Source organism: Peromyscus californicus, unplaced genomic scaffold, assembly GCF_007827085.1.
Source record: "Peromyscus californicus insignis strain IS unplaced genomic scaffold, ASM782708v3 Scaffold_16__1_contigs__length_79575227, whole genome shotgun sequence".
Classification (NCBI taxonomy): domain Eukaryota; kingdom Metazoa; phylum Chordata; class Mammalia; order Rodentia; family Cricetidae; genus Peromyscus; species Peromyscus californicus.
This window is the reverse complement of record NW_026294458.1, coordinates 38384025-38528203: the sequence shown is the minus strand read 5'-3', so window position 1 is coordinate 38528203 and position 144179 is coordinate 38384025. Positions and strand designations below refer to the sequence as shown.

The 144179-nt window shown below is 39.9% G+C and overlaps 1 long non-coding RNA gene across 1 annotated transcript; it reads left to right on the top strand.

Moving 5' to 3' along the window:
• The first annotated feature begins 86383 nt into the window (after positions 1 to 86383).
• Positions 86384 to 137022, top strand: LOC128111519 (uncharacterized). The gene is made up of 3 exons (XR_008218671.1): positions 86384 to 86468; positions 93249 to 93341; positions 136866 to 137022. It is a non-coding gene; the product is annotated as an uncharacterized LOC128111519 (long non-coding RNA).
• The last annotated feature ends 7157 nt before the right edge of the window (positions 137023 to 144179 follow it).

The window sequence follows — 144179 nt, the reverse complement described above, 5'->3', positions numbered from 1 at the left end:
CCTCTTTAACTAAGATTTCATATTAAGAAAACATGGGCACTAATGCAGCTTCCAAACTCAGATGAGAGAAAGGGAGATTTATAAAGAAAAATTCTTCAACTATAGTTAACAATTGTAGAAATAGAATGTGTTTGTGTGAGGGAAGGATTTTCAATGGATATAAAATATTTAAAAGATGCAGAAAGCCTGTAGGACCCAGAACACAAACCACATCCCTTTCGGTGTATAGCAAAATCAAGTTTCTCATGGGCAAGTGGCATTTTGAGGATAGATATTTAAAATAAAAACAAAACAACAACAACAAAAAAACTTGTTTAAAAAGATAACACATTTGAATGGAATTTCCTTGCATTTGTAAATAATGTTGCTCCCAGAAGCCACCGATAATTAAACAAAAGTCCCAGAGCCAGGTGTGGGATACCAACCTGTAGTAGTTACTTTTTTGTTTCTGTGACAAAATATCATGATAGGCAACTTATAAAAGAAGAGAGTTTATTTGGGTTTACGGTTCCAGAGGGATATGAGTCTATCTTGGTGAGGGAAACATGGCAGCAAGTGGCAGAGACAGGAATCTGGTAGATGACATCTCCAAACACAAACACGAACGTGAAAGAGGGAACTGGAAGTGGTGCCAGGCTTTTAATCTCAAAACCCATTCTAGTTTTGCACTAGTGCGGCACTTCCTTTAGCAATACAGGGCCACCTAAACCTCCACAAACAGCGCCACCAACTGGGCACCAAATATACAAACGCCTGAAACTGTAGGGGCATTTCCCATGCAAACCACCACCCACCCACCCAAAGAGCCCTTGATCACAGAGGCTCCACAAGGTATTGCCATAGATCTTGGTAGCCCTCCAGAACTTTTTGGTAAGATTCTTTTGCTGAAAACACCATAAATTTTGTCTTAGAACATGGAGAAACCAAGGTGGAACTGAGCTGAAAGTTTCCTCCGTGCTGGCTAAATTTCATGGTGCCAGAAGGTGTTATAGAGTCTGTTTTGAGAAAAACATGTCCGCAAGTGATTTTACCCAGGGGTCAACTCTGTGTGCTACAATACTTACTGACTTGTCAGGCAAAATGTGTTCCCTGGTGCAAAAGTAAATGACTGTCTGGGGGTATCCAACTGCTCTATGATTGGAGGTGAGGCTCTTGCCACAGGAGGAAACTCACGCCTGGAACTGTAAACCTGCCTAGGGAGGTTACAGACCTTAGAGGGGATTTTTACACTATTGCTTTGCTAAATAGTGTTGTCCAACTGTCTTGTAAATATTTGTGTCTATACAGATAGATAGGGCTGCTCTAATCCTTGGTCAGAGAAGCTTCTGTTTACAGTGGGTAGAAGTCAATACAGAGATGTGTAACTGAGCAAAGTGCTTAGAATAAGTCACTGGTAAGTGCTCAGCTCTGGTGGCTGGAGAACCCTTGCTGCTCCTGTAGAGGATCTGGATTCAGTTCCTGGCACCCACATGGTGGGTCACAACCATATGTGACTACAGCTCCAAGGGACCTGGTGTCTTCTTCTGCCCTCTTTGGGAATCAGGCACCCATGTAGCCCATATAGGTACATGTAGGGAAACACTTGAACATAAAATAAAGATACATTTTTTGATAAGTTCTCAGCCCTAAAAAGGATGCCTGTCTCTATCACCCTCTTGGACCCTACGGAACACTGTTGAAGACAGGATGGAAGGAACGTAAAAGCTGGGGGATGAGGAAGAGTATTGTGAAATACTGTCCTTTGGGCATGGCCTGGGCACTGCACTCATAAATTCACAGCGGCTGCTGTCACCTAAGCGAGGTCTGCACAGTACTGAGCGTGCTAACAAACGAGCATGCATGGGGGAGGGCATTGTGAGGGTCCCACTCCTGGCAGAGGAACTATGGGCAGTTAATGGTTGCTAAAGGAGGAGGAGTCGTTTTTTTTTCTGGGTTGTAGCCATTGGCATATTACCCATGGTCCAGTAAATAACCCCACCCCCACACTCATGGGAACAACTGTTTAAATTGGGTGGGTCATTAAAAAAAAGATGAAAAAGTAGGAGAGAGACTTGTTGGGCAGAGCAACAGGTTCAGAGGGAGGGAAATAAGAGAGGGCAATTGAGAGTAAGTATGACCCAAACATGCATGTATGCATAAACAAAAAAAGTTTTAAAATGATAACAGAAGGAAGGGGGTTAAAAAAAAGAGAAATAGTATTCAAGTTATGTGTTGACTTGACTATGCATTTTTTTTCAACAGAGATTTTAACACAATCTGTACTAAATAAACAGGTGGCACCCATGAGTTCTAATTGAATGTGATTCTTTGTTGTTGCTTTTTTTTTTTGAGACAGTTTCTTTGTGTAGCCCTGGCTATCCTGAAACTCACTCTGTAGACCAGACTGGCCTCGAACTCACAAAGATCCACCTGCCTCTGCCTCCTGAGGTCTGGGATTAAAGGCTTGTGCCACCACTACCTGGCTTGAGTGAGATTCTGGCGGCTATAGAATAAACATGAACACAAAGGAAAGTAGGTAGGATAGAAAGGGGGCCCAGAAGTTGTCAGTTTCACAAGAGAGTTCTCAACCTGTTGAAGTTTCAATACTGTACTAATAAATTACTAGAAAATTGTTTTTGTATCTTCTCTCATAAAAGCAGTTCTGTTTTTCTATATGACTCTTTTTTTGTGTGTGTGTGATCTATGTTCAGCTTTTACCGCATTATTTTATTGTACTTTTATGGTATCAATACAGTTCCAGTGCAGATGAGTTTGAGCCGGGCTTGTATTTCACAGATAACAGCTGCATGTAATAGTCTCAGGAAAACTAGAAAGCGTCTTTTAATGCTGTGAATTACTTATAAAGATAATCGAATGAGAACCTCCATTTTCTCTGCCTGTAAAATTGCTTCTGTGTTGTTTTATGTCTGTAGAAACAGCTTCGGTACGTAGACAATTAAATAATCATGAGTCTTTTGGCAGGGAAGTAGAAAAGCATTGATCATTTCCAGTTCGTCTTTATCAGGCTGTTTGCTGCTCAAAGACAAAGACTGAATTTCTTATTGCAATCTCCAGGTATCTTCTCACCAGCATAGTAACTTTAGAAAAATTTAGAAGGGTTTACTTACACCTGTGTCATGCTAGAAGAGTAGCATGTGGACAGGAGCACAGGCATATCTTGCTAACTCGTGTGGATAACCTGCATGTTTGCACTGCTGTCACCTAATTAGAGGCTTTGATTTGAAATCAATCACATTTGGTGAGTCTTGAGGGCGATGCCGCTTCCCACGCCCCATCACTATAGCTTCAGACAGGCTAGATTGTTGTCAGAGTTGGATCGCATATCTGGTCATATTCAAACACACCCTTTATTCTTCAACTTTGGTTCTGTTTCTTTATCACGCAGGATTGCACCTGACCTCTTGTTCACTTGGGTTTTATGGGCTTAGGCTTGCCTTTCGATTCTCCGCCTAGGAGCTGCTGCTGTAAGTGTGATAACCGTTGCCAACCTACTTCCCACTGGGACTCTGACTTAGGAACTGTGGAAATAGTGCTGCGGCTGGCATCAGACTGGAGTGGTGGATACGAGTATTGTACTGTAAGGAGAAGGGGCGAAGCTTTGATGAAGTGTAAAACATGACATTCTATGAGTCAACCCATGCCCATGAACAATACAGAAGCCCCGGCTAGTGTAGGGCTATAGTCATCACTAGTGACTTTCTATAAATATCCCTGTCCACCCTGGCACTGAGATGAGATAGACTTTTCTCATTCATTTCTGTAAGTCTTAACTGAATGGGCCTTTTGTTATTCAGCTCCAACCAACACTTAAAAATATCATTAAACAGGCTATGAAATTTACCACTTAGCATTTCTGATTTCAGATTCTGTATTTGAGGATTAAGTCACTTTTTAATTCAACTCGTTACATCCTCATAAGATTCTGAAAGTAGGCATAATCTTTGATAAATGGAGGTTAGTATTTATTTAACTTTTTCATGTTTCTTACTGAACATAGGCAATATAACAAACCTTTTCAAAATATATTTAATACATTTAAATATATGTAGATATTTCGAGAAACAACAAATACCCTTTACATGGATTTATAACTGCATTGGAGATTTTGCTTAGTTGAAGCTGACCTTATTCTTAGATTTTTTTTTAATTGAAATTTTCTGTAGTCTTAGTGCCCCTTCTGTGGTTGCTATGTAGACTTTTGGGCTCATTTACATTAATTTGGTATTAAAAGCTATTATAGTCACCCAGACTAGCATCACAAATCTGTTTCCAAACAAGGAACATTTGGACTGCTTTCAGCTTCTGTGCTGAAAACTATGAGTTTTCTGCTGAATCTTCTCAACTCTGTGGAACAGAAGAAACAGAAGAAGGGAAACAGGGAGGGCATTCTATTTGAGGGCACAGCGGCTGCATTTCTATAATCACACAGATGCCTTGATGAGAAACACTGAATTCCTACCAATTTATAAGCTACTGGGAAGTATATGGTATTCGCAGTTGAAACACCCTACACAACATTCCTGTTTTATGCTACGTGCCTTGACAATGTATTCACAAGTTCATTGTGTGAAGCCTAAAACCTAAATGGGCTTGGATCTGTGAAAAGGAAAAAGAACAAAAAATACTCTGCTCCACGTAGGCTGTTATTTGGCAATTGGGACCCACTGCTAAGTGATACACAAATGTATTATGCAACCCAGGAAGAAGTGGCAGGTATACATTCTATGACAAATGTTCATATTTAACAAATATAATCCACAGTGATCACTCAAAAATATTGATACTCATAATTTTAAAATTATGTTTTTGCATCATGTTCCTTCCTATCCCTGCTATAACAATACCTGGTGAGTTGCTGCCTCAGGAACTAGGGTATGTGCATTCTTTGAAGTGGAAATTGTCTTTCACTGTTTCAGGACTGTGAACAAGTACTGGGCTTTTCATGGTAGAGTGTCTCAAGAATATAAACCATTTAAACTAACACGTTTTAATTTCCTTTTTAAACAAACAGACAAGCAAATAAATGAAATATTTTTTTGATAAATAAATGAAACAGACAAGAAAAAAATATATATATTATTTACTTGTTAAGACAAGTAAAGTGGTTAAGTTTACAGTGTCGGGTGCCTACTCAGCAGCTGTAATCATTATTGCTCAAAAGGACAAACGTACTGAATTGTCTTTGACTCGCCAGCAATGGCCTCTGAGAAGGATAGAAAAGTCTGAACTATTTTATCTACTGTTTTTTATTGTTTCTAAGTTTTGTAGGAAGTCAGAGCCTTTGTCCCTTTAGAAAGTCCACTTCTGCTCTGCTGTATCAGTGTTTATTAATGTAAGCAAGGAGGCACCTCCTTTATGGGTTCCTAGCTTCCTAAGCTTGCTAACTTCAGAACAGGAAGGAAGTAGTTACAACCCACAGTCTGAAAAGTTTCTGCAAAAATGGTTTCTCTTTTTTCTTAAAAAAAAAAAAAAAAAAGGTCGGATTCATCCTTGGCTCATGGGCACACAATGTCAGACATGTTCATGCCAATGAAGAAGATGGTTCACAAATGCCTTCTAACATGTTCATGTAATGTGTGAGTGTGTGTGTTCGTAGGTGTATTTTCATGTCATGAATGTTTATTTTGGAACATTCATTCTGCAACATGATCTAAGAATATGTTGCCATTTCTCTTCGTGAAGGTGAGTCATACATATTGTCATATTAGAGGCTCCAGAAAGTTTTGACAGCAAAGCAACATTTAGTTTTGATCCAGATCCCCAACCCCAATTTCATTTGATCATGAAATCCTTTTTCAGATAATGGTTAAATAATTACAGATGCTTCAAAATTGTTGAAGAGAATGAATAGTGGTCTCAAGACCCTAGGGAAGGTAAGGAGGAGGAAAGATAGAGATAAGTTAGATACATGGTACTACTGTTTAAATGTGTTAGAGACAGCCTCAGAGGCACCAAAATGCCTCATGTTGCATTAAGGAAAGAAAGTCTATCACTTCCCGTTAGATTAACTTGACCAAGAGAGAGCCCAAGTCTAAATTCTCCATTTCTCTCCCTGTTTCTTCGGTCTGTCTCCTTGTAGTTTGTGGTTTCTAGCTTGTGCATAGTATGTCTTTGTGTGTCTTCTTGGTCTCCATTGCCTGTGTGTGTTTTGTCCCTAACACAGGGCTTTGCTCTGATTTATTGAACAGCACAGAAAACATCAGGAAACATACAGGAAAGCAATGATGAATACTTTATAGAAATCTTTAACAAACTTTTACAAGGTATTAAGTCATTGATTCCAACTGACCCCAAAGCACTTGGTACCACAAACATACCATTATTAAACAATATCTATATGCTATTTCCAATATTTATGACAGACATTTGTTATATATAAGGTTACTTAAAAAAACAAATTTATTTATTTATTTTACATCCCAGCCTCAGTTTCCCCTCCCTTCTCTGCTCCCAGTCCCTCTTCCCCATCCCCTTACTCTTCCCCCCCCCCCAGTCTACTCCTGTAAATGGAGGCAGAGTTTTCTGTCCCAATTGCCCAGTTACAAATAAACACACAAAAGCTTGGTCAATAACTCAGGCTTATTGCTCACTAGCTCTTATATTTAAATTAACCCATTTCTATTAATCTATGTATTACCATGTAGCTGTGGCTTTACTGGTCCTCTGGCATCTTGTTTCTTGGGTGGCTCGCTCGCATCTCCCTCTCGACCCCACCCATCTTCATCTGAGTCCTCAGTTTGATTGTTCTGCCTACCCTTATCCTGCCTTGCCATAGGCCAAACAGCTTTATTATTAACCCGTGAGAGTAATACATATTCACGGCATACAGAAAGGTCATCCCACAGCATCTCCCATTTTTGTCTAATCAAAAAGGAAGGTTTTAACTTTAACATAGTAAAATTACATACAACAAAACAGTTATTAAGCAAGAATTACAGTTACAATATCCAGTATATTTCTATTTGACAAAATCAGAGAAAACATTTGGTTATCCACCCTATCTTACTGAGTCCAAACTTTTATGTTTAATTTACCATTTTATCATAACTAAGAAAAATCATAACTATGACTATCTAGTCTTCAACTCCATCAAAGACCCCAGAAAGATGAAATGTTACCTAATGACAGGGACATCAGGCTTACTGGACAGTCACCCAAAGTTTCTCTGTAATGTTGGCATATCCATCTTTGGTCCATAGGCCTAGCATATCTGACAGACTTTTTTCAGAAGCTTTTCTTTCATCCTGCAGTCCAGTTTGGACAGTAACTGCCAGCAATTGAGGCAAAAGCAGTTTCTTTGCCCACATGGCTGGCTTTTGCCACAAAGAAAATAAACTCCTCATGGAGTTTCTTTGCTGTCCATCACCTTCTTTGAAGTAATTGGTGCTGCCAGGAGCAGGCATGTCTCACTGTTGAGATAAGTCTAAGTTCTTAAAGTATTTTAAATGCCACATTCTGTAGATCTTTTTAATTTTTGAAGACCATCTATGTATTTGAAATATATCTCTGTATGACCTTGAAAACTTATCTAACATGACTATAAGTTTGATTGTTATAGATGACTATTAATTTGTATTTTTAATTATACATTACATTTTTAATTGAGCTGCATAAACACAATACCTTAAATAAGAGTAGAAATATACATACAGTATAACAAAATTAACTTTAAATTTGTATCAATAAAATAAAATCCATACCAATGTAAAATATTTTGAGATTAACAGTTGTTTATGGATTGAAGCAGATTCAATAATCTACCCTTTTCCCCCATCATAATAATCTACTCTTTTCCTTTTCTCTCCCAAGCTTACACACTGCAGCCAGGGGATGTATCTCTGTACCGTGGCCTGTAGGAGAGACATGAACTATGAAGCTGCTCTTGGCTCTGGTTTTGTGGATCTAGAATCCCTTTTTAAGCTTTCTCAGGCTTTATGTGGGTGTACGTGTGCCACACTGGAACAGCATTTGTAAACAAAGGTGGCATTTTCTGTCCCGACTGCCCAGTCCCAAACAAACACACAAGCTTATATTAATTACAAAATGCTAGCTAGCTCTTACATTTAAATTAACCCATTTCTATTAATCTATGTATTGCCACATGGCCATGGCTTTACTGGTCCTCTGGCATCTTGCTCCTTGGGTGGCTCACTCGAGTCTCCCTCTCAACTCCACCCCTTTTTATCCAAGTCTTCAGTTTAATTGTTCTGCCTAACCTTATCCTATCTTGCCATAGGTCAAGCAGCTTTATTATTAACCAATGAGAGTAATACATATACACAGCATACAGAAAGATCATCCCACAGCACACTCCTCCTCCATTTCTGTTTAGGAAAGGACAGGTCTCTCATGAGTATCAACAAAACATGGCATATCAAGTTGCAGTAAGACTAAGCACCTCCCCTTATATTAAGGCTGAGCAAGGTGATCCAATATAAGGAATAGGGTTCTAAAAGCCAATAAAAAAGTGGGAGACAGCCCCTGTTCCCACTGTTAGGAGTCACCCAAGAGGGATATGTGGTGATATATTGTGTATCAGATAACGCTTGCTTGAGGATCAGAGGACAGAGTCGGCCACTAGATTAAACATAGAGGCCAGGCAGTGGTGGCACATACCTTTAATCCTAACACTCTGGAGGCAGAGATCCATTTGGGTCTCTGTGAGTTCAAAGTCACCCTGGATTAGGGTGAGATTGATTCAGTCTAGGAATGAAACAGCTAGGCAGTGGTGGCACACACCTTTAATCTCAGCACTTGGGAGTTACATGCCTTTAATCCCAGCATTTGAGATCTCATGCCTTTGTTACCAGTATTTGGAAAGTACACAGGCCATTAATCCAAGCACTAGGAAGGAAGTGAAATGACTGGGCAAAGAAAGGCATTAGAAGGCATGAGGAGACAGGAACTAGAGCCATTCAGCTGAGGAATCCTTTCTGCTGAGGACTCAGATGCATTCAGTCAGAGAGTTTGTGGAGATAGGATCTTGCCTTCCATTTAGCCTGAGAATTTGGTAGTGGTGAGAAGTTTCTCTAGTGGCTTGTTCCTTTGTCTCTCTGATCTTTCAGCATTTATCCCAATAACAGGCTCTGGGTTTTTTTATTGAAAGACCCTTTAGGATTCGTGCAACAGGGCCAAGCTACAAGGCCATAACATATATGCAGAGTGCCTAGGTCAGTCCCATGCAGGTTCACTGGTTGTTGGTTCAGTCTCTGTGAGCCCAAGTTAGTTGATTCTGTGTGTTTTCTTGTGGTGTCCTTGACCACTCTGGCTCCTATACTCCTTTGTTTGTACCCTCTTGTGCAGGATTCCCCAAACTCCGCCTAGTGTTTGGCTGTGGGTCTGCATCTGTTTCCTTCAGTTGCTGGGTGAAGCCTCTCTGATGAGAATTGGGCTAGGCACCAATCTGGTCACAGGAGATGGCCAGGTCAGGCTATGTGTCCACTATTGCTAGGAATCTTAGCTGGGGTCATCCTTGTAGATTCCTGGGAGATTCCCTTGTGACAAGTTTTTACTTGACCCCAAAATGCCCCCCTTTCCAGTACTCTCTGCATTCCCCCAAACCTGATCACTCAGGTTCTCATCCCATCCACCCTCAGTCCAGTCACTAAATCTCTTCTATTTCCTCTTTCCAGGGAGATCCAGCATCTCCCCATGAACCCTTCTTGTTTTCTTATCTCTCTGGGTCTGTGGATTGTAGCATAGTTATCCTTTATTTTATAGCTAATGTCCACTTAGGAGTGAGTACATACCATGTTTGTCATTCTTGGTCTGGGTCACCTCACTCAGGATGATTTTTTTCTAGTTCCATCCATTTGCCTTCAAATTTCCTGGTGTCCTTGTTTTTAATAGCTGAGTGGTACTCTGTTGTGCAAATGTACCACATTTTCTTTATCCATTTATTGGTTAAGGGACATCTAGGTTGTTTCCAATTTCTGGCTATTACAAATAAAGCTGTTATGAACATAGTTGAGCAAGTGTTCTTGTGGTATGATTGAGCATCATAAGGTTACTTTTAACTTGCTTGTTTTCAGCAAATGATTATCTTAACACACACACATACACACATACACACACACACACACACAAACACACAATTCTGAGTAGCAACATACAAGAGTACATAATGTAACATCAAAGCTATGCATTAGTTTAGGTTGTGAAAGCTGATTACACGGGAAATACCAAGACAAGAAAGGATGGATGTTATATGGCAGGCTAAACAAATAGCCTGAGTACACACCAGGATATCAGGCTGAGTTTTAAGTGACCTTAGAGTGTATTAATAACTTAGCTGTGAAGTCCAGCACAAGTTCCAGGCTCTTGGGTTGTAAGTGATATTTTCATAATAATGTATCACCACAAAGTACCACTCCAGAGTCAGATAGAAGGAACTTACACGAGTGTTCTGCAATGAAGTAGAGTGATTCTATGGTACAACCATTTACGGCATGTTTCAAAGCAAACAAAAAATTCCCAATAGATAGAAATGATACATGTTTGAGGAAATGAGAATGTCTATTACTTTGACCAGGTCATTGCACTTTGAGTGTGTTGAATTATTGCACTTCTCATAAACGTTATAAATATGTATCAGTTGAAAATGTTTGAAAATATTGTACACCAAAAGTGTTTCAGTTCTCTAAACATGCAGGAGATGCTAACTTCGGTGATTTCTCAAAGCCTGCATCTGTTATGTGTTATTAGGTCCCTAAACCCTGTAAAATTCTATCTATTCAAGTAGCGGTGGATAAAGGGGCTTCCTGAGACCTGTGTTAAAACTTAATCTTCCTTCTTATTTTCCTTCCTGAAATATTCTGTCATTCAGTTGCTTTTTGGCCAATTATGTTAACACCATGCCTCTTATGCTATCTTTTGCTGTATATAATATTCAGTGAAACTGGTACTAAATGTATGTGGTTTCTTCTAGGAGAGCATGCTCATCTCAGTGGGCAAAAAGTAGAAATGAAGGGGAAAAAAGTTCCTCTGCTGTCTGAGGATCCAAATCCCTAGTGGTACTTACAAAAGGCAATAAACAGTATTTTTTAAAATACAAATCCATTTTATGTCTTAGAATATTCCATGAATGGAAATTTGCACATATTAATTTAATCTTGGGGCAAATTGTAAATTTCTTGGTTCTTTACATTAGAAGGATTAGTTAACTCTGAAGACACATTATTTATTTAATGGTTCAGACTTCAATAAAAAGCACAGGCAGAAATGCAGAGTAACTGAGTGCTTCCCAGCTTATTCACAGGTATGCTGCTAGGAATTTTAATACTCTGTAAGCTCCATTTGACCCACTTTCTCCCCTGTCCCCTTTACAAATAAACACCAAAGAATTGGACAAGCTGAAATCTTGACCAAGAGAAAAATGTGGAGGTTTAAAATCATAGATATTTTCATCAGGTCATGATGTACACATGGCTCTTTGATTTGTTTCACAGAGCACATATCATAACAGTGCTTTGGAGTTGCCTGAATTAAACAAGAAAGTTCAGACTGGTAAAGTAAACAACAAAATCCCTCCCCTCTCAATCATTTCAGATAAAAGTCTTATTATGGAGATTAATACTCTTGCAGACAAAAATCCTTGTTAGGAGTTATCCTCATACCCAAGGACGTCTGTTGCCTTAAGAGCCTGTTTTTTGAAGGTGTGTGTGTGTGTGTGTGTGTGTGTGTGTGTGTGTGTGTAGATCGATTTTAGGCCATAAAAGAGAAAACAGAGACAGATATAGAAGACTTCATCTGTTAAGAGTTAATATTTCACCACTCTTGCTATCTCTCTTTATTACTTCTTTTTCTCTAGAGTATTTCAAAGCTAATACCAGGAATTATATCATTTTGGAACATATACCTCTAGTCAAAGAAGTTTTCATCTTTCATAACAATGCCATTATTCAATTTGATAAAAATGGAAAATATTACTTACTGTCACCTAATATTGAATATCCTCCATTATCTCCAGCTTGGACTCTGATGCATTCCTTATCTTTTTAAGTCCAGCTGGTTTCTAATGAATGGTTCCATAAAAGGGAAAGTGAAGTGTTCTTTCTTCATCCCAAAGCATCAATTTAAGCCTTCATTTCCAACTTTCTCTATTTTTAAACTCAGATGCCACTGTCATAAGGAAATGAGATCAATAAGTGAGATTCACAGCAAGTTATTTTTCTGGTCAAGAGATATTAATCCAAAATCTTCTAGTCCTTTTTCATTAGAGGCAGATTCCTCAGCCCTTTGGGAAGCATAGAAGCAGAGGGTGAGCCCAGCTGCTATGCATAAAGCAGAACTCCCTCCTGGGAAGCAAGGTGTTTTCTTTTCATGGGGATGATATGTGTATACTTTCAAATATCTAGAGTAGCTCCAGTTACAGTGGGTCACTAGTTCCTGAATGTGGTGGACTCTTACTTCATGCTTATTGTGTGCAAAGTATATTATCAAGAGCACAGGACATAAAGCAAAAGGTATGGTAGGGAAAATGCAAGAAAGTGCACTGGGACTCAAGCAAATTTTCTTTTTATTGGGATGATGTTGGTCAAAGGGGCACTTAACTTGGACCTTAAATGAATTGTAAGCTTTGAATAACAGGAGAGAAAAGAGATCCATTGTAGAAGAAGGTGTGAGCACAGGCAGACAGGAGGAGAAAAGCTGAGCTCTGCAGGAGAATGATGAGAGCAATCTGGAGAATATGGTATTCTCTCCAGGTCATACATCACATAATGCCGTGACTAGCCATGCCATGCAGCTAGGTGTAGCTATATAATAACCCAGTAAACAGAGATTCCGGTAACTCATATCAGTTGCTGCTGCTGGGAACTATTAGTCATCGAGCATACTTAGGATGTCAAGACAATGATTGTTAATGAGTGACCAAGCCAGAAAACTGATGACTGTTCAAGGCATCCAATCCAAAGAGATATAATAATTAATCCAGTATTTTACCTCCATGTGGTTGGGGATTTCTCAATCATCTCAGAACATTTCAGAAGGCCAAATTCCATTAAGTAAAGCTTTTTGTGTGGGACTAGGCCTTCCTCCTTTAATGAATGGCTCATTCATTATTCTCATGGGATTTTTTGTTTGTTAGCTTTATTAATTTTTCAGATTTAAGCTATATTATTAACATATCAAAATCTTGCTGATTTCCAAACCAGGCTTTTAACTGCTGTCACTTGATGGCTACAGAATGGATTCAAACAGGCTGTGGCACTCATGCTTTGAGTCTGTCGTTCTGTGTTCAGCATTGACCTGCAGAAAATTAGTTCGTATGCAGATGGTCCAGCATCCAAAATTAGACCATGTATGTACTTCATGGTGCTGTGTAAAAAGTGTCTTCTGTCATTCCCAACATGACCTAGAAATGCATTTTCAGCTGACAGTGTGTGCCATGTGTTGATTTTTGTGCTAGGCACTGTATCAGGTAGATCATAATTATCTGATGTAATCTTCATAACTACTGTATGACAGAAATGAACATAATTGTCTTCATTGTAGAAATGAGGAAGCTAGCTCTTAGAAAGGGTTAGTAATTTAGGCTGGATCACATAGTAAGTGGCCGGGCTGGTTTTGAAGCTTGTCTTGTCTGTTGAGACAGGGCACAGAGCACCTGTGCATGACGGGGGCCCACGTGTTGAGACGGGAAGCTGGCAGGGTAATCTGATGGTTCTTTCCCCTCTGCCTCTCCCAATTTCCACCTTTTCCTCATTTCTTGTTCATTCATATTTCAAGCCCCTATCTCCCTGTTCCTTTTATATAATTTTCTATTTGATTATATCATTAATTTATTTTATTGATTTACCTTTATGGTGTTAGACCTTGCTCATAGTGAAGACAGATAACAAGCAAACAAATGAAGGAATACATATCACACACCATTGTAAATGCTGGGGTTGCATTGCCCTAGGGGTAAAAAAAAGATGGTAAAAAAAAGAATTGAAGTCTAGGGTCCTATGCTATACTAGAGTTGTATCTTCAAAGAAGAGAACTTGTACAGATGAGGTGTAGGAAAGTCTTTTTAGGCAGGTGCACTTGCATGTAGACACTGACAAGGACTGGAGGCCTGCTTGTCAGTGGAGAGAGCCAGAGTGCTTCCTGATAGTCCTAGGAGATAGAGCTGGAGAGAAAGACAGGGGCCAGATCTGAAGCACCATGTGCTAAGTTAGAATCTGATTGTCAGACATAGGGATTCATTGTAGGGCTTTGAAACAGGGACTTGCATAATTATGTATTGTAGCATTCCATATAATTGTTATTTGCATCATTAACTTCTATGTCTGGAAAAAGAAACCCAAAGTTAGTACCAAGATCTTTTTCAATGAAAGAACTCATCTCCTAATTGTCTCAGAAGTTCTGATCAGCTGTGAAAGAGGCAGCTTTTGTGAGCAGATTCTCAAGACACACACACACACACACACACACACACACACACACACACACACACACACACGCAGGGACCTGCTTTCTCTTAGGCTTCTCTTTCCACATCCTCTTGTCCTGCAAAGTTCAGAGCAACTGTATCAGCATAATAATGTTCTGGGCAGTTTTGCTCTGCAGCTACTCCTAAAGGCTGGGGGAAATTCACTGAATTTCTTTGCAGAGGACAAACCCATGGAGGAAAGTGGGTGGGAGAAGCAGTAGGTGGCACCGGAAGTTGCAAAGAACAGATGATAATAGAATGTAGGCTGCTTAAATGTGGATAGACTTTGCACACCCACGATTAAAATGCTTTAGTAAAATTGCATCCTCCATCGTATTTTAACCTGAATGTGTGCATGTGTCTGTTTGTGTGTGTGTGAGTGTATGTATGTGTACATGCTTGTGGAAAACAGAGGTCAACCTCTGGTGCCATTCCTTACGAGCTATTTACTTTATGTCTGTGATAGGGCCTCTTATTGGCATGGGGCTTACTGATTGGGTTGGGCTGGCTGGTCAGCCAATCCCAAGTATCCACTTGTCTCTGCTTCCCCAGGGCTGGGATTACAAATTCGTGCTGCTTTGCACAACTTCTTATTTGAGATTCTGTGGATCAAACTCAGGTCTGTGTGGTAAGTACTTTATTGGTCTGAGCTTATACATTTTTTTTTTTAAATTTACAATCATGTTTTTTTTTCCACTTTTATGTTTAAGAAATTACAAGTAGAAATTCTACTGTCTTGTATACGCTAACAATTTTATACTGCAATGAGAACATTACTCTTTTATCTGCATATTATGGAATCCAGGAGCTCTAACAATCTGATATCCTCCATTATATAACTTGACGACTGACCTATGGCAATGCAATCAAGCATAGTGTAATTAAATGATAGTGGATCCAGTGGTCTAAATAGCAAAATGATTGAAGGGAATGATAATCATTACTTGCAAGCTCGCCTCATTTCTAATTTTGCCACTATGCTGATACTGATTAGACAAATACTTATCAAAGCAGTTTCAACTTCCTTTCCCCCACTTTTTCTGTAGCTCAATGATACATTCTCCCTCCGTTCTTTCAAGTGTTTCTGTGACAGCTCATATAAGTGAGTCTTTTAGGAGAACAACATTCCAGAGAAGAATTCTATTAAAGGACTAATCCTAAACAGGGCAATGGTGGTGCACACCTTTAATCCCAGCACTTGGGAGGCAGAACCAAGTAGATCTCTGTGAGTTTGAGGCCAGCCTGGTCTACACAGAGAGTTCCAAGACAAGGAGAGCTACACATAGCTCTTTTCAAACCCTGTCTTGAAAAACAAAAATAAAACAAAATAAAAATAGTAATCCATATATCTGGTACTGCTATTCAACTAGTAGGTGTAATCAGGACTCAAGGAATCAGGTCAAGGGTGCTGTTTGAATGTTTTCTCCTTCAAATTCATTGATTAAAACTTGGTGGCCCAGGTGACAGTGTTAAGATATGGAGTACGGCAACTCTGATGAAGCAAGTAGTTACTAATCCCCTGACTGCCCCAGCTGATTTATATATATATTGAATATGACCAGTTCTAGAGTGAATAAGGTTCAGTATGCCCATAGTTTTCACTTTTTTTATTTTCATAGATGTAGTTTTACATAAAAATAAATGTCAGCTGAGAACTTCCATTGCAGCTGGTTTAAAGCAACAGAGACTGCACAAGGTCTGAGTCAGGGTCCACATTCATGTTTCAGGCATAAAAATGACATGTCCTTGTACCAATCACTGGTGAGGTCTTCGTATCCTCATATGTAAAAGCAGAGTGCGGGCTAGAGGAGTTCTCTATAGCTCTACCTTTCAATAATGGTGTGTTGCCTACAATCCAGACAGTCACAGTTCCATTAAAGGTTCAAACGTGAATCAGTTAGCTGAGGTTCAATGCCACAAGGAAGGTTTCATGGAGAAGATAAAATGTGAACTAAGGGGTCACAGACTGCAGATGCATGGCTTTGTCGGGGCAAGGTGACTTGAGTCAATGTTTCCTGCCAAGGGCTAGAAGCACTAAGGTGACAGTCATGGTGTTACTGGAGCACTGAGATCACAGATAAGCAGCGACAGCCATTATAGAGTGAAGTTAAGTTACTCATGATAGTTATGTTCCATTGAGTCACAACACTCACCAAATACTATTGTTTGTTGGGGAAATACAGGATTACATTCTGGTAGCCTTAGGTCACAATATCTCCTTCAATAGATTAATATATAACCCTGCTTTAAAAGTGTATTTAAAGGTACTTTATTTCATATTTATTATTGATTAGTTAATACTGAATTCACAGATAGCAAAATTATATCTCATTCCTGGATATGACTTATTTAATATCTACATATTATCCCTAAGGAATATTATAACCATATTGCAGTCAGAAACATTAACCAATATTTCAACAGTATGATTGATGGCCATCTTACACAGTGAAATCACTAAGTAACAGGGCAAAACATGAACAAAAACATCCATTGCACATACTAATGGGGCTGCATGAAGGACAATTGTTTACAGACTGAGAATTGAACAAGAAGGGAGTATTGCCTTGCTTGACTTCAGTAAGGAAGATGCATGTTAGACGATTTAAAGGTTTCGCTGCTTAGAACATGGCAATGAATGGTTTTGAGAGTACATTACTATCAAGTGAACTCAAGGTTGAGAAAACACATGGCATGTCAAATATATGCTTTTGTGTTTCAGCAAAATAAAATGTCTTCCTCAAATTGGGAGGTATCTGGAGGGAAACTGGTCCCTCATTTTTATATGAACTACTTTTTCCACATTAGCTGTCTTGTTGGTAAATTATGGAAACTGAGTTGCTTGAAATTTTATGTCTTAGTTAGGATATTATTGCTATAAAGAGATACCCTGACCATGAAAACTCTTACAAAGGAAAACTAGCATACAGTTCAGAAGTTTAATCCACTATTGTCACGGTGGGAAGCATGGTGGCACGCAGGCAGACATGGTGCTGGAGAAGGTGCTGAGAGTTCTACATCTGAATCCGTAGGCAGCAGGAAGAGACAGTGAGCCACTAGTCCTGGCTTGAGCTTTTGAAATTTCAAGGCCCACCCCGCATGACACACTTCTTCCAATAAGGCCATACCTTTAATAGTGCCACTGCCTATGGGCCTATAGGGGTCATTTTCTTTCAAACCACCACAAAAATGAAGAGTGAAGTAAACTCAGTCCGTGACACCAGATCTTTTTGCATATGAAATACACACATTTCCCTGATTACAGAGTTCTTGTTAGTTTATATTTGGACCAGTTTTGAAAAATGTAGTAATAAAAGTTACATTTGTTGACATCCTGTGTTCACATCACTCATCTATATTAGCCCAGGTTCAGCAACAAAGTGCTTAAATGTTAACTTTCTCTTAGTACCTGCAAGATTATTTGAATTATATTGTATATTGCTTGTTGATTTTGAGAAATGCATCATTAGGCAATTTTATGATGGTGCAAATGTCATACAATGTACTTATAAAAACCTGTTTGTACAGTCTAGTCGTGATGTAGGCTATATTAATGCATACATTAGTCTCTTGCTCTTATGGCCATGCTAAAGTAAACAACATGAGAGTAAATCTAAGCATAAGAGAAAATGATGTAACCAAGAAATGTAAACGTAAGATTTATGAAGCTGTGGCAGGCATAACACAGCAACTTTTTAACTATAAACTTTAATAAGTAAAATGTGCTCTGAAATGGCATTAAAATATAGTATAGTAAATATATAAAGCAATTTGTCATTTATTTTTATCAAATGTATTGCGTATCATACATAGTTGCATGTGCTATATCTTTGTATAACTGGAAGCATGGAAGGCTTATTTAGACAGTCATTCTAACAGTCATGTGACTAGAACATTGGGCTGTGATACTTGAAGCCTATACTGTAAGTAAGTATAGAAAAAAATTTCAATTCCATCAAATTTTTTTTTTTTTTTGGTTTTTCGAGACAGGGTTTCTCTGTGTAGCTTTGCGCCTTTCCTGGATCTCGCGCTGTAGACTAGGCTGGCCTCGAACTCACAGAGATCCGCCTGCCTCTGCCTCCCGAGTGCTGGGATTAAAGGCGTGCGCCACCACCGCCCGGCTCCATAAAATTTTTATAGTACAACCATCATATATATACACAGTCCATTTTTGACTGAGATATTACTATTTGGCTGACTGCTAAATTTTCTCCCACTTTCCGATCTTTTAAATAATAGTTTCCACATGTTCAGAGAAAGAATTATGTCATGTCTGAGTTTATTAATTACTAACATCCTGCTTATGATGCTTAGGATGGACCTGACAATTCTAAGTCTGGTACTATTTGAGGCAGCTTTATAGTCCATAGAATGAATATCTCTTATTGGGCTGGGTCACCAGTTGGATGTGCTAATTTGGTAGGCAGTGTGGTAGGCCCTGGGAAGAGGAAGATGGATAAAATTCCTATCTTTAAAGTGTCAGTGATTGCCAAAGGCATAAAGTAATCCTCAGATATTAAAATACTGGTATCATTTTACCTTGCAGGCACCTATTTCTCATTGCTAGGGTAAACAGTAGAGTAAGAAGAAGCAACCTGCTTGTCTAAGCCTCTGGTTTCCCATGCTTCAGACAACTTCTTATACTTACTGTGAAACAAAGGCTTTCAAAGTTAATCCCTTATAAGGAGACAGAGACAGAAACCAAGTTCTGGGGGAAATGTGACTCAAGAAAGGAACACTTCTTGAAAAGGTTTTCCCCTGGCTTCTTTCTACTCATATACCCCCCCCCCCCCCCCACACACACACAAAGCACCTAGCTCATGGGAACACCCTTTAATTCTCTTGTTCATACCATGTGCACATTCTTGTTAGGTAACAAACAACAAACTCAATACATTGACAGGGTACCATTTAATGTAAATTCATATGCAGAAACACAAACAATAACTAAAGATTGCAGGCCAACCTTCTCATGAGAGATGCTAATTCAGGAAAGGACTTGACAAGGGAGTGTTCTCTACTGTTTTTGACTCGTGGAGACATGTTCAGAGTTATCCTGTCCTTGGTACCTGGAGACCAAAGTCTCATACTCTGCTGTGGCTTTTCTTACCAGATAGGATTGTCTTTGTTTACTGTAAATCTACCCCCCTGTAAAAGCGTCTTCTAGGAAGGCCATTTTACCAATGTGTTTGAGGTAGTATCTCTTTATAGGAAAATTTAAAACAAAGAAATCGTGTTCCAATGGAAAGCTCTGCGAATGAAATAGAGTGGGTGCTGTTGATAGATGAAGATAGCAGAATGTTTAATGAATGCCTCTTCACCCCATCGCTGAGAGCTATATGAAATCACTTGATTGAATCTGCTGATACAATGTATGTGGCAGGAAGGGGCTGGTAATCACACAGGGGTGAGGAATGTGGAAGAAAGGGCTTTGCTACTCTATTAATAAAATTTTCTGGCTCTAAAGTTCCATCTTTCCAGTCCCACAAGCAGAACACCCAAGATAAGGCCATGGTCTCTTAAAGGACTAGGTAAAATTGAAATTCCTTACTTTATTGAAATTATGACAATAATATCTTACAGAATTGTTGCACATATAAAGTAAAATAAGACATATTATGTGTGTAAAGTATATTATGTGTATATGTTCATTGCTGTGATTACTACTGTTATTAACACTCTTATGTGCACCATAAGCTTTTGCACTTTCTACCAGGGTCTGAAGAAATGGCTGATCAAAGTTCACTTCCTCTGAAGAGATTGCTCTTTGGTTTCATAGAGCACTGCTTGGTTTTAGTAAGTATTCATGAGAGGACCATATGCTTGAACCTCAGCTTGTGGCCCTTTAAGAGGTAGGGCCTATTGAGAGGTCTTTAGATGAATAAGGTTATACCTTTGAAGGGGATAGTGAGATTCCAGCCCCTTCTTCTCCCTCTCATCCACTTCCTGACCATGGAGTGAGCAGTTTTATTCTATCATGTGTTCATTCCGCAACACACTGCCTTACTACATAGGCTCCAAAGCAAGGGAATCAATCAACTGTGGACTGAAACCTCTACACCTGTGAGCCACAATAAAACTTTTTCCTTCTAAGTTTATTCAATTCAGGCATTTGGGATGGTGACAGAGTGCTAGTACATGCATTATATATAACTAACACACACACATACATGCACACACACACCTGGACCCACACACTAAACACTGACATAGAGGTGCTGCTGTGTCTAATTTAGTAATGTGCTGTCCTTTCTCATCTTTTTAATACTGTTGACTAGATGATATAAAACCACAGTGGAATAACTTGAAGTCTAATTAATTATATTCCTTGCTGAGACATATAACCAATTAGTAGTATCCCATCTATTCTATAAGCAACCTGAATATTATTACTATTACTACTACTACTACTATTATTATTATTATTCATTCAGAGTTTAGTAACAGACCAAACAAAGTACGATGTCTTGAGTTATTCTGTGGTCAGAAAAGGGATTCTTGGGCTCTAAATCATTGATGAAAGGATGACTTTGGTAGGAAGAATGGTCTCATGAAGTGCCAACTCCTGAGTACCTGCAGGACCAGGCTGGCAAGATGGGGGCAAAGGAGAGGAGTGTGGGAGGGTACTTTGCCAATGGCGGTTGGGTGGTTGGTATGTCACTGAAATTCCCCAGCAAGCCGCCTGTGGTTCTCTGGCTCGGGGGTCAGCTGCCAGTGCCAGAGGTGAGATGTCAGAGCTAGTTTGTAAGAGTAAACGTTCAAAATATTTTGATTTCTGACGAGCTCAGTTTCTTCTAATCCAGCTTCTATATACCTCCCCCCCGCCCACAACCCCAATTCAGTGAAATGTCGTTCTTCTGAGTTTTAGCTTGATTTCTGGAAAGTGAAGTTAAAACAGAAAGAAAAGAGACAGCATCAAGGAGAAAAACGCAGCTTTGCCTCTGCCGGAGGGAGGGGCGATTGGAGCTTCACGTCCGTCCTTCTCGCCTTCTTCATGCTTATTACACACATACATCAGAGCTTTTTTTTTGAAATGCAACCCTGGAAATGATTATTGCCTTTGTATTTCTTTTCTCTGCTGAAGAAGTGATCATCTCATCCTGCTTTGTGGAAATGGTATACTTGACAAAACACTCCTTTTCTTCATATATCGTTGGATATCGAGTGCTGCTATCAGAACGTCTTTTACACTTAGCAGAAAACTTACAAGTGATTTGTGTAGTTATGTAATCAGAGGAAACTGATAGTCTAAGGAAAGGATGGATTGCAAGATTTTTTTTTTTTTTGACTTTAGACAAGGCAGACTTTCACTGCATGCCATTGGAACACAGCAAGTTCCAAACATTCCGTTGGAATTAGAGAGATAAGTTAGGAAAATAAAGTAGATGTGAATGTGTTTATACCTCAGACTGGCAAAGTGGGTCAGGCCACTTATATTCCCAAGGGGATTATGAAAGTTCATCTCAGAGAACCTGAGTGATGACTTGGACTAAAACCAAGGAATTGCAACAGAACCTTCATGCCAGGTTCTCAGGGTGCATTCCTGTGACAAATAAGTTTAGTTGGATGGGAGAACAGATACTAGATGTTTTTCAACTGCTGGAGAAAGATCTATTTAACTCTTATCTAAGACCGAACATCCTGCAGGTGTGTTTCATGGCACCAGAGCACTGGGAAGGTGAAAAAAGAGGCATTTTCTGAACTGGCCATTGCAATGCCCCTCTCCCACTCCTTTCCCTACCGTGTGAACTCTGTGTTAGCAGAGGCTTTGACTCTGTTGAATCCCAGTTTTTAGCATGTGCCTAGTTCCTAAGGAATACTCAGTAAATTACATATTTTAAATTATGACATGGATAAATTTAAACTTGGGGTAACATTGAAGTCATGTAATTATAGAGTTAGAATTTGGATACCTGTTGGATTTCAAGCTGAGTGTATCAAGATTAAACTTAATAGCTAAAAATGGAAAAGCCTTGCCCTTGGGTCCAAGGATTTATTATACTGTGTCTCCATATAGGGAGGCAGAACTTGGCGGTGTCTTATATGAAAAATGTAGTTGGTCATAACACAACACAAATCAGCAGTGAGCTGTGACTGGAATAAAAATTCTGTGTAACAGTAGGCTGAATTACTAAAGATATATCTAGACTAGAGAATGAGGTCATATTATACTTGTCTTATTTGTGCTAATCAGGTGATGCATAAACTTCTCTTCTGGGTAATTGAACTAAAGCAGATGTAAACAACTGAGCAGGCTAAATGAAGACCATCCAGAGCAATGAGAAAACTAGAAAGCCAAGGATAATTGTGATGTTGACTATATTTGTTTAGGTGACCCCAATAAAGATTTAGTAAAATTTAACCTTAAAATGCCTATTCTTTGTGGTGATGTTGTGTTCCCCAATATATTGTGCACACTAATAAACTTATCTGGGGCCAGAGAACAGAACAGCCACTAGATAGACATTGAGACCAGAAAATAGTGGCACACACACCTTAAATCCTAGCATTCTGGAGGCAGAGATCTGTCTGGATCTCTGTAAGTTCAAAGCCACACTGGAAACAGCCAGGCATGGTGACACACACTTTTAATCCCAGGAAGTGATGACAGGAAGCAAAAAGGTATATAAGGCGTGAGGACCAGGAACTAGTGCCTTGTTAAACTTTTAGGCTTTTAGCAGCAGTTCAGCTGAGATCCATTCAGATGAGGACTCAGAGGCTTCCAGTTTGAGAAAACAGGTTCGGCTGAGAGGTTGGCGAGGTGAGGTTGGCTGTGGCCTGTTCTGTCTCTCTGGTCTTTCAGTGTTCACCTCAATACCTGGCTCCAGGTTTGTTTTTATTAATAATACCTTTTAAGATTTGTGCTACAATTCTTTGGAAGAAACATTTATTTGTTTTCTGGTATGAGGAGTCAAACCTAGGGCAAGAGGGTCGATATTTTAGAAAAAGGAAAGGTTTTATCTCACTAGGAAGGATTTCTGAATTTGTCTGAGTTGTGCTAAAGGAAAGTGAGGCTTCTAGGTGTGGGTGTTCTTACCAGCTGTCTGCACAGGGAATGCACAAAGGTTCCAGTGCCCAGTTCAATTTGAGGATCTATAATATGTGTAGAGATAAGCTACTGAGGCAGGCAGAGCTGCCCTGAAAGCTAGGATGATTCACCCATCTCAGAGGCATCCTTGACCCTGGGATTCTTACCCTAGGCACCACACTACTGGGATATAATTTAAGAGTATTTTTGTTTACATGTTCTGTTCTGTTACACTTTAATAATATAACTCAGAGCACTTGGAATTTGTAAGTGGGAACAATTATTCATTGGTCAAGGGCTTACCCTATATCAGCTCTGTATACCGAAGTCTTTTCTAGAAGCCAAGATGGAAGAATACACACCTTCAACCTCTGCCCTCAGAAACCTTATAGTGTGTACAGGACCTCTGTCCTGTAGATCAATATTTTATCTAGAGGATCTGTTCTCAGAGTCAGATGTGTGATTTGTATGTTATTGGTTTTCTCAAAAGGCTGGCATTTCCTTGGAGGCAAGAATAGATCCTCATTATCTTTTAACACAGTGTCAAAGTACGATGGTAGGCATAATCCTAAGTATTCAGTGGAATCAGGTCAACCTGTGCAGATCACAGTCCTGCAAATGTACTGAGAATCAGAACACAGCCTGTGAAAGTCCAGCCAAGGAATGCTAGCTTAAAAACAGAAGGAATCCTTAAGAAAGCTTCATGTGGGCCCTGCAGAGGAGTGTAGGAATGAAGTAGGAGATGAGCTGAAAAGGTCAGACTGACTTCACGGATGATGGAATATCAGGCACAGAGCCTTAGATAAGCTATGACAAGATTGTGAGTCATGGCAGATAGCCATTGTGGGTCTTTCCTAGAGGGTCTTACTCTCCTCAGAAACAACTTAGCTGAATACATCATTCAGTAGCAAGTAGTACACACAAAAGTAGGTTGTGGAAATGTTAGAATGTCCGGGATTGAGGTATCTAGGAAAAGGAGGAGATAGGTTTAGCTAATCTCAGTAAGAGCAGTCTCGGTAAAGGACTGTCTTTAAACAGTAAATATTCATGGTAATAATTTTCTGCACATACTGTCAACATTCATACTTGGACCCCTAAGAAAGGCTTTCCTATCCCTCTGAGCCTCACCTGAAAAGCTTTTGCCACCCACATGGGGCTGAAGCATTGGCATGGGGGGGGGCGGGGTATCCTTGATGTGGCCAGACCCATGTCAACAGCACACACTCACTCAGGACTTCACTCATTCAGGGCTTCCTCCCCTCTCCATACTCCACACAGGTCACATTGTCTCTTGGCAATGCCACACTGAAGCAGACCTTCCAACACCCAAACCCTGGGAGGGAAACCTCACCTAAACCATAGTACACAGAATGTGCTTTCAATGAATGTTTTCTGTGCGGTTATTGATGTGTCTAAAATGAAAAGATCATGCTGTGAGGATTTCTGTAGCTTTAGGTTGGAGAAGAAAGAAAGTCCTGTTTGTAGCAATGGTGAATTTAATGAATTAGTGGAAGTCTATAGTTAATAGCTAAAGGTCTAGATTCAGGAGGCAGGACAAAGTTTTTAGTCTGTTTGTTAAAATGCAGAAGTGGTAGGCAGTAGAGACTGCTCAGGAAGAGTGTTTAAAATGAAGACTGGATGGAGCAAGGTGCCAGTGGAATAAAAACCTCCAGAAGAATAATTTGACTGGCTGGGCAAATATCAACTACCCTTCGTGTGGGCTTAGGAAAAGAGAAGAGCTATCATAGTACTTGATTCTAGTATAAGATACAAGAAAACATACACTGAAGAAGAGATAGGAAGAAAAGAATTTTCTGTCTCCTCCTTCCTCTGATTCAAAGAGACACAGCACAGAGAAAGATGCCTCCCAACTCAGGGAAGAAGAGGAGTTAAATCTAGGCTTTAGACTTGAGTTCTAGTACCAGGTTTACTGTGGGAAAATCTCAATGCCAGCAGAGCCTGTGGCGTCTGTCACTAGGTAAGAGCATATAGGTCAAGCCGGTGTTAGCATAGCAATCAAAGGACTTCTTCCATAACTCCTCCCTCAGGCCCGGGGAAGGGAAGGAAATACAAAACTTTGTCTTAGAACTCTGCTGAGCCAATGAAAACCAACACCAAGCAAAACCTATTATCGTTTCAGTACCCAGGTCAGTGCACAAGACTGGAGCCTCTGCCCACCTACCACCACCCTACCCTCAGTGCCAACTACAATGGCCAGAGCGGAACAAATGTGTTAAAGTCAGCATCACTCATAACAGGTCTCCGGCCACTGTTTTAGCAGCTGGTAGCCCATAGCAGTCAAGTGTCTTCGTCTTGCATCATTTCTGCATTGGCTTCAGTGAGTTGTGAGTACCAGAAGCAGCAAAACCTTGTATTATTAGTCATATGACTGTCCACCCCATCATGCTCCCAACCCTAAGCAATATGACATTTAGAGAATCATTGTCCCCTGAGAGAAGAAGGAAATAGTTGCCATGTTGTTACTTGGGAGCTCACGGCTAGACCTTTCACAGTAAGGCAAAGTGCTGGGCAGAGACTCAGCACCTAGCCACGGGCTGTTTGGCTATGGATGAAGCATCCAGGCCCACTCAAGACTCAGACAGTATCTTATTGAGCTGTATTATCTTTTTCCAGCATCTTCTCAGACCATTCTGAATAGCACGTCAGCTGCAGAACTGAGGGGGAAAAAATAGAATGTGTAACTTCGGAGGTGAAATCGTGATTATACACCAATCATGGACTGGCAGCAAACCTTGAACCTAGAGTGTCACCTAGTGCTCAAACAGTGACAGTGACCAAAGGTCAGATACAACAACACGCTTGTTCAGAACTTCTGGAAGGATGGGTACACATAAAGCTGGATTATAAAGACTAGAACATTTAAGTAGCGATACCTTTGACTCAAAGCCAATATTACTCCTCAACAGCTGTTTAAAACTTCTAGGACATGGGAGGACAGGAGAATCTGTGGTTGGTATATAAACTGAATAGAAAAATCTCTTAATTAAAAAGAACAAAACAAAAACTTCTAGGACACTTGGTCTCACCTAAGATAAAACACCAGAGACACTGATCACATTGCAACTAATGTATGCAAACTCTTGAACAGAGAAGTCAAAACAGGTGTTTTTTAGAAAACTCAATGAGGTTCAAGGCAACTCTATTATTATTATCAGTAAAATAGAGTGGACAAACTATATCTAAAGCAGAAATACTTGAGCTAAAAAGTATTACCAGCAAAATGAAAAATGAGATGGAAGGCATTAAAAACAGACCAGACCCAACAGTGGCAATCTGTTGGAAAAATACACAGAGGAGAAAAAAGAGAAAAGAGTGAAGATGAAAGAAGACAGCTTATATGAGCTTTGGGATAACTTCAAAACAACTATTCAGGTGATACTGATACTACAGCGGTAGAAAAACTGTTTACAAAGGTTACATCAGAGAACTTCCCAAACCTGGAGGAGACCACAGATGTTCATACATAAGATGAAAGGTCAAGGTCACAAGTCAGATTCTACTGGATGGAGACTAAGCCAATTACCTCACAATTAATATCTGAAAGACTGAGAAAAGATCCTCAGCTGAGTTGGAGAAAATACTCTCTCCCTGTTACTGGCACCACACCTCTCAGTGAAACCCGGAAGGCCAGGGAAGAGTATGACTGTATGTTTATAGCATTGAAGGGAACAGATCAAAACAATAAAACAAAACAAAACCTCTTCCAGTTAGGAATATCATCCTTGCAAATGCTTTCCTTTACAAATGAAGTCAAGATAAAATTCCTGAAGAATAGCTGAGACAATGTATCATTTCTAGACTTATCTGATAACAAATGCTAAATGAAGTTCTTTAATTTGGAAGAAAAACCTGCTATTGAGTAAGAAGAAAACATCAAAAGGTATGAAACTCACTGGTCAGAGTAACTATGCAGAAAAAAGCTTAAATATATTATTACCTTACATGTGGCACAATGTGTAAGCCATAACTTCAGTAATAAAAACTGAAAAAATGAAAAAGCAATAATGACATGAGTGTGTTAACACTTAGGTGATACAAAACGTGTAGAATTAGACACAGGAGTTCACATTGCTCAGAGGAATGAACTGCACTGTAGATCTCATTTTATTGTAGTTTTCTATATTTCCTTTCTGTTTCTCTTCCTGTCTTTACGCCATTAAGGCGCTATCACTTCGGATTAGCGTCTCGTAATCGAGGTTTTAAAAACTAGCTTCCTTCTAACTGTAATTGACAACAAAATGGCAACCGCAGAGGGATTCGGACACATTTTGGTGGCGCCTGCCACTCAGGGAACTGACCCAGGGTGGAGAGGAAAGATGGAAACTTCCAGCAGCTGCCAGAGTCATTTTACTCCAGGGACACGATCCTCGTCCCACTGTAGCAGATTCAGCTGCATTTTTACCTCTATTGGCTGAAGAAAAAAAAATGAGTTTGAACTCAAAAATCTCCCCCTCAGGAATTCTCTCTCTGATAAGCTTTGCCTTGATGCTTGCTTTTGGACTCTGTGTGAGGTTCTTCTGAACCATTTGGAGCAGCTGCCCTTTGGTGACTGTGTCTTTCTACTGAACGGTATCAGTTATTATTGTAAAATAGAAAAACATAGCAACCATGGTTGGGGAGTAGAGAGCTCTCCAATGAGTTTGACACATGACCATAACTCAAAGTCAAGGACTACAGAGATAGGGAAACAGATACAACTCTGCCATTCCTGCAAACCAGAAGCTTCAGGGAGACATGGTTGGGTCTCCTATGTCTTGGGTTTGCATTGTTTCTGCTGTGCCCAGTCAGTTCTAGGAGGGAACAAGGCTTGGCTTTCTAAAGTGATGATTATCCTGAAGTGTTAGATCCATAATCTAACAATAATGCCATCTGTAGGACAGGCCTTGCCCATTTAGAAGCTCTCCGGAGAAAATTTGGAGTTCTGTTGAACTAGTTGGGACATCTATCATGTGACAGGAAAGATCTGGGGCTCTCTTGAGCCATTGAGGCTCTGCGGAACCACTTGAAATAGAGAAATCATGATGTTGAGACCTGTCATGATTTAGATAACCATGAAAATACTGTGTTTCCTAGTTTGGTACCTGCTAGGGAGAACAATAGCTGACTAGTCTTCTACAAACTCGTGGTGATTTCTAAGACAGTAACAGGGCAGAACCCAACCTCTGGTCCTGGGCTAAGAAGGGAAAATTGCCTCTTCTAGAATTAATATGCCCTCCAGTGAAAACTCATTCCATCCACTTAGAGATTAATAAAGGAAAAAGCTCTTTCATACAGCATGTGTCCAGTTCTGGCTACTGCTCACAGAGGAGCCTGCTGGGAATAGAGGGCTTTACTAACTTATTTACACTTTAGGCTTATTCGTTCCACATATGCTGTCATCCTTAAATCTCTTTCAGCTTCCAGCCCCAGGTTACACTTTGAACAATTTAAAAAGAGACAAGAGACTGCGAGTCTGGCTACATGGGCGGATGGGAGATTTACACAGCAAAGATATTGCCAGAATTATTTAAGTACACCAGTGTTGTTCTTTTCAAATAGTCGCTCAGGTTCATCTTACCTACCTGGCACAGGGAATTTAATGACAGACCAGGACTTCCCTTGTGACCCTGTGCTATCCCCTTGAGCTGCCCCTTAGATGCATGTTCTTTGGCATGCTGTGCAGATAGGCCTAATTGCTGGTTGAAAGTCAGGGTTGTCTCTGTTATGGAATGGAGCCTAATAGAAGGTCAATCATTGTGAACAAACATTTAGCATCCTAAATTTCTGCTTATCTCTAACGGGCCTGGTGAGCAGACTACTTATCTTTGGGGTATTTTGGAGGCAGTTTTCCTTTAGCTAAATTCTGTTTTGTGTGACTTAATGTCTCTTAAGCAAATCTATTAATAAAGTCTTTACAGCATCAATTTTAGGACTTAGTTTTCCTCTATTGTAGTTGAACGTTTCTCTCCGGCCCACCTGTTCCCAAATACCTGGTAGCCTCTTCCCAAAATAATTGACTTGGAGGCTTAATATAAATTATAAATGCTCGTCCAGTAGCTCAGGCTTATTACTAACTAGCCCTTACATTTTAAGTTAACCCATATTCATTTTTTATTCTCTGCCATGTGGTGGTACCCTTATTAGCATGACAAGTTCATCTCCTGCTCCCTCTGCATCTGACTGGTGACTCCTGACTCCACCCTTCTCCTTCCCATCATTCTTAGTTTGGTTGCCCACTTATACTTCCTTCCTGGCTACTACTGGCCAGTCAGCATTTTTTAAAACCAATTCAAGTAACAAATCTTTACAGTGCACAAGAGGATTATTCCACAGCATTTCCCCCTTTTTATCTAACTAAAAAGCAAGGTTTTAACTTTAACATAGTAAGATTATATACAACAAAAACAGTTATCAAGTATGGTGATATTGTGTTCCCCAAAATATTGTGCACCCTAATAAACTTAACTGGGGTCAGAGAACAGAACAGCCACTAGATATAAAGGCCAGAAAATGGTGGCACACACACCTTTAATCCTAGCATTCCAGAGGCAGAGATCCATCTGGATCTCTGTGAGTTCAAGGCCACACTAGAAACAGCCAGGCGTGGTAACAAGAGCCTTTAATCCCAAGAAGTGATGGCAGGAAGCAGAAAGGTATTTAAGGCATGAGGATGAGGAACTAGAGCTGGTTAAGCTTTTAGGCTTTTGAGCAGCACAGTTCAGCTGAGAGGCATCCAGTCTGAGGAAACAGAATCAGCTGAGGAATTGGCAAGTTGAGGTGGCTGTGGCTTGTCCTGCTTCTCTGGTCTTCTAGCATTCACTCCAATACCTGGCTCTGGGTTTGTTTTTATTAATAAGAACTTTTAAGATTCATGTTACAATCAAGTAAGAATTACAGCTACAATATCTAGTCTATTTGTATTAGGCAAATTTAGAGAAAATACTCAATTATCTATCCTGTCTTGGTCAGTCTAATTCACCCTTTATCATAACTAAAGAAAACTATAACAATAACTATCCAGTCTTCAACACCATCAATGACCCCAGAAGGGTGAAATGTTACCTAATGACAGGGACATCAGGCTACCTGGACAGTCACCCAAGTTTCCCCTGAAATGTTGGGGCATCCAACTTTAGCCTATAGGCCTTGCATATCTGACAGACTTTCCTGTGAACCAGGGAATTTTGAAGGACTGTCATAACTTGTCTTAGCAAAGTTTGGCAGTCACCTTTTTTGTGTACTGCTAATCCAGTTTGGGAAGTAACTGTCACCAATTGAGGCAAGGGCAGTTTCTTTCCCCACATGGCTAGCTTTTGCCATAAAGAAAACAAACTCCATATTGCTGTAGAATAATCCTCTTGTACACTGTAAAGATTTGTCACTTGAACTGGCTTACTAAAACACTGATTGGCCAGTTTCTTTAGTTATGATAAAAGATAAATTAGACTCACCAAGATAGGATAGATAATTGAGTATTTTCTCTAAATTTGCCAAATGCAAATAGACTGGATATTGTAGCTGTAATTCTTACTTGATAACTGTTTTTGTTGTATATAATCTTACTATGTTAAAGTTAAAACCTTCCTTTTTAATTAGACAAAAAGGGGGAAATGCTATGGAATAATCCTCTTGTACACTTGTAAAGATTTGTCACTCAAATTGTTTTAAAAAATGCTGATTGACCAGTATCCAGGCAGGAAGTATAGGTGGGTGACCAAACTAAGAATGATGGGAAGGAGAAGTGTAGAGTCAAGAGTCACTAGCCAGATGCAGAGGAAGCAGGAGATGAACTTGCCATACTAATAAAGGTACTACCATGTGGCAGAGCATAAATAGGAAATATGGGTAAACTTAAAATGTAGCATTTATAATTCATATAAGCCTCTATTTGTTTATTTGTGACTGGTCAGTTGGGACAGGAAATGTCTATTTACATATGGCACCCAATGTGGGGCCAAAATTTCCACATAAAATCTGATAAAGCTTAAAAAAGGATTCTAGATATACAAGAATGGAGTCAAATTCAGCTTCATGGTAACTGTCTTTTTTTCCAGTAGGTTCTGTTTGCTGGCAGTGAGCAGAGGCATGACTCCTTTAAGAGATGGCTTCTGGACTCAGTATTAGCAGCAAAACCTATGTGGATCTTTTAAGAGGCCCTGCTGTCAAACACTTAAATGGAGTTTTTGAGCAGCAGGTGGCAAGGTGGATCCAAAAACTTTCAAGAATTGGGGTGGCAAACATGGTTTCCAGAGCTGGTGGTAAACATACCTCTGCCATAAGACTAGCCTCTCAAAGAACCAAGGAATGGGTGGAGACCCCTGCTAAAGCTGCTGCTTGGTCCTAGCCATGTTGCTCAGCAGTTTAAAGACTCATGTGGTCAGCAAAAGATAGAGACATGCAGTAAAGACAGATTCAGACAAAAAAAAAATCTCTAAATGGGTTACAGTGTGTTAAAAATATATGTAGGCTTGGGAGAGAAAAGAAAAAGGGCAGAGAAAGTCCTTAAAAAAGGAATAGAGTAATAAAAAAATAAGCCACATAAAGATGGAAAATACACAGTGAGTCTGGATTATGTATATTATTGTGCTGTCTTTAAAATATTTGGCTGCTAAGAGAACTTGGATTATGAAAACTGCTATATTAAACCAATTTATATATTTTAAAATCATCTTGACTTCAAAATTTAAGTCAAAAGATATGTTACTTTAGCAGGGAGGCTATGCTTTTGTTTCCACAGGAAATGACAGGCTCTGGATTCATTCCAGGTTAAGAAAAATCAGATTTGATCAAGGAAGATCCCCTAAAAATTTTCTGATGGGAACAGAGGGCTCAGATGATGCAATGTTTTAGAGTGCTTCTGCTGCAGTTTCCTCTGAGGTCTGCATCCAGAACAGCTTCAAGGCTGCTGGCTGAGATGATCTAGCCTCATAGAATTCTCCAATCACAACTTGACCATAATCATAAATTTTCTCAGGGTCCCCCAAAGATTACCAGTGCCTCCAGTCTGCAGGAAGTAGTCTAGAGAACTATGCCCACATTCCCCCCAAAAAATTATGAATGTTTGTCATTGTTTAGGGGGCTTGGTTACAAGTTGTTATGGATAATGGTCAGGAAAAAAGCTAAACAAAGGAAATTAGATTTGAGAATCTTGTTCTGAAAAGAAAAAGGGGGATATAGAAATGACAGAATGCAAGGGTAGATTATTGAATCTACTTTAATCCAAAAAAACAACTATTAATCTTACATATTTTACATTGATATTGATTTTTGTTTATTGATACAAAATTTAAAATTAATTTTGTTAAATGTATATTTCTACTCTTGTTTAAGATATGATGTTTATGCAACTAATTAAAAATGTGTAATTAAGAGATACAGATTAATAGTCACTTATAGTAGTCAAACTTACAATCATATTAGGTTTTCTAGGTATACAGAGATATATTTCAGATAGATAGGTAATTTTTAAATACTTCAGAATATGGCATTTAAAATGTTTTAATAACATAGACTTTTCACGACAATGAGACACATCTGCTCCTGGCAGTACCAATTACTCCAGAGAAGATGATGGGCATCAAAGAAGCTCTGTATGGAGTTTGCTTTCTTTATGGCAAAAGCTAGCCATGTGTACAAAGAAACTGCCCTTTCCTCAATTGCTGACAGTTATTGTCCAAACTGGACCAGCAGGACACAGAAAAGGTGACTGCCAAACTTTGCCAAGACAAGGTAGGACAGTCCTTAAAAATTCCCTGCTTCACAAGGCAAGTCTGTTAGATATGCTAAGCCTGTAGGTCAAAGATGGATGACCCAAAATTGCAGAGAAACTTTGGGAAACTATCCAGGCAGCCTGATGTCCCTGTCATTAGGTAACATTTCATCCTTCTGGAGTCTTTGTTAGAGTTGAAGACTAGATAGTCATAGTTAAAATGTTTCTTAGTTATGGTAAAAGAGTAAATTAGATATAAAATTTCGTTTTGGATAAGACATATCTCATTGTCATGAAAAGCTTAAGGTTATTAAACATATTTGGATATATGTTTGGATAATCATATATTTTCTCTGATTTTGTCAAATACAAATATACTGGATATTGTAACTGTAATTCTTACTTGATAACTGTTTTTGTTATATATAATTTTACTATGTTAAAGTTAAAGCCTTCCTTTTTAATTAGACAAAAAGGGGAAAATGCTGTGGAATAATCCTCTTGTAACTGTAAAGATTTGTCACTTGAATTGGTTTAATAAAACACTGATTGGCCAGTAGCCAGGCAGGAAGTATAGGTGGGAAACCAAACTAAGAGTGATGGGAAGGAGAAAGTCGAGTCAGGAGTCACCAGCCAGATGCAGAGGGAGCAGGAGATGAACATGCCTTACTGGTAAAGGTACCACCATGTGGCAGAGTGTAAATAAGGAATATGAGTTAACTTAAAATGCAAGAATTAGTTAGTAATAAGCCAGAGCTATTGGCTAAACATTTATAATTTATATAAGGCTCCATGTGTTTATTTGGAACTGGGCAGTTGGGACAGGAAATATCCATTTACATCATATGGAATTTCTTCAATACCTATCATCTTCTTTGAAGTAATTGGTGCTGCCAGGAGCAGACATATCTCATTGTCATGAAAAGCTTAAGGTTATTAAACATATTAAATGCCATATTCTGTAGGTCTTTGAAGTGTTTGAAGACCATCTATCTATCTAAATATATTTGTTTATGGCCTTGAAAACATATCTTATATGACAATAAGTTGGACTATTGTAGATGACTATTAATCTGTATTTCTTAGTTATACATTACATTTTTAAATGAGTTGCATAAACACAATACCTTAAACAAGAGTAGAAAAATACATATGGCATAATAGAAATAACTTTAAATTTGTATTAATAAACCAAAATCCATACCAACATAACATATGTAAGATTAATAGTTGTTTTTGGACTAAAGTAGATTCAATAATTGCATTCTATCATTTCTATATCCCCCTTTTTCTTTTCAGAACAAGATCCCTGAATCTAATCTCCTTTGTTTAGCTTTTTCCTGACCATTATCCATAACAACTTATAACCAAGCCCCCTAAACAATGACAAACATTCATAGTTTATTTTTGAGAATATGGGCATAGCTCTCTAGACTACTTCCTGCTGACTAGGGGCACTAGTAATTTTGGGGGGACCCTGAGAAAATTTATGATTATGGTCAAGTTGTGATTGGAGAATTCTATGAGGCTAGATCATCTCAGCCAGCAGCCTTGAAGCTGTTCTGGATGCAGACCTCAGAGGAAACTGCAGCAGAGGCGCTCTAAAACATTGGATCATCTGGGACCTCTGTTTCCATCTGTGATTTTTCAAGGTGTCTTCCTTGATCAAACCTGATTTTTCTTAACCTGGAATGAATCCAGAGCCTGTCATTTCCTGTGGAAACAAAAGCATAGCTTCCCTGCTAAAGTAACATATCTTTTGACTTAAATTTTGAAGTCATGATGCTTTCAAAATACATTGGTTGGTTTAATAGCAGCATTTATGATCAAAGGTCTCTTAGCAGCTCTTGCTCCTTCTTCTGCAGTCAAAAAATTCAAAAGCAACACAATAACATACAGTATCCAGACTCTTTGTGTGCATTCTATCTTTATGTGGCTTTTTTCCTTTATATTACTTTATTCCCCCTTTAAGGACATTATCTTATTATTTTAAAACTGTATTTTTCTTTTTTTTTTTTTTCATGACTGTCTATTGCCTTTTTCTTTTCTCTCCCAAACCTGGGTTTGTTTTGTTTTTCTTTTTTTGTTTTATCCAAGTCTGTCTTTACTGTGTATCTCTAATCCTTTTCTGTCTGTGTGAGCAAAATTTAAATTGCTGTGTAGCTTAGAACATGGTGTGCTGGTGCTGGCTCCACTCCCCATCTAGTCTCATGGCACAGGCATATCTACTGCCAGTTCTAAAAGCCATGTTTACTGCCCCAACTCTGGGAAGTTTCTGGGTCCACACTGTCATGGAGCAGCATGTCACCCACAGCTCATAAATACCATGTAAGTGTTTGGCAGCAGGGCCTCTTAAAAAAGCTGCCTGTTTTTGTTCACCAGCACTGAGCTGGGGGGGCTTTCTTTTAAAGGAGCCTTGCCTCTACTTGCTGCCAGCAAACAGAGCCCACCAGAGAAAATATAGCTTCCAAGAAGCCATGCTTGATGCTAGTATTATATGTCAAGACTCCCTTTTTAAGCTTTTGTCAGGTTCTACATGGAAATTTTGGCTAAATGTTTGGACACCATATGTAGTCAGACATTTCTCTCCCACCTGCCTGTTCCCAAACACCCAGCAGCTGCTTCCCAAATAATTGACTCAGAGGTTTAATATAAATTATAAATACTTGGCTAATAGCTTAGGCTTATTACTAACTAGCTTTTACATTTTAGGTTAAACCCATATTCCTTATTTACACTCTGCCATGTGGCAGTACCTTTATTAGCATGGCAAGTTCATCTCCTGCTCCTTCTGCATCTGACTGGTGACTCCTGATTCCTCCCTTCTCCTTCCATCATCCTTAGTTTGGTCACTCTGTATGTACTTCCTGCCTAGCTACTGGCCAAACAGCATTTTATTAACCAATTCGAGTAACAAATCTTTACAGTGTACAAGAGGATTATTCCACAGCATTCTATGACATGATCATTTCAGTTTTGCATTCTTTTCTAAACTCATTGTGCATTGTTGATCATGGTTGATATATCTTTAAAATAGTGAGTGTTTTGTGTGACTGAATGTGTTTGGGGTAATTGGAATTCTATAAGAGCAATTGTTGGTCTGTATTTTTTTAAAGTTAAAATCCAAGGATAAAAAAAATTAAGAAAAAGAAACTGGTTCTGCTTAATTTCTGGCAGGGTTATCTAAAATTAATTGGAATGTTAATTTTAAGTTTATGCCTCAAAAAGATTTGAGGGTGTGCTGGGTGATGCCTTTAATCCCAGCACTCAAGAGACTGAGGCAGGAGGATATCTGAGTTCGAGGCCAGTCCAGTCTACAGTAGAGAGAGTTCCAGGGCAGCTAGCGATATACAGAGAAACCCTGTCATGAAAACCAGAAAAAACAACCAAACCAAACCAAACCAAAACAACAACAAAAATGAAATAAAGGAACGAATAGAAAACATTTGAGAATGCTTTCAAATATTAGGAAACTTAGGATGAGAAAAAAAATCTAGTTAGAGAATTTAGAAGAGATAACCTAAAGATAGGTAAACATTTTTTATTAAGTGCTCAAAAATATCTGAATTGCTTTTGCTAGACAAACTTAAAATGTAAAATTAAAAGATTAGTTTCATAGTTGACCTATACGTATACATACATCTTTTGTCTTGGTCTGTTTAGAGTGTAATCACATTGACAATGCTGAAATGATCTTTGGCTCTGAAATAGTTGCTAAGTGATAATACGTTGTGTTGTAAATAATAACATTTCACTATTTATATATGTTGCCATGGCTCCATTTCCCTGGTTGTTGATATGGAAATTTGAAAACAGGAAACTTGAGGACCATTTAGTATGGGTGTGTTGGTGGGGGGGGGCAGGCATATTTAGTGCCTGGAGGTCTTGTGACCTGCAGCTTGTACCTAGACAAATTGGAAGAGAGTAGTTGGTAGAGCAGATGTATTTAAGTTTGGGCTTCAGAAAGTGGGACAGAAACTACACACAATCCCTATTAAAATGAAAAAAGTGGTTCTGGGAGTTTTCACTGGGAAAACAGAACAAAACAAAACAAAAACCAAAAAACATGCTTAGATGAGTTCTTTTTTTTCTGTAGGGAGGGGTCATTGAAGCAGAGATTTGTTCTGGTTCCAACTGATTTTTTTTTTTTTTTTGGCCTAGCATAATCTTGCATCTCTATTAACATACCAAAGGAAGGAAGTCTCAAAGTTAAAGCACCAGGTGAGGGAAGTTTAATTTGCAAGTCAATAATGGTGGTAGCTGAGTCAATGGGTGAGTCTGGCAGAGACTTTGCATATCAGTGCACTAAGGCAAGCTAAGGATGCCTGATAAGACATCTTTTTCTTCAAACACAACACAAAACAAAATCCCCTTATTTCTGTGTTTATAAATTTTACTGTACTCTGTTATAATAAAACTGTATCATTCATAAGAAAGCTAGATTTAGATTTAGATTAGATTTTGAGTCTATGTATATTGGATTATTAAGTTCAATATTCATATTTATGGATAAACTGTTCCCATATAGTCTGTTACATAACTGACAATTTCATCGTCAAGTTCTTTTAAAAGCCAGCCCTACCCAAAGAACTACAGGCAACTGAGGAATGCTGAGAGTAGGAGACAGTCTTCCCCAGGGAAGAGTACACCGATTGGTTATCCAGCACCAAATGGTCATCAACCCTGAAAACATACATACAATTAACATCATAGAGACTGAGCAAATTGTTTTCAATGAATTTGAGAGAGGAAGGAAAGGTTCATAGGTGGACTAGGAGGTAGAAAAGGGAAGAGTTTCATTTAAGGATGAGTTCACGTTTGTCATTAAATGGCTACTTTGTAAGCAACTATTTTGAATTGATTTTAGCACCTTTAAGCCCTGACTAGTGTTCATCCCCCAAATGGGAAAAGACCACCAACCCAAACCATCATGACCAAATCAATTAATTAGAGCAAGCTTTTTTTTATTCATGTACGTGGGCTGCCTCCCACTAAGATGGGGTTTGAGAGGTTAGCCTTGGGTTTGAGGGTGAAAAGTTTTTTATAGCTCAAGGGTAGGGGGTTTCAAAATGGGTATTTGGTCAGCAAAATAGACTGGGTTACAGGAGCAGAACATAAGCATAACAAATTAGTCATAGTGATCTCCTGAAACAAAGACATGATTGCGAGGTAGTTGTAACAACAGGTAGTCATAGCAAGGTAGCCATAACAATCCTTTTGAAACAAAGGTAAGATTGCAAGATGGTTACTAACTTTTTGAAATAAAGTTAAAAAACAAACAAACGAACAAACAAACCAAACATCAATGATTGCTATTTCTAGAACAGGGAGTTCCAGAACCATTTGTAGTTAAGGTTACAGGTGGGACATAGCCCAATCCTTAAAAAAAACAGAGGTTTCATCATAAACAGGAATGAGCCTACTTTGTCTTTATTTTAAGATGGCTTTTAAGCCTAAGACGGAGGCAGGCTGGTTCTTCATTAGAAACATATATACAATATATAAAAACTTTATATATTGTACAAAACAGCAAGTGCTGTTGCTCAGCACAATGCCTTTGCAGCAGTCAAGTGTGCCCAAAAGAGACAACAGGACCTGCAGTCAGCCAGAGCTAAGCTGGACAATGGGCACAACAGGCTAGAGCATGCCCTGCTTCCCTTTGATGGTGCCTCAGGTTGAACAGCCTAAGCTAACTTCACCAGGGATAAAAAGATACAAGAAGCCACATGACAGCATCTGCACAAGAAAAATGCCTGATGCCTTGGTGATGTCCTGGGGCTTTGCTACCTGTGGGAGCCATCCTTAGTAGGCTTTTATTTTATTTTGTATTTTCGTGTATTTTGGTTTTTTGAGACAGAGTTTCTCTGTGTAGCTTTGAAGAGTGGCAAGTATAGCCACCGGAGACCATGTTGAGACTGGTGACCTGTGCAGCCGCTGAGGGCCACGAGTGGATCAGTGGGCCCAATGCTGCCGAGGGCCGTGTTGATGTCTGCAGCCTGTGTTACCACTGAAGCCTATGTATATGTTTGTGGTCAGGGGCTGTAGCCTGAAGTCATGTTAATGTCAGTGGGCTCCAGAGAGCTAGTCTCACTCCAATCCAGCCATGGCAGGGCTCTCCTCATTGATGACTTCTAGCACGGATGCAGGCAGAGAAAGATTCATCCTCACTTGAGGGAATGGCCACCAAGAATTTGACCATGATCCAGTGAATATATGGACAACACAGAATGGACTTGGTTTTTTTTTTGGGGGGGAGTAGGGGGTAGGAGTGGGGGAGGTCATGGGATAGGTGAAGTAGACATGGGAAGACTGAGAGGTGAGTGTGATCAAGGCACATAATGTGAGATTCCCAAATAATCCGTAAAAAAATAATTAAAAAAAAACCCCTAAAACCAGCTGTTCTGATCTCTTCTATTGAACCAAAGATTTTTAAATTTTTTATTTAGAAGAAGCTTCTATGTAGTTCTGTGTGATGAGGTTAATTGCTATCAGATCTACATGTAGACGCTTCTAGAACTATGCAAGATTGACCAGTGTTAGAAAGTCATTAATCTGTACACAATTAGTTAATTTCCAAAATAGTTTTACTCTTGTTGCTTGTACATTACTTGATAGTTGTGTTCTGTAAAGCCTAGTGACTAAACCGTCTGCCAGCATTATTCAGAAATACAGCTTCTGACAGAGGAATCTGGGCATCTTTGAGATGCTAGGACATTATCCACAGGACAAGCAGAACAGACTTCAGGCATGCCTGACCTAAGAGCTACTCTTTCTATGACTCAGTTGCTTAAATCTGCTCTAAAGGGTTTGTTGGCACTAACTCCTTGACATCTGTCACTTACCCATCCAACGTGGGATCAAATTAGACCAACTAGAATGAATCTTTCCCTGACATTGTGGGATTATGGAGACCAAACCACCAGATGGTTAATCAGCAATGTCTTCAGTGAATATTGCTCAGAGACAAGAGGGGGGAGTGGTTGGAACTGAAGTAAAGTCATGGAGGCCATGGTAGTCCTTGCCTGCAACCCCAGCATTTGGGAAAGTGAAGCTAGAGAATTGTAAGTTTGAGGCCAGCCTAGGCTTCATGATGAGAACCCATCTCAATCCAGTGAGATGGAGCTGCTTGTGCCAGCCCTTCCAAACGTAACTAAAAGCCAAGAGGTTCATGAGAAATGGTCCTTACTCATGGCTACCCAACACTAACTTAACATATTCTACCCTTAGCCCCTACCTGTGTTTTGTTTAGCCCCTACCTGCATATTTACTTTAGACATAGTTACATTCCACCTTAAGACTGAGGTGGTAAAACCGAAAGCGGGGAAGTGTAACTGGTCTGGCAGAAATGAAGATGTTCTAAAGAGACACTTTGGCCTCAGTCTGACTGTCAGACTATTGAAAAGACAGATGCCAAAGAAATGGGACTTTCCCCAGGAATCCCCAGAAGGAAGGGGCACCAGCCAGAGAAACTTGTCTCCCTGAAAGATGTTTCATGCTCTCCAAGATGAGACTGAAATCCAGATAATGATGGGTCAATGGTAGACAACACTACCCCTTGCCCAGGACTGCTAGATGTACATATCCTCGGCCCTCTGTTTAAACTTTGATCTCACTTCAGGAACTTGAAGGGTTTGCTGGATTCCTTTGTCCTTCTTCCTAACATGGCCACGTTAAATAAATCTCCCTTTTCTCCTTCCACTATCAATTTTCTTTTTTTATTGGATTACTGAGAACTACTGGATGGACCTGACTTGGGACATAGATTATGACCCTCAGGTTTGATAACATCACCCCAAAGAAAAAAATCTAGACTAGACCAATAATAATAGGGCAAGAATAAAAAGATATCTCTGAAGAAAAAGGAAAATCACAAGAGAGTAACATTGAAAGAAAAAAACTGTAAGAAGCTAGAAACTAGTACCACGGTGAAAAACAGTTCCCTTAAATATATAAAAGATACTAATTCTCCAAATGAAAGATAGAATAACTAAATGGATTTTTAAAATGTCAACTGTGTGTCACTGTGAAGAATTTCATTTCATTTCTAAACACAAACAGATTGGAAGTGAAGGATGGGAACTCAAGTCCATGAAATAGAGTCCAAAAGAAGACAGGAGGAGCAATACTATGTCAGATACAATAGACTTTACGCCAAAAGTCGGACAAAGAAGCCAGGAAGGGCACTAATGACAGACAGAAAATAACAATTTCAGGCATGTATGCATCCAGAGCACCAAGGTAAGTAAAGCAAATATTAATTGGAATAAAAGAAGAGGTAGACTCTAATACAAGGGTAAGGGACTTTTTTTTTTATTGAAAATAAATTCCTTTCAAACAATATATTCTGATCTTGGTTCCCTTTCTCAACTTTTCCCAGATCCTGCCTGCCTCCCCACTCAGCCAACTCCATATATTCTCTCTCTCTCTCTCTCTCTCTCTCTCTCTCTCTCTCTCTCCCCCTCTCTCTCAGAAGCAAACAGGCAAGCAAACAAACAAAAAGCAAATAAACCAAATTAAAAACAAACAAAACAAGGAAAAAGGACAACACACACACACACGCACACACACATGCACACATGCACACACACACCCACCATTAAAACACAAATTCAGAAACCATAATATACAAGCAAAAGAACAGTAAACAAAGAATTCCCAACCAAGCAATAAGAAACAAAAAGTGTCAGGAGATTTTAACGCCTAACTTCCAGACAGAAAATAAAAAATAAGCATGGCTATTAAATGGTACCCCAGGCCATACAAAACTAATAGATATCTATTGAAAACTCTATCCAACAGCTGAAAAATTGAAATGGAGAGAATTTTCCCAGACTTACTCATAAAGCCAGCAGAATCCTGATACAAAAAACTAGATAATTGCACAGCTGAGTGAAAATGAGGACATGACCGCTCCAAGGTATGGTTGAGGAGGTTTTTTATTGTAGATATGAGGAAGAGAGCAACCAGAAGTACATGGGAGAGTGCAGACCAAATCAGGCCATGGGGGGTGTGGGGTGGGGGAGGAAGAGAAGAAAGAGAGAAGAAAAGAGAGGGTAAGCAGACCAGGAAAAGAGCTGAGGACCGAGAGGTCAAGAAAGCACATGGCCAAAATGACTGGGTTACATAGGAATCAGAAGTCATGGGGAGAAAGTGAACGCAACCCCTGGATTAGAGAGACTTAGGGTAGGGGATGGAGTGAGAGGTACTGGGAGGAGCCACAAGTACTGAGTAAGCCCAGTCCTGGTTTTCTTTGGGATCTCACAACAGTAACAACAACAAAGATAAAACTACCATAAAGCAAATGTCCTCAATGAACCTAAAGACAAAAATTCTTAACAAAATAGTAAGAAACAGAGGCCACAGAACGTTAAAAAGATTATTCATCATGATCTAGTAGGATTCATCTCAAGGGCTGTCAGAATGGCTCAAGACAGGTATATTAAATAAATCTGATAGACCACAGCCAAAGCATGAAAAAAAAAATCCACAGGATAAATCTCAACAGCCCTCAAAGGCATGTGTTAAAATTTGGTACATCTTTGCAACACATTTTAAAATAACTTCTGTATAGGAAGACTATCCCCCAGCATAATAAAGGGCATGTATAATGAGTCAGTGGGTCCTGGATGAGGAAAAGCTGAGGGCTTTTTAATTTTATAACAAGACAAAGATGCCTGCTTTTGCTGTGGACTCACTCAGCCCTGGCTTCTATCCCATTCCCATTTCTTTGTGTTAGTTACCCATGCCTAGAAACACTCTCTACCTGGGAACCCAGTGGCCACCCCAGGCTGGGAATCAGATCAGAGTTTCACTCCACCATCATCAGTGTAGCTACTTCCCTTAGGAAATGGGAACAAACACAGAGACCCACAACTGGACACTGTGCAAAGAGGGAGAGACCTTGGTATACTCTGATATAAATGAGATGTCACACCCCTTCTGTCAGGGCACAGGGAACTGTGGAAGAGGAGGCAGAAAGAGCCAGGAGGGATGGAGGATACCAAGGAAACAAGGCCCTCTAAGCAAAGCAGGACTGATGCACATAAGGACTGACAGGGACTGTGGCAGCATGCAAATAGCCTGCACATGCCCAAGCCAGATGGGGTCCCAGAACTGAGATGGAAAGTGGACATGAGACCTATCCCTAATCCAGAAGCTGCCTTCAAAAGTCAACTGCTTGCAAAGGAAGAATTAGTCTTCTCCAATGGAGACTCCCTGGGTATACTAACCAGACTTAAGGGGAGGTCTCGTGTTCAGCAGTAGAGGGCCAACACAAAACTAACTCAATGATATTTTTGGAGGTATTTTTTTAATCATAATGCTTTGTTTGGGCTTTTTTTTTGACCTTATATATTATGCTTATATATTTTGGTTTCTGATTTTTGTGTTTTTATAAGTTTTCATGTATGTGAATGTGTATGTGTTTCTCATACTCTTTCTCTTTCCTCCCTCCCTCCCTCCCTCCCTCTCACCCTCCCTCCCTCCCTCCCTCTCTCCCTCCCTCTCTCCCTCCCTTCCCTACTCCCTTCCCACTCCCTTTCTTTCTTTCCTTTCTTTTCTTTTTTCTTTCTTTCTTTCTTCCCTTCTTTTTTTATCCATTTGCCTGCTTGTTTCTTAAAGAGAGAGAGAAAGAAAGAAATGCCTGGGGTTGGGTGGGTGAGGAAGTAGGAAGTGTTATTCCTGACACCCTCCTAGCCACTTCTGGGGTCACATGACCACTTATGTGCTGTCAGCAGTCAGGCAAAATGCTTAGTCACTCCAGGGCCTTATGTCCTACATAATCCATGGACAGCATGGTCACGTAATCTATGTGCATGTGCATAGCTATGTAAGCCCCTATATACATGCTCAAGGTGACCCTTAAAAGCAGACCCCACTGTTTCCCCTCTCTCTTTTCCCATTCTCTCTGGTAGGCCTACTGACGTCCATCTTTCTCCCTTCCCTAATAAATTCTCAAGTGGGTTTTGCTGTGGCTCATGGTTTACTTCTCACACCAAGTAAATAACATTGGTAAATAAATAATAGGAAGGCTATGGGATGAGCTGGGGGAGGGGAAACTGTAGTCAGAATATATGGTATGAAAAAATTATTTTCATTAAAAAATACCAGATATGTACTTTCAGTACTTTTATTTAAAATGGCATGGGAGGTTGGTGCCAGACATTGCAATCAGGCAGCAGAAAAAAAAAAGTTTATCCAAATTGAAAAGGAGGATGTTACTTTGTCCTTGTGTGCACATTGCATGATTTTAAAAAACCCAGAAGACTGCTAAAGAGATTTGAGCTAATAATTTCATTCAGGAAAATTACAGGACACAAAAATCAACATACAAAACATCAGTAATGTCACTGAATGCCAAATAGAAATCAAGGAATCGACCTTATCTATAGTAGCTACAACAACTGTGTGAGAATACATTCAAACAAAGAGATAGTAAAAATCACAAAATATATTAATCAGTTATAAAAATCGATTTGAAATGGGTGGAAGGCAAAAAAACAAGACCAGAAACTACAACTTACAAGAAGAAAATGTAGAAGGAACAGTTCAGGACATTGGCCAAGGATTTGCTTTTCTGTTGTTGAGATCCAGAAACTGAGCTGGGGAGAAGGCTCAGCCACTGAAGAAAGCACAAAGGCCTCATTTGATTCCCAGAAGCCACAGGAATAGCTTGGTATGGTGGTGCAGGTATGCAGTCCCAGCATGGCGCAGTAGAGACAAGAGGCTTGCTGGCCAGCCTAGCCTAATCACCAGAGTCCTGATCCCATGAAGAGACCCTGAAATGATTGAAGAAGGCACTTGATGTTGACATCTGGCTTCCAGAGGTTCCTATCCCCTACACACACAATCTTTAAGCCACATGAAACATAAACAAAAACAGACAAATGGGATGACATTAAAAGCGTTCATACAGAAAAGGAAGCAAGTACCATGTTAAGGTATTCATAGCTGAAATCCAAAAATATTGATTTTATGATAGTCCTTAAATATGTTTAATTTGCATGTGTTAACTCCACATATCAGGAGTAGTTAAAGAAGCTTAAAGAGAATAATTAAAGAGCAGTGGTGTTTTCAGGGGACCTGCTTTGTGTATTTATATTTTATTAGAAGAAAATGTTTCACCCATTAGAGATGGGTGAAAAACTCTGTCTAGAGAAATACTGAGCAAGTCAAAGAAGGGAAATCTGCTTGAATTGAAAGGGTGGCCAAGGATGTGATAAAGTGAGCCTGGCCTGGCGATGGCCATTAGCACTCACAATCATTGTATTGTTGACTTTCTTTGTTGTGGCAGGCTACATTAGGTTGTAATGAAACCCAGTGCTGTGGGTTGAGAAAGAACAGGATGTATCATGGTACACTGAGGAAAAAAAATCAGACATCAAGTCCTTGCATGAACCATTTTTAGTAAAAACTATGATGATAAAAAAAATGAATCTCTAGTTTGCTAATGAAAACATAATATACTTATTTTTTAAGTACCATTGTTTGATTTATTTGTGAACAATAGAAGACCAAGCTTCCCTAATTTTCAGTCCTGTGCTGTTTCTGATTTTTAGGCCATGCCTGTAGTTCCTTCCTGAATATTCTAAATGGCTGAATTCTGCTTCCTGTGGCTGATTTTTGGTACTTTCCAAAGACGGTGAGATTACTTCAGGTTGTTGTAGTAACACACTCCACCCAACCAAGTCAACCCAGGGGACACATGTCCTGGCACCAGGAATGTGCCTGTGGTAGCTGGCTGAAGAAGCCTAGGCAGAAGCAGTACTCTTGGGAGGTGGATGATGAAGCTGTGAACGTTTCTAAGTTTTGATGCTATCGAACTGGAGCCACAGCAAACTGCAGCCCTCGAAGGTTTCTGTAGGAAATGCGTTCCCACAGACTCACTTCCCACTTTCCCACGGTGAGTCACGCCCTAGTTTTGTTTACTCAAGCAGATAACAACTAATGTGAATGAAACATAGGATTTTTTTTTAATTACTGATAACAGAGCATTATGTATTTAAAAATTAGTCACACTTTAAAGCTCACCCATGAGAGGAGAAGTCAACCATGAGTTTGGGGAAAAATGTTTCTGTTCACACATACATACTTACACATACATAACATATACCCATACATACTCAAATTCATACCTTACTATCAGGTGGGATTCCAGAATTCAGAAGAAAACACAAAACTTGGGGAAATTAAAATACATTTCTACCATCCCAGGAACTTAAGAAAGAGATTGGATTCTTAAAAAACAACAACAACAACAACAAAACAGAGAAACTCAAAACAAATATAGCACAACAGCCGGAACCCCCAACCTGAGATGGTTGTCAGCCATGGTTTCCTAGTTACCTTACCACTGCCCCTTTCTCTTCTCCCCTTTCCTTTCATCCCTATTCCATTGTTCATTTCTGTCCCCTTCCCCTAACATGTGTGTATATTTTGACTTCTTTTCATACCAATGATAAAAAAAAAAAAAAAACCCAGAATCTTGTCTACCAGCCACTTACCAGCGTGAGTATTATTGTTCTCTCATTTTATCCAAGAAACTCCGGACCCCTTGGTCACTTTCCCTCCTATTATTATCTGTTAATTCCTTCTCTCTTATTGATACTGTTTGGCTCTGGAACTTCAGGTCTACCAGTTGGTGATCCTCCTGCCTCAGCTTCCCTAGCCGTGTGGTTTACAGGTATGTGCCTTCAAGGCTTTTGCTCATCACCTTTTGTCTTCCACACTTCTTAGGTGATTCTGTATAACCTCGATGTGCCGCTCCTAATTCCTCTCCAATTCCTGAGATGCTCCTATTGGCCTTCTAGAAGTCATGAGCACCACAAACAACTCTCAACAGCATCAGCTGTTTGGATCCTATGCAGGCTTGTCTTCAGGCCCATTCCCTACAGTTAGTTCTTCTCTTCCATACAGGGGGTAGAGTGCCATTGAAATGCCACGTGGACTGGGTGCCAGGGAGGCTGAGCCAGTGGAAAGCATTGGTGGGACATTAAAGAGCATCCGAAAAGGAAAAGCCAGGCTGCTCCATTCTGCCTTCCTGCTGTGGCCAACAGCAGTGGCTGTGTCTTTCTTTGGTTCCGCCCCCATCTAGGTGGTTTTCCTTTGTTTCATCTTGGTTCTAGTTTCTACCAGATGGCTTTGTCCTAGATTCTAGTACTTCCACAACCTCCCCCAAGCTTCCTAACCAAATCAGGGACTGTGTTCTTCTATTCTTAAGGTATCAGTTTCTTCACTAAATCTATTTTGGCTTCTCAACTCTTCCAATACCTTTTTCCCCGAGACAGGTTTCTCTGCATATTCTTGGCTGTCATGGAACTCACTCTGTAGACCATGTTGGCTCATGGAAATCCACCTGCTTCTGCTTCCCAAGTGCTGGGATTAAAGGAGTGTGCCTCCACCACCAACTTTCCAATATTTTTGTAGTTAGTTCCTTTAAAAACTATTTTTTAATGTATATGAGTGTTTTGCCTGCATGTACAAATGTGCAGCACATGTGTGCAGTACCCACAGAGGCCAGAAGAGGGAGATGGGTTCCCAGGAACTGTGGTTACAGATAGTTGTGAGCTGCCAAATGGGTCCTGGAAATGAAACCCATGTCCTGTGCAAGAGCAGCCAGTGCTCTTAACCTCAGAGTCAGCTCTTCAGTATATGTAGCTAGTTCCTTAAATAAAGTGAGCTACCTGGAATAGGTTCACTTATCCTTACTGGACCTTGAACAATTATCTATTTTTTTTTAGGTGTACAGTGACACAGTTTATTTAAAACCCATTTTCAAGACTTAGAAGAGAAGACACATTTTGTTTAGCTTCTTGTCCTAACCCAGACTGTGATCTGCTCTGAGAATTCTTTTCCTCTCCTCTCCCCAACCTACTCCTCTCCTACCAGGGCTTGCCCTGGCCAAAGGTCTTCTTTCTGTCAAAGCCCTAGTACTCTTGGGCCTAGCTGCAGACGAGGGGTCCCACTTGTTTCCTACTGATACTTTACACACTCCCTCAACACCTCAAACCAGGAGTCTCATTCAGTCTGTATTCTATGCTTCCCTTCACCTACTGCTTTTTGAATCATTAGTTTCTGGGTGATTTTTAGCTGTGGGCATTTTATTAGTCCCTTTATTATTACTATTGTCTTATTTTTGCTAATTTCAACATACATGTAAGTGAGGCCTCCATCTCTGCCCTTTCTGTTCTGGAACGCCTCTCCCCATACCAAATTGCCTTTTAATTCACCATCACCATTAATTCTCTTGGTTAAGTACTAGGCCTTGTTATTTCCAGCAACTATAATTCTGCATCTCAGTTTATATATCCCATCTTCTGATCACTAGTTATAAGGTCTTATTTCTGATACCCTCTCTTTAGAATCTAAACTTCATCTATGCCACATATTAGCATAGGTTTCAATTCACTGATTCTCTCCTATCTGTTTACTGGCTTTGTCTGTTTTTTCAAAACTACGACACCTTTTTTTCTGTCAATTATTGCTCACTCCTGTGCATACATCCTCAGATACCTCAGGTCCCTATCTTGCTTCATTGTGAGACTTCAATTGCTGAGACTTCAACCCTGATTGAATCATTTTCTCTCTGCTCTGGACCTAAATCTGAGCACCTATATACATCCAGGCAAAGGCACAACCACCTGAATCAGGGACATGATTTTCAAAAGACCCTTAACGCCTCCCGAGACACTGCCACTCACTGCTCTCCATTGCAGATGGTAGTGTTCTTCTTCTCTTCTCCCCCGAGATTTTGGGGAAGTCATAAAGGCTTGTCACTGAGCTCTTCTGCCGAGAATACCTCCAAAGCAGGGCACTGAGCCTGATAACTGGTAGGTTCTGTACACTCATGGTTCAGTGGCATTCCTACCATGGTCCTTCCTTTCCATGCTGCCCCATCCAGTGACAGGAGATTCTTCTAGAGCTGCACCCATCCTGGCAGACGTAAAACTTCTGTAAGGGAAATCTTTGTGCAGAAACTTTTTCATTGGCCTCTCTGAAGTTCTCTCAGACTTGCCGATTCTCCCAGAGTCCGAGGCTCTGCTTATGCACTTTCTCTCTTCTTCCACAGGTGTGGGTTCTGCTCTCTGACTTTCTCTCCAACTGTTATTTATAAATTTTCCTAATACATTTCTTGCAACCTACTTTTACTTTGGCCAAATTTGTTTCTTGGAAGATCTGAAATAGTCTTGTACACTTGAACACAGTCTCTGTTATGGGCCTCTTAGCTGAAGTTTCTTCCCACTTGGTACCATAGATATCCTATACATCTTATTACCTCTAGACCAACCTCTCTAGTTTGTTCATAAATCCTATTTCAACTTTGGTTCTCAGAGAAATACTCCAGCAAACTTGTCTGCATATCCCCCCCCACCCCGCCGCCATCCGTTTCTTGTATCTGCTCTATTATTCACATCAGTGAACACACAGATATTGCCTTTCCTGTCTCAAACAATAGCAACATCATCAGCAAAACTCTCTAAACAAGCCATCCAGCTACTCCACTTCCTCGTGTTTTCTCAACTTTTAAAATGCATTTTTCTATATTGTATTTCCATTCTTGCAGCTTATCTTCTCCCATTGTTCTTAATACAATTCAACCTGGCTTTCACTTAACCTACCCGAAATACTGACTTTATCTTCGGCGTCAGCATGATTAATTCTGATGCCCAATTTAATGACCTACATGTTGTATCTAATGCAGTGGATCATTCCGTTCAATTTTTTCTTTTTCTTTTTCCAACATTTTGAAATCCAGGACATTGTACCATCTTATTTTCCTTTCTAGTTATTCATTCCAGTCTCTTGCTATCTGTTTTCATGGACTTACTAACAACAGTGGAATGCTCCAGAGATATGTATATACAGTTGATCATATTTAGTCACAAAGATGTGACTGTATCTACCACAACTCACATTTCTAGTTTGGACCTTCTTGAGTTTCAGACTTACATATCCATATGCCTATTTGACATGCTTAGATAGAGTTTAGCGGACATCTCAGATTTATATGGACCAAGTCCAATCTCTTATCTTCCACTAGAGTCCCAAATAGTTCAGAATCCAAGCGAGTTTCACCACAGTCATTGACATCTTAGTAGTCATGCTGTCTGTCAGCTACTCAACTCAGAAACCTTAGAACTTTCCCATACCTCTTTCTGCTACATCCAGAATCTAATGGATCAGTAAATTTAGGGATTCTAAAATATGCAAACTGCATCTAGGACCAAAAAAATACTTTAGTATCTTCCATGCTACTGTCTCCAATCATCCCCCATCTTAATTATCCTTAATTGTTCCTCCAACTTCATCTTCTGCTTCCTTATACATTTCCTTTTAAAATACATCACATAGGTAGTTTTTTTGTTTTGGTTTTGTTTTGTTTGTTTATTTTTTAGAAACAGAGTTTCTCTGTGTAACAGTCCTGGCTGTCCTGGAAGTCACTCTGTAGGCTAGGCTGGCCTTGAATTTGCCTGCCTTTGCCTTTCAATTTCTGAGATTAAAGATGTGTGCCGCCACCCCCCATTACCCACCTCCTTTATTTTAAGTGTAAAACATTGAGCAAAATGTTGGGTACAAGATGAAACCTCTAGATATATTCATTTTTTTTTGGTGGTTTGTGTGTGTGTGTGTGTGTGTGTGTGTGTGTGTGTGTGTGTGTGTGTGTGTGTGTGTGTAGTTGGAGAGTGAGCCCAGAGCCTTGCATGAACTTGGCAAGTGGTCTACAAAGCACCCCATTTATAATGGCTGCTCTTTTTACTTTAATTTTAAAATTTTTCAGTTTTGAGGTACAATATAATTAGAAATTTTCTTCTCCCCTTTCCTCTCTCCAAACCCTCCCATAAACCCCTCCATATGCTACTTCACATTCACGGTATTTTTTTGAAATGAAATGTTATGGCATGCATCCATGCATAATGGATATACCTATGTATTCTTAAATATGACTTATTCAGGTTCAGTCCACATAGTGTTACTTGTATCTATGTTCTCAGGGCTGAGGGAATAAAACATAATAAAACATATGAACAATAATTAAAGTAGGCAGGCTTTATTTCCTTTAATTTCTGAGTTTGTTTTTCTTCTCTGTCTACGTTGATGGTGAGTCACTTGCTTAGAGGAGGAAGGGACGTGAGATGGAAACAAGATCTTCCCTCAGAGTGGAGCCTTCATGACATGCACAGCATCAGCTTTCTGTCTGTGTGAGGCAGTCTTTTCTGGAAAAGACTATATTTTGTATTGACTCCTGGTCCCAGGAGATGTGGATTTAAAAGATAAGTTATTAACATTTCTTAGTGGTTATTGTGCCCAGTAAGGAGCAATGCCATCTTACTTTCAAGACCTCACTTAATCCTGCAAGTAGTCCTGTGCAGCGAGGACCACATGGGGTGAGCAGCTTGAACAAGTAGTACAAACAGTGGCATCTGAGCATACCTGGCAGATTCCATAGTATCTATTGCTGCAATGTCTGATCCCCTAATCCACTGGAAGTTATGGCTCTCTTGTGGATGAAGGCACATAGTAAGATCTGCTGTGGCCTTTTCTTTCACATTCTAGTTGCTTCATCTCTTCAGGAGGAATGCAGATGAAGCAGAGCAGCTCCATATGGGCAGGGCCCACAGTATCCTGATACCAATGGACAAGACAGAAAAACTCCCGATGAGAAATAAGCCAGACAAAAGGACACAGTAACTGCCCAGTGCTGACTTTAAAATAATTCCTGTAACTCAGAAAGTGAGAGGCAGCATATTCAACAGACAGAAATGGAAACATCATAACTGGAATACAACATCATAATAGGCATAAAACATTTTCCTACAACACAGAGAAAAGGAGGATCTTCATGTGTTGCATGATGAGGAACATCCGCTTATTTTCACTTGTCAAGTACATGAGGGAGACCAGAGCTTATTATATTAAAATGTTCCAGGTGCTTCAGGCCTTTAGTTGACTCTCAGGGATGTAAAACCTGGAAGAGGGCCCGATCAAGCACATTTGCCAACATCAAGCCTGGAGTTGTTTAGAATAAAAACTCCCTTCCTTTGAGGGTGGGGTCTATGGACCTGTGATTTCATATAGCGCCGTCTGTGATTTTCATCAATAAGAGACCCCATTAAAGGAAACTTGTTGGTTTATATACAAATCAAGCACAATAGTTTATACAGGAAATTCATGTCCCCCAAAACTTTTAGAAGCTTTCAGATACTTTGGGTTCTCTCCATTTCCAGGCAGGATGCATCTGCTTCACTCCCATTTTACAGACAAATTTTGAGAAGTAATTAATTTCGAGAAATAATCCATTTCTAGGCATTCTTGGCTGATTTTTGACCCCACAGTTTCAACCCTATCCTGCTAAAAGCCCAGCACTCGGGAGGCAGAGCCAGGCAGATCTCTGTGAGTTCGAGGCCAGCCTGGGCTACCAAGTGAGTTCCAGGAAAGGCGCAAAGCTACACAGAGAAACCCTGTCTCAAAAAATAAAAAAAAAAATTTTTTTTGAGGAAACATTGAATGATTAGGAGTGAGATGGCCCAGTGACAACAGATATTTGGGGTGTGTGAAGAATGCTTGATCCTGACTCTGAGTCAGTTGCTCCTCTTTCCTGTGGGTTCTTGCTTCACTCCCTGCAACCTCCACCCACAGATCCCCATCCCCTCCTGAGCATTTCCCCAGTGATCCAGGAGACGTGTCTTCCTTTTGGTCTTACCTGATAGACTCCATGCTGTAGTTACTTGTCTCATAGTCATCTTGGCTCCGGTGCCTTGCTTCCTTATCAGTATCTTAAAGCAACAAGTCATGTAAAAGAGACTAGAATCACACTTCTTGTCTTTACTTTATTTAATAGCTCCAGCAAGTTCACTAATTCAACCCCATCACTTAAGAGCCTTGCTCCCTGTGGGTCACCTCTCCCTTCATTCCTCTCTCCCATATTCCAACTCTCCTCTGTTTATAACTCTTTTGTGTTTTTTGAGCTGCTCGTGTTACTTCTACCGTTCTTTTGATTTGGACTTCATTTTCTCCGGAGCAGTTTAGACTCCTAGAATGTTGGAGGTAGCAGGTCTTTCAAGACCTTATTTCTCAACAATCTAATCTGAAGATAAACATGCTGAAGTTCAGAGAGGTTACACAGTTTGCCCAAGTGCACTACAGCACAGAGGCAGAGAAGAGACACTGACTAGTCTTTTCCCGTGCTGAGCTCTTTCTTTCTGTTATGATAAGACTTTGCAGAGTATCAGCTTAGGGGTGAGTTTGATTGACTTTCATGTAAATAAAAAAAATGTTAATATTTTAAAATAGAGGGTTTTGGAGGTAGACAGTACAGTGGTTAAGAGCTCACAGAGCTAGAAGTTCTAGTGAAAACTTTCATGTTACTAACAGATTACCATGACCAAGTGAGCTGGCTAAACTATTTCCTTTCTTCATCTGTAAAATGAGGTTGACCAGTAGTCCTTACCTCACTGAGTTGTTAGAGAAATAGATGAAGGAGTGTGAAAAGTACACGAGGTGGATCCTTGCACACAATAAGTGCTTAACCACTATTTCAATCTGTTTGGTGTTGATTGCACTGTGAAATTCTGAGACTGTATTAATAAAATTAACCATGTATCAGGGGCAGAGCCAGTGACTAGTTGACAGGAATTAGCCATAGAGAGGAAGGAGAAGCCAGGAATAAGGCTAGAGGGACACACAGAAAGGAGTAGGGAAGGACTTTGAGATTGGAGGTCTTTTCGGTTTGGGACAAGTAGAGAGATGCTTCTTTTGCTGGGTTTCTGACCAAAAAGGAAAGTCACCAGGTTGCTTCTTGGCTTCTCTGATCTAGCAGGTTTTTGACCCAACATCTGACTCCTGAGTTTTTAGTGGCAAAAAGAATGATAGAGACTTAGTTAAAACCTACGTTTGGCAGCCGTGGCCAAGCTGGTGCTGGTGGGAGCAGAAATCCTGCCAGGCTACAGTCTGAATGGCAGGATGCTGACTGGGCCACAGGGTACAGATGGTAGTTAAAACAAATGCTAAGCCAAAGAAAAACAACAGTTGCATTTCTCACAGAGCAGGAAGACTTTACTCTCATGCTGCTTCCTGGTTCGGAATTCCTATCTGTGCCCTCTGTCCTCCAAGGGCCAAAGGCAGAGTTTTCTGTCCTGTCAGTCCCAAATAACCACACAGAGACTTATTATTGATTTTAAGTGCTCAGCCAATAGTTTAGGCTTGTCTGCAGCCAGCTCTTATAACTTAAATTAACCCATTTCTATTAATCTATGTGCTGCTCTGAGGCTTGTTTACCTCATCTATGAACTTCCCATGTTGCTTCTTCTGTGTCTAGCTTGAAACTCTCATGACTCCCTGACTCCACCCCTTCTTCCTCCCAGTATTCTTTCTGCTTTGAAAATCCTGCCTCACTATTGGCCAATCAGCTTTTTTTTTTTTTTTTTTTTTTTTTTTTGTTTTTCGAGACAGGGTTTCTCTGTGTAGCTTTGCGCCTGTCCTGGAACTCACTTGGTAGCCCAGGCTGGCCTCGAACTCACAGAGATCCACCTGGCTCTGCCTCCCGAGTGCTGGGATTAAAGGCGTGCACCACCACTGCCCGGCCAGCTTTTTATTAACAATGAGAGCAACACATCTTCACAGTGTACAGAAGGATTATTCCATAGCATTTTGGTCCCGTTAAAGGCTTATAAGAATAGCAAAACTTTGCAAACATATCAATTTGGAACGACAGCTTATTCAATTAACAAATGTATGAAATACTAATACAATTAAAACAAGAGAGCAACAACGTTGTTGTAGATGTGTAGAGGATGCTGGGGGCATGACATGGTGAGTGGGCTACAAACACTAATGCAGTGTCCTTCAAACTGCAGGTGTGTGTTTCTTAGTGGAAAGACAAATCGATTTAGAAAGTCATGGTCAAATTTTTTAAAAAATAGAACAGACATTTTTTTTCTATAATAAGGAAAAATTGTTTTGTGAATTTTGATAAAATGTAAAATGCATTTTTCAGTTTTTATATGTAGCCCTTGCTATCCTAGAGCCTGCAATATAGACCAGGTTGGCCTTGAACTCAGAGAAATCCACCTGCTTCTGGTCCTAAATGCTGGGATTAAAGGCATGTACTACTATGCCCAGTATTGCAATACATTTCTTATTGTGATTTCTCATTCAAAATTTAGAAAGCCATGGAACTAGAGAAATTTTTATTTTGACAATTAACAACTATCATTCTTAAATGACATATTTGTTAGTTGACTAGACTATTTCCTCTGAAGCCTTTGTTTTCGAGAAGGCTCTTCTTTATTTGCTTAGAGGAAATTTCCATTGCTGGAAGAGTTCAGAAGAGAACTGCCATGTAATAAATTTTCTGAACTGATCTAATCATAATTCATTCTCAACAATGTCTACCTTGAAAATAGGGCTTTTTTCTGATTCTTTTCAACAAAATGAAACAAAATCCATCTCAACAAAACAGATAGTGTATGTTATGTATTGTGAGACTGGAGTAGAGGGGAGGACTCTGCTGTGGACATCTCTTTATCTTTGATCCAGTGGGATTTTCTCATCTCTTTTAGCACTCACCAAAGACTACATCTGGCTACCTTAAACACACTTTCTGTACTGATCCTTGGTGATTCCCTTTATTCCTTGTCACTCTACAAACTGACTATAACTTGCTTTTCCTTCTACTGTTAGAGGGAAGGAGGTCCTGAGAGGTTTAAGGCAAAGCAAGAGAATACCTTTGCTTTCCTCTTCAACTTGAATCCTAGAGGCATTCCATCAGACAAATTAACCAATGCTCTAAAAAATGTATACTTCTTTTAAAATCAAGATATAATTATGAAATATATTATATAGTGCATGTAAAATGGAATTTAAGGGTGAGATAAAATAAGTAATACCACTTTAAATAATAGAAATAATTATTTTGCCAGTATTAACAATGAATACTTTTCTTACATTTTAAATCACTGTGACATCAAGAAACAAAGAAAGAATTCCCAGTATAATTAATTTCTATACTTGAACTTAGTGACAAAATATTATAAGAGAAAAATGTATCTTATATCAACCTAAACATCCAAATTAAATAGTGTACCATTGAGTATGTCATGCCTGTTTACAAGTCTTATACACCAATAATTATCCCTGGAGGTGGGTGGGGCATGGGCAGCCTCCAAAAGCACAGGGCTCAAAGGGAAATCCATAGAGTTGGCATGTACTAGATTTTTTTTTTTTATCTGAGGGGTTAGGGAAAAAGACACTCTCTTGATTGTTTCCTTCAGACATTTCCTTTTTTTTTTTCTTTTGCATTTTCTATTCTTTATTTTCCTGGTGATTTCCTTCTCTCATTCTTGATATTTTCCTTCTAACTCTATCTTTATTCTTAATGTTTTCCTTGTAGTTCATTTTAACTCTCTCATTCTTGATGTTTTCCTTCTAACTCATTTTAACTCTCTCATTCTTGATGTTTTCCTTCTAGTCCATTTTAACTCTTTATTCTTTCTCTTACAGCTTATATACTCCAGCAAAATCTTTCAGGCAATATAAAAATTACAATGTGGTTACCTTTTTTAAGTGAATGATTACAATGAATACAAAACAAATAGTAAAAAAATAAATAGCATGTTTTCCATGTCTCTTACATGATTAAACATTTTACATATTACAGGTGAAAAACAAATTATCCCACAGACCCATATATATTCATACACAAGTAACTTGTTATAGATTAACTGTGTAGGCAAGCAAGATATTTTTCTTGGTTAGGTCTTTTACTGGCAGATTGCAGTTTTGCAGTTACAAAGAGAGGGCCAATTACTTTATTACTTATCTTGAAAGGTAATCTTATAAGGAACCTTAAAGGAATCACAAACCTAAACTTTTATACATGAAAAAGAGTCAGCTCTACTTTAAATCTTTGGGGTGCATCAATAGTTTCTTATATCAGGAGACTGAGGGCAAAAATGGGCACAAGGAATTAATCATCACCTTTGATCGTCAACCAAACCTAGCAAGGAAAGTATGTTAACTAGCAACAATTGGGCTGCTTTGTATTTTTGACCTTAACCTAATGAATCTGTAACTCAGCTATGTGTGCTTGTGAATTTTCAATTGTTTTCTGTTTTTTTAATCTCAAATCTATTATCAAAACATCTGGTCTAACCTGAAGTTATTTTAAGGCTTTGTTTCAGCTAATGATGCACACCTAAACCTGTGACTGCCTCATTCAGCATTAAGAAAGTTAGGCATTTTGGTTGATTGTGTTTATTTTTACCGGTCTCTGTCTGTTGCAAAGAGAAGTTTCCTTGATGAAGAATGAAGATTACACTTATCTGTGGATATAAGGACAAATATTTAGAACATAGTTAGGAATTATCCTATTTAGCAACATAGTGGTTGTAGGTTCTCCTCTAAGACCTATAAGTTCAGTTACCTAGGTTTCTAGTATCATGCATGGATTCTCTCTGTTGAGCTGGTCTTAAGTCCAGTTAGAGACCTGTTGGTTACTTCCTAGATATGTGTGCCACTACTGTACCCTTAGGGTTATTGTGCCATGCTGGTCATTTTTGTGGTTCATAAACATCATACCTGAGTAGGACTATTGGTTGTTTCCCTACTTGGAAAGCTTGCATGGCACCTTTTGATGCCATGAAAGCTGGTCCTCAGGGAGGAGGCATTCAGGTCAGTTCCAGCTCAGGACCCTCTAGACCCTGTGTCTGAAGTGTGTTGTAGTGGTCTGAATAAAAATGGCCCCTATAGATACAAAGGAAATGGCATTATTGGAGGTGTGGCTTTGTTGGAATAGATGTGTCACTGGGGGGTGGGTGGGCTTTGAAATTTCAGAAGCTCAAACTAGGCCTAGTGGCTCACTGTTTGTTCCTGCTGCTTGGGAATCCAGATATAGAACTCTTGGCTATCTTTCCAGCACCATTTGTGCTTGCATGATGCCATGCCTTCCACCATGATGATAATGGACTAAACCTCTGAACTGTAAGCCATTCCCAATTAGATGGTTTCCTTTTTAATAGTTGCCATGGTCATGGTGTCTCTCCACAGCAATAAAACCCTAGCTAAGACAGTAGTATTTTCACAAATAGAGACCTTCTACCTCTGGGTGGGGCAACCAAAGGCAATGGCAATTGTCTTGAACAATCCTGACCAATAACTAAAAAGAGGGATTCTCATGCCTGGTATTTGGGTTTTTGCTAGATGGTCTTTGGCTCTTGGAGGGGGCATTGCAGCCTAGATGAGAAAATTTCATTTAAACTATATAAATATATTTATAAACTGACTTATGTGTATTTTAGGTTTTTTTTGGGGAGAGGGGTAGATAGTTAATAGCCTGACTGCTTTAACTTTTTAAACCATCCTTACTGTTATTTTACTCTTCTCTCTCCTTCTTCTTTATTATCTTCCTGCCCTCCCTGATTAGAGCCCAACCCTCATTTTCTCATTTCTCTGATGAGATCATTTGTGTCCTGCTATTCCCATTTCTATTGCTCCTCACCCCATACCCTGGAAATGGCCTACTTTTTACTCTCTGGGTTTCTTCAGTCACTCCAGGATATGTACTCACATATGACAATTGAGAGCGAGAAGCCTCCTACGAGGAAGAACATGAAGAATTTTTCTCCTTGGGTCTGGGTTACCTCACTCAGTATGATCTTTCCTAGTTTAATACATTTACCTGCAAAATTCATGATGTAATTTTTCTTTATGGCTGAATAGTACTCCATAGTATATATGTACCACATTTTTTGCTATCCATTCATCAGTTGAAGAACAGTTAAGCTGTTTCTATTTCTTGGCTATTGTGACTAAAGCAGCAATGAACATGGCTGAGCAAGTGTCTGTGGAGGAGGATGTCAAGTTCTTTCAGCATATGTTGAGGAGCTATACCATGATTTCTTCACCGTCTGCTTTTTTTAGGTGAATTACTATTATTTATTTTTTGAGATTATAATATAATTACATCATTTCCCTCCTTCCCTTTCCTTCCTTCAATCACTTCTTTTTCCCCATTCAATTTGTTTCTTTTTTTTAATTCAAAATTGTTTTTCATTTCACATACCAGTCACATTCCCCCTCCCTCCCCCTTTCCTTTCCTCCCCCCTCCCTCCCATGTATCCCTCTTGCTCTCTTTCAAATTCTTGGCTTCTTTTTCTTTAATAGTTTATATGTATACTAACATATATATTATATACATACATGTTACACACACATGCATACACACACACACACACACACACACACACACACACATATATATGTATACACACACAACTTGCTCAGTTCCTGTAATGTTACTTCTACGTATACGTTTTCCAGCTGAGTAGTTGGTATTGGATGACCAGCTGGTGTGCTCTTCCCTGGTAGACTAGTTCTCCCGCTGTCAGCATTCCTTAAATGACTAGTTAATTAAATTTGTCCTTTGACAGTTTCGCATCTGTATGTAATGCATACTGGCTCCTCACCCTCCAGCCTCTCCCATCTCCTTACTGTGAATCTGTATAAGTTTATTTCTCACAGTTACATCTATTTGTTTTGTTTTGTGAGCTACTCATTTTTAAGCAAGGCCATTTGTAGGACCATGGCTTTGGTGTTATCCATTAAAGCCTGGTAGACTTCAGACACAACTGAAGACAGTGGTTCTGCTTCTCCCAGATTCTATCTACAGTCAGCAGTTCAGCACTAATGGGAACAGCCTCATGAACCGTGTCGTTTTCCATGACTGATTTTTGTCAGAGCCAGTCTCCTAGGGACCTAATGCCTCTAACTACAGTTGTGAGTTCATGGTTGTAATAGTTGTGTAATGTATAGAGGATGGCATTTTGAATTTCTTCACCGTGTCTTCTGACTCTTGCATACTTCCATTTCCATCTTATTCCGTGTTCTTTAGTATGTAAATGAAAATAACTAGAGAATTGGTGTAAATGCCTTTAACTGTTACTTATTCTCAGAATCTCAGGCAGCTATGAGCCTCTGAATTCACTAGTGTTCACTGCAAAGAGAGGTTCTCTGATTAAAGCTGAGAGTAGCTTTTGTTTACGGGTATGAACTTAGATGTTTAGAAGGCAGTCTAGTGCTATGTCAGTTTAGTTAAACAATAGTAGTAAGTTCCACTCTTAAACTTATGGCCCCCTTAGGCATGGATTATTGACTGAGACTACAGTACCTGACATGGGTTCTTTCCCATGAGGCATCCTGAAATCCAACTAGTGAGTGGTTGATTACCCCCACAACAATCATGCCCCTATTGCACAGGTGGACACATATTGGCAGGTTGCTTTTTTTTTAGTTTGTTTGATTCTAGGGTTCATATCTGGGTAAGATCTTTGATGCCTTGATGCATATTTAGATTGTTTCTGTATTTTGTTGATTGAGAATAATGCTAAGATCAACATAAGAGTGCTAGTGATTTTTGATATCCTGATTTCAATTTTTTTGTATTTATATATTCCAAAATGAGATTATTCAATCATATGTTAGCTTTATTTCTAAATTTTTGAAGAATTACTATACTGTTTTCCATGCTGGTTGTACCATTTTGGATTCCTACTTCGATTGCTCAAGGGTTCTAACTTCAAGCTCTCAATTTGCTATTTCTGAAATGTATAAAACTCTTAGGAGAGAACACACAGGAAAAATTTCATAATGCTGGGACAGACAATGTTTTCTTGAATGTGATATCAAAAGCATAAGCAACAAGGAAAAGGAGGACCACCACAGACTTCAAAACTTCTGCACAACAAAATGCAGAGGAAATGTAGGAAATGGATAAGGGACCATATATCATAAACTATGTATCAGATAGAGTTAATGTATACATCTATAGTACATTTCCACAATTCAGTCACAAGGAAATAACACAATTAAGAACACAAAGTGTCTGAACAGCCATTTCTTTTAAGACAGCATACAAATGGCCAATGGGTACACAGCAAGGTCTCTAATCATCAGAGGACTGCAAATCCGAACTACAAGGGGAGCCAGCTTACCTCAGTTAGAACAACGATTAGGGAAACAAACAAACGAAAGATAACAAGTGAAGCTTCTCTTTTAACCCAAAAGAAGAGCTTTTATCTACTTTTTTACTTAAAATCATGTGCAAGGACACATCCTACTGATAAGCATACATGTTTCGAGTTTAGCAAATTTGTATCATTTGTCTTTCCAGAAAAGAAGAACAGGACGTTTCACCTGTAAGGGTCGTAGCTTTTAAGTGCTTTGTGAGAGTAAGGAGGAGTTTCTTGAGTTACAAAAGACTTTCATAGTTATATTACATCTCATTATTTTTTTTTTTTTTTTGTGGCTCAGACTTAATATTATTATTTATAAGTTCCATTTCTTAGATTTAGTTACAATTTTTGCAAGAATCACAATAAAATTGCTCTCTAATATTTCCTGTTATGTCATTGATTCCAAAATCCATTTTGTATGCAAATGATCCATTTTACCTAAATTTCTTATCAACTAACAAAGACCTCTTGAATTTTTGCTTTAGCAATATTATACAATTGGTAGGGATATGAGAGTTGTACATAATAACTAGGAATGTCTTATAATAACTAATATTTACTTTTATGTCTGATAAAAATATTGTCTTCAGCAATATTTTGTTGATATTTACTTCATTTGAATTCTATACTATAATATTAGTAATAATATTTATTTAAACTATTATCTCTAAATACTTCATTCATACTATATTCCCCATTTTTTAAACCAGAATCATTTAATTATTTTACATCTCTGTAGCACTTAAAATTTTCTTTTTTTTTTTTTTTTTACTCTTTTTTTTTTTTTTAATTTATTTTAATTTATTTTGCAATACAATTCAGTTCTACATATCGGTCACGGATTCCCTTGTTCTCCCCCCTCCCGTCCCCCTCACCTTCCCCCCAACGCCCCCCCCCATTCCCATCTCCTCCAGGGCAAAGCCTTCCCCACAGACTGAGGTCAACCTGGTAGACTCAGTCCAGGTAGGTCTAGTCCCCTCCTCCCAGGCCAAGCCAAACAATCCTGCATAGGCCCCAGGTTTCAAACAGCCAACTCATGCAATGAGCACAGGACCTGTCCCTCTGCCTGGATGCCTCCCAAACAGATCAAGCCAATCAACTGTCTCACCCATTCGGAGGGCCTGATCCAGTGTGGATCCCTCAGCCATTGGTTCATAGTTCATGTGTTTCCATTCATTTGGCTATTTGTCCCTGTGCTTTATCCAACCTTGGTCTCAACAATTCTCGCTCATATAAACCCTCCTCATTCTCGTTGATTGGACTCCCAGAGATCCACCCAGGGCCTAGTCATGGATCTCTGCATCCAGATCCCTCAGTAGTTGGATGAGGTTTCTAGCACAACAATTAGGGTGTTTGGCCATCCCATCACCAGAGTAGGTCAGTTCGGGCTGTCTCTCGACCATTGCCGGCAGTCTGTTGTGTGGGTATCTTTGTGGATTTCTGTGGGCCTCTCTAGCACTTTGCTTCTTCCTGTTCTCATGTGGTGTTCATTTACCATGGTCTCCTATTCCTTGTTCTCCCTCTCTGTTGTTGATCCAGCTGGGATCTCCCGCTCCCCCAAGCTCTCTTTCCCTGGACCCTCGCCTTTCATTACCCCCACTCATGTCCAGGCTGTTCATGTAGATCTCATTCCATTTCTCTGTCATTGGGCGATCCCTGTGTCTTTCTTGGGGTACTGTTTTCCGGGTAGCCTCCCCGGTGATGTGAGTAGCAGACAAGTCATCCTTGTTTCATGTCTAGTATCCTGTTATGAGTGAGTACATACCGTGTTTGTCTTTCTGAGTCTGGGTTACCTCACTCAGGATGATTTTTTCTAGATCCATCCATTTGTCTGCAAACCTCATGATGCCATTGTTTTTTTCTGCTGAGTAGTATTCCATTGTGTATATGTACCACATTTTGTTTATCCATTCTTCAGTTGAAGGGCATCTGGGTTGTTTCCATGTTCTGGCTATTACAAACAATGCTGATATGAACATAGCTGAACAAGTGCTCTTATGGTGTGGTTGAGCATTTCTTGGGTATATGCCCAAGAGTGGTATAGCTGGATCTTGGGGGAGATTGATTCCCAATTTTCTAAGAAAGCGCCATATTGATTTCCAAAGTGGTTGTACAAGCTTGCATTCCCACCAGCAGTGGAGGAGAGTTCCCCTAGCTCCACATCCTCTCTAGCATAAGGTGTCTTCAGTGTTTTTGATCTTAGCCATTCTGACAGGCATAAGGTGGTATCTCAGAGTTGTTTTGATTTGCATTTCCCTGATGATTAGGGATGATGAGCAATTCCTTAAATGTCTTTCGGCCATTTGAGTTTCCTCTGTTGAGAATTCTCTGTTTAGTTCTATAGCCCATTTCTTAATTGGACTGTTGGGCATTTTGATGTCTAATTTCTTGAGTTCCTTATATATTCTGGATATCAGTCCTCTGTCAGATGTGGGGTTGGTGAAGATCTTTTCCCATTCTGTAGGCTGTCGCTTTGCCTTGTTGACCGTATCCTTTGCTCTACAAAAGCTTCTCAGTTTCAAAAGGTCCCATTGATTGATTGTTTCTCTCAGAGTCTGTGCTACTGGTGTTCTATTTAGGAAGTAGTCTCCAATGCCAATGCGTTCAAGACTACTTCCTACTTTCTCTTCTAGCAGGTTCAGAGTAGCTGGATTTATGTTGAGGTCCTTGATCCACTTGGACTTAAGTTTTGTGCACGGTGATAGATATGGATCTATTTGCAGCCTTCTACATGTTGATATCCAGTTTTGCCAGCACCATTTGTTGAAGATGCTTTCTTTTTTCCATTGTGCACTTTTGGCTTCTTTGTCAAAAATTATATGTTCATAGGTGTGCGGATTAATGTCAGGGTCTTCAATTCAATTCCATTGGTCCACATGTCGGTTTCTATGCCAGTACCAAGCTGTTTTTATTACTGTAGCTCTATAGTAGAGCTTGAAGTCAGGGATCGTGATGCCTCCAGAAGTTGTGTTATTGTACAGGATTCCTTTGGCTATCCTGGGTTTTTTGTTTTTCCATATGAATTTGAGTATTATTCTTTCCAGGTCTGTGAAGAATTGTGTTGGTATTTTGATGGGGATTGCATTGAATCTGTAGATTGCTTTTGGTAAGATTGCCATTTTTACTATGTTAGTCCTGCCTATCCATGAGCATGGGAGATCTTTCCATTTTCTGACATCTTCTTCAATTTCTTTTTTCAGGGACTTAAAGTTCTTGTCATATAGGTCCTTCACTTGCTTGGTTAGTGTTACCCCAAGGTATTTTATGTCATTTGTGGCTATAGCAAAGGGTGATGTATCTCTGATTTCCTTCTCCACTTCTTTGTCCATTGTATATAGGAGGGCTACTGATTTTTTTGAGTTGATCTTGTATCCTGCTATGTTGCTGAAGGTGTTTATAAGCTGTATCAGTTCCTTGGTGGAATCTTTGGGGTCGCTCAAGTATACTATCATGTCATCTGCAAATAGGGAAAGCTTGACTTCTTCCTTTCCAATTTGTATCCCCTTAATCTCCTTATGTTGTCTTATTGCTCTGGCTAGAACTTCAAGTACTATATTGAATAAGTATGGGGAGAGTGGACAGCCTTGCCTCGTTCCTGATTTTAGTGGAATTGCTTTGAGTTTCTCTCCATTTAATTTGATGTTGGCTGTTGGCTTGCTGTAAATTGCCTTTATTATGTTTAGGTATGTTCCCTGTATTCCTGATCGCTCTAATACCTTTATCATGAAGGGGTGTTGGATTTTGTCAAATGCCTTTTCTGCATCCAGTGAGATGATCATATGGTTTTTTTCTTTGAGTTTGTTTATATGGTGTATTATATTGACGGACTTTCGTATGTTGAACCACCCTTGCATCCCTGGAATGAATCCTACTTGATCATGGTGGATAATTGTTTTGATGTGTTCTTGGAGTCTGTTTGCCAGTATTTTATTGAGTATTTTTGCATCAATGTTCATGAGGGAGATCGGTCTGTAGTTCTCTTTCTTTGTTGTATCCTTGTTTGTTTTAGGAATTAGGGTAATTGTAGCCTCGTAGAAGGAGTCTGGTAATGTTCCTTCTGTTTCTATTGTGTGGAACAATTTAGAGAGTATTGGTATTAACTCTTCTTTGAAGATCTGGTAGAATTCTGCGCTGAAACCATCTGGTCCTGGGCTTTTTTTGGTTGGGAGACTTTTAATGACTGTTTCTATTTTGTTAGGGGTTATTGGACTATTTAAATAGTTTATCTGGTCTTGATTTAACTTAGGTATGTGGTACCTATCCAGAAAGTTATCCATTTCTTTTAGGTTTTCCAGTTTTGTCGAATAGAGGTTTTTGAAGTATGACCTGATGATTCTCTGGATTTCCTCAATGTCTGTTGTTATGTCCCCCTTTTCATTTCTAATTTTGTTGATTTGGATGCTCTCTCTCTGTCTTTTGGTTAGTTTGGATAAGGGCTTGTCTATCTTGTTGATTTTCTCAAAGAACCAACTCTTTGTTTCATTAATTTTTTGTATTGTTCTCTTTGTTTCTATTTTATTGATTTCAGCTCTCACTTTGATAATTTCCTGGCGTCTATTTTTCCTGGGAGACTGTGCTTCTTCTTGTTCTAGAGCTTTCAGGTATGCTGTTAAGTCTCTAGTGTGAGATTTCTCCAACTTATTTATGTGGGCATTTAGTGCTATGAATTTCCCTCTTAGTACTGCTTTCATAGTGTCCCATAAATTTGGATATGTGGTGTCTTCATTTTCATTGATCTCTAGGAAGTCTTTAATTTCTTTCTTTATTTCTTCCTTAACCCATTGGTGATTCAGTTGGGTATTATTCAGTTTCCATGAGATTGCAGGTTTTCTGTAGTTTTTGTTGTTGTTGAAATCCAACTTTAGACCATGGTGGTCTGATAGAACACAGGAGGTTATTCCAATTCTTTTGTATCTGTTTAGATTTGTTTTGTGGCCAAGTATGTGGTCAATTTTAGAGAAGGTTCCATGGGGTGCTGAGAAGAAGGTATATTCTTTTTTGTTAGGATGGAATGTTCTGTAGATATCGATTAAGTCCATTTGAGTCATGACATCAGTTAAGTCCTTTATTTCTCTGTTAAGTTTCAATTTGGGAGATCTGTCCAGTGGTGAAAGTGGGGTGTTGAGGTCTCCCACTATTAATGTGTGGGGTTTTATATGTGATTTAAGCTTTAGTAATGTTTCTTTTACATATGTGGGTGCCCTTGTGTTTGGGGCATAAATATTCAGAATTGAGACTTCATCTTGGTGGATCTTTCCTGTGATGAGTATGTAATGCCCTTCTTGATCTCTTTTGATTGATTTTAGTTTGAAGTCTATTTTGCTGGATATCAGGATGGCTACACCCGCTTGTTTCTTAAGACCGTTTGATTGGAAAGTCTTTTCCCAGCCTTTTATTTTTAGGTAGTGTCTATCTTCGAATTTGAGATGTGTTTCTTGTATGCAGCAGAAAGATGGGTCCTGCTTTCGTATCCATTCTGTAAGCCTATGTCTTTTTATAGGTGAATTAAGTCCATTGATATTGAGGGAAATTAATGACCAGTGATTGTTCATTCCTGTTATTTTTTGGTGGTGATGTGTGGGTACTTCTATACGTTGGGGTTTACTGCTGTGGCTTTATCTGTTGCCTGTGTTTTCGAGGGTGTATCTGACTTCCTTAGGTTGGAATTTTCCTTCTAGTGCTTTCTGTAGGGCTGGGTTTGTGGATAAGTATTGTTTAAATCTGGCTTTGTCATGGAATGTCTTGTTCACTCCATCTATGGTGATTGAAAGTTTTGCTGGGTATATTAGTCTAGGCTGACATCCATGGTCTCTTAGTGTCTGCATTACATCTGTCCAGGTTCTTCTGGCTTTCAAAGTCTCCATTGAGAAATCGGGTGTTATTCTGATGGGTTTGCCTTTATATGTCACTTGGCCTTTTTCCTTTGCTGCTCTTAATATTCTTTCTTTATTCTGTACATTTAGTTGTTTAACTATTATGTGGCGAGGGGACTTTTTTTGGGGGTCTAGTCTGTTTGGTGTTCTATAAGCTTCTTGTATCTTCATAGGCATTTCCTTCTTTAAGTTGGGAAAGTTTTCTTCTATGATCTTGTTGAATATATTTTCTGTGCCCTTGAGTTGGTATTCTTCTCCTTCTTCGACCCCTATTATTCTTAGGTTTGGTCTTTTCATGGTGTCCCAAATTTCTTGGACATTTTGGTTCATGACTTTGTTGGCTTTAGTGTTTTCTTTGACTGATGAATGTATTTCTTCTACTGTATCTTCAACGCTAGAGATCCTCTCTTCCATCTCTTGCATTCTGTTGATTATACTTGCATCTGAAGTTCCCAATCGTTTTCTCAGATTTTCTATTTCCAGCATTCCCTCTGTTTGTGTCTTCTTCATTTTTTCTATTTCCCTTTTCAGGTCTTGGACTGTTTCCTTCATTTGTTTCATTGATTTTTCTTGATTTTCTCTCAGTATTTTATTGTTTTCTTCCAGGACTTTATTGATTTCTTCTAATTTGTTTGCCCTTTCCTCTAGTTGTTTACAGCGTTCTTCACATTTTTTTGTCTTTTCCTCTACACAAGCCTCTAGCTTCTTCATGATGTCATTCATAAGGCTGTTTTCTTCTGCTTCTTCCAATTTCTGATGTTCAGGTCTAGGTGTTGGAGGAGGGCTAGGGCCTGGTGATGCTGTATTGCTATTCATTTTGTTGTATATGTTTCTGCCTTGACGTCTGCCCATCTCCTTGTGCTTCGTTACTGGCCTTATCCGCACACTTGGTTCAGCCAGACCAGTGTTCCAAAAGGGAAGTCCGGAGCAAGATGGGAGCTGGGGGCCGGCCTCTAAGTCTCAGGAAGAGGCTTGGGGCTCAGGCGGATGGGCGTGGGGGCAGGGCGTGGAGACTGCAGGGCCTGCCAGGGGTCTTGGAGAAGGGGATCCTTCCCGGTGGGGCTAGCAGGGAACCTGCCCGGTGGCCAGAACCTGGGGCCAAGTTGGGCAGGTCTTCCCTGGAGTGGCTGGTGCCCAGGGATGGGGTCTGGGGCAAGGAAGGGTACTCACCAGTTTTCCAAAAGGGAAGTCCTGAGCAAGATGGGAGCTGGGGGCCGGCCTCTAAGTCTCAGGAAGAGGCTTGGGGCTCAGGCGGATGGGCGTGGGGGCAGGGCGTGGAGACTGCAGGGCCTGCCAGGGGTCTTGGAGAAGGGGATCCTTCCCGGTGGGGCTAGCAGGGAACCTGCCCGGTGGCCAGAACCTGGGGCCAAGTTGGGTAGGTCTTCCCTGGAGTGGCTGGTGCCCAGGGATGGGGTCTGGGGCAAGGAAGGGTACTCACCAGTTTTCCAAAAGGGAAGTCCTGAGCAAGATGGGAGCTGGGGGCCGGCCTCTAAGTCTCAGGAAGAGGCTTGGGGCTCAGGCGGATGGGCGTGGGGGCAGGGCGTGGAGACTGCAGGGTCTGCCAGGGGTCTTGGAGAAGGGGATCCTTCCCGGTGCGGCTAGCAGGGAACCTGCCCGGTGGCCAGAACCTGGGGCCAAGTTGGGCAGGTCTTCCCTGGAGTGGCTGGTGCCCAGGGATGGGGTCTGGGGCAAGGAAGGGTACTCACCAGTTTTCCAAAAGGGAAGTCCTGAGCAAGATGGGAGCTGGGGGCCGGCCTCTGAGTCTCAGGAAGAGGCTTGGGGCTCAGGCGGATGGGCGTGGGGGCAGGGCGTGGAGACTGCAGGGCCTGCCAGGGGTCTTGGAGAAGGGGATCCTTCCTGGTGGGGCTAGCAGGGAACCTGCCCGGTGGCCAGAACCTGGGGCCAAGTTGGGTAGGTCTTCCCTGGAGTGGCTGGTGCCCAGGGATGCTACATCTCATTATAAACCGTTGTTGCGGTCTTCCTTTTGTAAAACCAGCTATATCAATGAAATTCAGAAGCACTTTGTGCATGTCTGCTTCATCTGTTTTGTTATCATTGCTCGCCTTTGCATAATGGAGTGTATAAATTTTGTGTGATTTGCCTTCTCTATTAATAATGACTGGACGTCATTATTAATTTTCATTGTATTCAAAGCAGCTACTCCATCAACAGTTCAAACTACTATTATACACACATGTGTATGCACAATAGAAAATTGTTATAAATAGAATAAATCTTCAGATAAATTTTTGTATGACTGCACTCAAGAAAATTAGTGTACTATATTCTGTTTTATGGTATATTGTGTGTGTGTGTGTGTGTGTGTGTGTGTGTGTGTGTGTGTGTGTGTATGTCTGTATGTGATGCACCTGCATGCATGTGAAAGCCAGAGGATAACTTCCAGTGTTGTCCTCTTTTTAGTACGTCTTTTATTTTTTGAGATTTGTGATTACAATATAATTATACCATTTCCTCCATTCCTTTCCTCCCTTCAAACCCTCCCCTATAACTCTCCTTTCTCTCTTTCAAATTCATGGCCTCTGTTTTCATTAATTGCTGTTACATGCGTACACACATACACACACACATACACACACACACACACACACACACACACACACACACACACACACACACGTTCCTGAATATGACTTGCTCAGTTTGTATCATGTTCCTTGTATGTATGTTTTCGGGACTGGCCCTTTGGTATTTTGGAAGAGCATACTGATTGCACATCCAATCTTCTTGGTTTTTTTGAAACAGTGTCTTACTTGATGGCCTAGAACTCATCAAGCAGGCTAGGCAATGCTGGGATTAGAAGCACACTACCATGCTTAGCTTTTTTTTTTTTTTAATGTAGGTTTTGGTGCTTGAACTCAGGTTCTCAATTTTTTCTGTGATGCACTTTACCCATTGAGTCATCTCCCCAGCCCCAGTGTTTTTATATATGCCATATTTAAATCTAGAGTATTCTATATGCACCAGATGATATTTTCAGCCAAATGTATAGCAATCTTCCTACACTGGGTAATGCTTATTTCTTCGACTCTGCAGTGTTTTTCTCTCTTCCAACAGTATTTTCCAACAGGATAACGCACTTTTATTTGTAGTCCATATTATTTCTCCTGTATTATGTCAGTTGATTTTATGTGTGAAGAATGATGTTTTCCCATGGTATATGATTTCCTCTAAGTCTCAAGTTAGAGGCACTTATATAATGTTTCATGAAATAATATAAGGCCTATGTTAACTACTGTATGACATTTAAATTCCTACCAAAAACCTGGTGGGACTTGTTTCATCTTCTGTTAGTTCGTCTCTTACTAATTATAATGGTGGCATGGTTTGAATAGGCAATGTCCCTCATGGGCTCATGCGTTTGAACACTTGGTCCCCAGCTGGTGGTACAGTTTGGAAAGTTGTGACACCTCTCAGAGCTCGTATCCTGCATTACTGAGGGTAGAACTAAGGTTTAATAGCCCAGCCCTACTTCCTGTCTGTCCTCTACTTCCTGACTACAGCAGCAACGTGAACGGTCCTCATACTCCAGCCACCATGATAGACTGTAGCTCTCCACAGTCTGTGAGCCAAAATTGGCCCTTCCTCTTGTAAGCTGTTTCTTGTTGGTGTAGCGTCATAGCTGTGAGAAAAGTAACATAGGTGCCTCTCAAATGACCACTAGCAAATATTTTAAGGTATAATATCTACTTAGAACCAGATTAATCTTTCAAGATAGTGATTATAAAGACATGTGTTGTCTCCATGATTATTAATAATTTTGGCTAATTCTTGTCCAGTTAAACTCTTAATGTTTTTACCTATTTGTATAGCTAAATGACTTGGAAAAAAAGCAGAAAAAAATTACTTGGGACCAAAGCATAAAGTCTATTATAATCTTGTTCCTGTATATTATCTGAGGCAACATATTTAGAAGATTTTCATAATCTTATTATGGAATTTTTCAAAGACAATAGCAGAAAAGTATAATGTACTTGGTATGCCCAATTGCCTAGCTGCAACAATGATCACAGGATGACATATCTTGATTTATAACTCTTTACTCTCTTATATCTCAAATTATTTAAGATAAATTTTCAGATAGCATGTTTTATATATACACATTTAGCATGTAGCTCTAACAGTGAATAAAATCCTCAGCCAAAAACCTAATAAAATTTAAAAATTAATGCCTTAGTTAAGGTTTCTATTGTGATAAGACGCTGACCAAAAGCAACTTAGGAGGAAAGTGTTTATTTCAGCTTATAGTTCCAGGTAACAGTCCTCACTGAGGGAACTCAGGGCAGGAATTTAAGCAGAGAAGGAGCCTGGAGGCAGGAAATGAAGCAGAGCCCATGGGAGAATACTGCTTACTGGATTGCTTTTTATAGCTTGATCAGCTTGCTTTCTTATACAACTCAGGACCTCCTGCTCAGGGGTGGCCCTGCCCACAGCGGGTAAAGCTCACATCAATCAAGAAAACCCCCACAGACTTGCCTGCAGGCTAATATTATGGAGGCATTTTCTCCATTGAGAGTCCTTCTCAAATGACTCTAGCTTGTGTCAAGTTGAGAAAAAACTAGCCAGAAAAATTGATCCCTTTTCAAATTGACACACCAATACATTACTATTAAACCACAACCTTTTCTTTTTTGTTCATCCCCAAGATCTCATACTAATAGCAATACTGAAATATTAAATATCCCAATGTTTAAAAGTTCCCCAGTCTTTAAAATGTTAACATTTTTAATATCTAAATATTCTTAAAACATTTGAAGTCTTTTTCAAAGTTCAAAGCCTTTCTAAAATATCCAAAGTATCTTAAAGTATCCAAAGTTTTTCTGAAATATCCCATCTCTCTAAAATTCCAAAATTTCTATAAAATTTCAAAGTATGTTAACTGTTGTCTCCTGTGAAATAAAATAACAAGTTAAATACATTCTTACTCCAAGGGAAAATAACCAGGGCATAGTCATAATCAGACCAAAACAAAACCAAAATTCAACCATGTAGAAAGTTCATGTAGAAAGTGCTTGACCTCTGGGACTAACCATTCTATAAGCTCCAAAAGACCTTGGCAATACCATTTCTCTGGCTCTGCCATCTGAAGTACACACAGCTTGTCTCCTAGATTCAAGCCTGCTCTATTCCACAGCTGCTTCTCTCCTTGGTGCTCATCCCATCCCATCCCATCCCACCTCACCCCACCCCATCCCACCCCATCCCACCCCACCCCATCCTATCCCACCCCACCCCATCCCACCCCACCCCATCCCATCCCATCCCATCCCATCTCATCCCATCCCATCCCATCCCATTCCATCCCATCCCATCCCATGGTACTGGCATCTCCAAAACACTGGGGTCTCTGATGCAATTGGGTGGTATCTTCACCAACAGCCTCTCTTGGGCTGTACTCAGGCATTTCAGCCCTGTCACATTGGGCCAAGCCTTAATTTCTCTTCATGTGCCTTTCAATACTGGGGCTACTGCAAATGAGGTGGCACCTTCATCAATGGCATTTCCTGGCTGCTCACAGTGCCAACCCTCAGCAGCTCTCCATGACCATCATGCCTTCAAAACCAGTACCACCTTGGAGGCTCTGACAAATTATGAAGTTCAGCATCCACCACAAGATACAGCTTTTGCTTGCTTTGGATCATAGCTTTTGTGTGCTGACTCTGAGAAAATACTTACCAGAGGATCTGACCTCAGTGATGGTGGTATCTTCTTAATCACTGCTAATTTCTCAGCTTTAGCTAAGCAGAATAAATTGCAAAGCAAAAGTCCTACTTTAGTATTTCTGGCCATTTGTTAACCACAGTCAATTTTTCAGCTCTAGTTGATCAGAACCACAGATCTTAATTCAAAATATCACACAAACAGCCCTATGGAGTCTTGCTTCTCTCTGAAACTTCAAACTTCTATCATTTGCATCTCTTTCAACATTCTTATCTTCCAAGCTCCCACAGAACATCCCACTGAGCTCTGAGTATACATACATTGGCTTTCCTAGTTGCAAATGTCTTCTACAGTCTTCCCCAAACCAATAAGGACTGGTCTGTCATAGTAATACTCCACTCCTTTGTACCAATTTCTATCTTACTTAGGGTTTCCATTGCAGTGATAGAACTCCACCAAAAGCAACTTGGCTAAGAAATGGATCATCCTTTTCTAGGAGACAGTCTTTTGGAATTGGTATAAAAAGAAATATGTGTGGCCAAGAGACATAAATTTTAAAGTTGATATAGCATAAATAATACTTAAAACTATGAGAATAAAATACATGAAATAGACCATAAATGAAAATTGAAAACACATCAGAGCATCTTTAGGAAGGGATCAAAGATGATAGAAAAATAGTGTAGTTCTGGGGCCTTGGAGGGAGGAGTGAGGAATGGAGGAAGGGACAGGGAGTTTGCTGCTATGGAATTCAATGAACCAAGGAAGAAAAAAATACACACTGCTTTGAAATTATGCTTCTCTCTCCTTGGATACCTTATGTTTTTGAGATTGTTGTCTAACTTATCTGAGTCTTAGTTGCATCATTTTTGATTATCATTAAAGGAGATAATGGAAGTCGAGGGAGGAGTTTGGATGGGAAAGCAACAGGAGTTGTCTTGGCAATGTAAGATGGGAGGTTTGGAGGTAAGGGTAGAGCAGATGTTCTGTCAACCCTAAAAGCTTATGAAATATGAACACATGTATAGTAATATTTAACATCCCAAGATGACAGGATATTTTTCTTCTTCTTTTTCTTCTTCTTCTTCTTCTTCTTCTTCTTCTTCTTCTTCTTCTTCTTCTTCTTCTTCTTCTTCTTCTTCTTCTTCTTCTAAGTCACTCTGCAAACTACCAAGTCTTGGGTATGTATTTCTGATTACTGAGAATTTGAATGTCAAAGAGAATTGAATACCCATATATTGACTACATTTTAGAGTAGATGTGGTTGGGATGGCATGTCATGAGGAAGCAAGATGGAGAGAGTTGTCAAGGCTGTGACCTTGAGAGTGCTGTGGGATCGGAGGAGGTTAGAGGTCATTCAGACTTTTTTTTTCTTCTTCCGAGACAGGGTTTCTCTGTGTAGCCCTGGATGTCCTGAAACTTGCTCTGTAGACCAGGCTGGCCTCTAACTCACAGAGATCCACCTGCCTCTGCCACCTATGTGCTGGGATTAAAGGCGTGTGCCTACACCACCTGGTTTGGTCCTCAAGGCTTTAAATTTTGCATCCTGCTGTTCTTATTAGGTGGCATCCATAAGGATATCTTGCTTTGTCCTTTCACCACAGAACCATCTGGAAATTACAAGTGTCTAAGACCACAGGTCAGATCATGTCCTTTTACATTCATTCTGAACACGATGCCTGGAATACGCCACAGTGTCTTCTGACTACACACTCTCATTTCATACTACAGGAGTGACAGGGGAAGAGAAAGGAGTCCTATGCCACAGGGCCTTGCCATGTCCATGGTGTGAGGCTCCAGCTAGCTTCTACTCACGTCACTGTGAGTTCATGGTGCGAGTCAAATGTTACTCATAGATCAAACGTTCTTAATACAATTCCACCTAGCTGCACAGAGTGTTCGCAGGCAAATGCTTTAATCTCTTGCAATTTCAATTCTGTGTGACTGATTGATTAACACAGTAACATGAGCAAGCACGGAGCAGAAGAGCTTCAGGTGACACATTCAATTAACACCATTCAGGCAAGAAAGATAAGCATTCTGGCATGAGACAATTACGAATTACAGATTAATGAATGTAGTTTCTGCTTTCGGAGATTTTTGTATCGCGTAGTCTGAAACACTGGGGTCAACATTCAGTCTGCTCAGAAGGAGGTAGGAGCAGGCCAGGGCAGGGCATCAGACTAACATGAGCTGTAGCTTTGGCTCCATTGGCAGTTGAGATTAGATAGACTTACTAAACCTAATCTGACCTCTAGTGGCACCATGTGCTAATGAGCACACTTGAATTCCACTCAGATTTTTTTTTTCTTTTTGTGTGACTCCTACCATCATTTCATCTTCGTCTGGACAAAACCTTACGGTTGATCTGTTGGGCAAGCTTCCTCCAATACTCCATTTTACAGGTGAGGCGACTGAGGCCGTATTTAGTGATCTGATCAAAGCTGAAGAATTAATAGAAAATTCAGATCATAGGTTTTGATGCTGTCATGGCAGTGTGATCAGAGGAAAAAATATCAATACACAGATATATAAAATTGTTGAAAGGAAAATATCAGAGCTATGAAATTAATGGGTTTTGGAATTATCTAAGTATATTTTTGGAATTATCTAAGTCAGACTTACTGACTAATGGACACATAAAGGGTGAATATCTTAGATGTTTTTCCCTTGAAATCAACATAACCACCCTAAAAAATATGAGTTAATGAAACATTTTCGCTGATGGAATCAGTAACAATTTTATCACAGTTCAATACTTGACCAAAAGTCTTGTTCAAATAGGGTCAAGGTATGAATGACTCTTTGTGTGCTCCTTGCATTTTAAATGAAATCCCAGTTCCTGTGGAACAGTGGGAAGACAGCAGGGTTCAGGTCTGAGCGACAGGTTAGAACGCTGACTTCAGTGTCTGAACATTTGACTACTGTTTGAATCTAACATGGCTTCCACAGGCTCCTGTGTGACTCTCTTGGGAGGTTTTGAAACCTTTAGGAGGTGGAACTCAACTGGAGCAAGTAAGTAATGGTGGGTGCTTCTTGGAAGTATCTTGTATCCAGCCTTTCCTGTTGCCCTTCTGCTTCTTGTCCTCCACAGGGAAGCTCCCCTTTCACATGTTTTTTGACACCATGGTGTTTTGCTGAAGACCCTGGGACCAAGAAACTGTGGATTGAAATCTCTGAATCTCTGCGCTAAAACAAACCATTTCATCCTGAAAAATCCTTTCAGGTATTTGGGCATGACTTTCTGAAAACGTCTAAGCAATGTCTGGATTTGTTTCCATCACTGCTCTAACAAATCATTATATGCTGACTTAAAGAAGCACATATTTATTCTCCTCCATTTCTGAAAGGAAGAAGTCCAGAATATATTTGAAGGGACTGCAGTGTGTCAGTGGACACTATTTGAAGGCTAGCGGTGCCTCTATCTAAAGGCTCTAGTGACATCCTGCTTTAAGGTCATCAGCACTTCTTAGTTGTCAATCACCTTCTCTCCTGACACATCTATTCTGTAGTCAAATGTCCCTTTTATAAAAATGTAGCTGCAGAGAAGAGCGTTAAATGTCTAAGAGCACTTGCAGCTCTTATAGAGGACCGGGGTTCAGTTCCCAGCACCCACAACCATCTGTAGCTTCAGTTGCAGGGGATCTGATGTCCTCTTCTGGCCTCAGAGCATCAGGCACACATGTATTGCACATATATACAGATATTCAAACATTCACATAAAATAAAGTAAAAATAGTATGTACATGATTGCATTAAAAAATCTGGATAGGACAGGCTATCCTTGTCACCTCAAAACGCTTAACCATGTTTACAAGTCCCTGGTGCCAAGTAAAGTAATGTTCACGGGTTCAGGAGATAAGGATGTGGATGTGTTTCTTATTAGTCTGTCACAATCCCTTACAAACTTTGTGACCTTAGTTCAATCATGGGAAGCTCCTTTGCAGAAGTTGTGAGGATTAATGCAAAGGATAAAGTGTACATAGAAAACCATTTAGAAACATCATGTGATTATTGATAGTCCCTTCTTTCCCCTTAGATCAATAGTTGGCTGAAGAAAGCTCTAGCATCAGAATTTATGCATAAAGAAGGGATTTCCACTTGGTGTGTTCAAGGTCTCATAGCTGAGATTATCATGCAGGGGATGAAGTAGAAACAACAATGCCCGAATTAGGAATTTCAAATTCTGTCTTTCCAGAGAGACGCTTCCTCTCTCTTGCCTCCTGGAAAGTGCACCTTGCATTTTGATTTGGAAACTTGATTACTTCTTTCATCAGATTGTCCTTGGAGTTTGCACAGATAAAACTTCATTGCTGGTAATCAAATTAATTGCCTTTTAAAATAATTATGTCCTGTGGCAATCAATCCCACAAGCCTACAGATGGCATGTAAAGTGTGTGTTGAATGGAAGGGTAATGAAATATAAAGTAGGTTCAACTTTAGTCTCTTTTATGTTTACAGGGGAGACAAGATAGCTCTACAGTTTGGTCTATAGGTTTTCTCTATATCTTTTAAAAACATTCAACACTAATTTAGAAAAGACATATGGGGTGGATCTCACAATTCATCAGTAACTGGTAAAACTAACCAACCACTTGATGGTAAGGAGTGACTGAAGACTCACTGAAAATCTTCTTGAGAGACTCCTACAGATCAACATGGCCTTCAAAAGTCAATTTGTACAGGGTTTTCAATGTTAATTTTTATGCCTTCAGATATATAAACACCAGTTTCCTGAGGGGTAGCACCTACTACTTCATTGGCTACTGTATGGGTGGACATGAGACATGTTGGTCAAATGCCAGTTCTTGGAGAGATTTTCCCTAAGGTATAATCTGACATCTTGGGAAAACAATGAATAAAGAAAGACTGGTATTTATTGGTATTTTAAAAAGATTAACCCTTAGCTGGGGAGTGGTGGTGGTGCACACCTTTAATCCCAGCACTCAAGAGGTAGAGGCAGGTCTATGTCTATGAGTTTGAGACCAGCCTGATCTATAGAGTGAGTTCCAGGACAACCAAGACTATACAGAGAAACCCTATCTCAAAAAATAAAAAAACAAGACAACAACAAAACAGAAACAAGCAAACAAAAAAGATTTACCCTTGAATTAAAATACTGACAGGGTCTGTGGACATTACTGTATAGCAGGCTTTACCCCACAGTGAGCTCCCCCTTTTCAGATTCACATTCCCATCAAGTTCCCCTGCTGGCTCTGTGACTAACAGACTTTGTGAAACTATTAAATATACCTGGGTCCCATAAAACAAGAGAAGTGGAATTGGAGGACCTACATTTCTTTTCCTGTAATTTATGCAAGTCTTTGTTTTAATAATGTGACTGTTGGTAAAGGCAACTTCTTCAATGGGGAAAAAAGCTGTAACAAATATGGGGATGGAGAGGGCAGATAGGCAAATGTTCTGACCTTGAGCGAAGTGACAGGAGAGAGCTACAGTTCTCAGCTGCAGGGAACCTGCACTGGGAAAGTGTGGTCTGGAAATATTCCCCCAGCACCAGCTACTGCCTTCCCTTGGCACTACATTATTGTTATCTTTGTCAGACAGACGGGAAGATTTTCTCAGCTCAGAAATTCTTTGATTCTTCATTGCCACATCATTGTCTGACCTCTGTGTAGATTAGATTCTAGAGACAGTGCAAAGCCACATTTGTGCACAGTAATGTCAAGTTCTTGCAACAGTACTTATTTCTTTACTATTATTTTTTCTTTATTAAGATTTTTTTAATTCATTTTACATACCAACCAGATGCCCCTCCCTTCCTTCCTCCAACTCCCCCCATCCTTCCCCTCCAACACCACTTCTCCATTCCCTCCTCTGAAAAGGTAAGGTCTCCCATGAGGCATCAGCAGAGCCTGATACATTCAGTTGAGGCAGGTCCAAGCCCCTCCCCCTGCATCAAGGCTGTGCAAGGTGTCAAGCCATGGGTAATAGGCTCCAAAAAGCCAGCTCATGCACCAGGGATGGATCCTGATCCCACTGTCAGGGGGATAGGGGATGAAAACATAAAGGAATGGGATGGTTTTTACTATTATTTTTGTGCTGCAAAAAATTATTTTTGTGCAGTGCATCTTTTTGGTAAGATAAAAAGTACTCTAAAGGTAGAAATTTAATAGGCAATACCATAAATATAAAGTCGGCAAATGAACTTGCTCAGATGTGCAGTTGTATCCTGGGAAGAATGAATTATCAAAGGTATTGATTTTCCACAGCTACGGGGATACCCCAACAGGTGCAAGACAGCAGTGCTTTCTAGACACAAAAGCCTAAACAGATTCAGGAAACACCCTGCACTACAAGGAAAATAGGGAAGCAGTTAACTCTCTATCCACTAGATGGTGGTAGAGGAGCACAGAAAAAATAATGTTACGCTGGTAATTATGTTGACTGCATAGCAGCTAAGCCCATTTGTCCTTAGGTTAGAGCCGCAGTCAGAATTTATAGATTTCATACCTTCAAACACTCGTGGAAAACATTGGCTTGGGGGCATAAGTCTATTCTAAGGCCCCCTGAATTTGTACACATTTTCCATTCCCTCACCACTACCCAACAGCCTTTCTTGCCTTCACTTGACTGAGTGACCTTCAGCCTTTTCCAGATGGATCTGCGGATGGGCTCCACTTTCAGCCCACGTCAGCCCCAAATGTTCAGGCAGTCCTGACAGGAGCAGGAACAACAGTACTGCCTCTGTGCAACCGTGTGTGATCAGTAGTATTGAAATCGTATAATCGAAGGCCTGGTATTTCCAGCTTCATAGTTGGGATCATTTTCTGCATCTTACCAGGATTCTTTCCAGGAAGAATCCATTGAATGGATGACACGCTGGCTCAGGCAGCGGTTAACAATGATACTGGATACTGACCAAAGCTTAATTCAGGTGGCCACCCATAGCTTGTAAGACACTTGAGTACAAACTAGCAACTCAACTTCCTTCCTTCTCTCTCACCCCCAGTCCGAAATCTGGCTTCTCTTCCTTCCCTGACATCACTCTTCAGTGTATTCTGAACCTGAAACCTGAAGGATGAGTCTTTGGTACCCTTCCAGGCTTAGATTCTTTAGCTGTTTTCTCTCTTGTTTTCCATCGCCCAGGATTATTCTTCTCCTTACCTGGAACTCCACCTGCTGATGGAAGAAGCCATGATACCCAATCCCCCATCACCTCCCATGAACATGAAGAGTTGACCTAAAAGCACGGATAAGTGATGCCTTCCTGGTAGGCCTACACCCTGATGTGGATATTGTATGAATCCCATCCAAACCTTTGCATCAATTGTGTAACTGAGTGAATTCCGTTGGGAGTGGAAGGAGGAGAGGAAAGAAGAAGGATGGAATCAGTCCTACCACAAAAAAAGACAATTTTTTTTTTTTTGGTGAATTCTATTTTATTTGAAAAAAATTTGTTTTTCTCACTCCCTGTTTAATGTATTACAATGTATTTACTCATTTGGTCTTTGAGCAAAACCACCCCAGGAAGATACAGATTGCTTATCATGTGTCCTTGAGTCTCCCTGGGCCACGTTAATTACACCTCACACTTGGGCTTCATCAATAGTAGCCATTAGCATGGTGGATTCTGGAATCAGAACTGGACTCAGTTTAGCTACACCAGTTAATTAGTTGTGAAAACTTGGCATGAAATAGAACCCCCTCTCTCAGTTTTTTTTCTCATTCATAAAAAGAAAAAAAAATGTGATCATATAGGATACTGGTGAGATTTAAGTGATAAGAGTATACAAAGTTGATAGAAAGTAGACATGGTGCTTAGCCAAGTACCCAGATGTTATCAACTAGCCATTTGGATACTCCAAACCTTACGTATGCTCTAATTTGCTACATGTGAACTCAGTATGGTATTTCCAATAGTACCAAGTTAAAATATAGCTTCGTACAATGCAAAGGCAACCTATGAAGTAGTACAGCTCCTTTAATATTGTTCCCTGTGGTTTGTGCCTCCTTTAGCGGCATGAACTACGGAAATAAAACATTTTCAGTTCAGAGAAAAGGCCCAGAAATGGAATGAGGATGGGGCTTATATTTTACTTCCATAACTAAATTATTTGGCTGTGAAATGATTGGGTGACTTGGCAGTAGGCAGTTAGCTCATGACACAGCTTTTTAGAAGCCTGGGCAAGACAGCATTTCAAAGAAGACGGGAGAGTAGTAAATACTTGGCTTGGCTGCAAAACAGTTTTAAAGTTTGGTTTCTGTTCCAGTAATGACTATATTCCTTTTTTAACTTTTTGCTCCCAAACTAAATAGGGGTGGAAGTTCTATATGGTTCAGGGTCTAGTTAATTCTTCATGTTATTGGAAAGATTTTGGAATAGAATCAGAGAAATGATCACCTTAAGTGGTCTCTTGGATGGAAATTCTTAAGATAGGGAAGTAGGGAAATGTGTTTGGGTTTTGATCTAGTTCCAGTTCATTCACCCCTAAGTAGATATTGTCTCTACCTAACAGGCATCACCAAAGTGTTTGCCAAGTTTCCCACAGTAAGTTCTGGAAGACAGAAGGAAATTTATTACCCTAACCTGGCGCTCAAGTTCATAACACGTGCGTAGAGAAACAGTTCATCTCTGTGTAGCTCCACGTTTAATAGATTGTTGACATCACCTCCCTCAGCGCAGGGACTTTCTTAACCAGTGTATTAATTTGTCAAATATAGAATACATAACAGGCTATAGGCAGTGTGGAGGTGCTGTGACTTAGTACAGTGCCTCTGTGCTGGTTAGTTTCTGTCAACTGGACACAAAATAGAATCACCTGTCAAGAGGGAGCCTCAACTGAGGAATTGCCTCCATCAGGGTGGCCTGTGGGCATGTCTGTGGGCATTTTCTTGATTAATGGTTGAAGCAGAAGGGCGTAGCCCACTGTGGTTCCAGGTTATATAAGAATATAAGCTGAGTAAGCCATGTGTGCTAGGTAGTTTTATGTTGGCTTGACACGAGCTAGAGTCATTTGGGAAGAGGGAACCTTAACTGAGAAAATACTCCCACTAGATAGGTCTGTGGACGAGCTTATACTGCATTTCCTTGATTGGTGGTTGATGTGGGAGGGCCCAGCTCACTGTGGGCAGTGCCACTCTTGGGATGGTGGTCTTGGGTGTTATAAGAAGGCAGGTTGAGCAAGTTGTGAGGAACAAACCAGTAAGCTGCATGCCACCATAGACTCTGCTTCAGTTCTTCTACCTAGGTTCCTGCCCAGTTTGAGTCCCTGCTCTGACTTCCCTCAGTTATGGTGTATGACCTGAGAGTTGTAAGCTGAGACAGACCCTTTTCTCCTCAAGCTGCTTTTGGTCATGGTGTTTTGTTATTGCAATAAAAACCCTATTTAAGACATCATGGAAGCAAGCAGGCTACTAGGCAGCATTTCTCCACGGTCTGTTTCAGTTCCTGTATCCAGGTTCTTGCCTTAGCTTCCTTCAATGTTATAAGTTAAAAGATGAAATAAACCCTTCCTCCTCAGGTTGCTTTTGGTCGTGGTCACAGACCAGTAAGCAGTGTTTCTCCATGGTCTGTATTTCAGTTCCTGCATCCAGGTTCCTGCCCTGGGTTCCTTCAATGCTGCAAGCTTATAAGATGAAAATAAACCCTTTCCTTTCCTTTTCAAACTCATTTTGGTAAACATCTTACCACAATAATAAAAAAGCAAGTTAACACAGGTTCTTAATGATGTCACAGTCTACTAGACAGGAGACTCACACGAACTTTTGGATGATTAAGATGTGGCATCGAAAAAGTTTCTCACTACTCCCGAAGGAGCAAGAAAAGGTATTTATTTCCATGGAGGGTCTTGAAGACTCTTGTTTTTACAAGGCTTATCCGGATTGGAAGCAGATTGGATTGGAAAAATTCTCGTGGGATGGAAGACTAGGTATGGGAGTAAAAGGCTGGTTACTTTTATTTTATTTATCTGTAGTTTATTTATTTATTGCTAGGCTTCAGATTGAACACTGTAGGCACTTTAACCTTCAGAATCTAAAGGAAATCTTTCAAGTCTCTGTGATACCCAATGTAAAGAGTCGGAGGTGAAGTAGAATTCCAGAGTGATTCTGGCTAGCCTCAATGTTTAGTGGAATGAAGCTATTGTAGACATGAAGGGAGAGACAAAGGGTGCCCCACCTATTTTAGTTTTGAGAGTAAGAGGAAGGAGAGAGGGAGATCAGTATTGCATTTACAGGTTAACTTTCAGATATAATTTCTAAATATATATTAAGGAATATATTAGTAGCTAAGGTCTTTGGGATTTCTGAATGAATAGGTCATTATTATTAGTATCTACTTATAATATGTTACACACTCAAACTTGTAAAATTAGAGGGTATTTTATATAAAGTTGGGAAATGTAGTCTGAATATGTTAGGAAGCAAGTTTAAGATATTTTGCTACTCCTATTAATAGAGATATAATTAGGGAAGTGTGGAACTAATACTTGAATGAGTGAAGTAAGAAAAGTTTAAGAAAAAAATTCTTTGTGACAAATAATGAATTTCCTTACATTCTCTTGTTCTTATTTCTAGAATGTTCCTCGAATCAGTTTTCCTGTTGTCAACCAGATTTCCATGGTTTAGACGAAGTTTTCCCCCTCCATTCTTTGTATCTTTTGGGTTAAAGAGAGGTTACTGATTTTTTACTTTGCTTCTGTTCTTGTTACTCCAGTCCATCATTTGCAAGGTCACAATTATTCTAAAGGCCATTGTCATCTTACACCATCTGCCTAAACTCACCTACTGACTTTCTCTGACAATGTCTTTTTTCCTCTTTTCTTAAATTCTACTATTCACATTTTTCACAGCTGATTTGAACCTTAGATATTTGTACATATATGAATCTCCCTCTATTAAGATATGTGCCTTTTGAGGTCAGAGACACTCTGTATTTCCCGGCTCCTTGTACCATATCTTTCTCTAATTCAGTTTTTAAATAGATACTTGTGTGTTATGGTCTGGATTGAGTATTCCTTCTCCTACCCCTAGACGCATTCATATATTGAAGTCTTAAACCTAAGTGTATTTGGACACAGGTTCTTTATGGAGATAACTAAAGTCAACTGCAATCAAAAGGTAAGGCCCCTAATCCAATAGGAAGAAGAAGAAACCACTGGGAATGTGCAAAGGGGAAAGCTTCAAGGAAACAATGGAGGTGCTCTGCACCATGTACCAGCTGAGGAGAGAGACAATGTTGGAGACAGGTCCAGTTGATAGCTTGACCTTGGATTTTCTGACTCCAAAACAGAGAGTTTCTGTTCTTCAAATCACTTAGTCTGTCAGTTTTGCTGTGGGAGGCTGAACAGACTGAAACAAGGTTAAATTAAGTACACACAATAGTTGACTGTAGTAGCCATTTGTCATGCAAAGGCGTTATCAGTCCCTCTAGGCTGTTTGCCGTTCCAGGTTATCTCAAAGTTTGTGTCACAAAAATAGAGAAGCAAGACAATGTGTCTTCAGCTGGCGACTGGAGGCTAATATTAGGCCCATTGCAGCAAACATTCCATGAACATTCAGGGGCTTTAAAGAAATGTGCTCTAACAGGGACTCTTTATTACTCCTTTAATCCTGCATTTTCTATATGAACTGCTGAAATATGAAGGTGACTCAAGGGAAGCTGATGTGTTAAAGAAAAGAGCAAAATAATTATTGGGAATCTAAGAATGTGTCTATCTATGTCAGGACTCATACAGCTCTCTAGGTTCACTAATCAAGCCCGTGGCGTCCTGGTTTTGATTTATAATTACCCACTGGGGAGGGAATTTGGTTTGGACTTTGCTTAAACATTTCCGAGCACAAAAGTTCCTCAGATATGCACTGTTCCTTCCTCTATCTGATAACATGGAACACTTGAGGGCGGATGTTTCACATAATTCACTGCCTGGATCTACTGGATTGGCATTTTGTTCACTGCCTACCAGACCTGTCTTTAGAGGAGGCACTTCTGGCAATCTGGCCTTCTGTTGTTAATTTGGTTGCTGCTCTGTATTATTCTGGGAATGAAGACAGAAAGAAAACCAGAGAATAACAACGACCAGGCACACACATACATACTAGGGTAAGAGGTTTCATCAGTTCCTCTAGGCTGTTTGCCGTTCCAGGTTATCTCAAAGTTAATCCTCAGGCCCCAAATAGGCAAGAAGTTGCAAAGCCGAGCTCTATCTTTGCTTTCAATTTTGCTGCATATTTCATGTAATTAATTTCCTGCCCCTGGTCAGACTCAGATCCATGTTTATGATGTAACTGTCCTCTGCAGTGATGTTTGTGTTCTAACTCTTCTTTAGTATGAGGCCAGCGACTCTTTCCTTGTATGATTTATGAGTTTCTGAGCACTTTCCCATCTTCTGTCTCACTTGATTTACACATCGGCTGCATCAGGCTTTCAGCTACTGCAAGGGCAGTCATTGTTTTATTTAACTCATCACTTACTGCTGCATACCCCAGCACCCTTCACATTTATTCATCAATGACTCACTCAATGATTACATAGTTTACAGCTAGTGACTGAAGTAGGGATATACAGACATGGACACTCTATGTAGCTTTGGATAAAAGATCAGACATAACACATAGAGATGTTGGTATAACCATCGGAACTGTAGGGGACTTAAGTAATTAAGAATGATATGATTTTTACATTGGTGCTTTGGGTTTGCCTTAGAATTTTGTCATTTGATGAATTTGGCTTTGGCCTTTTTATCTTCTCTTACAACAACTGAATGCTATATATAATAACTCAAGTGACATGAGGGTGTTCAACTTCATATCAGTTAGAAATCTTAGATAATACAACTCCTACAATCATTTGTTGTATACAATTAAAAAGTTTAATCAAAAGTAAGAACAAATGGTAGATTGTTTTCAGAGTTATAAGTAAGGATGACATCATGAAATTCTATACCTTAATCCATTTTCATTTATTGGCTTATTGAAATTTGGCCCATATTGAAATCTGTTGAATTAAGAGCATTATGTATGTTCTAGCTGATCCTTGAAAGTGTGAACAATTTTCTATAAATTTTCATTTATCTGCAAGTAGAGAAATATAGAAATGGATAGAAAGTGTACTTTTATATTGTGAGTTTTATATTGTTTATTATTTAGTCTTATATTGAGTTAATTTTGTTGCTTTCTAAAATTGGAGCTCTATTCAAAAGCTTGTTATTGGTATTGAAACCATGAAAGTTTGATTTATTTTATCAACCATTCAATAAAATTTTGGTACAAAATTTGGTTTGTATCTAGGGAAAAAAATCTACCCCAAAGTTGATTGAATTCCATAAACTAATTAAAAACATTTAATATGATAGTAAACATGTCTATGGCAATTTATGAGAACTCCTATTATCTGAATTCCTTGCCTGTATTAAAAATGCCTATATGTTTTGACATTTGCATAAGCAATATTTGAATAAAGGATGCATAAAAGTGATGAATGTTATTGTATAACTTGATTTTTCACTGGATTATAGGGAAGTTGATGATACCATTAAAATGGCAACAACAGCTTAGTTTGCTTAGGAGACAACCTAAAGGGTGTGTGTATCTCCAATTAACACAAAGACAGAAGCTAGGAGTTTGTCTCTTGGGTGACAGTCAGCAGATGGCAGTGTGTAGCAAGGAATGGTGGGAGGCTGTCTACTGGCTCAGAGCCAGGGGATATCTAGCTCTCTGCTCTACACCAGTCACAGGAATGAAGATCTGGAAATGTGAAAATCTGCAGGAAATCTGGAAGAAGAACCTTTGCCAACCGAAGGTACTTGACAGACGAGACTGAATCCTGGCTGATTCAGAATGGGGCATTTGCTTATTGGGTTGTAGACATCTTGAAGGGGGACATATCTGCAGCTCTTTGTGGGGCTGGATGTGTGTCTATATTAGCTGTGCACATCTCCTTTCTCCACATTATCTCTTGCGGATGATCTCATTGACCCTGTGCCTCCATTTTCATCATAATAATGGCCCACGGATCTATTCTGCCTAGTCGGTGTGTCCTGTTTAGTGCATTTCATAGGTACCTTTTATTCTTCTAGTCTCTAAGTTAACTTTACAGTCTCATTCCCCAAGCATTTGCAGACTAACACCCCAAAGATCCTTAAAACCAGGAATCTGAGAGTCATTTTAAAAACTCCTCTCTCTTTTCCAGTCCTTCCACTGATAAAACGTGCGGCTATTCAATCCGAAGGCCTGTTCTTTCTCTACCTTTTAGTTTTACCCCAGTTTGCTTCCTAAAACACAATTCTACAAAGAATCTCTGAAATATTTGTTGTGAATCCATTCATTCCCTTCCTGCGGAATTCTCCACAATCACAGTCACTTCTACAAACGCCTATCAGGGGTGGGTGACATTGTGGCCTTACTCGGATCTCTGCCCATCTCTGCTCCACCTCCATAAATGAGTCTTCTAATTCTTGTTTTGTTCTTTTAAGTTTCAAAGCCTTGGAATATGATGTTACCACGATTTGTAATCACATTCCTTTTTCTTAAAAACAATTCTAAATATGATCTTATCTTTCAAACATCAATCTATCACTTGCTCATAGACTCTTACCTAGCTCAGGAGACTAGGTCAGGCTTTCTGTTTTCATCATTTGGTATTTCCCTTGTCTTGAAACACTGGCATGTGTAATCCCTTGTTCATTGTTTCCTACTAAATGGTAAGTGCCAAGCAGAAAGAGAGCCCATATGTCATATCCACCACAGTGCCTTTGGAGACAAGCACGCAGCTGGGGATATACTTGTTTATCAATGAGTATTTGTAGAATGGATGACTTTGTAAATGGGAATATTTATGAGGATTGAACAAATAACCTAGCAGACAGAGTTTAATTCTTTTTACTGGTGGCCATTGTGGTGGTACAAGAATGGTGTGGGAATGCCCTAAGGATAGAGTAGAAAAGGAGAATGTGGGTCATGGCAAAACATCTCTAACTATATTTCTCTTGGCATGTGTTCTGTGTCATGATCTCCTTGTAATGGTAGAGGAGTCTCACTCCAAACCCGGGAGCTGGGCAAAGGAGAGGACTCTTGAGAGTCAATGTGAAGTTGGCTCACTGATCTTACAAGTGTAAGTGAACTTTGTTAAACAGCAGCAACATGACAAATATAACTAATAGGGCTTGCACCAGTTATATAAAGAGAGAATAGTAATATAAAACAGTAGTCTTTCTTTTTATGCATGAATATAGGGAGGGAATTCAGTGTACTGCGAAAGTATAGAGTAGTCCCTTTCCAAAAGACATTCTATGGAAATTTAAACATTTAATGTCTGTATTAGCATCATGTTAGGCACTAGTGATATGTGGCATTTGAGCACTTAAACTATAGGAAATGCAAATTAGAAATTAATTTATAAATTTTGTTTAATTTTAATTATTTTATATTCAAATGTCAACTAATTTATACTTAAATTTAAAGTATTAAAGATCATGACTGGTGATCACTGTATTAGTTTGCCTTAGACAGAGAGGATATGGGTTTGCTCAAATGGAAATGGCTGAACACATCAAATCTTCCCTGGTGCAGTGCCTAGCATTGCAAAGAACCTGATTAATGCATCCGACGTGCTTTATTTTTAGTGATGCTCCTTTTTCAATAAGCATGTAAAATAAAATCTTTCTGGAGAAGAGGTAAGATGTAGACTTTTTGAATAGCAAAATATAAGGGCCTAGTTTATAAACCTGCCTTTCTCTTATTCTTGGAGTGTACTATCTTTTTTTTTTTTTAATTCAATAGAGTGGCTTTTGCTTCCTATCAGATAAAAGGAGATGTCTCAACCTATTCTAAATGCCACTTTCTTTTCAGAAAGCAGTCAGCTAGAATACCGTCTTGTCTCATGGTATATTAAAAAGTAGGTCCTCAAACAAAGAGGTAGATATGTTATTTAGAGAATTCTGGTGGAATCATTTGATGCTTACATGACATTTCATGACATGAAAGTATTCTAAAAATTAGCTCACGTTTTTTACACATGTTCATAGTCAATAGTTAGGATAGTGCTTTCATTCCAGTGTTTTTTCTGTGAGTAGGGTATGGAATGTACATAGTACTTTCTTTCTGTGTGAATACCACATACAGGAAATCCATGCCTGTGTTTTTACAGCATATGAGATGTGTGTAGGGCATCACAGTGATGGAGGGAGGTTGGTCCTGAGAATGAACTGGGCTGTGATGACAGAATCAGCTCTTCTGAGATCTGAGAAGATCCTCACAACTATAACTCATTTGTCATTTTTTCAGCTGGAAGCTCTGCTTGGTGCTCACGTGGTCTGGGACAACACTTCCCAAAATTTAACGTGCCTAGGAATCACTTCTGCATCTTACCTTGCTGATTCTAATTCTGCAGATCTGTATTTAGGACTAAGACCCTGCATTCTAAGAATCTCTTGAGAAATGTTAATGTTGCTGGACTTCACATTGAGTAGCAAGATGCTTACGCATGAATTTGATTTTAGTTAGTTTTACTTTGAGAAATCTGCCTCCATCACTACAAAATTTATTCCTAAATCCTGTCAGCTGTAACACTGTGCTATCAGTTCAGCTGAAAGTGTATGGAAACACAGATTCAGATTCTTTACTAGGGCTAGGAAAACAGCTCAATACAAGCTGATAAGATGTTGGTGGCCTGGTGTTTACATTATCAGTGGGACATGGTAACAGATGGGAGTAACATGCTCATAGCAGAGAACTGTAGAATTTATTAACTCATGCCAGGGGCAGGAGCAGTGGAATAACTCTGGTCTTGGAACAAGGAGGTTGTCCTGTGAATTTAACATGTCTTTAACTTACTATGCAGGAAGGGATTTAGTGTTTTGGAACCTCAGGTTTTTACTTTTCAAATACAAGTTGTGGTCTCTGTGAAAGGGTAAACTCCCTTTCCTTTACTTCCTGACACAGGTTTGTGTGGTGCCATGTGTGCATTGGACTTTAGGCTACTGAATAGCAGCCACAACCACAGTCTGTGTTTCTAGTAAGAGAAGTGAATGCATAGTGGAAAATCAGATCAATAAAAAATAACAGAAATTCCAGGGAGAGTGGGGTTAGGAAGAGGGTGGAATAGGAATATTTAACACTTGTCTTCTCTTAGAAACATTAACTGAACAACTATCAATGCATAAAACATGCTCACAACAGAAGGATTCTAGGTGAGAGATTATGACACCTGAATGAAGAACAGAAACCAAGAAACATATACTAAAGAGTCACCGAAGCAGATAGAAAGAACACATTCAGCTTTTCCTCTGTATCCATCCTTCATCCCCAGCAGCAAAGCACAAAGAAAGATGTTCCATGTGTAGTGGAAAAAAATGTGAAGTAAGCATTAGCCTTGATCATGAATCTAGAACTAAGCCAGTCTAAGTCAACTATGGCCCCTGTGGACATAGGTTCTATATCTAGCTCAGCACCAGAATGATCTCCATGGTCCTAACCATTAGGCCCATTGTGAACCTGGGTGTCTTAGTCAGGGTTTCTCTTGCTGTGAAGAGACACTTTGACCAGGGCAACTCTTATAAAGGAAAGCATTTAACTGGGGCTGGTTTACAGTTTCAGAGGTTCAGTCCTTTATCATCACTGTGGGAAGCAAGGCAGCTCTCCAGACATGGTGCTGGAGAAGGAGCTGAGGGTTCTACATCTTGATCTGAGGCAACAGGAAATGAACTGTGTATTACATTGAACATAGCTTGAGCATAGGAGACCCCAAAGCTTACCCCTCTCCCCCTATGGTGACACACTTCCTCCAACAAGGCCATACCTATTCCAACAAAGCCACACCTCCTAATAGTGCCACTCCCTATAGAGGGTGTATTTTCTTTTAAACTACCATGTGTTATAGTTTGGACATTGAAAATTCCTCAAAGCCCACTGTGTTGAAGGCTTCTTCCTCAAAGGAAGAACTTGAAGGGGTCTTTTCAAGTTTCAAGTCACTGGGGTGTGGGAACCAAAATCCTTCCTCATCTTCTTTCCATTTTTCACTTTACAGCTATGAATGAAGTCATGGCGAGACAGTTGTGTAGCTTGATCTGCTTGGGAGGTCCCCTGGCAGTAAGATCAGAATCCATCTCTGGTGCATGAGCAGGCTTTGTGGAGCCCACTACCTATGATGGGACACCTCATGCAGTCTTGAGGCAGGGGGAAGGGCTTGGACTTGCCTCTACTGAATGTGCCTCCCCATGGGAGGCCTTGCCTTCTTGTGGGTGGGAGAGGGGGGTGGTTTGAGAAGGGGAGGCTGGGGGAGGGGAGGAGGAGGGAAGAGACGGATCTTTGATTGGTGTGTAAAATGAATGAAAACATTTTCTTAATAAAAAAAAGGGGAAAAAAAGAAGTCAAGCTCTTAGAAATAGTAGAATGGTAGTTTCCAAGGGCCAGGAACTTAAGAGAAATGTAGAGGTGTTGAAAGCTGTTAGATTTCAGTTATAAAGGATGAATAAATTCTGGACACAGGCTGCAGTTAATGATATTGTATTGTGTACTTGCAAGTTACTAAGTAGATCACAAATGTTTTCAACAGTCACGCACATTGTATTCTATATCTCACACATAGTATTTGCCAGTTTTATTTCAGCAAAGCTAAAAATGTGGTAATGCTAAGCTTTCCTTCCAGAGTTTTATAGATGATACACTTAAAAATTTTCAGTTTTTTTTTCATCAGCATATGGACAGCTGGCAAAGTGCCAAGTACAAGGTACTTAAGTTCCTGATAATAGTAGTAATGAGAGTAGAAAGGATACTGTGATCATAGCCCAGAGATAGGCATATAGTAGTTGCATAATAAACAGGAGTTAGGAGAGTGAATGAATCAGAAGCACGTTGGCTTTTGTGCCGACTAGTTTTATATTAACTTGGCACAGCTGTAGTCATCAAAGAGGAGGGAACCTCAACCGAGAAAATGCCTCCATACAATTTGGCTGTAGGGCACTTTCTTAATTAGTGATTGATGGGGGAGGGACCAACCCATGGTGGGTTCTACAAGAAAGCAGGCCGAGCAAGCCATGGGGAGCATGGCAGTAAGCAGCACCCTTCCATGGCCTCTGCGTCAGCCCCTGCCTCCAGGTTCCCGTTCTACTTGAGTTCCTGCCCTCACTGCTTTTTTTGATGAATTATGTGGAACTGTAGGTAAAATAAACCCTCTCCTCCCCAAGTTGCCTTTAGTCATGATATTTCATCACAGCAGTAGTAACTCTGAGACAGCTTTAAAGTCACTGCAGACTCCTTGCTTCCTTCTGAGAAGTGCCCTACCAGCTGGGAAGATGCTCCATCCTCTGGTTTCACAGAAGTCCCATGGCAACACGTCTGTTGCCGGTGTCCTCTTCTTGCTCGTCTCAACACTCAGGAATTTTATGAAATGCCCCCTAGTATTTAGCAAACTGATGAGAAGGAAGTGTATCTTCACAGCTGTGCTTAGTCTATCCTTTTCTAAACGGTTAATAGTTTTTTCTTCAGTTATTGGTATGGTCTTGTGCATTTATGACGTTTGACTCTAACTTTCCAGATAATAATTTTCCAGATAATCCCACCATGTCTTATACAGTAAGACAACCAAAGAAGTAAAATATCAGGCGACGTGAATTTATCCACATAAATATGAACACCTGGTCAGTCCACAGGTTTGGATGTTTACACAGAGCTCACTGGAAAACAGAGTGATCAACGAGGCCCGAGTGTGAACTGTCCAGAGCCTGCCTGTTTTCAGTTTTTAAAAACAAACATAAAAGTTTGGTAATTTCCATAAGAACCTCTTTCTACTATATATTATTTTTCTCTCTTTCCACTGGAACAAGATGGTTATTTTGGCAACTGATGCATGAATAATTTAGGAAAAAATGTTTTATCCTTCAAAACGATGCTCCATTTTTCTTTTATCATCTGTCTCTGCATTGGCCTTGTTACAACTACAATAGGTGCTCTGTATTTGAAGTAGCTACTAGATTCTAGCCAATGCCATTCTTTGGTCAATTTCTTAGTTAATACAAAATCAACTCATCCTGATTGGTTTTTAGGAACGGTTTCCTCTTAAAGACAAAAACCTTAAACGTACAGACCCCTTTTCTTTAAAAAAGTCAGCAGCTCACTCTTTTCTCACCACATGATTTAATTACATTATCTACTTAAGACCTGCTACTCAACCTCCCCCCATGCAGGCCCCTTCATTGTCTTTTTGGTCTAGAATCACCACTCTAGAAGCTTAACTGTGGGGCAAGGCTGTATTTAACCAGCTTTACCTGCCATTGTGAGTTGACACCAGGTTGGTGTGGTGATTTAAATAAGAATGGCCCCATAGTTTCATATATTTGAATGCTTGGTCACCAGGAAGTAGAAACTCTTTGATAGGATTAGGAGGAGGTGTGGCCTTGTTGGAGAAAGTGTGTCACTGGGGGTGGGCTTTGAGGTTTCAAAAAAAAAACCATGCTGGGTTCTCTCCCTCTCCCTCTCCCTGTCCCCTCCCCCTCTCCCTCCCCGTTCCCCTTCCCCTCCCCCTCTCCCTCCCCCTTCCCCTTCCCCTCCTCCTCCCCCTTCCTCTCCCTCCTCCCCCACCCAGGTCAGGATGTTCCTCTCAGCTGCTTGTTCCAGTGCCTTCCTGCCTGCTGCCATACTTCCCACCATGATGATGATGGACTAAACCTCTGAAACTGTAAGCTAGCCCCCAATTAAATGATTAAATGTTTTCTTTTTCAAGAGTTGCTGTGGTCATAGTGTCTCTTCACAGCAACAGAACGGTAGCTAAGACAGCTATTTTATACTTCCCTCTTCTCTGAGTTGCCTAAATAGAAACTGAGAATTGGGCCGGGCGGTGGTGGCACATGCCTTTAATCCCAGCACTTGGGAGGCAGAGCCAGGCGGATCTCTGTGAGTTTGAGGCCAGCCTGGGCTACTAAGTGAGTTCCAGGACAGGCGCAAAGCTACACAGAGAAACCCTGTCTCGAAAAACCAAAAAAAAAAAAAAAAAAAAAAGAAAGAAACTGAGACTTGATTCTTTCTAATTCTTCTCCTTTAACTGACACATTAAATTTATTTTCTCAACCCTCAGACAGTGCTCAAACCTCCACAGGAATGGTCTCTACCAACTTTCCATTCTCTATACTGTGAATAGATTAGCCCTTTACAACAAATGTGGATTTATATCCTTTACAGTAAGATCTCCTGTGTGTTCCAAGAGGCCTGCATGAAGGAATCCATGCTTGTGAGGATGGATGACAGTTTTGTTGTGTTGTTTCTATGAGAAATGACTAAGAAAACAACTTATTAGAGGAAATATTTATTTTTTGGTTTGTGGGTCAGATTTATTCTCTGTAGTCCCTTGATGCTGTTGCTTCTGGGACCATATATAACTGAGGGAGAACATCATTGTAGAGAATAGGTGGTAGAGAAGAAGGATGCACTTCATGGTGGATGGGAGGCAGAGAGAGAGGGAGAGGGAGAGGGAGAGGAGAGAGAGGAGAGGGAGAGGGAGAGGGAGAGGAGAGGGAGAGGGAGAGGAGAGGGGGAGGGGGAGGAAGAGAGAGAGAGAGAGAGAGAGAGAGAGAGAGAGAGAGAGAGAGAGAGAGAGAGAGAAGCACAAGATGCATCTTTGAAAGGCATGCATCCAGTGATTCACTTGCTCCAAATAAGTCCGACCTTCTAATCACCCATTCAGCTTTGATCCCATCAATGGATTAAATTGATGAAGTCAGAAACCTCGTCATCCAGTCACCTTTCCGTAGGGCCACCAACAGGGAAATGATTCTTAAACACATAAGCCTGTGGAAGGCACTTCCTATCCAAACCACAGACAGCATTGTACCTCTGAGTCTCAAGGCTTGATTCCTAATTCCTTTATATTTTTTTATGAGGCCATAAAAATAAAGATTGGAACAAAGCCATAAACAAAGACTGAAACTCAGCAGGCAAACATTAAAGCCTATAGCTCCATTTCCAGCATCTGGGCCTTTTCATGGGCTGGGTTTGCTTGGTGTCTATGGCTTTCCTTGGCAAATGCTCCACATTCCTGGCATCTCAAATTTCCTGGAGTCTCCATTGCAACGACTTTACTTTCATAACTTTATGCAGGACTTGGAAGCCACTCAACAGGATATTGACCCTGCCACCTACGACGTTGTCTTGTGAGTCTTCCTGTAAAATCTGGATGGAAGCTACTGTGACCTTACATCTCTTGCATTCTGTATCCCTACAAATACTATCATTGTGTGGATGATTGCTGCTTGTTTGAAAAGTCGCTATATCCCTGTAGATCATGGCTTCAAGGATCCCTAAAAGCTTTGAAGGATGGCTGAATGAGGACGAGATAGCTTTCAAAGTGTTCATGGCAAGCAGGGTTAGAGTTTCCTTCTCAAAGCAAGTTTTTCAAATGAGTTTACATATTTATATTCGTCAACCTGCAGTGAATAGGAACTGGCCAATTTCCATGACTCCCCCAAAGCTTTTTCTTATTTTTTATTTTCATTTTTTGTTTTTTTCAAGACAGGATTTCTCTATGTAGCCCTGGCTGCCCTGCCACTCACAGAATCTGCCTTTCTCTGCCTCCTGGGTTCTAGGATTAAAGGCATGAGCCACCACCACCTGGCACACTTTACTCTAGTCCCAGTGTGAAACATTGAACTTCATTTAGAGTTATGATGATGGTGATGATGTTGATGATGTGTATTAGTGTTTTGTCTGCATGTATGTCTGTGCACCATGAGTGTGCAGTGCCCATGGAGGCCAGAAGAGGGCGTCAGATTCCTTGGAATTGGAATTACAGACCATTGTGAACCACCATCTGAGTGCTGGGAAATGAACCCAGGCACTCTGCACGGGAAACCTGTGTTCTTAACTGCTGGGCATCCCTCCAACCCCCTTAACTTCTGTTTAAAGACAGCAATCTCTTCAGCAGCCACACTTTGCTAGGCACCTAATTGGCTCCCTTTCTGGCCAAACTGAATTTTTCAAATTGTCCTGTTCTGCTGTTTTCTCCCAGTTCTTACTGTGAGTGTGGCTAACAACAGCCAGCTGTACCTATGCCGTGGACTCAATGCTGGAATGCTTCGAAATTTCCTTATTAGTCTGTCACTTTAAAATTTTCCTTTTGAGAATATAACAGAATTACATTTCTTCCTTCCCTTTCCTCCTTTCAAACCTTCCCATATACCCCTTCCCACTCTCCTTTGAATGCATGGCCTCTTTATTCACTAACTGTTATTACGTGCATATGTGTACACACACACACATACACACAAATTTCTAAATATAACCTGTTCAGTCTGTGTAATGTTACTTGTATGTATGTTCTCAGGGCTGACCATTTGGACTCAACAAGCGATTGGAAGACCATTTTAAACTCAGCTTTCCCATGAAGGCAGGGCACAGAGAAGTACACACACACACATACACACATATTTCTAAATATAACCTGTTCAGTCTGTGTAATGTTACTTGTATGTATGTTCTCAGGGCTGACCATTTGGACTCAACAAGCGATTGGAAGACCATTTTAAACAGCTTTCCCATGAAGGCAGGGCACAGGGAAGACATACATAAGCTCGTTGGCAGAGTGGTCTGTAGACTCATCCCCATTAGAGTCCTCATTTCCATCTCTAACTTCAGCATGGTCTTTACTATGGAAGTTCCTTTTGGCAACAAGGTCTGCTGAGCTCCCACCAGAAACATCCACTGAGCTCTCATCGCGATAGTCTCCAGTTCTCTTTGTAGACAGCTTCTCCAAGTGTTTCAAATGCTCTGAATCACATGGTCAGACGTAGTCAGCCGCAGAAACTCTTTCGGGTGGTTAGTTTCCTCCATATGAGAAAATACCTGGAAAATCTATTTCAGCTGGTGGTTTCAGAGCCTAAAACCCACAGTCACGTGGATCCACGTGGAGCTTCTGGGCTCAGGCACAGCATCGTGGGATGGAGCGTGTGAAGCAATTGGCTTACTTCCTGGTGGACAACAGACATAGTGCAGCAGAAATGAGACAGACACAAAATATGTCCTTCACAGCCTTGTCTCCAATGACCAGCTTCGTCTAAATAGACTCCACCTCCTAATAGTTGGTTCAGCTATAAATCCATTATTCATTGATGAAGATATAATGTTTCTGATTCAATCACAGTTGGGTACCAAACATTCAACATATGGGTCCTCTTTAGGAAGTATCTCAGGCTATAATTGCTCTGAGCCAAGTCAAAGTTTTCTAATATATGCCCCTCTCTCCTAGGGCTGGAGACTCATCTCAGAGCTTCATGCATACTAAACCACTGAGCTATACCTTTAGCCCTATCATGCATTTTCAATGCTATTTCTTAAAGTGACTGTGTGTGTGTGTGTGTGTGTGTGTGTGTGTGTGTGTGTGTGTGTGTGTGTGTTTGAACATGGTCCAAGAATAGATTTGTGTGTCGAGATTTCTGACTGCTTGTTAGAAAACGTCAAGAAAATAAGACATGAGTCTTGTGACCTCAGTTTCTTCCAAACACAGAATTGTTCTTGGAATGTGTTTTCATGCTTCTCCCAGATGCAGTGGATAGAACTGAGTTTACTTCAGCTGTTGTTATTCATATGCTTCCATGGACAAACATGATTTTGTCATGTGTGGCTTGTCTTTGTGATTGAAAACCTTACTCATGTGATTCTCCTTAACCTTCAGAATATAAATTGCCTGTTGCTCTGAATAAAGTTGGCTATTGTATAAGACTTCAGACTGCCTTATTTTTAGGTCCCACTCTTCCAGATTTATGTCTCCAACTAGAGCAGTAAGGTGTGTGTGTGTGTGTGTGTGTGTGTGTGTGTGTGTGTGTGTGTGTGTGTATGTGTGTGTGTGTGTGTGTGTGAGAGAGAGAGAGAGAGAGAGAGAGAGAGAGAGAGAGAGAGAGAGAGAGAGAGAGAGAGAGAGAGATTCTTGTAGGCCTTTCAAGATTTATTTCATAGACTATACTATTTATGGAACTGGCTATCACTCTCTTTCTGTCCATATTTCTCAATGTAGTTACTTTTCTATAACTAAGGGACCATGTACATGTTTTTAAAACACTTCTCAGTAAATTTAATTTATAAATACTTGCATCTGTTTTCTTCAAGAATTTAAAATCTTTGAAGGTACTGGTTAGTTTTGTTCGTCTGTAAATCTCTGAGTAGCGTTTAGTAAAGTGACGTATAGTTTGTGAAATTTGCTTTGCTCAGTGCTGTGCTTGCCTTTAACATGCCAGGCAAAGATTGTCATCTCTGTATTATTGAATGAGGCAAGCATTTTTTCCTCTAAAGTCTCAAGAAGACCACTCAGTAGCCTGAGGAGGAAGGGGTGATAGGCGGTGCTGAAAAATTGATCTTAGCTCTAGAAACACAGCAGCTCTCTCCCCTACCCTGAAGTTATCTGGGTGTCTTTCACTACATTCATCTGCATTCTTCTTGGGGGCAGCACCATGTATCTTTTATCTCGTATCCTTAGACCCTAGTTGTATTAATGTTATGGTTTGAATGTGAATCATCCCCCAAGAAAGATTTGTGGTGAAGGTTCAGTCTCCAAGGAATGGTGTCATTATGAGTTGATTAAATCACAAGGGCGTAACTTCATCACTGACGTAATCCATTGATGAGTGCACAATGAACTGCCCATTAGGAGGTGGAGACTGGCTGGAGGAAGCATTTCACTGTGGGATGCTCTTTTGTCCACAGTCTCCCTACCATTCCCTGCCTCCCAGCCACCGTGGACAACTTCCTTTGTCACAGGCTCTTGTTGCTATGATACCTTATCACAGGCCAATTGCAATAGAGACAGTGGGCCACGAACTGGAATATCAGGATAAGTGGACATATTTCTTCTCTTTTTATAGTAATTTATTTTAATATATTAACAGGTACTGGAAATCGTGACTAGAATACCAACACACACATACATACACACACACACATACACACACACACACACACACACACACAAACACACACTCTCTCCCACCCTCTCCCTTCTTTTATTCTCTTCTTCTTTCCTCTCCTCTCTTATTTCTTCTCACTTTTTATATTTAAACACACATGCGCGTGCGCGTGCGCATGCGCGCGCGAGCACACACGCGCGCACACACGCATGCACATGTGCATGCACAGGCATATTTATTTGGTGACAGTGCTGAGATGGTATTCTTGTACCTAGCACCGTAGTACAGCGTCTGGTTCAGACCGGGAGATCACAGCACTTTGTCCGAGGAATCCAAGAGGAGTTGTAAGGGGATGATGGGTCACACCTCAGGGTTCCAAGCTAGTCATAACAACTGTGAAAGTGGTGGTGACTGCCCCGTGTTAGAGAGCTGTAACGGAGAAGTGAAGAATGGAAAGTGTCAGTCACGAGACCTGATGCTGGATTTCACTGTTAGGGTCAGTGTGGCCGGCAGATCCTAAGGTGACACCTAAAATACACCGTGAAATGATCACAGCCTTGTGTAACTCTCTCCCCTTGGCTGTGGGAAGGTCTTTTGAATTGATTCTCGGTATCAAAATGTGACGGAAGTGACAAGATATTACTGTTACAGTTATGTATCTATCTGGCTAACATGGTAGGATGTTACTTCTCTGGTTACCTTACACTTTATAAGATTTTAGTCTTAGAGTATTGGGTCTGGATGCTTCGCTTGTGGGCTCCACAAAGTGAGTAGCTGTGGTGATATTTTATTTGTATATTAATAAATGTGGTGATATTTTATTTGTATATTCATTGATTAAGTTTGCCTGGGGATCAGAGGAAATAGCAAGCCATTAACACTTGGCAGGCAGGGTCTCTGTGTGTTCAAGGTCACACTAGGGAACAGAGCCAAGCATGGTGACACACCTTTAATCCCAGTACCAACCATAGAGACCTTGAGGTCTGTACAGACAGGCAGTGACAAGGAAGTGAGGTAGCTGGGCTAAGAGCCAGTGAAAGGGTAGAAAAGCAAGGCAATAAAGGCACAGGTTAGACAGGAAGTAGCTCATATTTTGGAAGCTACAGAGCTAGTGAGGTAAGGTGGTTAGTGGCTATCACTATTTCCCTGATCTCTAAGGCTTTCACCCCTATATTTGGCTCCATGTTCTTTATTTTATAAGACCGTGTAGAAATTTGTCTACAAGTAGATGTGCTGCAGGTGTGCCTTGGGAGATAAGCAGCCTCTTGAACCTGAAGGTGACTCCCAATGAAGAGCCAGCAAATGCCCAGATGCTTGGCATTACAACTACAAGGAAATCAATTTGATCAACAGCCTGAGTTAATTTGAAACAGATTCCTCTCCCCAAATGTAGATGAGCCACCATCCAGAAGACAGCTTAACCTCACCCTTGTAAACCCTGAGCATCAGCTGATTGAAGCTATATTGGGACTCCTGACCTACAGGGCCTGAGTAATAAGTGCATGCTGCGTTGCTGCTAAATTCATGGTATTTTGTATTCATTAGCTGATAATGAATGCCAGCAGTTTGGACATCATGGAAGGGGTGTGTGTGTGTGTGTGTGTGTGTGTGAACTACTCTGTGCTCCAGGGAGAGTGTAAGTGTTCTTCCATTTGATAAAAGTGTGAACCACCGAGCTGAAGTTCCTCACTCTTTATCCAGCCTTCAGGGAGAAAGGAGAGTCTACTGGGATTTTCCCACCCTTTCTTGAGGCCTTGTCTTCCCTTGGGATGGAGGATAGAAGTGGACTTCCATTTTACTAATCTTCGCTACAGAGCTGAGAAATGTTCCACGAAGGGTTTGGCGATATTTATTTATTTATTTCCAAAAGAATTAGAAGAATTAGAGAAAGATCATTTGCTTAAAGTCACAGGAAGATTCAGGTAAATTCTGTGTCTAGCATAAAAAACGGCCCTTATCTTAGCAGTCACTAAACTGTATAGAGGCTTTATGAAAACACCATCTAATACCTTTACACTGTTTAGAAATTGTCTGTAATAATCAGTCAAAACTTGGGATTTGGACTTGTATAAAATTAATTTAAGTGTCTTCTATAAATTAGCCAACTATTTATTTTTGAATGAGATTCATTTTATAAATGGAAATGACTTTAACAATTCTCTTGCCCGTCCTCTGTCCTTGTTTAATAGGATTAATTAATTACTGAGTGTAAAAGTGACTTTCCCCAAACAGCTACACAGCTAACTCTTAACTATATAGAACTCACTGGCCAAGATCAGAGTTTCACATTGTTTTCACATGTGAAGCATGGAATCAGAATTTATAGAAGAAATGAGTCTCCTAAGTTCATACTTCTGCTTTAAAGAAAACCACATATGTCTGAAACATTCTAGACACATAATCATCACTCTGTAGAAATCACTCCCCAAGAGGAGTATGACCTTTTGGTACTTCAACTTCCACCTCAGTTAATGTCTTTTAACATTTGAGTAATAACCGTGCTTAGCTTCCTTAGTTGGGTATTGATTATGGTCTGAAGTGAAGTTCCATCTCTCACAAGCTGTAGACTCTTGCTTTGGGCCGAGGGAACAAGGACAAGAGGGCAAGCTGCAGCAGGTAGGGATCTGCAGGAGAGGTAAAGGGGGTCCTTGTGTGTTTGACAGAGAGGAACTTCCTGTATGACAGCATGAAGGATTCAAAAGTGGGGCACAGAAGGAGAACTTGGTTGTTTGCTGATGGCTCAAAAAGTGGTGGTGGTAGAGTCAGGAATTTCTTCTAGATAGAAACAGAACCACAAAATGTTGGAATTAGAAAACCCACTGAAATTAATTTTCTCAAAGTTCATATTAGAGATAGAAGGCTGGTGGCTTAGAGAGGTGACTTCTCCAAGACCACATAGCTCTGAGTCACAAGCTTAAAATTTAGTTAACTTCTAAATGTTATAGCTATCATTTGTTGCTTACTTTATATGTTTGTGATTACAATACCCTTTCCCATCCCTCCCATCCGTTGACACCACAGGTATACATAGTTCTCCCGACACATCAGTTCTTCTACCAAGTTCTTGGAAGTGGTTACATTGCTGATAGTCATGGTGAAGTGCCTTAATGCTTGGAGTGTTTGGTATGGAAGCAGTGTAGTTAGACAGGAAGGTCATTGAATTTTAAAGGCGGAAGACCAGGGTTTGCCTTCAGTTCTATCGTACTTATATGGTAAATAACTTTTCTGAGTCACTGTCATTTATAAGATGCAAATGAAGAGTGGTGAAGATCCGTGGTGAATGATGTGGGAGCCTGCTAGGGAAAGACTAGGGCCCAGCAATAATGGGGGAAAGAGTTTGGTTACCTTGAGAGCTGCCTATGAAGGTGTTTTGTATACCCTACAGCATTCTACAGGTACATTATCTTACTGTGATTTCCACATACTGGGCACTCTGGTGAATGCAGGAGAAACATCGCATGAGTACAGTTCTTACCATCAACAAAATTATAGTCTCAGAGCATATCAGGGAAGAATACTGAGTGTCAGTGATGGTCAAGGGCCTTTGCATAGAGAGAAATGAGTTGACAATGGTATGAGGGTTTAGGGAAGACTGCAAAGGAGTTGGGGTTTGCATTGCATCATGAAGAAAATGTAGCAGGAGAGGGCAGGGCATCAGAGGTAAGTAGAAACATTAGGCATAGGCATAGAAAGGATCAAGCATTAGCTACTGAACCAAAGCAGAGATACAACAAAAATATTTAAAGGAGTAAAATTAATCATGGATAGTGGGTACATCAAAGCCTAGACTTTCATTGCACAAGCAATAAGACTCTATGGATGACTCTTGAGCAAGAGTAACTTGACTGAGTGATGTTTTAGGAACCTCCCTTTGTGGGGATGGGATTTGGCATATTGTGAGGAATACAGGCAGGAAAAACTGTGTTCTGTCTCTTTCCAGAACTTGTGGGCCTTTGTGCTGATGTCCTTTAAAATAATGTGTAGAAAGGGGTTGAGATCATGTCAGACTGTACATGTAGATGGTTTCTGGAACCCTTCTTGCTCCCATCCCTGCATGGATCAGTCAGTCCTGTTCTGTTGCTAAATTCCACTAGATTCTAGGATGACTTAGTTTTTAGCTAAGTGATCTTACTAACTTAGCAATTGTACTGTAGATAAGCTGACAATAAAAAAATGTCAACTTTGTTCGAGGTCAAGGAAAGGTGACAGAATCTTGAAGCCTGGTAAGAGAACAAAAGGAATCGAGACCTATTCTGTCCATTTCTGACAGAGCAGGGATTCCCCCTTGCTCAACGTCTTTTCTATGCTTTGTATATTTTGTTCAACTGCCTGAGCAATCACTATTTTATCACTTTTAGTGGAAGATTTTTCAAGAAGTTAATTCTTTCCCTTATCACCGCAGACAGTTTCCTAGTTTTCAATAGAATAGTCACATAGAGAAGACTGGGTAATATTCCTAGAATTCTTTTATATAAAAAGTATTGTTAGAATGAATATGAAAGTAATATTTTCATATTTGGTGCTGTGATCTTAAAAGCTGTAGCCAACAAGAATACATCATTTATATTTGAACTTTCTTCTTTCATAAGCACAGTAGTCACTAACCTTAGTTTTTTTTAAAAAAGAATGAATGTGCTTCCAATTATTGAAATGACAAATGAACATAAGCATAACGGGGAAAGAATAGAATTATTCAGTGAAATCTTATTTTTATTTAAATGAAAAAAGTAGAGAAATCAAAATGCTTCATTTTGTGTATAATTAAAATAAAGTTTTAGTTGAAGAATATTGCTCTATGATTTATGTAACTCCCCACCTCTCCCTTGGAATCATCAGACTGTAGGCTTTGATTTAAGAAATGACACCTTCACAAAGACAGGGAGCTTTTAAAATAAGAAAAGAAAATCTTGAAATGCATTCAAACTCATATAGACTTGTCTTGGTTCTATACTATTATATTTTTTATGAGACTGATCATTCTTTGAGTCCTGTCACATGCATTAATTTATAAAGCTCAATATCTCAGTTTCTTCTCTGAAAAGTGAAGTGGAAGGTACCAATTCTCCTTTCAAGGATGTTAAGAAAAAGTTGTTAAATAATCATGAATATCAATTAATTTTAAGTGTTCTCCACATTCTTAACAACAAAGATTAACCCAATTAAAAATTTCCCTTATGAATGTTTTTTTTTCAAGTGGAAGCCAATTATAAACACATGAATAAAACTTAGGAGAGGGAGTTGTTACTATCAATCTAGGATTTATTTTATGATGCTTGGAAAAGTCATTGAACTTTCTCCTGATGCTGTACATCTGGACCACTAATGAGAATGCATGTAGGTGCAAACCCCCTATTTTAGTAGTTTTACCTCCACGTATACCAAATACCTTCCTTAGGCTCACAATATTCATTTATCAATGAGATGTGAAAAACCGAAAAAGAAAAAAAAAACAAATAGTTTTATTTTGCCATTTGTGCAGTGATTTAGCACCCTAGATGCACAGTATCCCATACTCATATCCATCTTGGACCTGCAGAGAAGGCAGTGACGCTTCATCTCAACCTGTGTATACAGTTAGGTTTCATTTGGCCTTGATCCTGGGCCTTATCACAGTGGTCACTGATATCACAATAGACTGGCTTTCCACTGTGACCAGCATCCAAGTTGCTGTACTTAGGCTTCTTTCATAATGCTCTATGGTCCTCAGAGTCCTTGGATCTCTCATTAGGCAGAAGTATATGGTGATGGCAGCTGTAGAGTGAGTACTCCAGAGCTATCAAAGGGAAAGAGCACAGCACGTGGAGATTTCCACCATGAGCTGCATACCCACTACCCCTTGAATTTATTGTGAGGAGTAGAGGAAGAGAATAGGCCAAAATGCTTTGAAAGAAATAACTATGATGAAGAGGTAGCACTGATTGAGGGTCTTATTTTCATGGCAGTCTACTGACTTCTCTGTTTAGATTTATTGGTGAGATTTAGTGAGGCAGAAGCAACCTTACTTATTTAGGCAACATTGGCATTGTCTTGCCTCTCTTGCTCTTTCTCGCACTCCAGAGGACAGCTTTGGTTTGGGCAATGTCAGAGAACTATGAGGAAAAGCTAAGATTCAGAATGGGGGAGAATTTAAAAAGTATACCCATGTTATAACTCCTAAAAGTGGAAATTTTGAGAAGAATCTCTTTGAGTTACACAGAGAAATAGCAGGCTATTCATTTTGCTAAAATGAAAATCCAGCCTGGACACCCATCTTGGAAGCTTTGGCTGAGCTCTGGAATTCATTTGTTGGATCTTTTAAGCAGAGAGAAGACAACATGCCATATGCAATATCTGAACCATGAAGGGAAGCATAAATAGAATTCAGAATGTTTCTCTCTTGATGGCATCCCCTGGAGACATTTGGAAAGTATCGAGTGTCTGGAAAAGAGCTGACACTTCTTGAGGAACACAGACAGAAAGAGAGAAGGAAAGCCCCACAGTGTAAATGCTGAGGGGGTTTAGAACAGATCAGGAGGACCATAATTTTACCATGCTAAAAATTAATGTATTTGTATGTTAAATACTGGGTTAATACAGAGAAGCAAAATCATTAAGTACCATGAGACTTTGGGGCTGAAAATGAGCTCAAAACACACCCAAGGAAATGATGTCCTTTCTGGTGATGTATATCAGAAAGTTTTAAATATTGGATATAATTGAGGTTTTTGAGATTTTTTGCAGTCAGGCTTCTGAGAATCTATGGAAGAATCTTTGTAGCCTATACTAGTAAATTTCTGCTGGCTTGCCTGTCATCTGTCTCATATAAATGAGGCAGTGCAGATGGCTAGTGCATTAGGACTGGCCGTTGCTTGCCTTAAGAATGGTGTGGGAGAGCAGGATGTCTAGACTTCAGAAGCTGGTTGTAAAGATGTGGACCTTAACAAAACAAATGGGTACTGTGCTCATAAACTGGTCTTGGCTATGCTTCTACAGCTTCCTCCTGGGTATCTGCTGGGACCCTTTCTTTTCTTTTGCTTGATCCAAGCCAATTCTTCAATTTTTGTATCATAGAGGAAGTGAAGGAGGATGAAGGCATGCTCTCCTAATTGGGGTCTTTTTTATTTTAAAAATTAAATGTCTTTTAAATGTAAACCAGAAGATAAGCAAAACAAAAAGTGAACTGGGGGACAGAGCCTCTAAAATGTAATTAGTATGAGTCCCTTCTTCTCATTCATCCAAATGAGGTCTGGTTTTCAAGAGAATCCTATTTAGCAATTTCTGGGCAGTTTGGCTTTCAGAGTTCTTTTCATACTATTCATTATTCATGTTATTCATTATCATATGGTTAGCTTGAGTCATGTCCTCAATTTCTTGTGGATGTGAGTTAGTTATTGTTTCAACTTAGACACACAGGGCTAGGGCATCTTACACTTGTCTTCTTCTCCTGCACATTACCATCATGTGCTAAATCCCCTTGAATGCTAAGTATTACTGAAGCATAGAGTGTCCTTAAAGGCAAGGATTTATGTAGTCCTAATGCATCTCACTAAGTACCAGCAGCCTTCAAGGTATGTTAAATATCACAGCACCATGACAACTGAAGAAAGCATTTTTCAGATTCTAACACAACCTTTGTGTTTTAAATTTTATTCCTCAGTTACATTTTAGTGTTGCTGGAAATAGCAAGCACATTTTAGGACTAGACATGTTTCTTCTATCTACAGGCAGTTGTTTTGAATTAAGGAAAACAAAATTAGATAAATTCTGAGAAGGGAATGAACAATTCGAACAGGCTCAACATTCTTTTGTTATGAGATTAAAGCATTAATCATTCTATTATCTGTTATTTTGAGCTTTACTGAAGGGGCTGGAGGTCAATAGGCATTAGTTTCAATTAAGGAACGTTCTCTCTTGTATCTCCTACTGTTTTGGATTGAAGGAAGATGGATGATGATAACATGGTCCTGGTACTCTAATTGCAGCTTCTTTCCATTTTTTCTAAGAAATTATAGAAAAGGTCACTTCAGATTTTAAAAAATTGAGAACATCATTGTCAGAGAGTATCACTAATGCATATAATTACTATTTTAGCTTATCAAGAAGGTCCAAAGGCTGGCATTTTATTTTAATACTTGCTATTTAATTACATTAGTGACATTTGCTAATAACCTAAGGCAGATATCTACCATAGTTATGAGTTTTTAAGTTATAAAGTCTAACATTTTTGATATAGAATGCCATATATATACATATATGTGTGTATATATATATATATATATATATGTATGAAATTTTCCATAAAGAGAGTAAGAATCAATAAACATGTCAATTAAAAAAGGTTAAAAACCCAAACAAGTTTCTAGTAACTAGGTTAGGAAAGACAAAATGCAGCGGACACTGGTAGTTTTTCCTTGTCAGGCTCCTCAATAGTCTGCTCTGCAGAATTGCTTTAGTTCCTATTTAAGTTAGGACAGTCCCAGAAGATTGAGTTTGGCAAGTAAACTAATTTTACTAAGTGGTGGACATGAGCAGGTTAATTGCTGCAGTTTCAAGATAACCTTCTTTGGAACTGTGCTTCTTTACCTGGTGCATTGATTAAAAAACCAAAAAAAAAAAAAAAAAAAAAAAACCAAAAAAAAAAAAACCCTCACTGTTCTTCCTGCCTTTAGAGAACTACCTTTCATCGTTAAGAAAATACTGGGTAATTATTCAGCTTCTGGTACTTTTCACTTATTCCTCCAATGTCCTTCCTGGGCAGTGAGATGAAAGCTCCCTGTCTCATTGCCAGATGTTCAGCCTGTTTGAGCATACTATTAAAATACTTAGTGGGCCAGTTTACTTATTTATTTGGAAAAAGAAGAAAGATGACTCAGATGAAAGCTTCTGTTTACTCCAGCATGGGGCTTTGGCTCAAAAAATTGACCTTAAGCCTACCATGGAGACATCTATTTCATTATGCAGAGTGAGATTCTATTAGCATACACTTAAATGTTGCTTTATTTATCTGAATATGAAAGTAACAAATGCTTGCAATAGAAAATATGAGTTAGAAGTAAAAAGTACCTGATTAAAAATGTCATGGTAGAAAGAAAACTGTTAACATTTTATTTATTCATTTAGCTAGTTTTTCTGTGTAGGCTCTATTCACACATAGGCATCCTTCTCTGTGTTTGGACATCCCTTTTAGCTCACCCTAATAACCCAAGAGTGACTCTTTGAGGACTCAAATTGTTAACATATATGTGAGTTCTCTTGAGCAAGGCTTCTGTAGTTTACTTGGCTGTTGAATGTTTTAAACATTTTAATTTTCCCCCCATTGTTTTCATAGAGCTCTGTTCATGGAAATTTTGGAAAGTGTTTTGTGAGAACAGCCTCCACAGGAATTTGAATACTTGGTCTTCAGTTGGTAGGATCCTTTCTGAAAAACTAGGAGGTGTGGACTTATTGGAGGAGGTATGTCACAGGGTGGGCTTTGAGGTGTCAAAAGACTTGCATCATTTCCAGTGTCTCTCCTACTTGCGAATCCAGATGGAAGCTCTCAGCCATTCCTGCTGCCACACCTTTGTTCCACCATCCTGAATGCTAACTCTCTGAAACTGTAGACCTAATTAAACACTTTTTTTAAAAAAAAATAAGTAGCTTTAGTCATGGTGTTTCTGACATGGCCATAGAAAAGTAATTAGGACAGAAAGCATTTGAATATTTTAGATTATTTTCCACTTTAAAAAAGACTTTTTAGTGTTTTTGATTACTTTTCACTGAGATAGCATCTTTAGTCAAAATGTATGACACTGTAGAAGAAAATGAAAAGTTTTGGCTGACATAGTAAGGTACAAAAGATGACATGCCATAGTAACATCATAAAACATGTCCAATTTAGAGGAGATCACCAAAAGCCATTGTGTTAATCTTTTTAGAACAACAGGAGCATAAAACTCATACTTTGAATATTTGGGGGAATTTAGAGGCACATTCTTCATCTGCCATGGGTCTCTTTACCCTTCCTCCAGGGATATGAATCACATGTACCTGCTCTTCCCCTCACTTTAGATAATTTAATGAATTTGAATGTCATAGTGAGCCTGTTTGTGAGTCACATTACGTCTCAGGAGTGAGTGGCTGTCTAGACGCTGTGGTGAGGGCTCAAAGGAGAAATCACCAAAGAGAACCTGAACTGACAAGAGTTGTTCAGAAACGAGCATGTGACAATTTCTCACGTTAGCCACATGCCAGTAGAACCAAGAATGCTTGTCTTATATCCTGTCCTACAAAGTTATTTGACACTGGAGCAGATTCCTGGAGGCCAGAAAACAATAAGTGACAACCCAGGAGAAAAGATATATTTGCTTCTGCCAAGGACTTTGTAGGTGTGTGAAATTCATGATCAGGAAAGAAGAGAGAGAACAAATACGATGGTGTAAGAAAAACCACTATAAATTTTGGAGGCATTAAGATGTCGGCAGTTGTGAAACATACAGATGACAGAGCCTCATAGACAATGTGGTACACAAGCTAGAGCTAAGAGAAACCTATATAAATATTAGCATAAGCACATGGAAATGGGCATACGAGTGTGAAGTGGTCTAAATAAAATGGAGGATGAGGTAGGAAGAGGAGGAAAATAAAAATCATAGGCTATGCTGAGAAACTAGAAAAGATATTAAGGACAAAAGGAGAATGTAAGTGAAGAGGGTAAGTAATCACATGAAAGGTGAGGCCAAAGAGAATTAGATGTGACTGACATGAAGGTCACAGAGAGTGGGTTTTATAATTGTTTCAGTAAGTAGTGAGACATTGGTGATTGTATCTAGTTGAGTCCCACTGCCATTTTGGAGGAAGAGACTTTAGTATAATGTACTGAGTGGGAAAGAGGTAAGGAATCCTGTAAAGGTCATTCTTTGCGGGATCTCAGCTATAAAAGGAAGGTGAGAAATATGAGGGAGAGAGACACTTAAATGATCAAAGGGAAGACTTAAACATTGTTCCCAGCTATAGGAATGGCGCAGTGGAGCAGGGGAACAATATACAGGGAAAGAAGAGTTACTTAGTGGGTCTAGATCCTGGTGCTGTCAAGGGAAATATGTCAGGTTAGGAGTTTCATGGCCTTTTTATTTATAAATTTTAGCAATTTAAGACACATGTGGCAAGGAATGTTATATGCGTATCTTCTAAAAAAGAAAGGGAATTATACCATTCTTTAGAACTGACATAGGGCAGACTTGACCATATTTTGTTAATGCAAAACAGGACAATATATTTCCTATGTGATTTTTGGCTGTGATGAATGGACATTTGTAATGTACATTCACATGTGAATAGTGTCCCTCTAGAATTGTGCATTTCATGGTTCTCTAGATGGCAACTCCTGGTGCGAGGCAGTTCCTCACATTACCTTTTCAGGATCCTCTGTATTTCTTGCTCTGGATAATAGTCACAATGATAATCTTTTTATCACTTAGCTTTCCATTTAGTTATTTATTCAGGCATGCCGTGGCAATCAGACTGATGGATCAGATTGCTACTCTGCTTGACAGCTGTGCTTTTAAAATTAAGCATTAATGAAGTGGCCTTCTGATGATAATTTGGTTCTTCATGTCACTGGTTCACAGGAAGAGAACACACTGGCATGCTGGCATGTTGACATGCTGATGGCTTTGCTCTTATAAATGAATGTATTGTCTTTCTGGTATATAGTATCAATCTTTGAGAACTTAATTAAGGAGAGCACACTCTTCAGAGTCAGCATGTTCCTTCAAGCTAAGGACCAGTTCATGGACTGTGGTGAATTCATTAAGGTCAGTTATACTTTATGTAGCCTCAATTGTAGACAGTCACCTGACTTTTTCAGTTTATGTCTCTTTGTTGTATGGAATATTTCCAGTTTCCATGGATTAGCTTGGTAGTCCCGGCCTTCTCTGTAAAGACACAAGGAATCATATGCATAAGGAAACACAGGACAGTAGTGGGAGCAGATGTGTGGAAGGAAGATGAGAATGGAACTGAGATGTGGAAAGAATCTGTGAGCCTGATAGGGAAGCAGCTGGTTTGTCTTAACTGTACAAGAGCTATTCTGGCCTTCATGTCCAACATCCCAGAAAAATCTTCAGTTCCAGATCCTCAGGGACCATTGGTCATCCCAGATTCAGCTGATATTACATACAAAGCATTCATAGAAAGATTAATGTCTGTCTTTATAGAATTTATTTAGCTGGGGAATATACATAAGTTTTTAAACTGATGTTAGGGCTCAGTGTTGCTGAAGAAAGATGATTGGTGGAAGATATTGAAAAAGAGGAAATGATGTAGGTACAGCAGGACAGGAGAGGAGGCCAGGCTGATCACCTGTCTAGGTGACACTTTTGTACTAGTTACTTTCCTTGTCATTGCCTCAAATACTTGACAGAAGCAGCTTAAAGGAGGGGAAGCTGATTTTGTCTCATGGCTTTGGAAAGATTTCAGCGTATCATGGTGGGGAAGGTGTGCAGGTGGGAGAAACTCCATTCATGGTGGGAAGGTGTGCAGGTGGGAGACACTCCATTCATGGTGGGGAAGGTGTACAGGTGGGAGACACTCCATTCATGGTGGGGAAGGTGTACAGGTGGGAGAAACTCCATTCATGGTGGCAGGAGCTTGAGTCAATAGCCATTCCAATGCTGACTGACCAGGAAGCAGAGAGCAGCTAGAACTAAGAGCCAGCATAGAGCCTTCAGATGATCACTCCTAGGGACTTACCTCTGCCAGGTAGCCCTCACCTCCTAAAGCCTCCACAGCGTTCCAAATAGCACCATGTACTGGGACTCTAGTGTTGAGATCATGAGCCTGTGGGTCATTTCAGATTCAAATCATGACAACTTTGCCTTGGTGTCTCCTGTGCTGAAAAAGGAAGCCATGCCAACTGGAGAGTATCAGCCTGTCCTAACTAGCTATATATAGATTCTCAGAGAGTTGGTATAGTGCTCTTGAAGGAAATTTTAGGCTGGTAAGATGATATTACTAAGCAAGAACACAAAGGTATTTTTTGGGAGTTTTGTGGGATTATAGTAGCATATTGGGTCTTGATATGTCTCACTCAGAACTGTCAAATTACACTCAGACCCTGTGGAAAGGTAAAGGAGTACTTGTAACATCAGGGTAGATGAGTGATTTGCTTTGTTGGGTACTTGTGAGAAAGACTGATGCAATCAACTTGGTTAAGAAAAGAAGACAGAACAAAACACAGCAGAAACTGTTAGTTATAATACTGAAAGTATTTTGACAACATAGCTCAAATAATTAACCCTACTGAATCACTGACAACACATTATAAACTGAGTAGTTGGATTAAATCTACATAATTTAAGATTTGTACCCATAATGTGTCCACTGAAAGTGATGTGTTTCAAATAATAAACTCATTGTTCAATGCTGAAAAAAAATCTTGAGATTGGTGTCTAAAATGGCATGTGGGCTGGTGTTAAATACAAATCATAAATGCAATTTATGATGTGTTTATATCGTTAGACCAATTTATAGATGTTTTATGAAAGAAATCAATAATTTGGTAGCCTCTATGAATGAGTTATATGTAGTATGCCAACTAAACCTACTTCTACCACCAAAAGACACCAAAATTGTCATCACCAGAACCTATGGGTATGTTGTAGTACATAGACATTTACCTGTGAATTAGGGTGACTTCAAAATGGGAAGAGTTTCCTGAACTACCTGCATGGACCCTATATATTAATAATTTTCCTTAAAGGGTGAATGGGGATAGCAGAAGTGTCACTACTAATGTGATGCACTTTCAGAAAGGCATTATTGGCTTTGAAGCCAAGGAATATATCAAGGCTCTATGAAACTGGAAAAGCAAGGAGATGGGTCTCCAATGTCCTTTAGAAGGAATGGAGTTGTACTGAAAATGATACCTTGTTTTACATTCAGGGGGACAGATTTTAGATTTCTGAGTGTCAGAACTGAGAGCTTAGACATTTTGTCATGTAATTTGCTATATTAATAACAAGAAATGGAAATTGTAAATCTATGGCAATTTGAAGAATGCCTGCCCAACAAGTGTTCCTACTCAGTTCTAACCAAGATATCTTTAAAGTAATAAAAGTAAATGCTCTCACAGTTTTGAGTTTTCAAAGAAATAGGGAAATGTAGATATCTATGTGGAAGTTACTGTTTTATTTCAAATAATAAAACAAGCTTTTACAAATGTGCAATGATGCATATTTTTAGGATATTCATCACAGTATAGTTTATCATAATAAAGAATTAGAAACTAACTGCCTATCAAATATGACTATAAGCAACTAAATGTAAATATATGATAAGTATATGTTAGTAAAAGCCATGAAGTATGTATTATGAATATATTAAGATACAAAAAAATGAGATACATAGCATGACACACACTTGCTAGAATAAAAATATACCAATGTGCTACACTTTGAATATGCAATATCCCTCACAGGTTCCTGTGTTAAATTCATGGCCCTCAGATGGTGATGATACTTTTGAAGATGGCAGAAACTTTGGGAGGTGGAACCTGGCTGGAGAAAATAAGTCATGGAAAGTATGATTTTGAAGGTTTTCCTTGGTCACTGGTCCCTTTCTCATCCTCTGCTTCCTAAATTTAAAGAGGTGAAGAACCTCCTACACCACATAATTTTGCTGCTATTATGTTCTATCTAAGTACCCGAGGCTAAGCAACCATGGACCAAATCTGTAAGCAAAGTGAATGTTGCTTTTTCAATTATTTTAGCCATAGATAATGTAAAAGTCACTATACAGAAAAACTGGTAGCAGAGAAGCAGAATCATTGCATGACTCAATCTGACTCTGTGGTTTGTAATGTTTAGGAATGGCTTTGCAGAAAGAATTTGACAAACTTTGGAAGAATGGGATAGAGAAAACCTAGGATGCTAAAAGTATGGTGATTATGGTGGGAACTCAGAAAGCACAATATTGATAGGAGTGCCAACACCAAAGACTAGGTTCCTGAGGTTTCAGATGAGAATTAGACAAAAGGCCATTCTTGGGGTATAGTGGCAAAGAGCTTGTATACATTTTGTCTATACTCTAAGACTTCATGGAGGGTTGGGGGCATTGAATTTAGATAGAGGAAATTTCAAACAGCCCAGACATTTAGGCTCTGACACGTGCTTTTCTGGCTGCTGTTAACCAAGCTGACAGTGAGACTAGGAACAAAACATGCAGAGCGGATAACTTGAAAAGCCTGTACTTTGATCAGGAAAGTCTATGTGAACTTGAGGCTAGGAAGTCACGGTTTATGAAGAAATTTGAGTCACTGAAAAGGAGCCAAGTATCTTGCATTAGAGCAATAGAAGTGATCCCATGAGAGCACTTCAAGAGTGGGACCAACACTACCATGCTTGTGTAAAGTCATCTCAGAAGTCGTTTCTACAGGATACATCTCTCTATGCTCAGCCATCTAGGCACTCACTAATAGGCTGCTGCAGCAGTGATCCACAGGGACCCAGACACTGCTGGAGGGGGTGGCAGACCTTGAAGTCACTCATGTGGTCCTGATTTTGCAGTAATGAAACATGCACAAGTTATGTGGTCATGAAGGCTTCTACCCAGATTTTAGAAGAGGACAAGCAAGGTGGCAGTGTAAGAATTCAGTCCCCTGAATGAGGAGTTTATTAAATTGTATGGATAAAGTCCAAGCTGCAATAGAGATCCAGGAAGGTGAAGATGGCAGAGAAATGTAATATCTGCAGAGGAAAGCTTCGGGCAGTGAAGTGGAGAAAGCCAAAGAGAAAGTCATATTGCTGTGGGTTTCAAGGCAATATAGGTGGGATGCTTGAGCCTGTTGGAGATCACATCATGACACCAGGAGCCCTAAATGCAGGACGTGGAATTACAGCATTTTTCTTTTTTAAAAAATTTTTTCTTTATTAAGAAAATTTTATTTATTTTACACACCAACCACAGATTCTCTTCTCTTCCCTCCTCCTGCTCCCCCTAGCTTTCCTCCCCAACCCACCACCCCTTCCCTCCTTTGAAAAGATAAGGCCTCCCATGGGGAGTCAGCAAAGCCTGGGACATTCAGTTGAGGCAGGTCCAAGCCCCTTCCCCTGCATCAAAGCTGTACAAGGTGTCCCACCACAGATAATGAGCTCCAAAAAGCCAGCTCATGCACCAGGGATAGGTCCTGCTCCTACTGCTAGGGGGCCCCTTAAGCAGATCAAGCTACACAACTGTTTCGCTTATGCAGAAAGGATACCAACTCAAAGGCTCAGAAAATAATATTCACCAAAATCATAGAAGAAAACTTTCCCAACTTAAAGAAGGAAATGGCTACCAAGATATAAGAAGCTTACAGAACACCAAATAGAATAGGCCCCCCCTCAAAGTCCCCTTGTCATAATAATAATCAAACCACTAAATATACAGAATAAAGAAAGAACGTTAAGAGCAGCAAAGGAAAAAGACCAAGTGACTTATAAAGACAAACCCATCAGAATAATACCCGATTTCTCAATGGAGACTCTAGAAACCAGAAGGTCCTGGACAGTCATTATGTAGATACAAAGAGACCATGGATTCCAGCCCACACAACTATACCTAGCAATACTTTCAATCACCATAGGCAGAGTACACAAGATATTCCAAGGCAAAACCAGATTTAAAAAATACTTATCCACAAATCTAGCTTTACAGAAAGTACTGGAAGGAAAAGTCCAACCTCAGGAAGTTAGATGGGATACACCCACGAAAACACAGGCAATAGCTAACCCCACAGTAGCAAATCCCAAAGAAGGGAAATACACATACACTACCATCAAAAAGTAACAGAAATTAACAATCACTGGTTATTAATATCCCTTAATATCAATAGACTCAATTCGCCTATAAAAAGACATAGGCTAGCAGAATGAATATGAAAACAGGTTCCATCCTTCTGCTTCATACAAGAAACAAACCTCAACTTCAAAGACAGACACTACCTCAGAGTAAAATGTTGGGAATGAACTTTCCAATCAAATAGACTTAAGAAGCAGGCTGGTGTAGCTATCCTAATATCTAGTAAAATAGACTTCAAACCAAAATCAACTGAAAGAGATTGGGAAGGACATTGCATATTCATCACAGGAAAATCCACCGAGATGAAGTCTCAATTCTGAACATTTATGCCCCAAATACAAGGGCACACACATATTTAAAAGAAACATTACTAAAGCTTAAATTGCACATCAAACCCCATACACTAGTAGTGGGAGACTTCAACACCCCATTCTCACCAATAAACAGGTCTGCCAGACCAAAACTTAGCAGAGGAATAAGGGATCTAACAGATGTTATGACTCAAATGGACTTAATAGGTATCTACAGAACATTCCACCCTAACATAAAAGAATATACCTTCTTCTTAGTGCCTCATGGAGCCTTCTCTAAAATTGACCACGAAGCAAATCTCAACAGATACAAAAAAAATTGGAATTACAGGATTTAATATCTGCCCTTCTGGATTTCAGTGTTGCTTTCTTTCCATGCCTTCTTTCTCTACCCCCATTCCTCCCTGTTGTAATGGGAGCATGTACTCTGTGCCAACATACCTTGGAAACATATAACTGACCTTTGATTGTTGCAATGGAGCTATAACTAAGTCTCAGAAGGCACATTAGACTTGAACTTATGAATCACATTGGAACGGTGGAGACTTTGGTGCCTCCTGGAGATGAACAAAAGAAATAATCTATTATGAGATAGTCATGAATCTTTGTGGACCAGGGGGAAGTGTTCTAGTTTGAATATGAAACACTCCTCACCCACCCACATAGGCTTATGCATTGAACGCTTGTTCTCTATGTGGCAACACTGTTTTAGGATCTGGTAGAAACATTAGTGGGAGTCTAGTTGTAGAAAGTAGGCCATAAGGGGTATGCTTTTAAAGTTATACCTAGTTCTTTGTTCCTTATTCTTTTTTAAAAATAATTTAACTTTATTTTATGTGCATTGGTATGAAGGTGTCAGATCCCCTGGAAATGGAGTTACAGACAGTTGTGAGCTACTATGTGGGTGCTGGGAATTGAACCCAGATCCTCTGGAAGAGCAACCAGTGCTCTTAACCACTGAGCCATCTGTCCAGCTCCTATTCCTTAGTCTTTACATTCTTCTTGCAAACAATAAAATGAGGGGCCTCTTCTGTCACACACTTCTGCTATCATGATGTTCTCCCCAAGATTATAGAGTCAGGTTATTATAGACTGAAGTCCTCTGAAAGCAGAAGTCCAAATAAATCTGTGTTATATTTTATATATTATACTATATAATTATAACTATAACTATAACTATAACTATAACTATATATATCTTTATAATGTCTGGTACATACATACAAAACAGTGTTAAGAACATGAATTAGGACACATTAATTAGAACAGTATCTATGAGAGAATTAAAGAAAAGACTATGTTCAGCAATGGTAGCTGAATGGGAACAGAAAGCCTGATGAAAAACGGGACAGTTAAAGCAGGCATATGAATGGACTGATGACTACCACACTCCATTAGATGAGATGTGCTGCTGGTCTTTGCTTGACCATTGCATATGTCAGAGCAGATGAGACTGTAGGTTGGGTCATACCCTTAAGTTTCTACCTTGGAATCAAAGATAATCAGTACAGAGACTATTTACTCTTTGTTAAAGGTTTTAGGGAGAATTGGGAAGAAAAAAATCTAAATGAGGAAAAATTGGAAAAGATCTAGTAGTAGCTTATTGGGTATGACCATTCATTCATGAAACATTCATTCAAAGACTTACTAAGCACCAGATATGCTCTCGGTGGGCTAGTTAATCATAGAGGTCCTCTAGCTGAAGATATGGTATAAAAGTCATAAGAGCTGTATTTAATTTTGCTTTATATTCACCTAATTCATACTCCAAGAGCAGGTCCAATACTGTGGCATGCCACAGAAGACTTTCTGAGCCTTAGCTTCTTGTCAGAAAACAAATGGAAAGGTTCTTGTGAACTGTTCTGTGGATGGGAAGAAGACATCTTTAGTGGCTTCATGTTCACTTTTGGCTCTTCGGCATGTTTCTCCACCTTCCCCACCCTTCTCCAAACTGCCATTGACATTTCATGTCCTTGCTGGTGCCAAAGGCATTCCAATGGATATACACTTCCTATTCCTCTTTCTCTTCAGCCTGGTTTATGATTCAAGCAAGAGAGACAGTCATATTGCCCCTTAATTATCAGTAAATAATAAACTCATGGACTATGATTGTTGGAAGGGATTTGGATGATGTCGTCCTCAATCTGTGTCCATTGCAGGACTCCCATGAGGCTCACCTGGAAAGCTCAATCTTTGAATCCGTTTCTATCCTTCCCATTAAATTTTTCTAAATTGCCTACTGTGGTGAGGATGTGGTCATTGTTTCTCTTTGATCTATACAATTCCTTTATTCATATTTCACCAATTGGTAACAGTATTCTCCTCCTCCTTAGGCAGTTTCAATGATTCATTTGTGGGGAAGTTTCCTGGAACAGAGGTATTTATTTATATGTTTCTTAGAAAAATATTCCTGATAATAAGCTTCAGAATGTCTACTTATTTCCCACTGATACACATCTGTTCCAAAAATAGGCTTTTCTTTAGAATCAGTGGGATTTTAGAAACTTCTCAAAGAAAATATGAAAATCAAGTTGGGGGCAAATTTTCATTTTGGAGCCAAATACCTCTATCATAGCAATAAAACAATCCATATGTTGGGATATATTAGCTCATATTGGCAATTTAAAGACAAAAGCTTCTAATGAAATGAAACATCTACCTTAAAGTTCCTAAGTGATGGCTCCATTGCAACATTGCCTTTCTTGAGTAATTTTGGTTTTCAAACGATGCATCGTATAGGGGTTGTTAGCTATAAATGTAAGCTGTTTCCTGGAGGGAATACAGCTTGCAATAACTTCCATTCAACAGAGTTCTCTGCAAACTGAGAAAGAGCAGAATTCCTCGTATTTACTTTTTATTGTGTGAAAATTGCTATTGCATTGCAAGTGTTATAGATGTTTGGGAAAGAAGAATGGGGCATTATTAGAAACATATCTCTGGGGCATAATTTAGCATTACTAGTAGGGAATGGATGAAATGGCTTCATACTGAAAAAGCAATGTCTGAGAAATATTATCAGTAACACGCTACTAAAACCAAAGGCCGGACTGATTAGAATCAGTGGGAGTTTGGCTACATAAAAACCACATTTATTAGAAGTCGCAGAGAGAAGGGAAGTGGGAAGTGGCTGCATTGTTAAGGTGGGTGGTTCTGGGTGGTAAGGAATACATTTCAGGAATCTACTAAAGCAGGAAAACACATTAATGAGTCCTGTGTAGAGTTATTACATGGCAGTTGACTTTCTAAAGCACTCATTGTTCTTCACAAAGTTTAGTTGTAGTCAGGGACTTTTAGGATCTCTAGTGAGTGGTAAATGTCATAGGGAGAAGAAAAATCACTACATTTTTGAGTCATTTATGGATGTGGAAGGAGGAAGCTTATATTAGTACTTGAATCTAGGTGTTTTGTTTGTTTTATGGAAATTCTTTTGTGACTGAATGTGATTTCTTGAAATGCCTTCTCACCAACTGAGAATTCACTCCATAAACCTTTAAGTCTTCATCCTGTTGGCCTTGCTGCATTTGTTCTTACAATATCAATTATTTTCCTCTCAAAATACTTGCAGGAAAGATAAATCAATCTAGATGATTTGGGCACTAAAATATTAATTTTAAAGTTATACCTCGTGATTCCCAGGTTTATTAAAACAAGGCCTTGAGATGTAGGCCTATCATCATAGCTACTTGGGAGCTTGCCATGAGCATGTTATATCAGAAACAGAGATGAACTTATTTGAGTCTTTACATATTGTCAAATTATATTGAATGAATAATTTATTGAATGAATTCAGGAGGCATAGTGTTTGGATTGGCAGCAGTTTTCCAGATATTTCCACCGTCCTTCATTGTCCTAGCTGAGGCATATGTAGGCTCTTTTATTACAGTCTTAATTACTAATATTAACTCTCAGATCACACATTACACATCACACAATAAAAACATCTTTATAGACATAGATTATGGAATGACCACAAAGGATTAAAGAGGCAAGGAGAGGTCTGTGAAACCATAGCTGGTAAGTTGGCAGACATACAAAGTGGACTTTGTGGGGTGGTCTGTAGAGGATGCTGGAAGAGCTGCACTGGGTACTAGCTGTTAGCTGGATGCAGATGCAGAGTTGAGTCAATTGTAGAAGTGAAAGGTAAGGCCTGGTCTAGACAGATGAATGGATGTTGTCTTATGTCATGGAGATCCTACAACTTTGGGTCTGTAGGGTCCGCCCCTTCATGTACTCCAGCAGATCGAAAATGGGGGGTGGGATGGGCCAACTCATAGCCCTGGTTCTGGGTTTGGGTGGTTGCTGGGTCAGTCAGCCAGCCAGTTCTCCCTCATCCTCAACACTCGGGTGAGCTCTCCAGCACTGCCTGGAGAGCTCACCCTATATAGTAAGCAGCAAAGGGCAGGGATGGTTCTCCTCCTCTCACATGGTCTAGGCTGGCTCATCCACACCTACATTACCAGGGAAGCTCTACTGTGTTGCCCAGCAAAGTGTAGGGGCCACTCTGCAGAGTGCTGAAGCTGGTGAGAGGCAGGGCCAGCTCTCTTTCTCTTGTGACCTTAGGGACAGCTCTCTCACCTGCCACAGGCCCTGAGGGGCGCCAGAGGCCTTCTCTCCTTTGCCTACAGCCACCATATGGCAGATGATGGGTGGAGTCAAATCTCCCAAGCTTATTCTAGGGGTAGGGTGTGGCTGGCTTACCCAAGCATGCCACCTGTCAACCATATCAGCTCTACTGTATTGCCCAGGCAAGGTTCAGGGTCCACTCTCCTGAGTGTTGCATCTAGTGAGGGGCAGGGTCAGCTCTCTCATCCACTGCAGGTATCAAGGGGCATGAGTTTAAACATTTTATGTATTCTATTTCATTAATTTGATGAAAGGTCAGGGAGTTGACTTGACCCTTACTTCTTGTGCCTGCTTACTTTTATATCTACCTTTTATGCTATGCATTCTTATGCATTTTGATACTGTTAGAGATAAATGTTCCTGATCTTCACCATGGATCTTGCTAGTTTAAAGATCTATTTTTCCTGTTTCATGTCTTTCCTTGTGCAAACTCATCATGTATTAATGCCCTAACACAATGTTTGCATTTTTTCCATTCTTTGTGTGATCTACCTTTATTTCACTCTTTCAAACATTCTATGTCATATTTTGTTTTTAACTTTGCTGTCGTTCAGACACATAGTTATACTTTAAAATCCAATTTTTTGCTCCATTTCTGTTTTTATTTTACATTTTATAGTTGGAAAGGTCTTAATCTATATTTGTCTTTTGTGGGTAGTGTTCTAAATCTGCATGTATACTTAAGTTAGTTTCTTGACTGTGGATGTTTTGTTTTAGACTCTCTCCCTAAAATGTGTGAGAAGAGGCACACTATTCATACTACCCCCTGAATTCTTCCCTAACTAATATGCCTCTTTGAAAAATATTTATAATATGTCCTGTAATTCTTGTTTTCTTTATCACCTAGACATCACTACTTTCCCCATTCCATAGCATCTTTCCTGGGCTTCTGATTTTAAATCCATTTTGTTTTCATGCAAATAAAGTTGTCAAGAATTTCTAAGAAAGTCTCACATATTGTTTTATTTTTAAATGATTTACTTACGTTTATTTCATGTGCATTGGTGGCTTGCCTGCATGTGTGTCTGTGTGAGGGTGTCAGATCCCCTGGAACTGGAGCTACAGACAGTTGTGAGCTGCTGAGTGGATGCTGGGAGTTAAACCTAGGTCCTCTGGAAGAACAGCCAATGTTCTTAACTGCTGAGCCATCTCTCCAGATCCTCAGAAATTGTTTTTATATTTATTGTGTTCTGTTTCTGATAAGCTGCCCACTACTTTTCTAATTAGGCATTGGTTGCATATCCAAGTATTTGATGCAATTCACTTTCCATAATGATTTGTAGATGCTGTAGATATCACTCTGTATGCTGTGAATGTGTGTTGATCTGATTTGGTTGATAAATAAAACCCTGATTGTCCAGTAGCCAGGCAGGAAGTATAGTATAGACGGAACAAGCAGAGAAGAGAATTCTGGGAAGAGTCAGGAGTCATCAGCCAGACACACAGGAAGTAGGACGTGAAGGCAGAACTGAGAAAAGGTACTAAGCTATGTGACTAAACATAAAAAAGAATTATGGGTTATGTAAGAGCTAGTCAGTGGTAGACCTGAGCTAATGGCCGAGCAGTTTTAATTAATATAAGCCTCTGTGTGTTTCCTTGGGTCCAAGCGGCTGTAGGACTGGTGGGTGAAGAGATTTGTCTTGACCATGAGCTAAGTAGACACAGAAAAACTTTCAGTTACATGTAGACATTATTTCACAGAACTGGAAGAAGTTTTCTGTTCCATTTTCCTCAGCAATATTAGTGTCATTACAATGAGATTCTCTGTGTCTCTTTCTGATCTATGGTTTTCTAATTAATTGCATTTTGATCTTCTTACCTCTTTCTGACCATGTTTTTAAAACTGTCTTCTCATTTCAGATCATTGTAAGGTGGTTTTCATTTCTCTAATGACCTTATTTCACCTTTTTCTAGTTGTTATACTCAAATTACTTTATTTTCTTCTTAGGTTTCCCCCCTTTGTCGTCTGTGAGTATTTCCTAACTACCACCAGAGCCCAAGTTATTTTTATTTCTCGCTTATTTTCTTCAAAATTTTCTTTCTTAGAAGTGCTTTTGTAATCTCCCTTGGGTATTGGTTTCAACTAAATATTGTTTCTCATATTCTTTTCTTCCTTAATATAGACTATGTGTGTGTTTTTGGGAACTGTCCATGTTTGAGAATGACTTCCTAAGTCTAGAAAACATATTTTCCCAACAACAGTATAGGGAGGTTTTATATGTTCTGTATTGATTACTTTTTTAGGGCTAAGACAAAATACTGGGCAAAAACACCTTGAGGGAGGAAGGGATTGTTTTGCTTCACAGTTTGAAGGGATTCCATCCATCATGGTGGGAAGGTATGGTGGTGGGTGGCTCCATGGCAGTGGGGTGTAAAACTGCTTGCTCCCACCTCTACACCCTGAGAAACAGAGAAAGGGAAAGACCACCACTCAACACACACACACACACACACACACACACACACACACACACACACACACACATGCACATATACACACATGCACACACAGAGAGCTACTGATGGAGTTTCATGTACTTCTATTCATCCTGGGACTTCTGTCTAAGAAATGGAACTGCCCATACTCAGGAGGACAGGTATTCTCCCTTTAGTTAATCACCCAAAGCCATGCCTCATTTATGTTCTAGGTTGACAATCAAAATTAATTATCACAGATGAAATTCTTGTATGTCTTCAAAATTCCTTCCCTCTAATCTAATGGTATTAGGGAGGGTCAGAAAAGTTTTAGGACTAGAAAAAATCATGAGAATGGACAAATGGGATTATTGTTTTTGTAAGTGTCTCCAAGAAAAATTGCTTCCTCTCTCCTTGATGAAAAAGGAAAACACAGTGATGAGTATCACTTATGACTGAAAAAGTGGGTCTTCATCTGACACAAAATCTGCTAGCACCTTGACCTTGAACTTCCTAGACTCAGAGCTGTGAGAATCAGTGTGTAAATCACCCAACCTGTGGTACAGCAGCTAAAGATAAGGTGGAATAGGATGAATGAGCCAATCTTAGATTGTAGTCTTAAAGATTTCCATACCAGAATCTCTCACTTATCTTCTTTTGGAGATAGTTGTTCCTTTAGCAGCTATTCCTCTTTCTAGGGATGAGCTGGAGGAAAAAGGCTTGAATCTCTCTCTCTCTCTCTCTCTCTCTCTCTCTCTCTCTCTCTCTCTCTCTCTCTCTTTCTCTCTCTCTCTCTCTCTCTCTCTCTCTCTCTCTCTCTCTCACACACACACACACACACACACACACAGAGCTACTGACGGAGTTTCATGTACTTCTCTCTCATCTGTACTGAAATGTTGACTAATTCAACATTGTGAAGACTTTGTGATGCTCAGCATAGTTTCTATGAGTTCATAAGTACAATGGCCATGCCATGACCAGAAAACAATGCTTCTCAGAATACCTCTTCATCTTCCAGTTCTTATATTCTTTATGCTCCCTCTTTGCTCATGTTTCCTGAGCCTTGGAGTAGGTGATATAGATGTCCTCCTGTCTTTAGTCGGGGTTTCTCTTGCTTGTGATAAATACCATGACCAAAATCATCTTGTGGAGAAGGGTTTATTTCATCTTATGTCCATCACACTATGATGAAGTCAGGGCAGGAACTCAAGGCAGAGTTGGAGGCAGAACTTGGAGGCAGGAACTGATGCAGAAGTCAGAGCATGTTGCTTACTAGCTTGCTCCCCATGTCTTGCTCAGACTGCTTTCTTAAAGCACCCAGGACCATCAGCCCAAGGCTGTTAACCATCCACAGTGAGCTGAGCTCTTATACAACAATAACCAACCAAGACAATGCTCTGCAGGCTTGCTCACAGGCCTGTTTTGTGGGGACATTTTCTCAACTGAGGTTCCCTCTTCCCAGATGACTCTAGCTTGTGTCAAATTGACATAAAACTAACTATCACACTTCTTTAGGACTGCCAACTTCATAGTCACTTATTCTCAGTATTTTTACCAGTTATGTGTCCCTAAGGTAACAACCACCTAGTGTAAAAAGAAGCTTCTCTCATCAAGAGCGAGAGCATCACTCATCTATTGGGCATAAACATAAATGTTTGTAAGACAATTTGACACATCCATTTAGCAAAATAACAGTAATTTTTATCAGGAGTGAATCCCTCATTTGGAGCAGGTCTCAAATCCAAGCAGAAAATGATTGCCCACCCCACAACAATGATGCCACTCTTGTATCACAAGGCATACCATTGCCTGGCAGGTTGGTGTTAATATCATGCAGGGTCCACGGCTAACCACTGATGGCTTTTCTCCCACAGCAGCCTGCATAGAACTTTCTGGAAGCATGAAATTTAGCCAGGTGGAAGAAAGAAAAACATTTCTTTTTTTTCTTCATAAATTTATAAAATATTATTGATGAAATGACATCAAGAAGCTTAGGTTGGAACCACATTGTGAAGTTTTTAAACATCAAACACATTCTATTACTTTTACTAACATTTATTACAAATATTGTATGTTATTTGGCAAAATTAAGTTTTAAAAGGATAATTGTCTGAGGAATAAAAAGGAGAAAGAGTAATTGGCAGAGGAATAATTGGAAGGCCACTGAAGCCTAGTTACCATGGTGGCATCTATGTGAATAAGACACAACAACAAAAGCAACAGATATTTTGTATCTACTCTCTGTGGAATTTCTTTCAAGGACAACTAATATATGATATTTTGCAGACCTCTGTATATATGTAAACTATAAGACAGTTATGCTTAGCATGCAATTCTATTAATGAGAAATTTAATTAGTTTGATCACATTCCTTCAATGATTGATAAAGGTACTTAATCCCTTCCCCTATGTTGGCAGAAATCGTGCTGTTTGCTGGAGCCTTGCTGCTTTTCTTGGATAAACAGGAGGAATCTCCTAGACTCCAGCATCCTTGGTATGGGCAGACTCCTCCTCCGTACAATGCTATGGTCCTGGGATGGTTCGACTTCTCCTGTGAGCTCACTAATCTGAGCTACAGTTGTTCTCCTTGGTTATGGGAGGCGTGCCCTTCAGGGAACTTGAACACTTGTCAGTGTTTTGCCAGTATAAGTCACTTTTAAAGTTTCCTCTTGTTCTCTTTTCCATTTCTCTTGCCAGCTCTCTCTGCTACCTCCTCTTTTCCTCGAAGAGTCCCCACCCTTCACTCTGACTTGACCCACTCTGTAAACTGAGCAGCTTTAGACTCTTCCTTTCAGAGTCACTGTAGAGGACAGACAAGGTGGAGGTGATGGGATTAGTGCCTGAGTGCTTGGGAATAAGGAGGGAGGAAAAGGGAGGATGCACAAGGTTAGACTATTTCCGACTTCAGTGCCTGGAAAAATTCAGCTCATTAATAGATAAAAAGAGAAGGAAGGATTCGGCTGGGGAATCAGGGTTGAATTTCTACAAGTTAATTTGGGTCTCTAAACACCTCATCCCAGGGAAACAGCTTGTAGACATTTGGAAACGAAAAAGACAAAGAGACTGCCACATAATTTACCTGAAGATGTACAGGGGAGGTAACTTTAGAGGGAAAAAAATGTGTGAAGAGAGTAAACATGAAAGGACTCTTGGAGACACAGTGACAGCCAAAAGCATGAAAAGTTCAATGACATCATCTGGATTTGGTTTGAATGTGTCCCTTAAAGGTTCATATGCAGCAAGTGTGACTCCCACTCCCATCCCAGTGTGGCATGTTAGAAGGGATGGAATCTTTTGAAAGATGGTCCAGTGAAAAGTAGGTTATTAGGGTTGCTGTCCTTAGAAGGGGTTAATGTTCTTTTGGGTCCCCACTTAGTTCTTCAGAGAGAGAGAGAGAGAGAGAGAGAGAGAGAGAGAGAGAGAGAGAGAGAGAGAGAGAGATCCAGTTGGACCTCAGCTCGCCCTTGCTTCCTGCCATGCTGTGTGACTCCTCTCTCTTGCACATGCTTCTGTCATATGCTTAATGCTGTGTTGTGATATAGTCTCGAAGTTGTTTTCAAAGGCTGAACAGATGGGGCTAGTCAATTTTGGATTGCCCGTCTCTAAAACTGTTAGATAAATAATCCCTTTGCTTTCTTCAGTATCCAGTCTAAGAAGGTTTGTTACAGCAACAGGAGACAGGTCAACACAATCGCACACAGATGCCTTTGTTCACTATTTTTGGAAATCTTCCTGTCCTTTGACAAAAAGTCTGGTTGACTCAGAGAATGTCCTTCTCTTGCCATTTCAGTCACTATAACTGACTGTTCCTCTTATATCTGCCATCTTTCCCATCATCCATCAGCCTGGGATGGATGGACTTGACAAACCTGTGTGTTCTATTGGTCTATCTTACTCAGGTTTGGTTAACCTACTTAAGTGAGAATTCTGGGGACAAAATAATACATGTTTTAGGATCATGCAGAGATCATGGGGGTGGGAAGGAAAGGTAATTGAGGTTCCTGGCGCAAGTGTATGTTGCTCCCTCAATGCCACCTTGGGATATCCTGCTACATTGTCACTTGAATTACAGGTCCCCAGCCTGAGTTGCAATTCAAATTACATGCACTGTCTGCAAGATATTATGAAGAAGGAAGGCACAGGGGGAAATCCCAAGGACTCTTTTCCCTTGAGTACATGGCAATGAGCAGTAATGAGGATGTTTTCCCTGTGAATGAAAAAACTGCTCTGCACCCATATTAGTTTGCTCTGGGGAGGCTTCAGTGCTTCCTGATGCCTTTGCTCTGATGTATTTCTTTAGAGCCTTGGCTAGCTCAGCTGTGCCCATGTGAAAAGCTTTTAATTTAGGAATATTTATACCGGGAGCGTCTGGAAACCAGAACTTTGTAGGGTTTCCTCCCCTCCTCTCATTGTGATTCTCACAGGAATTTCTCCCCTGCAAAGTTATGTGGCTCGCCATCTGGCCATATTCATAAGCCATCCTTTTCCTAGAACTTTGATAAAATGCACCAGCTTCTTTGGAATTAGATTAGTATCTCGATCCAAGAGCTTTCCAGCTCTTCCTGCTGACAGGAGATGAAAGGCTCATAAATAAAAATGCTGCTTTGTTTGCCTCTGTGTTGTAGTGGACCCCATGGGAAAGGAAGACAATTAGGTCTAAGCGACGTTTCATTCAATGTTTCAGAGAGGCCCTTCTCCCATTGCTTAACACTAAGCCCCTCTCTTACAAGTGAGATTGCATAATAGCATTAGAAAGTCAAACACTAACCCCTTCACTAGCATTTACTTCTAACCTACCCTAGAAATCTCAGTTAAGATTGTGGGTTCTTTGTCATTACCAATTATCATCATTATAAATTAGATAACAATGAGTCAGTGTTTTATTTTTATAACTTCATGTCCTAGAATAATTGATTGCCTATTTGGAATGAAACACCGTTACAAAGTCTGCTGACAGTTGTGTAGCTTGGTCCATTTGTGGGGACCCTAGCAGAGGGACCAGGATCTATCTCTGACACATGAGCTGGCTTTTTGGAACCTGCTCCACATGGTGGGATGCCTTGCTTAGCCTTGATGCAAGGGTCCTGTATCAACCTGATGTGCCATGATTTGTTGACTTCCATGGGGGACCTTATCCTTTCTGAGGAGTGGATGGGGGTGGGTGGGTAAAAAGAAGATGGGGGGAGGGAATGGGAGGAGAAGAGGGAGGGGAAACTGTGTTGGTTTGTAAGATAAATTTTAAAAAATTAATGAAAAACAACGAAGTCTGCTCACATTCAATTAGAAATAGATATTTAAACCTGTTTCTATCCAGCCTACACTAGTAATCTGTAGGTGACATTTCAGCTCATTATGGAATTCTGGGACACACGATTGGGACTTGTCATCCACCTAATTTGGGGTGTAATTGGATGAAGTTATGAGGAGAATCAGTGATATGGAGGAGGACTGGTTCCAGGATCGGTGTCTCAGAGACCAAAGTTAAATAGTTTTAGGGATGGAAGGATGGAAAAGGGAGAAGGAGAGGACAGAGGAAGTTGGGGGTGGTGAGAGGTTAGTAGGGAGAGGAGCACTGAAAACAGAGGATCAAGATGCACCGAGATACAGCAGGTGAGCAGCTGGGTAGAACATAGCTCCTGCACCTTGGACAAACAGGGGTACGTCAGGGGTGATGAGGAGCTCAGCCTACTGATCATCAGTCTCAGGGAAGCAGAAGGATGGAGGACAGATGGCAGTGATTTTAGAATTCAGATGTGTTCTTGAAATATCTTCGAGGGTCCCAACCTGAGATAATACAGACTCCCGACACTTTGATTTTGGAAAATAGATTTTTAAATGTGACATTTGTCTTATTCATATTCCTAGGACTGACACCTGTTTCTACGTTTTCAAAAGCCCATTTGTCTTACTTTGGAAAAATATGTTAAAGCAAATTTTTAACAGTAGATAGTTTATTTTCTGAAGTGTGTAGAAATTCTTAGGGAATTGCCATCATATATGGAGACTCCTCGAAGCTGGGCTCAGTTTCAGAGAAGAACAAATCCCCTAGAAGTAGGCAAAAATTTCAGCCGTCTTTGATCAGCAGTTTAGGCCTGGGTTATGCTGTCTAGTTATAGAGAATGAAGAGTAAGTTTTCTTTAAATACCAGCAATGACTTTGGGAAGTTGCCAGTCTTATCATGCTTTCAATATAGGAAGGAATCATCACTGTGACAGCAAGAAGGAAAAAAAGACAGACAGGGGCCGTATGGAGGGTTATCCATCGGCTGCCAAGAAACTGTTCCGTTTTTAAAAGCCAGAGACATGAAAAATAGATGGAGGGATTTAAGTCTTTATATACAATGATACACTTGACTGTGTGACATTGATTGGGAAGACGGAAGCACAGTTTTGTTTCTAAAACATTATTTAAATGTACTGGTTGTGAATTAAATTACCCTAAGTGAGTTTTCTGGTCAGAGGATTTTTCTTTTCATGTACAAAGGCTTACATAGCTTTAGATTTCCATTCATAAGATTTCTTCAGGCTGATGTCATTTATTTCTCAACTTCTAGAGGCTCTGTATGCATGTGTGTGTGGGATGAGTTAGTGTGAACTAGGAGGGGTAGAGGTGATTTTATATTTTGTACATATGTACAACATGGGTGAAATTATGGGGAGATATTGGTTCGAGTAAGTTATGTTGGTCTGACTTCCCAATGTGAAGCTGAATATTGGGATCAAATGAATCTGCAAATCTTATTCATTTAATATACCAACTCTGATATGAAAGTTATAGATGGAGGTGCAGAGGAACTAGTGGGTATTATCAGTGGTGCTCACAGTATGAATAGGCTGGGGAGAGAAACTGGGCAGCCAGAGATCCTCCGGCTCTGACGAGGATGCATCTTTTCTGATCAGGAAGTTGAGGATGAGATAACGTAACACTGCAATTCACCATCTTTCTCAGAAACAGAAGAACTAACCATGTGTGGTCTGATCTAGTACATACAATTCCTTGTTAATTCGTGGTTGTTGAGTTTTTATTTTATGTAGGGATATAATTTACCTGCAAGAGGGACCGTCTATGACAACTGGATAGCTAGGCTACTGGTGGAAGATGGACTTATGGAGGGAAGAAGGGGCCCAGGGTGAAGTAGGAACATTTTCCTATGGGGAGGAAAGTGTGAGGTTTTAAGAAACAGAAAACCAGATGGCTCACAAATGCCGAGCAGAGGAAAATGCACAGAAATTCAGCTTTTCAGGTTGTCCTGTGTGGAAGCTTTAGTTTTCTATTTTCATCTTACTTGGGCCACTTCCGGTGTTGTGACTTCCTCTTGCTGTCACTCTGACTCTTGTAGGTCTCCAAGAATGAATCACTTATTTTGATAGCATATATTTATTTATTGAAAATAGGCTCCCCCCCACATAATATATCCTGATTACGATTTCCTCTCCCTCTACTCCTCTCAGTTCCTCCCCACATCCCCTCCCATCTGGATCCAATCTCTTTCTGTCTCTTGTAGATGTAACCAACCGTCTTATTAAATAAGAAACACAGAGCCGATTCAGAGAGGAAAGCCAAGAGGTCAGAGTTAAGAGCCTTACCCTTTCTTCTTCAGCCAAGAGAGCTCTCTGAAAAAGGGACGTACTTCCTGTGTGTTTGTTTTTATAAAGACTTTCGGTTCTGCCTTCTCATTGGTTGTAAACCCAAACACATGACTGCCTCATCACTGCCTCGTCACTGCCTGTATGTACAGACCTCCAGGTCCTCTATGGTATTGAGATTAAAGGCGTGTGTCTCCAATGTTGGCTGTATCCTTGAACACACAGAGATCTACCTAGCTCTGTCTACCAAGTGCTGGGATTAAAGGCATGCTCTTGCTATGGCTCTAATAGCTCTGACCCCTGGGCAACTTTATTTATTAACATACAATTAAAATCACATTTCAGTACAAGTAAAATACCACCACAGTCTCTCATTAAAAAAATAAACAGGCTTCTTCTAAGGGATAATAAAATAAAATAAAATAAATAAAATAGATGAAATCAAACCAACATATCGGACTTGGGCAAAACAAATAATCAGAGGTTAAAAAGCCCAAGAGGAGGCACGAAAAATAGAGACCAACTCCTTTGCACACTCAGGAATCCCATAAAAACACTAAACTTGAAGCAGGGATATATAAGCAAAGTACCCTAGTACAGGCCCATGCAGGTACTTTGTGCGTGCTGCCTCAGTCTCTGAGTTCATATCAGCTTTGCTCATGTTGATTTAGAGGGCCTTGTTTTCTTGGTGTCTGGCTCTTATTCTCTTTCTGCCTCTTCTTCCATAGTTCACTGAGTTTTGAGGAGAGGGATTTGATGGAGACATCCCATTTAGGGATGAGTATTCCAAGGTCTTTCTTGCTCTGTGCAATGGCTGGCTGTGGGTCTCTGTATCTGTTCCCATCTGCTGGAGGAGGAAGCTTCTCTCATGATGGCCAAGCAAGACACTGATCTATGAATATTGCAGAATGGCATTACGAGTTATTTATTTATTTATTTATTTATTTATTTATTTATTTATTTATTTATAGAACAGTACTAGTTGGTTTACCCTAGGTCTTAGGAGTATCTAGTCTCTGGTACTTGGTCACCCAAGAGGTGTTGGGTATGGGTTCCATCTCATGGAGTGGACTTACAGTCAAATCAGATTTTGTATGGTTACTCCCATGAGCCTTGTGCCACCATTGTACTAATGTATCTTGCAGATAAAACACCATTGTAGATCAGAGAGTTTGTGGCTGGGTTCATGTTTATGTTTCTCTTTTGGTAGGGTGTAGAATACCTTCCCGTACCAAGAAAACCCTATAATTTAAGGATGAAGGCTGTATGTAGGCTCCAGCTACGACTTCAATGAGTTATGTAGGCATTGTCTTCAGTAGTGGGGCCTTGGTATCAGTTTGTGGAGAATAATCTACAATCTTGGCAATGACCTGGGTTGCTTGGGAATTTCAAGGGGACTTCTTTGGCCAATAACTCAATTAGATGTAACCCAATCCCAGTATTGGAAGCTTCATTTGGTGACAAGAGATGGCCAGCCGAGGCTTGAGATTGGCTTTCTTGGACCACCAGCCCCCAAAATCATGACCTGGAGAATTATTATTAATTATGAATGCTCAGCTTAGGCTAGTCCTACTAGCTTTTTTTAAACTTAATTTAACCTGTTTCTATTCATCTAAATTTTGCCTCAGGTCTTTTTACCTCTCTTTCATTCTGTATGTCCTACTTTCCTGCTTCCTCTGCATCTGGCTGGCTGTCCCCTGGCTGACTGACCTCTGGTGGGTTGGCTCCTGGCTGGCTGGCTGGCTGGCTTCTCTTTTCTCTCTGCCCACCAGCCCCACCTATCCTTCGTCTGCCTAGCTATTGGTTGTTCAGCTTTTTATTAGACCAATCAGGTGCCTTAGGCAGGCAAGGTGAAATAGCAACACATCTTTGTGAGAGACCCACCCCCACTTTTTCCCCAGGGTACTCTTGAGGAGAGAGGGATGAGAAATATTTAGATAGAAAGATAGAGGGCAGAGAAAACAGACAGAAACAGGATAGCTTTGGGAGGGCCTGGATCAATATCCACCAGCCTCTTCTGTCCCTTCAAAAAGGCTTTTTATAGGATTGCTAAGGGGAGAAGCAAAAGACCTCCCTCTAGCTCAGCCAAGTGCAGACCCTTCTAATCACCTGGTAACCATGCACATGGTCAAGACATCTTCTAATGCAGCCCTGCTGGGTAAAGCAAGCTCAGATCTTACTAGGAAACCTCTGTGGACCTCCACACATCTTTACATAGCTAAACAATTATTCTTCAACACAAACAAATGCAACATATCTTTACATAGTTAAACAAGCATTATATTCTACAGCAGGGGCTCTGTCTCCTGCCTTATTTGGTGAATTTATTTAGATTGCCTTCATATATGTATATATTTTAGGAAGCTGTACTAGGTTTCCACATTATACCTCAAATGGCTCAAATAGCTCTTAACTCTAGCTGTCTCTCCCTGTATTCCATCACTTGTGCGCATCTCCCCTCCCCTCCGCACTTAGTCCTCCCATTTCCTCCATCCATCCAGAACTACTTTTTCTATTTCTGTTTTCTAACAAGTCCTATCTGTCCTCCTTAATCGCTTACTCTATACTTAACCTCTATGGTTCTATGGGTTATAGTTTACTTATCATTGACTTAACAGCTAATACCCACATATAAGTGGATACATACCATATTTATCTTTCTGGATCTGGGTTACATCACTCAGGGTGATTTTTTTCTAATTCTATGCATTTACTTGCAAATTTCATTTTTTAAAAATGGTTGAGTGTTGTGGGATGGTCTGTATGTCAAATGTGTTGCTGATTGGTCAATGAATAAATCACTGATTGGCAGTGGCCAGGCAGGAAGTATAGGCGGGACTAACAGAGAGGAAAATTGAGAGAACAGGAAGCTGGGAGGGGAGACACTGCCAGCCGCCATCAGGACAAGGAAGATGTAAAGTACCGGTAAGCCACAAGCCACGTGGCAAGGTATAGATTAATAGAAATGGATTAATTTAAGCTGTAAGAACAGTTAGCAAGAAGCCTGCCACGGCCATACAGTTTGTAACCAATATAAGTCTCTGTGTTTACTTGATCGGGTTTGAGCGGCTTGGGACTGGCGGGTGAGAGAGATTTGCCCTGACTGTGGGCCAGGCAGGAAAACTCCAGCTACAAATGGCGTCCAACGTGGTGGCAAGAGTTTCCACCTAAAACCTGAGAAAAAAGATTCTAAAACGGAGCTAAAAACAGTTCCTAATTGTCTCTCTCAAATGAGCGGCAGCGGCCGGTTTGAGCTACTGGCGGGTTGCTGGCGTGCGCGCTCGACCTGCAGTATGGCGGGAATGAAGTCTCTGCAAATGGCACATTAAGCTGCATTGTGGATTTAGCCTTTGCTAGTACAAAACAAAAAAAGAGGTTTCTGAGCTATATGCTGCTTGGATAAAAGCATAGACCCACGATAGCTCCCAGAGCTGGCGGTAAGCATACTGCCGCCATGTTGGGAAGCTGAGGTGGGCGGAGCCAGCAGCCACAGCTGCTGCAGTTTAAAGCAACAGATTCATAATAAGACAGATTCAGATGTAATAGTTTAAAATGTGTGTAAAATATATGTAGGCTTAAAAGAGACAAAAAAAAAGGTGATATATACAATATAGAAACAAATACATGGTTTTAAAAAAAAATAAAGTCTTTAAAGAGACAGTAAAATTAATATAAAAAATAAGCCACGTAGAGATGACTATTACACAGAGAGTCTGGATTGTGTTGTCTTTGGGATTCTTAACTACAGAGAGATATTTGATTGTAAAGGAAGCTGAGTTAAACCAGTATGTATATTTTAAAGATACTTTGACTTCAAAATTTGGATGTAAGGATATGTTGCTTTGGAAAAGAGTCTCTTTTGTTTCCACAGAAAGCAAGAGGCTATGGATTTGTTCCAGAGTAAGATACATCAGGTTTGACCAGCCAAGACCCCCTGAAAGGTCTCCGATGACACCATGGCCCAGATGATCCAACATCCAGAACCGTTTCAAGACAACTGGCTCAGATGATACAGCCTCACGGACTACTCCATGATCCTAAAATTTTCTTTGTTTCCCCAAAAGATACAGCGCCCCCCTCCAGCAGGAAGTAGTAAGAGAAGCTACGCCCAAATTCCCAAATATACCAAGCTGACTTTGGAGATGTGTAAAGGTTAAAACCTTCCTTTTTAAGAAAAGAAAAGGGGAGGTGTTGTGGGATGGTCTGTATGTCAAATGTGTTGCTGATTGGTCAATGAATAAATCACTGATTGGCAGTGGCCAGGCAGGAAGTATAGGCGGGACTAACAGAGAGGAAAATTGAGAGAACAGGAAGCTGGGAGGGGAGACACTGCCAGCCGCCATCAGGACAAGGAAGATGTAAAGTACTGGTAAGCCACAAGCCACGTGGCAAGGTATAGATTAATAGAAATGGATTAATTTAAGCTGTAAGAACAGTTAGCAAGAAGCCTGCCACGGCCATACAGTTTGTAACCAATATAAGTCTCTGTGTTTACTTGATCGGGTTTGAGCGGCTTGGGACTGGCGGGTGAGAGAGATTTGCCCTGACTGTGGGCCAGGCAGGAAAACTCCAGCTACAGTTGAGTAATAGTCCATTGTGTATTTTCTTTATCCATTCTTTTGTTGAGGGACAGCGAGGTTTCCAATTTCTGACTATTGTGACTAAAGTAACAATGAACATGGTTGAGCAAGTGTCTCTGCAGTAGCATGAAGTGTCCTTTGGGTATATACATAAGAGTGGTATAGCTCTATCTTGATATAGATTGATTCCCATCTGCCACACTGATTTCCTTAGTAGTTGTACAAGCTTGCATTCCCACCAGGGTTGGATGAGTGTTCCCCTTGTTCCACATCATCATTAGCGTGATCTGTCCCTTGTTTTGTTGATCTTAGCCATTCCGACAGATAGAAGATGAAATCTCAAAGTTTTGCTTTGCATTTCCTTGCTGGCTAAGGATGTTAACATTTTTTTTTAAAGTTTGTCTCAGCCATTTGAGTTCCCTCTTTTGAGAATTCTGTGTTTAGATCTGTACCAAAAAAATTGGGTAATTTGTTTTCTTGATATCTAAGTTTTTGAGTTTTTTTAATAGATTTTGGATATTAGTCCTCTATTGGATGTGTAGTTTGTAAAACTCTTTCCCCATTCTATAGCCTTCTGTTTTTTTTTTTCTGAATTATGGTGTCCTTTGCCACATAGAAGCTTTTCAGTTTCATGAGGTCCCATTTATTAATTGTTGATCTTAGTGCCTGTGCTAATAATAGTCTTTCGTTCAGAAAATCTTTTCCTGTGCCAATGCATTTAAGGCTATTCCCCACTTTCTCTTCTATGAGGTTCAATGAATCTGGCTTTGTGTTGAGGTCTTTGATCCACTTGGAGTTGAATGTTATGTAGGGTGATAGATATTGATCTATTTGAATTCTTTTACATGCAGTCTTTCAGTTTGAGTAGCACCATTTGCTGAAAATGTTGTCTTTTTTTCTAGCATGTATTTGTGACTTCTTTATGAAAAATCAGGTGGGCCATTGATGTGAGTATTTATGTCTGGGTCTTCAATTCAATTCCATTGATCAACATGTATGCTTTTGTGTCAATATCATGCTATTTTTATTACTATAGCTCTGTAGTACAATTTGAGGTAAGGGATGGTGATACCTCCAGCAGTTCTTTTATTATTAAGAATTTTAAAAACTATCCTGAGATGTTTGTGTTTCCATATGAAGCTGAGAATTGCCCTTTCAAGATCTGTGAAGAATTGTGTTGGAATTTTAATGAGGATTTCATTGAATTGTTTTTGATAGGATGATCAATTTTACTATATTAATCCTAACCCTCTATGGACATGGAAAATCTTGTCGTCTTCTGATATCTTCTTCAATTTCTTTCTGTAAAGACTTGAAGTTTTTATCATATAAGTCTTTCAGTTGCGTGGTTAGAATTACCCCAAGATATTATATATTATTGGAGGTCATTGTGAAATGTGTCTTTTTCTTGATTTTTTTATCAGTTCATTTGTCCTGTGTATTTAGGAGGGCTAGGTAGTTTTGTGAGTTAATCTTGTATCCAGCTACTTTGCTGAAAGTGTTTTTATCAGCTGTAGGAGTTTCCTGGTGGAATTTTTTGGTCCATTACATATACTATCATATTATTTGATAGCATTTTGTTACTTATTATGGTGCTTTCTCTTCCTCCTATGATCAAACAGGTTACAAATGGATGCTCTTCCCGCCAGCCTCCCAGTTCTTTCTTTAGAGTACAGATAAAGGTTTCCCTCCTTGTTTCTTATATAGTTCTTTTTGTTAAAACCCATTTATCTAGCTACTTCTGGTTTCTCAGGGTTTATATATTTTTTTTTTTTGTTTTTTTTTTTTTTGTTTTTCGAGACAGGGTTTCTCTGTGTAGCTTTGCGCCTTTCCTGGAACTCACTTGGTAGTCCAGGCTGGCCTCGAACTCACAGAGATCCGCCTGGCTCTGCCTCCTGAGTGCTGGGATTAAAGGCGTGCGCCACCACCGCCGGGCTATTTTTGTCTTAAGATTATTTAAACAAGGCTGTGGAATTTAACACCCAAACCTTCCTTTTCAGATGCAGCTGCAAATGCCTCTGTGTGGTTTGGAGCTCAGATGGCTCTCACTTTAGGAAGTCCTGGCCGATCAGAAGGAACTTTATTCCATGAATGAATGATCATGTTGTCCCAGGCAGAAATTCCACTATGAAAAACAAAAATAAAATGATAAACATGATTGAAGCCCAGTTGTGCTGTACTGACTTTTTTTTTAAAAATTGGGTTCTTTTCTCTGTTTTCTGCAGTTAATGGGGTATGTGAGTGAATGTGTATGTGTTTGTATGGGTGACTCATACATCCCGATGTAGAACTTTATAGAAATGAATTTCAGTGAGAATTTGTTTTTCAAGTATGAGATCACATCAAAGAAAAAGAAACACTTTAAGTGTTGACTAGCTTTCACCACTTACTATGTGAGAAAGGAAATGTCAGTAACTTAAAAGAAATTCTAAGATCAATGGGTTGGAGCTTTTCCGATTTTTTAAAGTTCTTTACAGAAACTTGTCAAAGAGATGATGTAATGAAAAAATGTGGGCTGGAATTTCTATTGATACTGGGGCAATTTCTTTGTTTTCTCTAAGTATAAAGAGAAACACAAAAATTGGAATCTTTTCCTGTCAAGCTTCCAGCTGAGATTTGGCTCAAGTGTTGAGTTATAACGGTCCATGTTTCTCAGGAACTACTCCTGGCTGAACACAGGAACAAGAGCTGGGTTATCTCCTGTAGTCAAATTGAAATAACCAGTTAAACAAAGGCGGTAAACCAACCAATTCGGGGGTCGTTCAGACCTAAGTGGACTCTCTGCTGAGGCGACCTGCAGCTGCTCCAATTCTTCCTTTGTTCTTGGTGTACGGACCGGGATTATAAATTGGTAGGAGGTTCGTGTGTCAGACTGTGATACTCTTCCACCCGTGGAATAACTAAGTATTCTTTAGAAAATCAATTTGCTCTCTTTAGTGGGTGCCTCCCAAAGGATGCTCACATGGGGAAGCACGCCTCTGAAGATGGACACACTTTCATTAGCGGCTGCTGCTGCAGAGAAGATGATGGAGAAACTTAGTCATTTGCTGCTTTTCTTATTATGGCTTTTATCAATTTCTTTTCCGTGCACAAGCACGTGGAACCCGAATGTGATGGCTGAGTTCTGTCATTTACAGTAGCTCAGGGATAACCCTGGAATAAATTAACAGCGTTTGCTTTCAACACCCATGTTTACAAGACCTCAAGTGAGAAGGAAATGTGTGAACCTTCAAAGCCCAGACACAGCTGTCTTTAAAAGCACGTTGCTATGAACTCTGAAACACTGCATGCTGTGCATGTATGACTGTGTGTGTGTGTGTGTGTGTGTGTGTGTGTGTGTGTGTGTGTGTGTGTGTACTCAGGTGCATTTCTCATATTGAAGAATTCAAGAATTATGTATTTGAACTTTTGTTTGATTTAATTGAGGTATGTAGCTCTTAGCTGTTTTAAAATGTACCACAAATTGTATCTGTGTATTTAATGTAAAATAACCAGTCACAGATCCTATCAATGTAAACACATGTATACAGACACAGAATATGAGGGCATATACACTTTCATTTTATGAAATATTTCCAAATTAGAGCAACTTTAAGAAAAAAATTTTTATACTACATTTTCCTTCTAAATCTGCCTTATAAAAGTAGCAACTTTGTGAAGACTAGATCCTCTTCTTTAACATGAAATGGAAGGAAATGAAATAAAGTAACATGGAATCAAAACTTTTTCTTTCTGTTAGTAAACAGAAGGAGGAAGAGGCCTGGGGGGAGGGGTGTCTCTGGAGACCAGTTCTGTGGGATGGAAATGGGGCTGCTTAACCTTCCTTGGCTTCCGTCTCTTCACCTACCATCTTAGGGCAATTGAGAAACAGCCTTGCTGGCCTCCCCGGCCCTGCTTCCCAGTTCTAAATGCCTTAACTTGCTTTGCTGTGCTGTGCTCACACACTGGCTTATGTTCCCCCGGGAACACTATGTTCAGCATCATTTTCAAATAGTATTCAAGAAAGAGGAATTTCCTAGGCCACAGATGTAGCATTTTCAACACTGAAGGCTCAATTGAGAAGAAAAGAGCTCCTCCAGAGTGGAGTATAGAATCCACTTGCCAAGTTTTTGCCTACACCTCCATTTGGGGAGGAGTTGACAATAAACACCTTCCCATCTCTTATGGCTGTGGCTGAGATCCTTGATGGTGCAATGTTTTGTCTTGCACTTCATACTTTCCTCAATGTCTCCATCTAGGTCCATAGGAAGCTTGGCGCTACAGCCGCTCTACCATCTGTTTCAAATATTATTTCAGCCTTCGCCGTTTTGGGATAAATTTCATAAAGTGTATTGCATACACACACATTTAATTGAACAAATGAGAAGCCTTTCCAGTTTAAAAAGGCTTCCTAAATGACAAGAAGTGTCCAATTTCCATTCAAATGGTTACTCCGGGGCTTTAAAATGTGTGAATTCATCTAAAAGAGGCTGCTGGTGTATTTTGAGGCAGATGGCTGGGTTCTGTGAAGAAAAAAATTAAGTGGATTTTACTATCAATCTTGTGCTTTTTTTTTGGCAAAAGACTGACATAATAAAGATGTGTGTATTACTAAGAATGCTTTTTAATAATGATTCTACCTTATGTTTTCCCTCAAGAATATGGTTAACCGACTAGGAAAATCTATTTAGAGATTTTATGTTTATCCATAATGATCAGTTTAGGATTAAAAAAAAAAAGAAGCCCACAAACAGAACTGCTGAAACACAAAAGGAAGATAATTTGCTACAACTTTCTGAAGGCATCCAAGAGCGAGGGAAGGCTCGTGCCGATCTGATGTTTCTCCTGCTAAATAGTCATGAAGGCTGTCAACTGAAGATTTCTGTGAGGAGGAGAGGGGATTTCATCTTCGAAGACTGCAATTAGAGGAAAACTTTGAACAGTATGTCTAAGGCGCCTTCTCATCTGGAAGATTGAAGTTTTGAAAGCAGCCACCAGGATGGTTCTCAGTTGTGATTGCTGTGTACTCTCCAGATCGCTCTTGGCATCCGCCGGTGTTATTTCAAAAGTACTCTGATGAGTCTTTCTTCTGCCATTGTGGTTTGCACTATGGGTTGGGGGCTCTTGCTTAGTACCCGCTTAGTGCAAACAAAGCACGGGGTGTCTCCTTTCACTTGAAAATGATGGTCCGGAAGTCGAAGCCTGAGCCAGTCTATCCCTTCCTTTGGTAGTAATTATTAATTTATGGATAAGCACATAAACTAAATTATCTCCATTAGTCCAAAAGAAAGCATATCTTCTGAGCATTGGGGAGAAGGTACTATCTCTTTTCTAGTGAACACAAACCAGAAAATACCCAGTCTTTATTTTTACTGAGAACATTCAGGAAAACCAATGCATTTCCAACTGTAGGATAAAGTGAACAGTGTGGACGGTAGGATGGAACAGTGAAGGCACCTGTGTCCTCAATGTCACAATTGAGCCTCTGGATCTACTTCCCCTGTGGCATCACTACAATTCTTATTTGTACTGTATCCTTACAGATGTGCTCTAGTGTGTTGTTCAGGGTAAGGCATCACTGTGCATGGTCATGTCGATCATGAACCCTCCCAAGCAAAGTAGTTGGATGCTAGCTATCTTTCTAGAACATTGTCTTATGTTCATACATAAGATGTTGACTAGAGAAAAAAATAATACAATACAGAAATAATGCAGCAATAATAAAAATAATTTGTTATTAATTAAGAAGAGTATTGGAGTTATGTGGTAGCATAACATGTCCATGTATTCTGATGTTAGCTAAAGGCAACTATTCTCTCATTTGGAAAGTGGTTCCCTTCACTGTAGTTCTTAAATAGTTCCCACTTTTGTTTTCTTCTTGGATGTATAAAGAAAAATTTAGAAACAAAACCTTACATTAAAAAAAAATCACATGAAAAACAAAACAAACAAAAAGAATTCTCCAGCTTTAAAGGGTTGATTCTTTTCAGACCAGTCACATGGTTGGTTGGTTTTTCTCTTTGGCGTCTCCTCTTCTCTGCTGATAAAAGTCTTCCGTTTCGCTGAAGAACAGTAGTCTGCTCCGACTTGCAGAGGGCTCCAATTTTACATAGAAGAACTGAATTCTGAGATTAATGGTAGTTTACCTCACTTACTGAAAAAATATGCTAGTATGGTAGTATGTTCCAGACATTGTTTACTAATGGCAAGAGCAGCATTAAAGGAATATTTAATTGTGCCAGGCTTTTTTCCCTAAGATCATGTTTATTAAAAATGCATCTAGCTGGGCAGTGGTGGCGCATGCCTTTAATCCCAGCACTCGGGAGGCAGAGGCAGGTGGATCTCTGTGAGTTCAAGGCCAGCCTGGTCTACAAAGGGAGTTCCAGGAAAGGTGCAAAGCTACACAGAGAAACCCTGTCTCAAAAAACCAAAAACCAAAAACCAAAAACCAAACAAACAAAAATGCATCTAAATAAAAAAATCTGAGAATTAAAATTGACATAAGAAATAAAGTTTAAATAAGAAAAGGAAAAAGAAAAATAACAAAGAAAAATGTTTTGGGGAGGTTAATGTCTTCTCTAGATTTACACAATTACTCTTTCATCCTCAAACATATATTGGGTCAACATTGAAGGATAACACTAAAGTTACACAGGAAATTTGAAGGGCAGCATGTACAGAAGTAGCAGAGATCAGGAAGACGTAAAACAGGTAGAATTGGATTATTGAAGTAACCAAAATGAATACGTATGATTAATACAAAATTGTGACAGTAGTAATGGAAGAAGAAGGAATTTGTCATTTTTTTTTAATAGATCTTTGTGCACCAGAGGTCATGTCTGGGTCCTTGGTCCTGTTCCAGCCAGGGGCTAGGTTGATGTCCGTGGCCCATGTTACCACGGAAGTCCATGCAGATGTCCATGGGCTGCACTGCTGTTGGGGACCCTGTTGATGTCCATGGTCCATGCCATCTATGAGGGCCATGTTGCGATCCATGATCCTGTTGCAGCCAGGGGCCAAGTTGATGGCTATGACCTCTCTATGGCCCATATAACTACAGAAGGCCATGCAGATGTCCATGGTCTGTGCTGCCACCTGAAGCCATATTGGCATCTGTGAGTTGGGTTGCCACTGGGGACTGTGTTGATAATGTCCATGGCCCATACTGCCACTGGAGACTATGCTGAGGTCCATGGCACGTGCTGACACCAGGAACTGTGTGGAAGTCCATGATCCATGCTCCTGTTGACGGTAAAGGACTAGGAAGCTGCTGTGGTATTGATGACTGCCGATTCACAGTAGAGAATGAGAGACAAAGAAGGCTTCTGTCACAACCCACACTCCCTCTCCCAACAAAAAGTAACAACCTCAATAGGAAACCATGGAAGAGAACTCTTAAAAATTGTAATAAGGATACTGAAGTATAGTTCTCCACAAGAGAGGGCTACTGGCAGAGTGGTTGAGGGAAGGACTTACTTTTCTTCACAGGGTTAGTCACGGGGGAGTTTGACCATGCTCCAGTGAGTATATGGACAACACAAATTGGACCTTTTTTTAAAAATCCCCTTTTGGGGGAGAGGACATAAGGATGGGGGATGGTGGACCTGGAAAGACTGGGAAGTAAGGGTAATCAGGATGCATAATATGTGAAATGCTCAAATAATTAATAAAAATGTTATATTAAAAGTAGACCTTGGAAAAACTTAAAGGTCATCATTATTAGGATCTAGGGGCTGAGTTCATCTTTAGGGCTTTGATAGTAGAATGATGAAACTAGAAACTGGAGTGTTCTAAGTACCTGGAAAGGAGTTCCTACTTATCTCCAAAATACCTGGCACACATAGTTTGAGAGATAGTAAAGGTGTGTGTGTGTGTGTGTGTGTGTGTGTGTGTGTGTGTGTGTGTGTGTGTAAAATAAAAACCAGTTAAGGAAGAAGTGATGAATTTGATGAATTTGACAGGGAACGGAGAGGGGACACCAGAGATTGGAGAAGGGAGAACAAGGGATAGAAATGATGTAAACATAGTACCTAGCTATAAAATCCTAAAAAAGTAAAAAAGAAAAGGGAACATTAAAAAGGACGGATTGTGACACCAAAAATACACAAGGGACGTTTATAACCAACACTGTCAAGGAAGTTTCAGTGGTCCCCTGGGCAATACTGGTTTCAAGAATAGGTCTCTCTACCTCTTCTTAAAATCCTGCTTTTTGGCAGTTTTATACACTTATGTAGTGAGTTTTAATCATTTCACCCCATTCTCCCATATCATCTCCTCTTTTTTCTTCACAAGAAGTTTCCTCCTCCTTTCATGTCATTTTCCCTGTGTGGCCTAAATAGCATGGGTCGGAGGATATTTATTGGGTCATGGACGACTTCTAGGCTGGCTTTTATCCATCTGTTAGGGAATACATGTTTGTGTCTCCTCAAATTCATGTGTTGACTATAAACGCCAGTGGAGTGGTTTTAGGAAGCAGAATTTGGGGAGTTAATTAAGTCAGACGGAGACACTATGCAGTTCTCTCACCATGCTATGCTTCGGACTTTTGCTATCAAATTCACTATCAAGAGAAATGCAGACAACACATTGGCCACACGTACTGATCATTCTGAACTCTCACTTTCGAGTGAACACTTAAGAATATCCATCAAGTTGAGAAAAATAACAGTGTAAAATGTGTAGCCATGCATAACCAGTTGAAGTAATAGTTGAAGAAGTTGAATTACAGAAGAAAAATTATTGCAATAATTCAATTAGAACATTAAACTTTGAGCGACATTACATTCACACATCTAAAGCACACTACTGATAAGAAGTGAAAAGTGAGTTCACAGAAATTCAGAAAAAAAGCCCATAAGATTATTGCAATAAATGACATGATATTGAAGGTAAAATTCTTTTTTATTAACACATGCTCACTGGGTTTCATAGAGTCTTTCAGACAAATCTATCATGTGCTTTGGTTATACCCCTCCCCCTTCTGCACTCTCATTATTCCCACTTATTCCGCTAGACTGTCTTGCTTCTTGTTTCATGTCTTACCCACATGTGTGATTTTAGGTCTCTATACACAATAAAGGATCCAGAAAAACAAGAAAACACATGGCATTTTTCTTCCTGAGTATGACTTACTTTGTTTGTATAGTATGATGGTCTATGTTGCATCCATTTTTCTGCAAGTAACAATTTCATCCTTTTTTATGTCTGAATTATACTCTATTCTCTTGGCCTCTCTGCCTCTCTGTCTGTCTATCGGTCTGTCTGTCTGTCTGTCTCTCTTTATATGAGCATTTAGCACGTTTTCTTTATTCAATCATCTATCACCAGGCAGTCTG